Consider the following 140196-nt stretch of genomic DNA (forward strand, 5'->3'; position numbering starts at 1 on the left):
TTTGTGTGCCTATTCTTGTCTTTGAGGCTGCATAGCCAGTTACCTGCTATCTTGAAACTCAATGACAACTTCTTTCATTTACTTTTCCAGCCCGTTATAGTTTGTGACCCTGTGTTACCCAGCACAGTGAGGGGCAAGAAGCAGTGGACTGGGCCAGGCAGGACTGGTTCTGAGCCAGGCAGGTGGTTGGTCCTGGCAGCAGGAAAGAAAAAAGACATGAAGATACATCCAATGTAGTGTATAGTGCAACAACATAAGGAAGGAAAGTGTTCAGACCGCTTGACTTTCCCCATTTTTTTATTTTACAGCCTTATTCTAAAATGGTTTAATTGGGGAAAAAATACTCATCAATCTACACACATTACCCCATAATGACAAAGCGAAAACAGGTTTAGAAATTTTAGCAAATTGATAAAAAAAAGAAGTTTTAAATACCTTATGTACATAAGTATTGAGACATACAACATGTACAGTGAGGGAAAAAAGTATTTGATCCCCTGCTGATTTTGTATGTTTGCCCACTGACAAAGAAATTATCAGTCTATAATTTTAATGGTAGGTTTATTTGAACAGTGAGAGACAGAATAACAACAAAAATCCAGAAAACTGCATGTGTAAAATGTTATAAATTGATTAGCATTTTAATGAAATAAGTTATTTGACACCCTCTCAATCAGAAAGATTTCTGGCTCCCAGGTGTCTTTTATACAGGTAACGAGCTGAGATTAGGAGCACACTCTAAAGGGAGCCAGTTTGTTACCTGCATAAAAGACACCTGTCCACAGAAGCAATCAATCAGATTCCAAACACTCCACCATGGCCAAGACCAAAGAGCTCTCCAAGGATGTCAGGGACAAGATTGTAGACCTACACAAGGCTGGAAAGGGCTACAAGACCATCGCCAAGAAGCTTGGTAAGAAGGTGACAACAGTTGGTGTGATTATTCGCAAATGGAAGAAACACAAAAGAACTGTCAATCTCCCTCGGCCTGGGGCTCCATGCAAGATCTCACCTCGTGGAGTTGCAATGATCGTGAGGAATCAGCCCAGAACTACACGGGAGGATCTTGTCAATGATCTCAAGGCAGCTGTGAAGGACTGAAATCCTGCAGCGCCAGCAAGGTCCCCCTACTCAAGAATACATATACATGCCCGTCTGAAGTTTGCCAATGAACATCTGAATGATTCAGAGGACAACTGGGTGAAAGTGTTGTGGTTAGATGAGACCAAAATGGAGCTCTTTGGCATCAACTCAACTCGCCGTGTTTGGAGGAGGAGGAATGCTGCCTATGACCCCAAGAACAACATCCCCACAGTTAAACATGGAGGTGGAAACATTATGCTTTGGGGGTGTTTTTCTGCTAAGGGGACAGGACAACTTCACCGCATCAAAGGGACAATGGACGGGGCCATGTACCGTCAAATCTTGGGTGAGAACCTCCTTCCCACAGCCAGGGCATTGAAAATGGGTTGTGGATGGGTATTCCAGCATGACAACGACCCAAAACACACGGCCAAGGCAACAAAGGAGTGGCTCAAGAAGAAGCACATTAAGGTCCTGGAGTGGCCTAGCCATTCTCCAGACCTTAATCCCATAGCAAATCTGTGGAGGGAGCTGAAGGTTCGAGTTGCAAAACGTCAGCCTCGAAACCTTAATGACTTGGAGAAGATCTGCAAAGAGGAGTGGGACAAAATCCCTCCTGAGATGTGTGCAAACCTGGTGGCCAACTACAAGAAACGTCTGACCTCTGTGATTGCCAACAAGGGTTTTGCCACCAAGTACTAAGTCCTGTTTTGCAGAGGGGTCAAATACTTATTTCCCTCATTAAAATGCAAATCATTTTATATCATTTATTTTAAAATATTTAGATGCACTATTGTAAAGTGGTTGTTCCACTGGATATTATAGGTGAATGCACCAATTTGTAAGTCGCTCTGGATAAGAGCGTCTGCTAAATGACTAAAATGTAAAAAATAAAAAAATAAAATAAAAAACTTTTTTGACATGCGTTTTTCTGGATTTTTTTGTTGTTCTGTCTCTCACTGTTCAAATAAACGTACAATTATAGACTGATCATTTCTTTGTCAGTGGGCAAACGTACAAAATCAGCAGGGGATCAAATACTTTTTTCCCCTCACTGTATTTTCCATAAATATTCCAATTATTAAACTAGTTTAAGGCAGATAAAGTAAATATGTGTTTTTATCAAGAGCAAACACTTTGCATATGTTGTAATCAATACTCTACGTGCTTGACATACGTCCATTTTGTTTTAAGCCGACTTCGCTATTTCACCCGGCTCATGCCCAGGAGGAAGCCCGGTTTCAAAACGAATGTAATTACTTTTCACCCGGTGAAATCTCCCACCCGGGTGCCTGGGCCAGCCTGATCAAATCCCCTCATTGGGACTTAAAATCAAGGCCATGCTGCTGTTTATATAGGCCGTAAATCTTAATGCAATCAAAATAAACAAATCCCAGTGACCATATTATTTTTGGAAGCCCAATTGATTCTGATGTTGGGCATTTAAAATGTATGCTTTTGGGCATTTAAAATGTATTGTTATGCTTAGACCTCTTGACGTCAGGACTAAGGCAGGGGTGTCAAACAAAATTCCCGGAGAGGCAAGTGTCTGTGGGTTTATTATTTTGGAACTCCTCTCACCTGGTTTTCTAGGTCTTAATTGAAAATTAATTCAAAGGAAATAACCCAATAGACACGTGGCTCTCCAGGAATTGAGTTTGACACCCCTGGACAAAGGTGTAGGACTGATTCTCATAGGGAGTCCCAGCTTGGCTACCCATCAAATTTGCTTTTGTAGGATATTATACAGTTAAACTGAAGATAGAATTATGGTAGACCAATTATGTACATACAGAATAAATTAGGATTGATTTCACCAGAATGTCATCTTGAGGAACATCACATCAAAGACAAAGAACAGCTTATCCAAGTTTGCCAGCCTGGGGTGCGCACCACCCAAAATGATGGCTTTAGGTCCGGTGGGTCCTGTCTGGTGTGTCCTGTCCATGACCTATGAATGTAGACACAGAGAATGTGGTTGCAGAGCATAAATACAGTCATTACAGAACACCATTACATGCACCGTCCTGATGCCTATTAATAATTTGAACAAAAATGTTACTTTCCATCATTCACACTGAAAATAAATACTTGATACAAATAGGCTATCCAATATCATAGCTTAGGCTAAATTGTATTGCATAATGTGGAGGTGAGACAAGGAGGTGAGACAAGTATTTTAAGATAGTCCTAAAACTACTTTCTTTATTCTCTGTTGTGGGCAGCCCTGGCATGGTCTGCCAGTAGTTTCCCCACCTGGATCTTGACTGGTGCTTTTGCCTCCCTCTCCCTTCACTACCTTGGTGAGGTCAAAGCATTTCTTTTTCTGAGGTGGCAGAGACAGGCAGTTGACACCTCAGGTGGTTGACCTCTTCTTCCAGTGGGGTAGTCTCCAATTGGCATTGATATATAGTTTGTCCAATGTGCAGACTTTAAATTGGCAATCAGCAGTTGCTACATACATTTTTTGGACTTATGTATCCATTGATTCTTGAAGAATATAACGTGTAAACGCCTCATGAGCTTAGTTCAACTGTCGCACCCCACCAGAACCCAAAATATGATCTTGTTTTACTCCAATGTAAGCAAACAGTATATAGTCTCAAAACATGGTTAAAACTATAATTTTGATATCATTAATGACAGTGGAGGAAGCGGAGGACCATCCTCAGTGAATTTCATTACAAAAATGTTTTAAACATTTAAAAGGTTATCCTTTTTAGATAAAACTAAACTAAATCACTTCACCAAATAATTTATTAAAACACTATTTTACAATGGTCTACAGTAGCCTCAACAGCACTCTAGGATAGCACCATGGTTTAGCCGGAGGACAGCTAGTTTAAAATTACTATAATTGTTTTTAATTACTCAAGCCTTGGCTACCTAGCTAGTCTCTAGGTCTCTGCGTCGATCAGAAGCAAGGATGGTTCTGTGCTATGTACCGGATGGTAAACACTACGATAAGCACACATGCATTTTATCGTTTCCCGATCTCTGTATGCGAGAGCAGTGCTTAATTTGTAAATTGGGCGGTCCCGGGGGCTCCGAGATACACATTGAGAAAAAAAGTGTCTAACACAACATAGCAGCGCAGCAGACGGAGTAAACAGGCAAGTCGTATGACGGTGAAACGGACAGCACTCTCCAAGGTGCTGATTAATTCAAAGCTTTTTAGATGTCACTGCTTTATGCAGACATACTTGAGAAAAGATAATATTTGTTCTATCTTTTCAGGGGGGGAAATTAAAATTGTAATCAACTCTGCAATGCTTGTTTAAAAAAATAGAGATACCTTGAAAAATATATAATTTTCAATTAATCGAAAAATGAGACATGGCAATCTGCACAAAGGCAAATGGGACATGTTTTATTAATGGATGAGCTTTTCTTAGTAATCTACTTGAGAACCATTTAGGGTTCAAGTAAAACTTTTGAATAAGTGAAGCTTTTAGAGAGAGGTTTAGTGCTTTTATATTTAATCTCAACCCACCCAATTGATATTCATTATATAGATAGGCACACTTTATCTTGTGTGGTTTAGGGTCCTAGATAAAGCCAAATATATTTTGCTAATATGATTTGAAAACGAATCATCAGGAGTAGGCAGCGCCATAAGTGAGTAAACTGAGATACGACTAAGGAGTTAATCAGGGCAATTTTTCCATAAATAGACAGGTATTTACCTCCATGGTTGCAGGATCTTGTCTATGTTTTACAAGTTGTCTTTTGAAATTCATTGTGGAGAGCTCATTTATGTATTTTGTGATATGAATACCAAGCATGTCTACTTCACCGTCAGTGTCACGGGCAGTAAATAACAGGAGGGATGAGTCAGGCGCAGGAGACGGAGGTCCGTTGAACAAAAACGTATTTAATACTGCCAACGGGCAAAAATCCAAAATACAAGGCAGGGTTCACAAAAGATAAACTAAGAGAACGACTCCACTCTCAAAGTTAAACGGGGCGCAGCCCGGCAACCCTAATGCCTATCCAACACGTAGCACAAACTACTACGTACATAAATTCTGACCCCTATCACACGTAACATAAAACAATCCCGCACGAATCCTAACTAAACACAGACAAACTAAATACCCCCCACTAATGACAAACACGAAACAGGTGCAGCCTAAAACAGACATAACTAACAGACACTGAAACATAGATCGGTGGCCGCTAGTAGGCCGGCGACGACGACCGCCGAGCACCGCCCGACCGGGGAGAGGCGCCACCTTCTGTGGACGTTGTGACAGTCAGCCCATGTTATAGGTAAACTGCAGGGTAGTGTAGAAGTTGTGTTTTTTAAAGATCCAATACGTAGTATTGTACACTCATAATTAGGTTTTAGTCCAGAGAGTCCAGGAAAGTTATCTAGATCTTCAATGAGATATTGCAGGGATCTAGCTTGCCGACTTCATATAAAACATGAATCATCGGCATACATGGACACCTTTGTTTTTAAGCCTTGGATAGCCGTTATTTACTATTTTACACCTGGGGTTGTTATACATTACTTTTACCCATTTTATAAGAGAATCACCAACATTGAAAACATCCAGGCATTTATAAATAAAATCCAGTTTTGAAAGGCCTTTTCAAAATGCGCTATAAATGCTTCTTGGATGTTTCATGATGTTCTATTATTTCTAGTAGTTTTTGTATATTATCTCCAATATATCATCCATGTAAAAAACCTGTCTGATCAGGATAAACAATACCTGGTAAAACCTATGCTGTGCATTTTGCTTGTATTTTTGCATCACACATTGAAGTGGATCTTTATATTTACCATCTGGGTCTTGCTTTAATAATAGTGAAATCAGACTTTCTCGCTAAGTACCTAACAGACTACCATTTCTATAGGAGTAGTTAAAACCAGCTAACAATGGAGCTTTGAGTATATCAAAAAAAGGCTTGATATACCTCTACCGGTATGCCATCAAGCCCTGGGGTTTTCCAGACTGAAAGGATTTAATAGCCTCAAAAAGTTAGTCCTCTGTAATTTGGCCTTCGCACTTTCTGTACATGAATTTTCCTTTTTTTTATTATTTGGAAATAATTCCTTACAGTAAGGATGAGACAGAAAAGAGAACATCTGCTTAAAATATTTAGCTTCCTCTTAAAATATAATTTGGAGAATCATAGATGACTCTCAGTAACGAGTTTCTGCAAAATATTTTAGTTAGCGTTCCTGGTGCGTTTCTCTCCATATTCCATCCAGTTTGCTTTATTTTTGTAATAGATTACATTAGATCATTCTTGACTACGTTCCCCCAATTCTTTTTGATTTTCCTCTAACTTATTTTGTATCTCTGTAGTATCGTTTTTATTGCTATCTACACAACAGTTCAAAAGTTTGGGGTCACTTAGAAATGTCCTTGCTTTTGAAAGAAAGGCAACTTTTTTGTCCATTAAATGATAAACTTGGATTAGCTAACACAACGTGCCATTGGATCACAGGAGTGATGGTTGCTGATAATGGGCCTCTGTACGCCAATGTAGATATTTCATAAAACATTTGCCGTTTCCAGCTACAATAGTCATTTACAACATTAACAATGTCTACACTGTATTTCTGATCAATTTGATGTTATTTTATTGGACAACAAATGATTTTCTTTCAAAAACAAGGACATTTCTGTGACACCAAACTTTTGAACGGTAGTGTACCTGTACTATTAGTTCAGGTATTTCCCTTGTTAGTCTTGTCTCTTTAGCCAGAAACATTTTTTTTTATTATTGATGAATATTGAATTGAATGACCTCTAAAGGAGCATTTAAAAATATCTAAAAAAATAAGGCGATTTGCTTAACTTACAGTTGAAGTCGGAAGTTTACATACACGTAGGTTGGAGTCATTAAACTTATTTTTCAACCACTCCACAAATTTCTTCTTAACAAACTATAGTTTTGGCAAGTCAGTTAGGACATCTACTTTGTGCATGACAAGTCATTTTCCAACAATTGTTTACAATTTTACTTATAATTCACTGTATCACAATTCCAGTGGGTCAGAAGTTTACATACACTAAGTTGACTGTCCCTTTAAACAGCTTGGAAAATTCCAGAAAATTATGTCATGGCTTTAGAAGCTTCTGATAGGCTAATTGACATCATTTGAGACAATTGGAGGTGTACCTGTGGATGTATTTCAAGGCCTACCTTCAAACTCAGTGCCTCTTTGCTTGACATCATGGGAAAATCAAAAGAAATCAGCCAAGACCTCAGAAAAATAATTGTAGACCTCCACAAGTCTGGTTCATCCTTGGTAGCAATTTCCAAACACCTGAAGGTACCACGTTCATCTGTACAAACAATAGTACGCAAGTATAAACACCATGGGACAACGCAGCCGTCATACCGGTCAGGAAGGTGACACGTTCTGTCTCCTAGAGATGAACGTACTTTGGTGTGAAAAGTGCAAATCAATCCCAGAACAACAGCAAAGGACCTTGTGAAGATGCTGGAGGAAACGGGTACAAACGTATCTATATCCACAGTAAAACAAGTCCTATATCGACATAACCTGAAAGGCCGCTCAGCAAGCAAGAAGCCACTGCTCCAAAACCACCATAAAAAAGCCCGACTACGGTTTACAACTGCACATGGGGACAAAGATCGTACTTTTTGGAGAAATGTCCTCTGGTCTGATGAAACAAAAATATAACTGATTGGCCAAAATGACCATCGTTATGTTTGGAGGAAAAAGTGGGAGGCTTGCAAGCCAAAGAACACCATTCCAACCGTGAACCTTGAAGCACGGTGGTGGCAGCATTATGTTGTGGGGGTGCTTTGCTGCAGGAGGGACTGGTGCACTTCACAAAATAGATGGCATCATGAGGTAGGAAAATTATGTGGATATATTGAAGCAACATCTCAAGACATCAGTCAGGAAGTTAAAGCTTGGTCGCAAATGGGTCTTCCAAATGGACAATGTCCCCAAGCATACTTCCAAAGTTGTGGCAAAATGGTGATTGAAAGTTTTCAAGAAAAATGCCCACCCTAATTTGTCTGGCTACCCAAACTCCTTGCTCTGGCCAAGCGCAACAGCATGACCACGGTCGTTAGTTTCTTCTCTGCAATGATTCTAGATCTGAGTACCTCCCAGACGATTTCCAGAATGCGAACACATTCTAACCGTTCTGATTGGTCCCAGAAACCTATGGGTTAGGCAAGAGCCAGAACACACATGGGTAAAGCAGCTTTTTTGAAAATGTGTCGTTGGCTTTGATACGCTGATTGGTTGGAGATGATCCAATCGCTGATTACTTTGTTTTGTACAACACCCCCCACTTTAACTTCACCACAAACAACTTCAACGATGGAGGTCTCAGACTGAAGTACGTAGCGAACACAGAACAGAGGAAGAATTCCGTTTGAGTCGTCAGGCAACCTCATAATTTCACAGCAAATTGGCTGTTTTTTTCACATCATTTATTATTGTAAACATTTACATGAGTGTTTCATCAGTTAGCTAAGTTACCGACTAAGCTAATTCTTATATTTTGTTGCATTTCAGGTGGAGTGGCATTGATGACAAGCCAGCATGCTGACAGGCCAGGGCCCATATTCCATAGGCGAAATTGCCACAGGGGATTGGGGGGACATGTCGCTAGTTATATATATATATACCAATATAGCTAGTTCATTAGCTAAGCTAGCCACTTGCAGCTAGCCAGTAACTCCTCCAGTATGTGTTGACGTCATTTCACAGAATCTTTTTTCGGATGGAAGCTGTAGAGTTCGGTAAGAAATGGCACTTCTGTAGCCCAAATACACTACCGGTCAAACGTTTTAGAACCTACTCATTCAAGGATTTTTCTTTATTTTTCTTTCAAGGACTTTCAAAGTTCAAATGGCTTGCATTGAGCAATAGCCCTGGTTTCCACAGACAGTGTAGTATATTCTGAGCCTGTGTGACATAGGATGTGAAATCTGAAACCACTGGGATGCCCTTCCTATCATTTAATTTGCTCGTCTGACTGTCCAACTCCTGGCAGAAGCCTATGTTACAGCCACTGACAAACCACATGCCTGCAATCGTTACATCGTACCACAGCAGGAGAGTGTAGGTTTCATCACGGTGGCACATCGATTTATAGCCATTAATCTAAAATAATTAAGAGATTTTAAACAGAAAACACTTTGTGTCTGTCACAGACCGACATTGACTTCACCAAAAGCTAATTGGAGTCAGGAGTCAGCTAACCTGGATTCCAATCAATGAGACGAGATTGGAGAAGTTGGTTAGAGCTGCCTTGCCCTATAAAAAACACTCACAAAATTTGAGTTTGCTATTTACAAGAAGCATTGCCTGATGTGAACCTTGCCTCGAACAAAAGGGATCTCAGAAGACCTAAGATTAAGAATTGTTGACTTGCATAAAGCTGGAAAGGGTTACAAAAGTATCTCTAAAAGCCTTGATGTTCACTAGTCCACGGTAAGACAAATTGTCTATAAATGGAGAAAGTTCAGCGCTGTTGCTACTCTCCCTAGGAGTGGCCGTCCTGTAAAGATGACTGCAAGAGCACAGCGCAGAATGCTCAATGAGGTTAAGAACAATCCTAGTGTCAGCTAAAGACTTACAGAAATCTCTGGAACATGCTAACATCTCTGTTGACAAGTCTACGATACGTAAAACACAAAACAAGAATGGTGTTTATTGGAGGACACCATGGAAGAAGCCACTGCTGTCCAAAAAAAACCCATTGCTGCACGTCTGAAGTTTGCAAAAGTGCACCTGGATGTTCCACAGCGCTACTGGCAAAATATTCTGTGGACAGATGAAACTACAGTTGAGTTGTTTGGAAGGAACACACAACACTATGTGTGGAGAAAAAAAGGCACAGCACACCAACATCAAAACCTCATCCTAACTGTAAAGTATGGTGGAGGTAGCATCATGGTTTGTGGCTGCTTTGCTGCCTCAGGACCTGGACAACTTGCTATCATCAATGGAAAAATTAATTCCCAAGTTTATCAAGACATTTTGCAGTTGAATGTTAGGCTATCTGTCCACCAATTGAAGCTCAACAGAAGTTGGGTGATGCAACAGAACAACGATCCAAAACACAGAAGTAAATCAACAACAGAATGGCTTCAACAGAAGAAAATACGCCTTCCGGAGTGGCCAAGTCAGAGTCCTGACCTCAACCCGATTGAGATGCTGTGGCATGACCTCAAGTGAGCAGTTCACACCAGACTTCCAAAGAATATTGCTGAACTGAAACAGTTTTGTAAAGAGTAATGGTCCAAAATTCCTCCTGACCGTTGTGTAGGTCTATCTGCAACTACAGAACATGTTTGGTTGAGGTTATTGCTGCCAAAGGAGGGTCAACCAGTTATTAAATCCAAGGGTTCACATACTTTTTCCACCCTGCACTGTGAATGTTTATATGGTGTGTTCAATAAAGACATGAAAACGTATAATTGTTTGTGTTATTAGTTTAAGGAGACTGGGTTTGTCTATTGTTGTGACCTAGATGAAGATCTGATCAAATTTTATGACAAATATATGCAGAAATCCAGGTATTTCCAGGTATTTCCAAGACAGACTTTTTCTTGCCACTGTAGCCTACATATCAGTGCATACACACAAACTATATAGGTCAAATAGGGGAGAGACGTTGTGCCACGAGGTGTTGCTTTATCTGTTTTTGAAACCTGGTTTGCTGTTTATTTGAGCAATATGAGATGGAAGGATGTTCCATGCAATTAGGGCTCTATATAATACTGTACGCTTCCTAGAATTTGTTCTGGATTTGGGGACTGAAAAGACCCCTGGTGGCATGTCTGGTGGGATAAGTGTGTGTGTCAGAGCTGTGTAAAAGTTGACTATGCAAACAATTTGGGATTTTCAACACTGTTTCTTATAAAAAGAAGAAATGATGCAGTCAGTCTTTCCTCAACTCTTAGCCCAGAGAGACTGGCATGCATAATATTTATTTCAGCCCTCTGATTACAATTAAGAACAAAATGTGTCGCTCTGTTCTGGGCCAGCTGCAGCTTAACTAGGTCTTTCCTTGCAGCACTGGACCACACGACTGGACAATAATCAAGATTAGACAAAACTTGAACCTGCAGAACTTGCTTTTTGGTGTGTGGTGTCAAAAAAGCAGAGCATCTCTTTATTACGGCCAGACCTCTCCCCATCTTTACAACCATTGAATCTATATGTTTTGACCATGACAGTTTACAATCTAAAGTAACGCCAAGTAATTTAGTCTCCTCAACTTGTTCAACAGCCACATCATTCATTACCAGATTCATCTTGACGTCTAGAACTTAGCCTCTATGGGCTAGGTGGGACGCTTGTGTCCCACCTACTCAACAGCCAGTGTAATCCCGTGGCGCGATATTCAAATACCTCAAAAATGCAAAAACTTCAATTTTTCAAACATATGACTATTTTACACCATTTTAAAGACAAGACTCTCGTTAATCTAACCACACTGTCCGATTTCAAAAAGGCTTTACAACGAAAGCAAAACATTAGATTATGTCAGCAGAGTACCCAGCCAGAAATAATCAGACACCCATTTTTCAAGCTAGCATATAATGTCACATAAACCCACACCACAGCTAAATGCAGCACTAACCTTTGATGATCTTCATCAGATGACAACCCTAGGACATTATGTTATACAATACATGCATGTTTTGTTCAATCAAGTTCATATTTATATCAAAAACCAGCTTTTTACATTAGCATGTGACTAGCATGTGACTAGCATTCCCACCGAACACTGCCGGTGAATTTACTAAATTACTCACGATAAACGTTCACAAAAAACATACCAATTATTTTAAGAATTATAGATACAGAACTCCTCTATGCACTCGATATGTCCGATTTTAAAATAGCTTTTCGGTGAAAGCACATTTTGCAATATTCTCAGTAGATAGCCCGGCATCACAGGGCTAGCTATTTAGACACCCAGCAAGTTTAGCACTCACCAAAGTCAGATTTACTATAAGAAAAATGTTATTACCTTTGCTGTTCTTCGTCAGAATGCACTCCCAGGACTTCCACTTCAATAACAAATGTTGGTTTGGTCCAAAATAATCCATTGTTATATCCAAACAGCGGCGTTTTGTTCGTGCGTTCAAGACACTATCCAAAAGGGTAAATAAGGGTGACGAGCATGGCACATTTCGTGACAAAAAAAATCTAAATATTCCATTACCGTACTTCGAAGCATGTCAACCGCTGTTTAAAATCAATTTTTATGCAATTTTTCTCGGAAAAAAGCGATAATATTCCGACCAGGAATCTGCGTTTAGGTAAAAAGAGGAAAGAAAATAAAGCACGGGGTCGACTCGTGCACGCGCCTAAGCCCATTGTCCTCTGATCGGCCACTTGCCAAACCCGATAATGTGTTTCAGCCAGAGGCTGCCTCGATATCATTCAGCTTTTTCCCGGGCTCTGAGAGCCTATGGGAGCCGTAGGAAGTGTCACGTTACAGCAAAGATCCTCAGTCTTCAATAAAAAGAGCCAAGATGAACAACAACTTGTCAGACAGGCCACTTCCTGTTCAGAATCTTCTCAGGTTTTTGCCTGCCATATGAGTTCTGTTATACTCACAGACACCATTCAAACAGTTTTAGAAACTTTAGGGTGTTTTCTATCCAAAGCCAATAATTATATGCATATTCTAGTTACTGGGCAGGAGTAGTAACCAGATTAAATCGGGTACGTTTTTTATCCGGCCGTGTCAATACTGCCCCCTAGCCCTAACAGGTTAAGGAATGATTTGTTCCAAATACAATGCTCTTAGTTTTAGAGATATTCAGGACCAGTTTATTACTGGCCACCCATTCCAAAACAGACTGCAACTCTTTGTTAAGGGTTTCTCTTACGTGCCTCCTAAGAGAGGTAGGTGCAAGAGTCAGGAGCAGGAGAGCAAGGATTTCCAGAAGCACAAACATTTATTAGAACGTCCCAAACACGACAACAACAGGTGGGGAAACACACCCAACGAAGTCGCCACACACAGGGAAATAAACATAACACACGGAGGAGAAACCTCTACTCCTAAATACACTACAAACGGTACAACACGACCGTGAGAAAAAACCCTGTGGCGCAAACACGCACCCCTATCGTAACAACAACAGCAAATAATCCCACACAAAGAATAGCAGGCAGCGGGGGTTAATAAACCAACCGAAATTAACTAATAGGACACAGGTGTAAAACAAAACAGATAGACACAAACGAAAAGGAAAGATGGATCGGTGGTAGCTAGTAGGCCGGCGACGACAACCGCCGAGCACTGCCCGAACAGGGAGAGGAGCCACCTTTGGTGGAAGTCGTGACAGTTTCAGTGACTGCATTAGCTGTGGTTGCTGATGCGTATATGGTTGAATCATCAGCATACATGGACACACATGCTTTGTTTAATGCCAGTGGCAGGTCATTGGTAAAAATAGAAAAGAATAGAGGGCCTAGAGAGCTGCCCTGCGGTACACCACACTTTACATGTTTGACATTAGAGAAGTTTCCATTAAAGAAAACCCTTTGAGTTCTATTAGATAGATAGCTCTGAATCCACAATATGGTAGAGGTTGAAAAGCCATAACACAAGTTTTTTCAACAACAGGTTATGGTCAATAATAAATGCTGCACTGAAATCTAACGGTACAACTCCCACAATCTTCTTATTATTAATTTCTTTCAACCAATCATCAGTCGTTTGTGTCAGTACAGTACATGTTAAGTGCCCTTCTATATAAGCATGCTGAAAGTCTGTTGTTAATTTGTTTACAGAGAAATAGCCATTAAAATAATTAGCAACATCAAATGGTTTCGTGATGAATAAGCCATCTGATTCGATGAAATATGGAGTTGAATTTGTCTTTTTGCCCATAATTTAATTTAAAGTACTCCAAGGTTTTTTCCATCATTCTTTATATCATTGATCTTGGCTTCATAATACAGTTTCTTCTTCTTTTTGTTGAGTTTAGTCACATAATTTCTCAATTTGCAATAAGTAAGCCAGTCAGATGTGCAGCCAGACTTATTAGCCACTCCTTTTGCCCCATCTCTTTCAACCATACAGTTTTTCAATTCCTCATCAATCCATGGAGCCTTAAGTTCTAACAATCAGTTTCTTAACAGATGCATGTTTATCAATAATTGGAAGAAGCAATTTCATAAATTCATCAAGTGCATCGTCTGGATGCTTCTCATTAATCACATCTGACCAACAAATATTTTTAACATCATCCACATAAGAGTCATAGCAAAATCTTTTGTTGCTCTCGAGTGGCGCAGTGGTCTAAGGCACTGCATTTCAGTGCAAAAGGCGTCACTATAATCCCTGGTTCGAATTCAGGCTATATCTCATCCGGCTGTGATTGGGAGTACCATAGGGTGACTCACAATTGGCCCAGTGTCGTCCGGGTTTAGCCGGGGTAGGCCAAACTAGGACGGACACTATTTTAGGCCCAGCTGTTGGAACTTTGGCCCTCCTGGATATAGCCACTCTATTGTGATCACTGCATCTAATGTGAACGGATACAGCTTTAGAATTTAAGTTCTGCAGTATTAGTAAAAATGTGATCGATACATGTGGATGATCTTGTTCCTGTAGTTACAGTAAGAAGCTTCCCCTTGAGCGGACAGCTTGATAAAAACCAGTCAATATTCAGGTTCTCAAGAAAGTAGACCTCTCTGTTTACATCACATACACTATCAAACATACACTATCAAAATTTGGGTATGAGAAAAGTAACATTCATTGGACAGTTACTTTAAAGCTGCAAATGTTCTCTGAGCCTCATGGCAAAATGTGTAGAGTAGCAGGAAATTTGCTTCAAAACTATTATTTCACAAAGATTCTTTTACAATCAGTTTACCCTTCACACTGTGCATCTTTTTCCAAGAAGGAAAAAGATTGTATCAGACGTTATCACAGAATAAAGAGTTGATAAACATTGGCCATTACGGTGGCTTCACCTGCTCTCCTCTCTCTGGTGGTTTAGCTGTCGATCAAAGTTTTTGTTTACAATATTTCATGGTTTTGTGTAAAAAATAATATAAAAATGTGAATATTGAATCTGTTAAGGTGAGAAGGAATTTAAAGAAACAACCAACAGACCGAGAAACGTATTTCAATACATTTTATTTGCAATGTTCAGCAATGCAATATGGTATGAAACAACACATTTACATCACAGTATCTTTTATCTTTTGTTGTGATGTGACTGTCATTATTGTGATGACTGCTATTTATCAAATAATTACCTACTACGTCTAATTATTACTCAATTAAATAAATCATGTAACAATTCATTAGGAATTTGAGGCACCATAGGAAAAGTTTGTTTAATGAGTTACCGTCTCCCGAATTAACTCAAGAATATATAGAGATCATACCAGTCACTAATGAATAATTTCCTCCTATGAGTGTCATTCTGAACGTCGTAGACTCTGCAAAAACCCGGGTCTCACTGATCATTCCATACCACACAAATTGATTTGATTTTTTATTTACTAACAAGCTAAATGATAACATAACATACACACACACACGGTATAGGTTATTGATTAGAAACTTTGATGACAGCAGGTCTCTAGCGGACTAACACAATATGACACTGGTTACACAAGATGGAGAGTTAAAGAGAGAGAGAGAGAAGCAACACTTGGATACATTTGGGAACTACACTCGCATTAAGCCTAATACCTTGCCCTGAACTGCCGCTCTTATGGGTAAGAAGTAATGCATGTATTTACGTGTTAAAGGTCTTCGTCGGGTATCTTTGTTGGGCCCAGGCCTTCGGGGGCCAGGTTCCGCTTGGTGAGGAGGGTTTGATTGGGCCTTCTTATTTCGGATGGCCTCCTTTGTTTTCTGGTGTAAGTCTCTTGTCCACAAGATGTCACACTGTCCTTCTTAGTTGTCGGTTTACTTGCACTCGTTCTGGAAGAGTGGTCTCCTGAGGACGGCTAGTCAGCCGTGTTGATGATCCCAGAGCGGTGATGAAAGCAGTGTAGGACACGAGGATTTGAAGGGAATAACCGGATGGTCCTACTTAAATTAACCTTCTTAGATGCAGAACAGCTACTCAACCATAGCATTGATTTTTAAGAGGTTCCTTTGTCTTCTTCAACATTGTGTTGCGTTTCGGGGTTGTGACTAATCGTAGACCTCAGCTGCAGATGGTGGACCTTCCAGTCTGATATGTTAATTCTTAACTCAACACTTTTATACCCTTGGTATGCGCCAAATAATGTTTGTACCATGTTTTGTGCTGCTACCATATTGTGTTGCTACCATGTTGTTGTCATGTTGTGTTTCTACCATGCTGTATTGTCATGTGTTGCTGCCTTCCTATGTTGTTGTCTTAGGTCTCTCTTTATGTAGTGTTGTCTCTCTTGTCGTGATGTGTGTTTTGTCCTATGTTTATTATTTTTTATTTTTTATTTAATCCAAGCCCCCGTCCTCGCATGAGACCTTTTGCCTTTTAGTAGGCCATCATTGTTAATAAGAATTTGTTCTTAACCGACTGGCCTAGTTAAATAAAGGTTAAATAAAAAATAAATAAAAAAGGGGAATTTACGTCATGCTGACACGCTCCCTGGGGCGTGGCTATTTATGAGGCAAGGTATCACAATTTACTATGATCTCGTTAGAGAACTAAAATCTCAATCTTATCGTCACTAAAATACATTCTCTTTATCCTGAATATTTTCTACACAACGTAAAGTATGTAAACTTGATATACATAGTGTTAAAGCTCTTGAAGTTACAATGTTTTTGTTATAACGTCTTTATAACAATTTTAATGACATCTCAAGATGGAATATGGAAAATTAATGTCTATCTCTCATAATTCAACATTCGGATGTTGAAATATATTGTCCCAGTGTCCATTGTTTGATGTTTTTGGGCGGCAAACTCTTCTGTAACACAAAGAGACATTCCATTCGCCCAAATTAGACCCAAAAAGGAATCGTCTGCTGTCTACAATCGACGTGAGGTGTCATAAAACCTCCACATCCACCCTTCCCCCCTCTGCGGGTGAGAGGGTTCTATTGAATGCTGATCCACTGTAACCTGATCCTTGAATACTCACAGGAGAGTCATGACTACAAAGGGAAGCACAGCCGAGAGCTGCCAAGTGACACAAGCCTACCAGACGAGCTAAATAACTTCTATGCTCGGTTCGAGGCAAGTAACACAGAAACATGCATGAGAGCATCAGCTGTTCCGGACAACTGTGTGATCACGCACTCCGCAGCCGATGTGAATAAGACCTTCAAACAGGTCAGTATTGCAAGGCCACAGGGCCAGACGGATTACCAGGACATGTACTCCGAGCATGTGCTGACCAACTGGCAAGTGTCTTCACTGACATTTTCAACCTTTTCCTGTCTGAGTCTGTAATACCAGCATGTTTCAAGCAGACCACCATAGTCCCTGTGCCCAAGAACACTAAGGTAACCTGCCTAAATGACTACCGACCCGTAGCACTCACGTCTGTAGCCATGAAATGCTTTGAAAGGCTGGTCATGACTCACATCAACACCATTATCCTAGAAACCCTAGACCCACTCCAATTCGCACACCGCACAACAGATCCACAGATGATGCAATCTCTATTGCTCTCCACACTTGGTCAAAAGGAACACCTATGTCAGAATGCTATTCATTGACTACAGCTCAGCGTTCAACACCATAGTGCCCTCAAAGCTCATCACTAGTCTAAGGACCCTGGGACTAAACACCTCCCTCTGCAACTGGATCCTAGACTTCCTGACGGGCCGCCCCCAGGTGGTAATTGTCGGTAACAACACATCCGCCACACTGATCTTCAACACTGGGGCCCCTCAGGGATGAGTGCTCAGCCTCCTCCTGTACTCCCTATTCACTCATGACTGCATTTCCAGGCACGACTCCAACACCATCATTAAGTTTGCTGATAACACAACAGTTGTAGGCCTGATCACCGAAAATGATGAAACAGCATATAGGGAAGATGTCAGTGACCTGACCATGTGGTGCAAGGACAACAACCTCTCCCTCAACGTGATCGAGACAAAGGAGATGATTGTGGACTACAGGAAAAGGAGGACCGAGCACGCCCCCATTCTCATCGACGGGGCTGTAGTGGAGCAGGTTGAGAGCTTCAAGTTCCTTGGAGTCCACAACACCAACAAACTAACATGGTCCAAGCACACCAAGACAGTCGTGAAGAGGGCACGACAAAACCTATTTGGCATGGGTCATCAGATCCTAAAAAGGTTTTACAGCTGCACCATCGAGAGCATCCTGATGGGTTGCATCACTGCCTGGCATGGCAACTGATCGGCCTCCGACCGCAAGGCACTACAGAGGGTAGTGCGTACGGCCCAGTACATCACCGGGGCCAAGCTTCCTGCCATCCAGGACCTCTATACCTGGCGGTGTCAAAGGAACGCCCTAAAAATTGTCAAAGTCTCCAGCCACCCTAGTCATAGACTGTTCGCTCTGCTACCGCACAGCAAGCGGTACCGGAGCGCCAAGTCTAGGTGCAAGAGGCTCCTAAATTGCTTCTACCCCCAAGCCATAAGACTCCTGAACAGCTAATCAAATGGTCACCCAGGCTATTTGAACCCAGGCTATTTGAACCCCCCCCCCCCCCCCCCCCCCCCCCTCCCGAACGCTGCTGCTACTCTCTGTTATTTTTCTATGCATAGTCACTTTAATAACTCTACCTACATGTACATATTACCTCAATTATGTCGACACCGGTGCCCCCGCACATTGACATTGACTCTGTACCGGTACACCCTGTACATATCCCCGCTATTGTTATTTACTGCTGGTCTTAAATTATTTGTTATTCTAATCTCTTACTTTTTTGTATTTTCTTAAAACTGCGTTGTTGGTTAAGGGCTTGTAACTAAGCATTTCACTGTATTCGGCGCATGTGACAAATACAATTTGATTTGATTTGACAAAACCTTAACGAGAGTCCTCGGTTTATTGTTTTTGTAAAGTTGACAGTGTTTTCATATACATATACTCCCGGGATCCCTCCAGATTCCACAGAGGGTGAGAGACACGGAATCCCAGCTAGCCTAGCTGGCTCGGCGGCTCAAATGGAGGTCGCTATTGAACGTTTCCAGCACTGCAGGAGCTGTGTTTACTTTGCTTTGTTCTGGGACAATGTGGACCGCACTGACTTTCAATGTAGCAACTGCTTGCTTGCGGAGGACTACAGGGGCGAAGTGGCTACGCTTAGCAAACAAGTAGCAAACCTACACAAGCTACTGGGGAATCCACGCCCTCCTACTTTTTATTTTTCTTCCACCCCAGTAGCCAGACGCCGCTCTGGTCTGGTGGAAGTGTCGGCTCTCCACAGAGCTCAGCAGGGTTCCATCCCCGAAGGGGTCTCCCCCTTCCCTGGAGAACGAAGCTGTTCTCGACCCAACCAACCAGCCATAGAGATACGTCACTCGCTGTGGAAGTCAAAGACAGAGTCCTCTGGCAACGGGTGTCTCCTTGGAGGTGTTGAGCCCGGACCTGACAGACAAGAAGCAGCTTTGCCGCCCTGGATCCAGAGGTTCCAGCGCCTTCTTCCTTGGGGGCTTCCCATTCAAGATCGGATTCGGAAGTGCCTGCGTCTTCGTCCTCTGTTCTGTCTCCCTCTCCGGTAGCTTCTACCTTGGGTTCAGATCCTTGGAGCTCCCACCCTCATCAGACCGTGAGGCTGCCTGAGAGACCGGCCCATTTAACATCGCCACCTGTCATCATACGCAGCTCTACGGTGAAAACATCTCGGTTCCCAAGTCAAAAACCATGTGCTACCCAGGTGCACGAGTACAGGACATCCAAAAGCTGCTTCCGACTGTTCTACGACAGATGCCGTGAATTGACATTGTCGTAGTCCACGTGGGGTCAAATGACATCAGGAGGGCTAGCTCGGAACATCTGAAAATGTATTTTAAAGAACTGATTTTAGCATTAAAAGATTTTAAAAAACAGCCAATCATTTCAGGTCCAGTACCATTGTTGGGCCGCGGGTGTGAACGATTCAGCAGGCTACTGGCATTACACATCTGGCTAAAAGATTATTGTATCTCTGCTGGAGTCACTTTTATATATAACTTTGACACCTTCTGGAAACAGAAGATACTCAACAGGAGTCCATCCAAATCACCTTGTTTCCTGTCCATGCATTTCAAGGCTGCGTTGAAACAATGACTTATCAATGACCAAGAACAGCTTAGCTCATCCCTACCATTGTGACAATGAGTCATCATAATGCTGCATTAAATTAACATTATCCTCGGGGCGTTGGCAGACACAATGTAAGTAACTTAATTTATGTCACCCTAATTTCCCTGAATACCTTTGTTAATACTACAGCTACTGGATGCAGTAATCATGAGCCTATGAACCAGAGTAACACTGTTAGCATTGAGGCGGTGTGCCCTAGTAGGAAGACCACTTTGTGCAGCTCACCCTGCACTATCAAGTCTACTTCTGATAAGCTTCCCAGTAAAGCATTAAAAACAATCAATCAACCCAGTAAAGTGCTAAAAATAGCCCATATTAACATATGCAGCCTGAGAAACAAGGTCCATGAAGTCAATAACTTGCTTGTAACAGATGACATTCATATTCTGACAATACCTGAAACTCACTTAGATAATACCTTTGATGATACAGTGGTAGCAATACATGGTTATAACATTTACCGAAAAGACAGAAATGCCAACAGGGGTGGTGTTGCGGTCTATATAATGAACCACATTCTTGTAAAGCTTAGAGAAGATCTAATGTTAAATACTGTTGAAGTAATATGGCTACAGGTTAATCTGCCTCATCTAAAACCCATTCTTGTGGGAAGCTGCTATAGAACACCAAGTACTAACAGTCAGTATCTGGATAATATCTGTGAAATGCTTGATAATGTACAGTGGGGGGAAAAAGTATTTGATCCCCTGCTGATTTTTGCCCACTTACAAAGAAATGATCAGTCTATAATTTTAATGGTAGGTTTATTTGAACAGTGAGAGACAGAATAACAACAACAAAATCCAGAAAAACTCATGTCAAAAATGTTATAAAATGATTTGCATTTTAATGAGGGAAATAAGTATTTGACCCCTCTGCAAAACATGATTTAGTACTTGGTGGCAAAACCCTTGTTGGCAATCACAGAGGTCAGACGTTTCTTGTAGTTGGCCACCAGGTTTGCACACATCTCAGGAGGGATGTTGTCCCACTCCTCTTTGCAGATCTTCTCCAAGTCATTAAGGTTTCGAGGCTGATGTTTGGCAACTTGAACCTTCAGCTCCCTCCACAGATTTTCAATGGGATTAAGGTCTGGAGACTGGCTAGGCCACTCCAGGACCTTAATGTGCTTCTTCTTGAGTCACTCCTTTGTTGCCTTGGCCGTGTGTTTTGGGTCATTGTCATGCTGGAATACCCATCCACGACCCATTTTCAATGCCCTGGCTGAGGGAAGGAGGTTCTCACCCAAGATTTGACGGTACATGGCCCCGTCCATTGTCCCTTTGATGCGATGAAGTTGTCCTGTCCCCTTAGCAGAAAAACACCCCCAAAGCATAATGTTTCCACCTCCATGTTTAACTGTGGGGATGGTGTTCTTGGGGTCATAGGCAGCATTCCTCCTCCTCCAAACACGGCGAGTTGAGTTGATGCCAAAGAGCTCCATTTTGGTCTCATCTGACCACAACACTTTCACCCAGTTGTCCTCTGAATCATTCAGATGTTCATTGGCAAACTTCAGACGGGCATGTATATGTATTCTTGAGCAGGGGGACCTTGCGGGCACTGCAGGATTTCAGTCCTTCACGGCGTAGTGTGTTACCAATTGTTTTCTTGATGACTATGGCCCCAGCTGCCTTGAGATCATTGACAAGATCCTCCCGTGTAGTTCTGGGCTGATTCCTCACGATCATTGCAACTCCACGAGGTGAGATCTTGCATGGAGCCCCAGGCCGAGGGAGAGTGACCGTTCTTTTGTGTTTCTTCCATTTGCTAATAATCTCAACAACTGTTGTCACCTTCTCACCAAGCTGGTTGCTCGATGGTCTTGTAGCCCATTCCAGCCTTGTGTAGGTCTACAATCTTGTCCCTGACATCCTTGGAGAGCTCTTTGGTCTTGGCCATGGTGGAGAGTTTGGAATCTGATTGGTTGATTGCTTCTGTGGACAGGTGTCTTTTTTACAGGTAACAAACTGAGATTAGGAGCACTCCCTTTAAGAGTGTGCTCCTAATCTCAGCTCGTTACCTGTATAAAAGACACCTGGGAGCAAGAAATCTTTCTGATTGAGAGGGGGTCAAATACTTATTTCCCTCATTTTAAATGCAAATCAATTTATAACATTTTTGACATGCGTTTTTCTGGATTTTTGTTGTTGTTATTCTGTCTGTCACTGTTCAAATAAACCTACCATTAAAATTATAGACTGATCCTTTCTTTATCAGTGGGCAAACGTACAAAATCAGCAGGGGATCAAATACTTTTTCCCCCCACTGTATGTGATATCAACAGAGAAGTATATTTTCTGGGGGATTTAAATATTGACTGGCTTTCATCAATAAAATCATTCAATAAAACGCTTCAAACTGTAACCAGTGCCTGCAACCTGGTTAAGGTGTCAGTCTGCCTACCAGGGTGTCTACAAACAGCACAGGAATGAAATCATCAGCATGTATTGATCACATCTTTACTAATGCTGCAGAAATTTGCTTTAAAGCAGTATCCAAATCCATAGGATGTAGTGATCACAATATAATAGCCATATCTAGGAAAACCAAAGTAACAAAGGCTGGGCCTAATATAGTGTTTAAGAGGTCATACAATAAGTTTTGTAGTGATTCATATGTTGATGATGTAAAGAATATTTGCTGGTCTGTGGTGTGTAATGAGGAGCAACCAGATGCTGGACTTGACATATTTATTCCAGTTTATTCCAGTTACTAATAAGCACGCACCCATTAAGAAAATTACTGTAAAAACTGTTAAATCCCCTTGGATTGACGAGGAATTGAACATTTTTATGGTTGAGAGGAATGAGGCAAAATGTATGGCAAATAAGTCTGGCAGCCAAACTGATTGACAAACATACTGCAAATTAAGATATCATGTGACTAAGCTAAATAAAAATAAACTATACTATGAAACAAAGATAAATTATATAAAGAATGATAGTAAAAAGCTTTGGAGCACCTTAAATTACATTTTTTGGGGAAAAAAAACAACTCGGCTCCATCATTCATTGAATCAGATGGCTCATTTATCACAAAACCCACTGATATTACCCACTGATAACTACTTTAATGACTTTTATTGGCAAGATAAACAATCTTAGGGATGACATGCCAGCAACAAACGCCGGCACTACACATCCAAGTATATCTGACAAAATTATGAAAGACAAGAATTGTACTTTTGAATTCTGTAAAGTCAGTGAGGAAGAGGTGAAAAAAAGTATTGCTGTCTATCAACAATGACAAGCCACCGGGGTCTGACAATCTGGATGCAAAATTACTGAAGATTTCAATTTAAGCCTACTAGAGAGTGTGTGCCCTCAGGCGTGGAAGGAAGCTAAAGTTGTTCCGCTACCCAAGAAAAGTAAAGCCCCCTTTACTGGCTCAAATAGTCGACCAATCAGCCTGCTACTAAACCTTAGTAAACTTCTGGAAAAAATGGGAAGGACACTCAACAAGCACGGCACTTACACAAATGACTGATCATTGGCTGAGAGAAATTGATGATAAAATGATTGTTTGGGCTGTCTTGTTAGACTTCAGTGCAGCTTTTGACATTATCGATCATATTCTGCTGCTGTAAAACCGTGTCTTACGGCTTTACACCCCCTGTATATAATGTGGATAAAGAGTTACTTGTCTAACAGAACACAGAGGGTGTTCTTTAATGGAAGCTTCTCAAACTTAATCCAGGTAGAAGCAGGAATTCCCCAGGGTAGCTGTTTAGGCCCCTTGCTTTTTTTCAATCTTGACCAACGGCATGCCACTGATTTGAGTAAAGCAAGTGTGTTTATGTATGTGGATGACTCAACACTATAGATGTCAGCTACTACAGCGACTGAAATGACTGCAATGCTTAACAAAAAGCTGCAGTTAGTTTCGGAGGGGTAGCTACTGCCTTGGCAGCAGCTAATGGCGATCCATAATAAAGTCCTCCCCACCCAGGTGAGTGTCCCCAGCAGTGGCCTTCCCCTCAAAGATCCCATCCTCGATGGTCAGGATGGACACGTCGAAGGTGCCCCCGCCCAGATCAAAGATCAGGACATTGCGTTCCCTGGATTTGCCTTTGTCCGTTCCATAGGCGATTGCCGCCACTGTGGGCTCATTGATGATCCTCAGCACGTTCAGCCCAGTGATCACTCCAGCGTCCTTAGTGGCCTGTCTCTGTGAGTTGTTGAAGTAGGCGAGGACTGTGATGACTGCGTTGGACACCTTCTGGCCTAGGTAGGCCCCAGTGATCTACTTCATCTTCACCAGCACCAAGGAGGCGCTTGGCGTCGAAAACGGTGTTGTTTGGGTTCATGGCCACCTGGTTCTTTGCTGCGTCACCGATGAGTCTCTGTGTCTGTGAAGGCAGGTGTGGTCCTGTTGCCCTGGTCGTTGGCGATGATCTCCACTTTGCCATGCTGGAACATCCCCACACAGGAGTAGGTAGTATCCAGGTCAATGCCGATAGACAAGGTTTTAGCTGATGACATCTTGATGGTTTGGAGTTAGCAGACAGTTTTAGAAATTGATATTATTCTACGAAAACCTAGGAGCAAGTAGTGTCAATCTCCACCGACAGAGGTGTTAGCCTAAATATACTTGAATAACAACCAAACCTGAGTTCAGTAATACATGCGTATTTAAGTATTTGTATTTTAAAGGCTTATTTTCATGCACAAACTAGATGTCCTAACCGACTTGCCAAAACTATAGTTTGTTAACAAGACATTTGTGGAGTGGTTGTAAAACTAGCCTTAATGACTCCAACCTAAGTGTATGTAAACTTCCGACTTCAACTGTATATTTATTGGAAGATAATTGAGTGAGTGTGTGTGTGACACAGAGAGAGGGCGATAGAAAGAGAACGTACAGTACAAATGGCATTGAAAGTATTATTTTATTTTTTACAAACAACCACTAGTTAGGTTCCTCCTTACTTCTCGACAGATTCCAGGGAATATATATTTTTTTGTATTTAAGATTTCCAGTATAATTTTTTTTTTATGAAAGACGAATTATGAACACACCGGCTAATCCTTCTCAATTCTATTTTAGTCTATTCAATGCTATTCTATTCTTTTGTAGTCCATTTGTCTATTTTAGAAAACTTTATTTGAAAACAATCACAGTAAGGAACATAATTGTTACCTGGAAAGGATAAATACTAAGATAAAAAAAATAAAATCTGCATTGGACCTTTAAACACATGCTGGTGAAATGAAAGAGAAATGCCATAGAAGATGAAGAGAAAGGTGGAACCTGAATTGACAGTAAGTACACGCTGTGTATAAACAACACAATACTGAAAGCAGCTATAGAGACAACACCAACACAGCAGTAGGTCTATGTGCTCATGTGGCCACTGATACAGAAAGGCTGCATATAGGCATACTATAGCCTACAGTAATCACGGATCTATTCAGCTAGTTTGAAATCAATTATCTCCATAAGGATATATTTTAATTACAAAAACATTTTAAATGATATGCTATTATATAGGCTTTTTGTAAACATTCATGCATTTTTTTAAAGATAGTCTAGTAGTTCAGTATGAGACAAATGTTAATTTACGCCTCACACAATTCACAGACGGTGGTGATTGTTTTTCAAAATGTTTTTAGTGCCCCTCCATTTTCCCACCATCCAAGTACTCAATGCAAACGTAGTCCCTGCAACTCCTCCTGCTGCCACCCTCCTCGCTAGTCTACTTTCCCTTCCCATCGTCTCTCTCCCACTATATCGCGAGAGATAGGGAGCACAGAAATATTCATGTTAGTAACAACTATTATAAAATTATATTTATTTCGCGGATATATGAACGAATTGTATAAAGCGCTGGAGCGTATAAATTACAATTCTAATGTAAGCCAACGCAAGATTACTAAATTAGTTGTTTTATTAATAGCTTGCTAGCTAATAATAATATCTAGGTAGCTAGCTAGCGATTCGCCTGTTGTCTGTAGCACGTATGGGAGGCTAGCTAACTGTAAGTGGACACTATTTTGAAGACAAGCGTGTACAAGTGGGTAAACATAACATTACTTCAATTAGCTAGCACCCCTTATTCAACGATAATAGCCATAGTCTAGGTAGCTACTATATCAAACGATAGCTCGCTACTATTAGCTTACTAAACCACTGTTATTTAATTAAAACAGCAAGCTAGGCTTACATTTTAGCTACATTGTTGAATATTGGCTAGTTAGCTACTTAGCTAACTGCTTCAAGCTGGTGCTTTTTATTTAACTAGCTAACATGGTTCTGTTAAGATGGATGGCGTTACTAGCTAGCTGTGATGGGTCGCTAGTTAGCGACCGTTAACTAGCTAGCTCAGTAACGCTTACGCTAACTAGATTGTTTATCACGCGATGTGCTGGCTCTTGTTGCTAGTTAACGTTAGTTAAGCTAACATGACCTCACTGTGTGTCATTTTGCCATGTCCATGCACTATCATTACTCTGTAATATCAGCTATCTAGTTAACTGTCTCTCCTCCTCTCCTTTAGGTTATTTTAGCCATCAAGCACTGGCCTCGAGTATCTGACTAGGCCGACAATGGTTTGTGAATTCAAGCTAACTTCGTTAGCCAGTAACGTCAATACTAACCAGGCTCTCTGGATTGTTTACATCCAGCGCCAGTTTGCAACCTAGCTAGGTAATGTTGTTAGCTAGCTAACTGGTTTCATACGCAGTCAGTTGTTTAGCTTCAATAATCTAGCCAATAAGGTATTTTATTTATTTTGTTGCCAGTAAGGTAGTTAGTTAGCTATGCCACAGTATATTTGGCTTTGCTACAGTGTGTGAAAGTGATTAAGCCACTAGTTATCTGAACACTGACAAATCAGTTGGTGTCTCACAAGTAACCGTTTGGATCTTCACCACATGTAGCTACCTAAGTACGGTTATGTGAAGATATCTAGCTAACTAATTGAATGGGTTGTCAGTAAAACGGGTTGCTTATCAATTTGTTTTTGTGGATGTAAAGCATTGACTCAATTTAAGTCAATAGTTGACAACTATTGTGACCACTAGTCCAACAGACAACAACTGCAGGTGGCAACCGGTGTTAGGGGTATTTGTATTAGTTACAGTTGATTAGATATTGTAGATCATATTAGAGTTGGTTATGGCTCTGGAGAATATATGTAACAGGTAATGTGATGTATCGCCATTGATTGTGCTTGTATTGTTTTCACAGGCTGCAGTTGTATTCTTGTGGATGTGTGGTGGACCGTAAGCAGGGTGGCCACTTGTGAACCTCACCTATTTACCTCACCTCTTTGTCTTATACCTCCTCCCTGACACCGATTTTACCCTGTCTTTTATCATAGATATTTTTAAATGTATGAAAGCATGTTGCACAGAGACAGACCCCCTATATTTCTACCTCTTCTCAGTCTGTGCTCATCAGTGTGTTACAGTAGTCTTTTAGCTGAAGGTTTTAAATGGGGGTGAATCTACTCTATGCCTGGCATAGTACGGTACTTGAATTCCCACCTGTTTGTAAATTAGCCCTGATGAGCTGTGCAGGTTTCATTAATTAACCTTAAGTGATAAACCAAATAGCAGCCAGCTAGTTGGCCAATCAGCTTCCCCCCACGCCCTCCTGGTAGAATGAACGGCTCTCTTTTAACCCCACCTAGCCCGCGGGCAGCCAACTCCTCCCCGCTGCCCCTTTCACCCTCCCCCTCTCCGTCCCCTCCATCCCCATCCCTGTTGCCCATGTTCCCTCGGCCACCCCCCCTGCCTCCTCCCTTGGCCCAGCCTCACCCATCCTCGCTGTCGGACACCCCCACGCCCTCCCCCTGCCTGAGCTGGACGGAGTTCTGTGAGCTGCATGCCCGCATGGCGGCCGGGGACTTTGCCCGCCACTTCCGGGCGTTCCTCCTGGAGAACCCTCACTACTCCCCCGACTCTGCTGCCACCTTCTGTCGCCGCTTCACTGACCGCTTTGTCCGACATTTCCAGAGCGAACTGGAGGGAGTGGCAGGGGCGCCGGGTACAGCCCCTGGGATGGAGGCGGGGAGCTGGGCCCCCCAATCAGACGCCACCTCCCTGGAAGAGGAGGCGGTCTCTCCCCCTCCCGTCACCGAGGGAGCCTCCTACCACCCCTGTGCCCCAGCCAACCCGGTGAGAGCCCTGCCCAAGCCTGCCTCCACACGACTGGTGTTGGAAACCAGAAGTGGGGACCAATTTCAAGACTCCTATGCTGTCACAACGGTCCTCCCCCCATCCTCCTCCTCCTCCTGCTCCTCCTCAGTGGGAGGAGGAAACAACGGCAGGCGGGAAGAGAGGGGTGCCCCAGTTAGAGAAACGACAGCCGAGGAAGAGGACAGCTGGGCGGGCGTAACGGTCATGGAGGAGGAGGTGGAGCCAGATGAGGGGGAGGCGGAGCTGGAAGTTTGCTTGGACGATGAAGACCCCTCCCATATGCCCCAAACGCCTGCCTCCCCTTGCTCCGACACAACTCCTCCTCGCTTCAAGGGTAATGGCACCCCGGCCTCGGCAGGAAGCCAGTCCAAAACCAAACTGAAGAAGCGCTTCTCTCTGCGGAGTGTTGGGCGCAGCGTGCGGGGCAGTGTCCGGGGCATCCTGCACTGGCGCAGCTCGTCCAGCGACTCCCCCCAGAGCTCCTCCCAGATGCCCTCCAGCTACAGCTACACAATGGGGGTCCAGGACGCTGCAACCGGCTCTTCCTCCAAGAGGAACTCTGGCACTCAGCCCCCTACACCCACCTCCTCCATGCCTGTCTCCCTCTCCCTGCCCCTCTCCCTCCCCCACTCCTCCTCCTCCTCCCTGCCCCCGTCTTCCTCCAGCAGTGCCACCTCCCTCTCGCTATCGGAGGCACGGGACCGCCGGCGGAGCAATGGCGAGGGGGGAGAGAAGGAGAAGTGGAGCCACCGGCTGGAGAAGCTGCGTCTGTCTCGCTCCCCGCCCCCCGTTCTCTCCTCGGCACCCGCTTCGGCCGTGGTGTCACCTTCTTCCGGCCTGCCCCCCAGCAGCAGCAGCAGCGCCACCCCGAGGAAGATGGGCCGGCTGGTGAGGGAGGGAGGAGTCAGCGTCAGCTCCTCCATGCCAGATGAGTTTGCCGGGAGCCACAGTGGTTTCCCTGGCTTTTCCTTCGGCCTGCTGCACCACGGCACACAAGAACACAACAACGCTGGCACTGGCTTAAACAACACTACGTCCACCGCTAACGCCGCTCAGACAGCCGCAGTGCAGCCTCTCGTCCCCGGGGGCACTGTGGGCTGGAGGGGTGGTCGGTGGCACAAGTGCAGACTGGTCCTGAGGGAGAGGGACAAGGAGGGGGAGCGGGGCGAGGAGTACTATCTGGAGTTCTTCATCCCGCCTAAAGTGAGTGAGAGACCTGTTCGTTGCAACTCAATATTAGGAAGGTGTTCTTAATGTTTGGAGTACATAGTTGCCCCAAAAAAATCATATTTTATAATGATACATTAATAAAACGTTTGCAATTGTATTTTTATGTGAACATAATCAATGATGAAATTTAAACGCAATACTCCAGTTTGCATTTAAGTTGTCAGTTTTTGTTTAATTTCCTACCAGATAACACTGCCATATTGAGAAATAAAATTGGAAGATAAAGTTCACATTTGTAATTGTACTACATTATACTGATCGCATTATTTGTGACAAAAATATATAAACTAAATGTGCAATTTAACAATGCTTATTCTTAACCTACAAAGTACAACATTTTAATTCAAATCTTTTATTGGGTAAAACTATGTTATTCCTCCCATTTTCTATTTATTTTCCTCATTATCATTTGTTATCCTGGCCACATTAACAGTTTAGCCTGTCAATCGATCACTGTGGGTGGGATTGTCGGAAGGAGCTGGACATTTGTGAGAGTCACGGGGTTGGTAGGGTTTTCAGACCTGTTAAGGAATCATTGGGGTGGGATTTTCAGGGAAGGGAGTAGATTAGTAATTGAGTCATTAAAACACTTTTTCAATATAATTTGTGGCAAAACCTAAGAACAATATGCTAAACAAAAATATAAACTTAACATGTACATAAGATACCAGAAATGTTCCATACGCACAAAACAATTATTTCTCTCAAATTTTGTACACAAATTTGTTTACGTCCCATTTAGTGAGCATTTCTCCTTTGCCAAGATAATCCATCAACCTGACAGGTGTGGCATATCAAGAAGCTGATTAAATAGCATGATCATTACACAGGTGCACCTTGTGCTGGGGACAATAAAAGGCCACTTTAAAATGTGCAGTTTTGCCACAACACGATGCCACAGATGTCTCAAGCTTTGAGGGTGCAGGCAATTGGCTTGCTGACTGCAGGAATGTCCACCAGAGCTGTTGCTAGAGAACGTTGTTTTAGGGAATTTGGCAGTACGTCCAACATACCTCACAACCGCAGACCACCTCAGGACCTCCACATCTAGGGGGGAGGGTGCTGAGTTGTGTATCTGTCTATAATAAAGCCCTTTTGTAGGGAAAACTAATTCTGATTGGCTGGGCCTGGCTCCCCAGTGGGTGGGGGCCATCAGAGTAGATTGTGTATCTTTGATGTAACACTGAGGCATGACAACCTGTCAACATGCTCCTTTGGAATGCTTGGAGATGAATGTCATTGGCAGGCATTGTGCAATTTTCACATTATGGAATATTCACAATTTCTCTGAGTGCACAGATGTGTCTTATTCAATGTTCTTCTCTGTCCCCCTGTCTCAGTCCTCCAAGCCCAGGCTGACTGTCCCATGCTGCTCTATTGTGGATGTGAGGAGCACCACAGCCCTGGAGGTGCCTGACAAGGAGAACACCTTCCTCCTGCAGGTGATGCTCTGCTCTGTCCATCCTTTCATTTCCCCTTTCTTGTTCTCTCTCAGTTCATTATGTTCAGATAGTCAGCTCCTGTTCTGCTTGCATCTGTAGACTGACTTGTATTTCTCTTGCTCGCTCACTCACCCCCTCTCTCTCACCCCCTCTGTCGCCCCCCCCTCTCACCCCTTCCTCTCTCACCCCTCTCGCCCCCAATGTCTCTCGCCCCTCTTTCACCCTCCTCTTTCTCTCGCCCCTCTCTCTCACTCTCTCGCTAACCCTATCTTTCTCTCTGTCAGTTGGAGGGACAGGTGCAGTATGTGATTGAGACGCGAGACGCTGTGCAGATGAGAGCCTGGTTGAGTGACATCAGGAACGGTATATGTATCAGGTAAGCAAATTGTGTGTTAAGTAATACATGTAACACATGTTTTCTTTCAAGTCAGTGATGGGGGGGGGGGGGGGGCAGTGAGGGAGAGTTAAGAGGGACCATATATATGCTTGTATTCACTGACTGTCAACTATTGATGAGGTCAACGGAAGTAGAAGCGACGCCCCAGCTACTGTAGAACAAGCTTTGTGTATCTTGACTCTACAGTGAACAGGAGGACATAGAAGCTGTGTGTGGGGGACCCATGGACATCAGTGGAATGCCAGAATTCAGTGACCGCCTCTCTCAAGGTGAGTGGGGCATGCCAAATCCCAAATCGACCCCTACACACCTCCCCAAGCTACTACTCTTAGACCAGTATATACCAACCAGTCAATCGCGGTCCTAGTCAACTAGGCATTCCTAGTCGATCGCCGAACCGTTGGTGGTAGATACACTTGATTCGGCAGCCCTGTGCGCCGGGTAGGCAAAGTGTTCCCATTTTGAACCATTTAATTTGTCTGAAGGAACAAACTCTGCCTACCCGGCAGACCCCTAGAGCTAAATCAAGTGCGCCTACTGCGCTGGCCAATCGGATAGCTCAAATCATCGCGCCAGTAGCTTCCACTACCCCACAGCAAAGTCTGATACTAGCCTAAATGAGATTTGAATAACTTTTAAAACCCTGACCAGAGAGACTGTCAAAGAATACAGCAAATAGCTGCTGCTTTTACAATTCAACACTTTTCAAAACATAAAAAACGCGCTTCTCCCTACTTACACTCGCGTTACAACCAGCACTGCAGCTGCAGTGAATGAGTAGCCAAGTGTATCGATGGGCCTGCGTTTTTATTATTAACGGCTCGTCTTGTCTATTTTAATGTCGACTAATAATTCACTTTCTCTGGTCATAGGAACAACATGAATTTGTGCATGAGACAGAAATAATGCGGTGTGACTCGAGTTTGGTCATCAGACTGTCTCCCCTCTCTCTGGTCAGTCTCACCGGAAAAAGGAGAGATCAGGGACCGTGAGTGAGAGGCAGACCCTCTGCTGCTCACTCTCTCCCTTCATCCGCTGAGACTGACCATCAGATGCAGATACAACCAGACATGGAAACGGTTTGTGGGTTTATGAAATGCACATTCCTTTATTGAATATAATGTGTATGATGCCTTGTCCTTTTGGTGCTGTCGATGTAGCCTGTAGAGCGAAACGCAGGTTGTGAGTTCGCCGGCAATTCATTTGGTTTTGGCAGCAGCTATTTGTTTGTTGCACTGCATTTAATGTTTCTTATCAGGCCTTTTCTTATCAGTGTTACAATTCAAGTGCACAGAGTTCTGAAATCACTATGTGAAGTAAAATAATTGCTTTTAAAACGTAGCCTACCTGTGAATTGTTTGTTCCTCTGTCATGCTCCTGCTGAGATGGGAGGTGGGTCAAACGGAGCTTCTTCTTCTTTGGGATTTTGTTGGGAGATTGCATCCAACTTTTAGGTGCATACACCACCATCTACTGTACTGGTGTAAGGCCATTCACGGTCTACCTACATTAAATTATTTGATATGGTAATATATAAAATTGAGACAAAGGGAAATTGCCCAGCCAACTATTAGCCCTCTCTACAAAACCCACCACCCCATTCCACTGTTTAACCCTATCAAGTCCTACTTCAGACCAACGGTCTGAGAAGACAGAACACTACCACTCAACACCCCCCGCAACTGTTCTGCAGTAAAAGTACTTCTCTGCCACCTCAATTTTCTGTAGTACAATTAACAACCAAGGCTATAAATGCTAAAAAGTCCGCCGTACTGAAGCACATTTTCTTCCCATCTCTCAGGATCCCTCACCCGGTCCCCATCTTCCTCTACCACTCTCTTCACTGCTTTGGCATATGACACTTTCTGTACTACTCTAACCCTGGCTACCTCAATGTCCCTTTCTCCAAACTCCAGTTCCCTGCGAACCCCCACAACTAACATGTATTACTTTCTCCGCCGATACCACATATTCCTTCGTCTCATGCCCTCCTTTCTCACATCAAGGCATCTCCCTCCGACACACTGCTGCAACATGCCCATAAACTTGACACCTAAAACACTCTTTTGTTTTCGAAACAAAAGCTCTCACTGGGTAATTGACACTTCCTACCATGACCTTATCTGGCAAAGGCTCTGCATCAAAACTCAGCTTGACAGACGATGTCTTCTCCGTTTCCCCACACTCTCCACCAAATCTACAACTCACCAAACGGCGGGTGTTAGACACCGGAATCTTCAAGTTCAACTGCTCCTCCTCAACACTTAATGCCACCCCCGTTATCACTCCTTTCAACGGCACCCTGCTCTGCAAAGCAAGTCATAATTATTGTCCCTAATCGCGTAATCCGGAGCACCCACTCCCTCTGGGTGGATGAAACACAATAAATCATCACGAGTCCACTCCGAGTTAACTTCACCAACTCAACAGTCCCCAACCTGACACCACACACCACATATGGATCAGCCAAAATACAAGGATCCATTTGCTCTACAAATCTCACTCCCACTGGGCCAGAATCATCCTCAGGACAAGGCCTGAATTCGGCAGTCCTCACCGCATGTATTTCATCCTCACTCTCGCCAAGGCTCCATCTCGGATGAACTTCACGCCGACCTTCCTCACTTCTCTCTCTATTCAACTTTCTCAGCAGTCAGCAATGCACCTGCCACCACAGTTAATTCATCCTCACTCTCATCACCTTCAATTTCCATGGGACACTCGCCATTCAGCAAACTGCTCGGCCACACGACGCCATACACGCTGTTTGCCATCTGCCCGGTACAATTGAAACTGGGATTCATCCGTGAAGAGCACACTTCTCCAGTGGCCATCGAAGGTGAGCATTTGCCCACTGAAGTCGGTTAGGACACTGAACTGCAGTCGGGTCAAGACCCTGGTGAGGACAACGAGCACGCAGATGAGCTTCCCTTAGACGGGTTCTGACAGTTTGTGTTGAAATTCTTTGGTTGTACTAACCCTCAGTTGTTCGGGTGGCTGGTTTCAGATGATCCCGCAGGTGAAGAAGCCGGATATGGAGGTGTTGGAGGCGGCTTATGGTAGAGAAATGAACATTAAATTCTCTGGCAACAGTTCTGGTGGACATTCCTGCGGTCAGCAAGCCAATTGCACGCTCCCTCAACTTGAGACATCTGTGGCATTGTGTGACAGAACTGCACATTTTAGGGTGGGCTTTTATTGTCCCCAGCACAAGGTTCACCTGTGTAATGATGATGCTGTTTAATCAGCTTCTTGATATGCCACACCTATCAAGTGGATGGATTATCTTGGCAAAGGAGAAATGCTCACTAACGGGGTACTAATTGTGCACAACATTTCGAGAAATAAGCTTTTTGTGCATCGGGAACATTTCTGGGATCTTTTATTTAAGCTCAAGAAATGGGACCAACACTTTACATGTTGTGTTTTATATTTTTGTTCAGTGCATGTTTATTGTGCTTTTCAGGCCTTTATGTAAGGTAATAGTTACCATTGATTTGTGATTAATCTAAAAGTGTACAGTCCAAGATGAGGCCTGATGGGAATTGTACATGAAACCCTGTCATTTCATTGGTTGCCATGCTGGCTGAACGCTATATTTTCAGCTATTGATTGAAGCTTGGCTTCTTTGGAGCTCAACTTATTATTTGATTAATTATCCAGTTTATGCTCCTGTCCAGTTATGGTTATGTTATTTTTGATTGTACATAGTGAACAGTTTTCCGGCGGCTCCAACTCAGCACTGTAAATAAACACCCTCATTCTGAGTTGGCCCCGTATCGAAGCATCTGCCTCCTCACTGAAACCTCTACTGCTAGGGTGGCCTCCATTACAGGCCTACTGCAATAAACCTTATTTCTACAGAACTGTTCTTATTTGGTAAATGTTGCATAGGCTTACATAAAAAAAAAATATATGTTTAGAAACAGTTTTGGGCTGTAGATCTTGGCTTGCATTTTGAAAGTGAACTTGGCTCAGAAAAGGTTGGTGACCACTGCTCGAGACACTTAATCTGTAAGAATCTACAAACAGCAGACATGTAGCATAAGGTAAGCAGGAGCTACTCCTTACCTATCCAATCTTCTCAAATATGACTGCACAAGATAGGATCTAAGAGCCCATTTGGGATTGTTGTGTGACGATTTCCCTGTTTCACTATTTTTTGAAGCTTTACAAATATACAGTTAGATCACTTAACACCTGATACAGAAAGCGAGACGAAAAAAGTTGTTTTAACCACCAGTCCAACGTTTCGTTGCTGTTTGAAAGTAAAAGAAGTCTGGTTAAATAATAGTTAAGACTGATGTTTTTGCTCCTGTCCTGTTGCAGTGTGTTATGGAGGTGTGGGCGGCTCCTCCCCGCTGATGGACCCTCTCCCCCCAGAGTTACCGCCCCGCGCCCCTCTGGATGAATCAGACGGACGCGTGGGTGGAGCCGGCCTGGGCACACCATTTGCGGAGACACCAGATGCCACAGGTGTGAAGCCTGTTACTTACGCATTAGCAAACACACATATACACCAGAATGTACAGAGCAAGTCTGGTGATACCTTTTTTTTGGTCTAATCTTTTCATCAATCCCTCCTCACCTCCCAGGATCCTTCCTGTTCTCAGACGTGGCGGAGGCGGTGGAGCACCCTCTGAGCGAGTGCCAGTGGTTCCACGGGACGTTGTCGCGCCTGAAGGCGGCCCAGCTGGTGCTGGCAGGGGGTACGGCCAGCCACGGCGTCTTCCTTGTGCGCCAGAGCGAGACACGCCGCGGGGAGTACGTCCTCACCTTCAACTTCCAGGGCAAGGCCAAGGTACAAGAGATGGGGGAGGGAGAGTGTCTGTGTCAAATCAAATCACATTTTATTTGTCACATGCGCCGAATACACCTGGTGTAGACTTTACTGTGAAATGCTTGCTAACGAGCCCTTCCCAACAATGCAGAGTTTTGAAATTGAAATAGTAACAAGAGGAATACAATATAATACACAAGAATGGAGCTACATACAGGGAGTACCAGTACCAGATCAATGTGGAGCTACATACAGGGAGTACCAGTACCAGTTCAATGTGGAGCTACATACAGGGAGTACCAGTACCAGATCAATGTGGAGCTACATACAGGGAGTACCAGTACCAGTTCAATGTGGAGCTACATACAGGGAGTACCAGTACCAGATCAATGTGGAGCTACATACAGGGAGTACCAGTACCAGATCAATGTGGAACTACATACAGGGAGTACCAGTACCAGATCAACGTGCAGAGGTATGAGGTGCTTGAGGTAGATATATACATGAAGGCAGGGTAAAGTGACTAGGCATCAGGATAGGTAATAAGAGTTAAATAAAGAACAGAGCAGCAGCAGCAAATTATGTGTGTGTTTGTGTTGTTGGTCTGCGTGTAGGTGTTCTGTTTGTGGGTTTTGGTTGTGTGTGTGTATACATACATGCATACATGCATGCATACATACATGCATACATGCATACATGCATACATGCATACATACATACATGCATACATGCATACATACATACATACATGCATGCATGCATGCATGCATGCATGCATGCATGCAAAAAAACAAACCTTCCTTTTTCTGGACCCTGTCTTTCAAAGATAATTTGTAAAAATCCAAATAACTTCACAGATCTTCATTGTAAAGTGTTTAAACACTGTTTCCCATGCTTGTTCAATGAACTATAAACAATTAATGAACATGCACCTGTAGAACGGTCGTTAAGACACTAACAGCTTACAGACGGTAGGCAATTAAGGTCACAGTTATGAAAACTTAGGACACTAAAGAGGCTTTTCTACTGACTCTGGAAAACACCAAAAGTAAGATGCCCAGGGTCCCTGCTCATCTGCGTGAATGTGCCTTATGCATGCTGCAAGGAGGCATGAGGACTGCATTTGTGGCCAGGGCAATAAATTGCAATGTCAGTACTGTGAGACGCCTAAGATAGCGCTACAGGACGGACAGCTGGTCGTCCTCACAGTGGCAGACCACTTGTAACAACACCTGCACTGGATCGGTACATCCAAACATCACACCTGTGGGACAGGTACATGATGGCAACAACAACTGCCCGAGTTACACCAGGAACCCACAATCCCTCCATCAGTGCTCAGACTGTTCGCAATAGGCTGAGAGAGGCTCGACTGAGGGCTTGTAGGCCTGTTGTAAGGCAGGTCCTCACCAGACATCACTGGCAACAACGTCGCCTATGGGCACAAACCCACCGTTGCTGGACCAGACGGGACTGGCAAAAAGTGCTGTTCACGTACGAGTCACGATTTTGCCTCACCAAATCAAAGTTTATTAGTCACGTGCGCTGAATACAACAGGTGTAGACCTTACAGTGAAATGCTTACTTACGGGCTCTAACCAATAGTGCAAAAACGGTATTAGGTGAACAATAGGTAGGTAAAGAAATAAAACAACAATAGAAAGACGGGCTATATACAGTAGTGAGGCTATAAAAGTAGCGAGGTTACATACAGGGGTGATGGTCGGATTCGCGTTTATCGTTGAAGGAAATAGCGTTACACCGAGGCCTGTATTCTGGAGCGGGATCGATTTGGAGGTGGAGGGTCCGTCATGGTCTGGGGCGGTGTGTCACAGCATCATCGGACTGAGCCTGTTGTCATTGCAGGCAATCTCAATGCTGTGTGTTACAGGGAAGACATCCTCCTCCCTCATGTGGTACCCTTCCTGCAGGCTCATCCTGACATGACCCTCCAGCATGACAATGTCACCAGCCATACTGCTTGTTCTGTGTGCGATTTCCTGCAAGACAGGAATGTCAGTGTTCTGCCATGGCCAGCGAAGAGCCCGGAGCGCAATCCCATTGAGCACGTCTGGGACCTGTTGGATCGGAGGGTGAGGGCTAGGGCCGCTCCTGACAGAAATGTCTGGGAACTTGCAGGTGCCTTGGTGGAAGAGTGGGGTAACATCTCACAGCAATAACTGGCAAATCTGGTGCAGTCCATGAGGAGGAGATGCACTGCAGTACTTAGTATCTGGTGTGGCCACCCGCTGCATTGACTGTTACTTTTTATTTTGACCCCCCCCCCCTTTGTTCAGGGACACGTTATTCCATTTCTGTTAGTCACATGTCTGTGGAACTTGTTCAGTTTATGTCTGTTGAATCTTATGTTCATACAAATATTCACACATGTTAAGTTTGCTGAAAATAAACACAGTTGACAGTGAGGACGTTTCTTTACATACACACGTGGGTCAGTGCAAGATGCAGGCATTGCAGTTAGTATGGTTACCAATATTTGACTATTTAGTAGTCTGGCTATTTAGCGGTCTTATGGCTTGGGGGAAGAAGCTGTCTTTGAGCCTGTTCCTCTGAGAGCCAATGCTCTGGTACTGTTTGCTGGATGGTAGCAGAGTGAACAGTCTGACTTTGGTGGCTGGAGTCTTTAGCAATTTCTCTGGCCTTCCTCGGACACCGCCTGATGTAGAGGTCCTGGATGGCAGGGAGCTTGGCTCCAGTGATGTACTGGGCTGTCCGCACCACCCTCTGTAGCTCTTTGCTCATTTGCCATATCAAGTGGTGATGCAGCCAGTCAAAATGCTCTCGATGGCACCAAGGAACTTGAAACTCTCGACCCCCTGTGGATGGGGGGCGTGCTCACCTCTCTTTCTCCTATAGTCCACGATCAGCTCTATGGTCTTACTGACGTCGGGGGAGAGGTTGTTGTCCTGCCAGGTCTCTGACCTCCTCCTTGTAGGCTGACTCATCGCTGTCGGTGATCAGGCCTACCACCGCTGTGTCATCAGCAAACTTGTTCGTGTTTTAGTCGTGCGTGGCCATGCAGTCGTGGTTGAACAGGGAGTACAGGAGGGGCCCAAGTACACACCCCTGAGGGGCCCAAATACACACCCCTGAGGGGCCCCTGTGTTGAGGGTCAGCGTGGCAGAGGTGTTGTTGCCTAACCGCACCACCTGGGGCCGGCCCGTCTGGAAGTCCAGGATCCAGTTGCAGAGGTAGACGTCAGTCCCAGAGTCTTTAGCTTGGTGATGAGCTTGGATGGGACAATGGTGTTGACCGCTGAGATGTAGCCCATTCTCACAGTTATTTCCCCTCTTGTTCAGGTGGAAGAGGGCAGTTTAAAGTGCAATTGAGATTGCGTCATCTGTGAATCTGTTTGGGCGGTATGCGAATTGGAGTGGGTTTAGGGTGTCTGGGATGGTGGTGTTGTTGTGTGTCACGACCAGCCTTTCAAAGCACTTCATAATTACAGGTGCTACAGGGTGATAGTCATTTAGGCAGGTACTTTGGAGCTCTTTGGAACAGTGAAAATGGTGGTCAGCTTGAAACATGTTGGGATGACAGACTGGGACGAGGTCTGCGCATGCTTTGAGAACGCGCCGTGGTATTACGTCTGGCCCATCGGCCTCGTGATTGTTAACCTGTTTAAACGTTTTGGTTACAGAGAGCGAGATCACACAGTAATCTGGAAAAACAGGGGCTTTCACGCAAGGCACAGTGTTATATTCCTCAAAGCGAGCATAAAAGGCATTTAGCTCGTTTTTGAGTTCTGCATCGCTGGGCAACTCATGGCTGGGTTTCCCTTTGTAATCCGTTAACGTCTGCAAGCCTTGCCGCATACGACGAGCATCGGAGATGGTGGAATATTATTCCACTTTCCTCCTATATTGTCCTTGTGTGAAAGAGAGAGTAAGACTATTGATGTTTACGTGTGTTTGAAAGTACCAGTGTTTTTATGTGAAATGGTAGGGGAAACAACTATACCATGTTAGGAGATATACCTGCTAAGTAGCGTCCCCCTCTCTTCTCCCTTCTTTTGTCTCCCTCCCTTCTACTCCTTCTCTATCTCTCTCCTCTCTCCTTCTCTCTTTCTCTCTCTCTCCTTCTCTCTCTCTCCTTCTCTCTTTCTCTCTCTCTCCTTCTCTCTTTCTCCTTCTCTCTCTCTCTCTCTCTCCTTCTCTCTTTCTCTCCCCTTCTTTCTCCTTCTCTCTGTCTCTCTTTCTCCTTCTTTCTCCTTCTCTCTCTCTCTCTTTCTCTCTCCTTCTCTCTGTCCGCTGCAGCACCTGCGTCTGTCTCTGAACGAGGACGGCCAGTGCCGGGTGCAGCACCTGTGGTTCCAGTCCATATTCGACATGCTGGAGCACTTCCGCGTGCACCCAATCCCCCTGGAGTCTGGGGGTGCCTCGGACGTCACTCTCATCAGCTTTGTGGGCGCCACCGCCGTCCGGCAGCCAGGTAACAGGTCAGGGGTGAAAGGTCACAGGATATTCCACTAGGATGAAACTACACTGGGTTTACACTGGCCTCTAAATACAAGTCTTGGGTGTTGTATATACGTTGTATGTCTGGTGTATGTGTTTTATGCATTAGGATTGGGTTACACTATGCTATTACGTCAGTGAATCAATACAGTGTGCGTGTGTATCATCCCATTGAAGATCAGGAGTGTGTGCGTGTGTGTGTACAGGCCATAAGTAATTTTGTGTGTGCTAAAACATGGCCACTGCATGATGTTTCTGTCAATGTCATTATAACATAAGACTGGCTGCTTTGCATCCTCATCCTATGTCCACTACAGCATGCATGCTTACATGCGCACACACACACTGGAGTGGCTCCGCATGGCTCGGTCCCATCAATTTGCACTGATGCTCCCACCCATACACCCCTTCCTCTTACAACTGCCCCCCCCCCCCCCCCCCCACCACACACAATTCCAAATCAACCCCTAGTCCATATTACTCTCTATGTCCCTAGGCCCTAGCACTCTACCACCTTTCCTTCTACACCCTTCTTTCCACCCACCCACCCCACCCCCTCCCCCGTGCCTTCCAGAGCTCTGATTGGCTGTCTCTTATTGTGTTTTCGTTGGGTCATTCTTCGCAGGCCGGGACAGGGCAGGCAGCCGGCCCACAGTCTGTGATGTCATCACCACGCGCCACCCTGACTCTCCATCAACCCCCATCTCTGACTGTGTGTAAGTGAGACCAGACTCCACAGAGAGAGAGACACCGAGTTAGAGAGAGAGGGAGATGTAGCGCGAGAGACCGAGGGAGACGTAGCGGGAGAGACAGACGGCAAGAGGGAGACCTGGAGAGAGAGACGGCAAGAGGGAGAGAGCGGTGGCGAGAGAGAGACGTAGAGGGGGAGAGACCTACAGAGAAAGATGGCGAGCGAGAGGGACAGACCGAGACCTAGCATTAGAGACAGACCCAGGCCTCGAGCGAGCGCAATGGTACGAGAGAGAGACCCAGAGTGAGGGACCCAGAGCAAGGGACGGCAAGAAAAAGAGAGGCAGCGTGAGAAACCTAGAATGGGAGAGACTTAGTGAGGAAAAGACGGCGAAAGAGACAGAGATATCTAGAGTGAGAGAGACGGCGATCTAGCGAGAGACCTAGAGAGAAAGACTGTGAGAGAGAGGCAGCATGAGAGAGAGACAGACAGAGAGGGAGCGGAACCGAGAGAATGACCTAGAGCGAGAGACACCTAGAGACCCAGAGCGAGAGAGGGACCCAGAGCGAGAGAGGGACCCAGAGCGGGACCGAGAGAGACGCCCAGAGCGAGGGACTGCAAGAAAGAGGGAGAGAGGCAGCGTGAGAGACCTAGAGAGAGGAGAAACCTAGACTGGGAGACCTAGTGAGGGAAAGGCGGCGAGAGAGAGAGATCTAGAGTGAGAGAAACAGTGACCTAGCGAGAGACCTAGAGAGAATGATGGCGAGAGAGAGGCAGCACGAGAGACAGAGAGAGAGAAACCGAGAGAGGGACCTAGCCAGCGAGAGGGACCGAGACCTAGCCAGCGAGAGGGACCGAGACCTAGCCAGCGAGAGAGACGGCCGGCGAGAGAGAGAGATGTAAGAGAGAGCGAGAGAGAGAAAGTGATGGAACGCACCATAGTGCGAGTGTAGAGCTAGCTAGAGTGGCCATTCACCTCAGTGTACTGCTCAGTCTTCCAGTGAAGTTAGTCTGTACTAACCTTATCTAGAACTGGACTACCATAGAGTATTTTTGAGAACACAGATCACTCCTAGAGCAATGACTTGAGAGACCACCACTGCCATAGAATGTTGTATCTGCTAAAAAGTTTAGGGTCATGTAGAATCTTCATAGAACATTTTCAGACTATGCGTTGTTTTGTGTTTTCCATGAAATGTATTTAATAGACGGGAACAAGGTGTGTATGTGAGCGCACAGTGTGTTTGTGTGTGTCTCGACTGATTCCATGACATGGACCTGTCACACAGACGTCGCGGCCATGACACTCACTCTGTCTCTCCCCCTCTTCCTCCTCCTCTTCTCCCTTCTCACCACTCGCTCTCTGGAAATGTCACCTTTTTATCTTGTCCCCCGCCCCACCTGCCCCTCCTTTATTTACACCTTTTACCACTATTTCTTTCTCTGCTTTTCTCTCTGGGCTGTTCTTTCCTCCCAACAGACTTGACCAGCAGACCCCGTAGCCCCCCCCAGCCTCCTCCCCCACCCCTGCCCCCCGGCCGGCCCCCACCCCCAACCCCACCCCAGGAACGAGGGAACGAGACCGAGCTGGGAGGAGGTGGAGGAGGAACTGCAGCAACTGCAGGAGGAGGTGAAGGAGCGGAGGACTGGGAGGAGAGGGAAGCTCCTCTTCGCCAACTGGAGGGGGTGGAGGGCGAAGAGCGGGAAGGAGGGAGGGCAAGAGCCATTGACAACCAGTACTCCTTCTTCTGAGGAGGGAGGGGGTTGTTTGTGCGAAAGGGAGAGTGGAGGAGGTGGGAGTCATAGCCATTCATAACCAGTATTTGTATTTTATTACGAGACTGTGAGGGGAAGGGGTTAGAAGGATGTACTAACACTATTAAAACACAAGCATTCTGGGAGATTCAGCAAGATTGAGAGAAAGAGAAAACGGGTGAAAGAGAAGAGAGAAGGATGGGAGCACCTTACAACACTAAGTAAAGGTACACTAATGTTTAGCGAGATAAGCTTTTTTGTCGGTACACCTCTTGGTACGCTTTCTGTAGACTTTTGAATCCATTTATGGATGTAGGTAGTGAGAGATATCCTCTGAACCCAGCAGTACCATACCTCAATATCCTGCAGACATTCTACTGGCCAACAGTACACTTTCACAGAGGTAGAGATGGAGGACAACCATATACTTACAAGGTGGCAAAGAGACTAGGCTAGAACCGGCAGGCAGGATACATATACCTCAGTCACTCTTTCAACCTCACTCTTTCTCTCCGTCTCTGTTTTTCTCTCCACTCATTTTCTGGTTTTCTTTAATGGTAGAGAAGTGGCCAGAGATAGAGAGTGATTATATCTATCATTCAGATAAAAAAAAATACTTTATTGATAATAATGATATGATTAACAATAATGATAAAGGAAATAATGATGATGGTCGGAAATAATAGTATTAATTTTATTTTTAAAATGCCTTTTATTGTATGTTGTTTACTCCATGTAATGCGTAACACTTGTTCCTGCCCCCATTCGGTTATTTCAGTTGAAATTTGTTTGCGTTTTTTTATATTCCTAAGCCTCATACTCAGTCTTTCCCTCACACTCATACAGTCCTCTCCTCCTGGACCTTATCCAAATTTAATTTTAATGTGCAGAAATAGAAAATAAGAAAAATATAAGGGGGGGAAAAAACATTTTTCTACTTGTGCCTTTCTTTGTTATCACCTCTGTCATACTCCTTCAACCTGTGCCTGGGTTGTGTGGCCATGTCCGTGTTTCTGCCATTCAGTTCAGTGCCTCTTTCTTTCTCTTTGTATCCCCCTCCTTCCTCTCTTTGTTTATACCTTCACTTCTTCTGTTTGTCCTCTACTCTGAGCCTTGTCATCTTTTACACATCTTACCCCCATCCCCCTGTTAATCCTTTTCAAATGTTGATCTCTATTTGTGCCTTTCTGTCTCTGTCGCTCTCTCTTTTGCTGGGACCTTGTGTTGACGGTGGGCAGGGTTTTGTCCAACCTGTGTGGTTAGTTTCAGGTACTACATTGAATTAAATGATAATATGATATAATATAATTATACTGAAACATTTTGGCCTCGTGTGTTGTTGCTTTGGTTCACTGTTATTGTTTCTTACTGAATAAAGGGGAAGGATGTAAAGGAATGTTACAGTAATTCTTGCAGTTTTGGGTTGTCACTAGTTGCCACAAAGTCAGATGGCAATGTCATGAAAACAAAAATTAGTTTTTGGGTCATAATTTAAGATTAGGCATACGGTTAGCAACGTGGTTAAGGTTCGGGTTAGGTTTAAAATCAGAATTTAAGATACATTTTAGATATAGGCGGGGTTTGGCTGGAAACTAGTGCTGACCGCAGTTTTGGGGTCTAAAATGTTTAGCGCGTGCACGTTCTTAATTTGTGAATGCGCACATACACACTCGTACACGCCCCCATCAACCCAGTCAGCCACGCGCAGACTACAGCATCTTTGTGGTGCCAAACCGGCGAATTTGTTTTCCCCGAGTTTTAGAATTTGTTCAAGTTACAAATGACATGCAATCGGAATAAGCCACACGCAAGAGTATATCTACGGAGAGGAAACGAAAACAACGTGCTAAAAGTTTTAGCTACAGAAGGGACATTACTGCTTGCTCTTCTAGCTAGCCAGTAACCAGATAAACTATCGATTGAGATCCGAAGAGGCAATGTCTTTTCGTCGACAGAACGTGAGTTGTAGTTGTGTCAAGTTGTTAATGGTCACTTGCTGCTACATGTATTGGTTTCTGTGTGTATGAATTCTAGCTAGCTGGTTCGATATTTGTTAGCAGCTAGCTAAAAGTTGGATAGCTAACGTGAGCTTTATCGATGGTGTCCTCAATGACTTAATTGTACACTAGCGAGGTAGCTAGTCTGGTAATGTCAAATACTATTTAGTAGACTAAAGGCAAATGTAATCCGTATAACTGTTACTTGAGGTGTAATTATTGGCACGTGTCACACCAGCAACAACCCGGTTCAGGCGGACGAAAAACCTCAAATGGAACGGCAGGGCCAGCCGGTTTGCCCCCTCATATCAGCGGGAGCAATACCAACAGAGCTGTGCCTGGAAGGTAAGCACATGTTCGGCCACAGTCGTCAAGCAAGTCCGGGGATCTGCCACATATCCATAGAGGTTTACCGGTCAATACGAGGATTACAGTGGGTGTGCCCATGTCAAATGGAGACTTTAAATCGTTGTTTTAAGCCAATTGGAACCAAGTAAATATAATAGATGTAGGTTGCGGCCAATGGGCACAAAGGTTCTGCTAAATCGACATTGCTATGATTGACCGGTGTCCGAACCAATGGGATAGACGATACATTTTGATTGACGCCATTATGCCCATTCACTTTCTGTGGGGAGGGGATTATCCGTGTTTTGTTGTGTTTTTAAGCATTTGCTTTAGATTTTGTTTGGCCTGTCAAGTCGTGTGATTTTTCACAGAATCAACAAGACTGCGGAGTAACAGGGATGCACATGACTAAAAAGTATTAATACTCTCATTATTTATTGTATTCAACGTCTCTCTCGATATCTATACATTCTTACATTATTTACCAGTTTGTAGTTGGTTTCCTCCTTACTAGCTGTCTTTTTTAGCTAGCTAGCTAACGTTAACTAGACAACAAACAGCTAGCTATTGTATTGTACCTAAACTAGCTAATGTTTATATTTTTGATCTTTTGACAATCTCGCCAGTTACTCAGTTGTTAGCCAGTTACCAGATTACTTTAGCTAAAATAGTTGCACGTTAGCTGGTTACCGCTAGGTAACGTGAGCTATATTGTTAGCCACACGCTTTAACGTTACCTTCGGTTTTAGCTGACCCTAGTTAGCCAGCTTGTGTCAACACAATTGTTTTGGTTAAGCCTCACAAACAATGTCGTACGGCACTGTAATAAAGAACAGAACATGATCCGCTGCGGGGCTAGCTTGTTTCCCCTCCACCAAATGTCATAGCTAGCTAACGTAGATCACCGGCGTCGGCACGCATTCGTGACCGTGATAAGTCTTTTGCCCTACGGCTGCATAGACGGGTCTTCTAGATCATCTAGCTAGCTTCATGCAGTCCTATGACAGATCGAGGACCACCAGGCTAAAAAGTCCACATTTGATCATCGCAAAATGTCCCGTGTCCATAATGCTTCGCAAGTTTGCATGTTAGTTAGCTACATTGAAAGTGGTGCAGCTGCCGGCCTATTTCTAGCGGTGCAGCATTTTGCCCCGGAGCCAGCTACACCCATTTGTCTTGTCTGTTGCTAATGTTCTCTCTTCACATTCAGGACAAGAAATACAATGAAGCCGCCATCTCAGTCCTCTCCCGTAAGTCATATATCATGAAATGTAGGCTATCCAGCATGTACTACAGAAGTGCATAGCCTAGTACCCTTTTGATGACATAATGTAGGTTGTCTTTCTCTTTGTTTGCTTCCATACTAGTGCACTACTGTACAAAGTGTAAACTCTAAAATGTTAAAAGAAAATTGCGTTTAGAGTAATGTCAAATTTTTTTGGAGCTTTGAAATAGAGGTCCATGCCATACTGAAGTCAGACATGCTTGTTTACACAGGTATTTGAAGGTGTCTACAACAACACCAGGATGCTTCACTATCTCACAGCTGTAGTGGTGAGTGTTCATTTGGTCAATTAGGCCTGGTCCACCATGGTGCCTTACTTTGATGCAGCACATACACTATGCCCTAATGTGCACTATTTACACTATTTAAGTTGTCGACAACTGTCTACTAATGTATATCATCATGAAATGATCAATAACCATATTATTATTATTATTATTATCCATCAAGGGCTCCACCTGTGACGTCCGAGTGAAGAGTGGAAATGTGTATGAAGGCATCTTCAAGACCCTCAGCTCAAGGGTAATTGTATACTACCTTGTATTAGACCATACAGGGGTGTTCTGCATACTGGCACGTTATAGACCGCTCCTAGAAACATGGTTGTGGTCAGATCTCTGATGTATTCATTAGTCGGATTCGTTACAAAACCTAGTCAGTTGCACATCTGAATGCATTCAACCGAAATGTCTTCCGCATTTAACCCAACCCTTCCCTCTGAATCAGAGAGGTGCGGGGGTTTGCTTTAATCAACGTTCACGTCATCGGCGCCCCGGGAGCAGTTGTTCAAGGGCTCTGGGATTTGAACTAGCAACCTTTCAGTTACTGGCCCACTGCTCTTAACCGTTAGGCTACATGCTACCCCTTTTACCGTTTACTCTAGGGACTAGTATTGTCACGATACCAGATTTTTTTTTTTACTTCGATACCATGTTTACACGATATATCACGATAGATGCCAAAATAATACCACAGCAAATAAAAGAAAGCATATTAGCCAAAGACACAGAATGGCACCTGATCCAGACCGATAAACTCAGCTACTGTTCTGTTCAACCGTCGGGCATCTTTTGAGTAAAAAAAATGTTGGGACACTTTGTTAGGCACAGCCATGTGTATGCATTAATGAATCAATTTCACAATCATACAATCAATTTGACTTTGTTTTTAACAATCTAACTACTTAACATAATGGTAATTTATTTGAATGGTAAATCTCTTGATAAACTGGGTACATTTACGATGGCCTAGGCCTACCCAAAAACAAGGTCAATGCCTATTTTTTATTTTACCTTTATTTAACTAGGCAAGTCAGTTAAGAACAAACTCTTATTTTCAATGACGGCCTAGGAACAGTGGGTTAACTGCCTTGTTCAGGGGCAGAACAACAGATTTGTTTGCAACCTTTCGGTTACTAGCCCAACGCTCTAACCACTAGGCTACCCTGCCGCCCCTATTCAATAGGAGTGTGTGCATGCATTGAGTTATTGAGCTTATTTTTGGCTGATTTCATGGGGCTACAGGTGACAATCTGTTTCTTTTACATTTTTGGACTTATTTTATTGTACCGATCAACATTTGCATTGAAGCAGCTTCTTTTATAAAAATGTGCGCTGTCTACCAGGAATGACGCCATTCACGAGGCAAGAGCGGGACGGCCCGTAGGAGCACAGTCAGTTCGCCGAGGCAATAGATTATCTTTGTGAGAGAGACCGAAATAAGAGAACGGATAGCGTTTTTTGTGGCAATCAATTTTGAAGTCAGCATATTTTGCGTTATGGTTTGCGCTATAGTTCACAAAGTACTAGGGTAGTGAACTGATGTTAGCTTTACCTGTCAGCTAGCAAGGAAAGTTGGCCTGCAATAGCTGGAAGCTACTGGTGTCATCTTGCATTGTAAAGTGTTGTAGCCTATATTGACATTGTTTTGCGAACAGTAAGTAACAGTTTCGACATTTCTACGTGCCGTCGTGTCGCATTATTAAAGTGTGTTAACTTGTGTGCGGCAAACATGATGCAGCCCAGACTCCCAGTGCAGACTAGCAATGAGTAAGTGGAGCAGGCACAGTGCACACTATAATAAGAGGTCGGCTGTGCTGATAGACACACTTGATCCGTGAGACACGTTTGACAGAAGTACCGAAAGTAACAAAAAATGTAGTACCGAACAGTTTTTCATGTTCTAGTATCGAAAAACGACTGAAGTTTCGGTATACCATGCAACACCAGGAGGGACCTACCTGCAATTGTCCAAACATGTTTTACGTTTGGAGTAAATGGATTTCGTTGCAAAATGTTTTGCAATCGAATCAGTGTAAGGAATACACCCACAGGTCACATTGACCACTGCCTGCAGCCGCTCTTCACTTAACCTCTGTGGTTCATCTGTGGTCCTAATGTGTTTTTCTCCAGTGTGAGCTGGTGGTCGACGCGGTCCACAAGCGGAGTGAGGGAGGAGATGCGGATGGAGACGGAGGGGGAGGCTTGCCCCCCTCTCTGCCCAGGATCGAGGAGATCACAGACACCATGATCTTCAGCCCCGGCGACCTGGTCACAATGACTTGCCGAGATGTGGACCTCAACTACGCCATCAGAGGTACGTGTGTGTGAGAGAGTGCGTTGTCAGTGTGACTGAAACTGATTCAAGATAAGGATGTGTGTTTAAGTAAGCAGTGGAACTGAATGAGACAGATGGGAGGGTGAACCGTGTGTGTGTGTCATTATGTACCACTAGTAGATGACACATTATACCTTCAAGTTGGGGCTTTGTAGATGCTTTCACAGATACAGCAATCAGCTCATCGCGGGTGAACGGGGAACACCGGGAGAAGGTGCTACAGCGGTGGGATGGAGGCGACAGCAACGGAGAAGGCTTCGACCTGGAGACAGACACGGTGAAGCGCGCTCACACGCAAAGAAATGCATAGACGCAGTAGCTAGGTTTCCATCCAATTTGTAACAGATTCTAAAATCTGCGGTATAAAAAAAAATCCAACCTCAATTTGGGTTTCTATCAAACAGACTTGTTGCTACTAAAACAACTGCGTGATGACCTAGTGCACATAAACACTTGCGCTTCATTTACCATGTACCAAATGATAAACAGACGTTCAATGGGTTTCCATCACGTGTTTTACTCTACTGATGGTTTTGTCACACAAACTGTTGTGATAAATAGCAAACTTTCCCAGTCTGGTTTTAGTGCATGCTCTCTGTTTGCTGATGAAGTTGATAAGAGCAAGCTCATTTTTATTTGATAATGGCAGCCAATCATCACGTCACCAGCGTTCAAATAACACCCTCAATATTTATTGAACATTTTCATGAATCTCACCGTGCACTTAACCACAACGGGAAGTTCATAACTTATTTCATCTGCTTGTAAAGTCTTTATGCTTTCACACGTCGTGATGGTAGTAGGTTACAAGAACGTAACATATCATTGCGTGACTCCCAAGTTTATTTCGACACGATGGTTATTATTTCAGTAGTTGCACACAGCAGCGTTTCCACTTCAATTATGGCAAAAATCGATTTCACCCAACCAAAAACGGTGTTGTCGACAATAGGATATTTTGACGGCAAATGAGCTGTTTCTATCATGCCTTTTGAGTTTTTTTTTAAATTTATTTTTATTTTTTGTCAAGTAATCTGCATGAAATGGTTGGATGGAAACCTGGTTACTGACTTGCGCACACTTGGTGAGACACAGGCACACACTTACCGTACGGTTCTTCTGTCTCTGTTAGTCTAATGGCTGGGATGCCAGCGAAATGTTCAAGTTTAACGAGGAGACATATGGCGTCACGTCCACCTACGATTCCAGCCTCTCCATGTACACGTGAGTATTCTCCCCTCAGCTCCTTATTCTGATTGTGGAATATGCTACGGTCACTCTGTCTGTCTATATAGCTCTGTATCATTCTGTGTTGTTTTTTTTCCAGTGATTGGTCTTTTGACCGATCACATCTTTTTCAGAGCTGATCGGTCAAAAGGCCAATTAGTGAAAAAGAGATCAGAATTGGGCTTCCTGTGTGACCACAGCCTTATTCACTCACATCTCCCTTTCCCTCTCACACACGTTTTTGAATGACCTTGGAGGTCTTATCTCTGTCTTTCTCCCCCTTCAGTGTTCCCCTGGAAAGGGGCAGCTCGGATGGCTTCCGGCAGCGGGAGGCACGTGCGGCCCGCCTAGCGAATGAGATCGAGGGCAGCCCCCAGTACCGTCACCGCACCAACCTGGAGAACGACGATAAGAGCGAGGAGGACAAGTACAGCGCCGTGGTCCGAGAGAGAGATGAGGGGAGGGAGAGGGGCAGCCCTGGATTCCAGAGTAGTGCCGGGAGCAGGTGAGACCGTAAGGGAATCGCAGACATACACTACCGTTCAAAAGTTTGGGGTCACTTAGAAATGTCCTTGTTTTTGAAAGAAAAGCCCTTTTTTTTTTTTTGTCCATTAAAATAACATCAGATTGATCAGAAATACTTTTTTTCTTTTGTGTTCTTTTGCCCATCTTAATCTTTTATTTTTATTGGCTAGTCTGAGATATGGCCTTTTCTTAGCAACTCTGCCCTTCATGTGCACCAGAAGCTTATTTCTCTCAAATGTTGTACACATTTGTTTACATCCCTGTTAGTGAGCATTTCTCCATTGCCAAGATAATCCATCCACCTGACAGGTGTGGCATGTCAAGAAGATGATTAAATAACATGATCATTATACAGGTGCACCTTGTGCTGGGGACAATAAAAGGCCACTCTAAAATGTTCAGTTTTGGCACACAACACAATTCCACAGATGTCTCAAGTTTTCAGGGCGCGTGCAATTGGCATGCTGACTGCAGGGATGTCCACCAGAGTTGTTGGCCCCTAACACGCTGGAGAAGTGTGCTCTTCACGGATGATATCCCGGTTTAAACTAAACCGGGCAGATGGCAGAAAGCATATATGGCTTTGTGTGGGCGAGCGGTCTGCTGATGTCAACAGAATGCCCTGTGGTGGTGGGGTTATGGTATGGGCAGGTATAAGCTACGGACAATGAACATAACTGCATTTTATCGATTGCAATTTGAATGCACAGAGATACTGTGATGAGATCCTGAGGCCCATTGTCATGCCATTCTTACTCCACCATCACCTCATATTTCAGTATGATAATGCAAGGCTCCATGTCGCAAGGATCTGTACACAATTCTTGGAAGTTGAAATGTCCCAGTTCAGGAGGCCTCCTGAGTGACGCAAGGCACTGCATCGCTGTGCCACTAGAGATCCTGGTTCGAGGCCAGGCTCCGTCGCAGCCGACCGCAACTGGGAGACCCATGTGGCAGCGCACAATTGGCCCAGCTTCGTCCGGGTTAGGGGAGGGTTTGGCTGGCCGGGATGTCCTTGTCCCATCGCGCTCTAGCGACTCCTGTGGCAGGCAGGGCGCATGCACGCTGACACGGTCGCCAGGTGTACAGTGTTCCCTCCGACACATTGGTGCATCTGGCTTCCGGGTTAAGCGGGCATTGTGTCAAGAAGCAGTGCGGCTTGGCTGGGTCGTGTTTCGGAGGACGCATGGCTCTCGACCTTCGCCCCTCCTGAGTCCGTACGGGAGTTGCAGCGATGAGACAAGACTGTAACTACCAATTGAATACCATGCAATTGGAGAGAAAAGGGGGTAAAAAAATGTTCCGGGTTCTTTCTCGGCCTGCATACTCACCAGACATGTCACCCATTGAACATGTTTGGGATGTTCTGGATCAACGTGTACGACAGCGTGTTCCAGTTCCCGCCAATATCCAGCAACTTCGCACAGCCATTGAAGAGTGGGACAACATTCCACAGGCCACAATCAACAGCCTGATCAACTCTATGCGAAGGATATGAGGCAAATGGTGGTCACACCAGATACTGAGTGTGTTTTTTGATCCACGCCTCTACCTTTTTTATTTATGGTATCTGTGACCAACAGATGCATATCTCTATTCCCAGTTATGTGAAATCCATAGATTAGGGCCTAATTTATTTCAATTGACTGTTACTCAGTACAATCTTTGAAATTGTTGCGTTTATACTTCTCTCTCTCTAGGGAGGGTAAATACATTCCTCTTCCCCAGAGGGCCAGGGAGATGGGTGTCCCCCCCAGCAGCCTGAGGGGTGGCGCCTCTGGTCCAATACCCAATCGAACAGGACTCCCCGGCTCCTCTAGGCCCTCCCAGGGTTCTGATAGGAGCAGCCCGCTGTCCGTCAGGGGCGCCTACTCTCCCCACCAGTCCCAAGCCAGCCCCCCGGCCCAGCCCAGTAGCCCTACCCCCTCCTCTTCCTCCTCTCACCCGATCCCTCACTCCATCTCTCACCCACAAGCTCTAGCCGATGCCTCACGCTCTTCTGTCAACGGAGGTAAGACTTCTGTCTGTTTGGGTATTTTGAGGGAGGGAGTGTGAGTTTTGGGGGGAATATTGAGTTTTAAGTGTGCTCTTTCTGTGCATCAGTGTCATCTAGAACTTCTCCCAAAGCCCAGAGATCCGTACAGACCAATAGAACTCTGCGCAACCCAAGTTCCCAGTCCTCACCTGCAGGTACACACACACCTCATCTGAAAGTGCACACAAACACACATTTCCATCACTCATATTCTAGACTATTCACATCCCTCACCTCTCCTTTTCCCTTCTTTCTCTCTCCCCGCAGTCTCTCGCTCTCCAAAACTAGACGACCCCGTTCTGGCTAGCCCTGCCTACCTGGACACTTCCTCCTCCTCGATTGCCTCGGCAACACCCAAGTCCTCTGGCCCCACCCCTCTGTTCACTGTGGATGGTGAGGAGGAGGATTACTACATTATTATTCTTACTTATTGTTCTATTGAAGTTATTTTTGTGAATAATTTTTTGATTTCTGTTCCTTTATTTGTCCATCTGTCTCTTGCTATCTTTTTCTCTCGCTCTCAGTGAATGAGATCCTGAGCTCAGCGGCTAAGGAGAGGACAGAAGGCCCAGCCAGCCCTCAGGACGGCAAGAGCGGCAAAGGTTAGCTCTCTCACTTCCTCTCCGTTTGACTGGTCCCTGTCCTTCCCCTCATCTCAGGTCTTTTGAAAAGTAGATTTTTCTCTCCATGATTTTCTCTCTCCCTCTCAGTTCCCTCAGTCCTGCAGAGAACACAGTTGGAGGAGCTCCGGAAATTTGGTAAAGAGTTCAGGGTACGTATGTGTCTCGTGTCCATGTGTGCCTGTGTGTGACCCCATGTATCTTATCTGATACTGACACCCTCGCTCTCTTCCACAGCTCCAGCCCAGCTCCTCCCCTTCTGCTGGCCCCACTTCCTCAGAACCCGCCCAGCCCTCCCCATCAGACTCCGCCACCACAGCCGAGTCTATACCCGCCCCTGGCCACACCCCCTCCCAGGACCCCCAGACTGGAGAGGGGTCCCCCTTCACCCCGAACCCCACCACCCCTACCCCCTCTCCAGCCCCCAACACCGCCTCTCAGTCATCAGGTCCAGACAGACAGGCTGCAGGGACACCCCAGCCAGCCAGGACCCCTGGCAGCGAGGAGGGCGGCGAGCGAGTGGAGGGCGTGGCTGAGTAAGTGACCCAAGAACAGTGCAATACAGTACATTATTCCACAGTGTAGTGTAATAGTCTACTCCTAAGTCAACCTTATACCTACAGTTCATCTGTTATATGTAGTAGTGTTGATTAGGGGGTTTAACGGTTCACCAAACCCACGGTTCGGTACATATTACGGTTGTGTGGTCACGGGAAAATTGTAATGTCATTCACAATGTTCCTTGCATTGTCTGTTTTGGCTGGATTGTTATGTTGGGCCTCAAGTTTCTACTCCGATGCTGCGTTTGTAACCATGTGGGAAGTTACCAGTTGTGAAGTCGTAAATACTAGTTGGACGCATTCTTGTGATTTGAACTCGTTGCAAAATGCCAATCGGCTAATGGCCAACAAGCTGTGTCAACCATAAACTGAAAGTACAGCTATCGTGCTTGTAAACAAATGGTAGAGTTTTAAAAAAACACATTAACTTCTCGGGGCTACGTGGGATGCTACCATCCCACCTGCGGGACACACTATTCAACAGCCAGTGAAATAGCATGGCGCGAAATACAAAACAGCAAAAATCTCATTATTTCATTTTCTCAAACAATCAACTATTTTACACCATTTTAAAGATAAACTTCTCGTTAATCTAACCACATTGTCCGATTTCAAAAAGGCTTTACGGCGAAAGCATAAAATTAGATTATGTTAGGACATAAACTTCACAAGAAAAACCACACAGCCATTTTCCAAGCAAGGACATGCATCACAAAAAACAAAAATACAGCTAAAATATTCACTAACCTTTGATCTTCATCAGATGACACTCATAGGACTTCATGTTACACAATACATGTATGTTTTGCTCGATCAAGTTCATATTTATATACAGAAACCCCATTTTACATTGGCGCGTGATGTTCAGAAAATGTATTCCCACCAAAACTTCCGTTGAATGTGCACATCAATTTACAATAATAGTCATCATAAACTTTGATCAAATTTACAACAGTTATTGAAAGAATTATAGATATACTTCTCTTTAATGCAACCGCTGTGTCAGATTTTAAAATAGCTTTACAGAGAAAGCACATTTTTCAATATTCTGAGTACATAGCTCGCCATCAAAGCAAGCTATACAGATACCCGCCAAGTTCTGGGGTCAACTAAACTCAGAATTAGTATTATAAATATTCTCTTACCTTTGCTGATCTTCGTCAGAATGCACTCCCAGGACTGCTACTTCCACAAGAAATGTTATTTTTGTTCGAAATACTCCATATTTATGTCCAAATACCTCCGTTTTGTTCGTGCGTTCAGATTACTATCCAAAGGCATAACGCGTGAGCGTAAATCCAGACACGAAAAGTCAAATAGTTCCATTACCGTTCGTAGAATCATGTCAAATGTTGTTTACAATCAATCCTTAGGGTCTTTTTAACCTAAAATGTTGATAATATTCCAACCCGACAATGGCGTATTCATTCAAGAAGAAAAAGAAGGAACGGTGCGCTGGCGGGCTTGCGCATCACCAAGTCCTTTGTCCATAGGCAGTCCACTCATTGACTGAGCTCCTATTTTCTGCCCAGTAACAGGAGAAGGATGAAACACGTTTCTAAAGGCTGTTGACAGCCAATGGAAGCCTTAGGAAGTGCAACGTGACCCCACAGACACTGTAGTTCGAATAGGGATTCAAAAGAACTACAATTTTTTTTGCCTGCCATATGAGTTCTGTTATACTCACAGACATAATTCAAACAGTTTTAGAAACTTCAGAGTGTTTTCTATGCAAATATTTGACTCTGGGCCCGAGTATAAGGCAGTTTACTCTGGGCACGCTTTTCATCCGAAAATGAAAATACTCCCCCCTATACCTTAAAGTTAATAGATTGCTTTTTATAAATAATGTTTTGTTGTATTTAACTGCCGAAAATGCTGTTATAGAGACCATTTCCTTAAGTGATGTCAGAGGTCAACATGTGGGAGAAGTGGGTGCTCAGGATGATAGACGAGTTTCCCTACTAGTAATTACCAGCTTGAGGACTGTTCAAGTGGGTTTTTCCCCCAGTCGTATGTGGTAAATTCCCCTTTCCCTCTTGGTTACGAACGCACAATGAAAGGTACAGGTTCACAATGCGGACCGAACCGAGGTCCCCTTACACCCTTATAGTACCCTTACAACCCCTAGTGTTGATAAGATGTGTTGACACTTATCTGTAGGTATTATGCAGGATCTGGGTGCTATATCATGAATACTGGTATGGATTTTTATAACAATATGTTGTATCTAACAATATGTTGATACAGTGCTAAATTAAGTCAAAAGTGAGCCCCATCCTCAGGTGGGCAAGGTAGTCGCCGTGTTGAGGATGGATGTAGGGAAAAGGGATTTGAAAGATGATTTGGAGTAGTCATCTCGCTCTCCTTCTGTGTGTTTTATTTAGCCAGGTGAAGAAGTCTACGCTGAACCCCAACGCCAAAGAGTTCGTCTTCAAGGCACCCATGACCCTGGTCTGTCTCTCTCACTCTCACGGAAGTAGTTGAGAACAAATTCTCTCTCAAAGCAACCTGTTTGGCCAGGAGTTCAGCTATGTTCAACTAAACACACACTCACATTATCTCACAAACCAACCTAAACTGTGCACCTTCTCTCCTCCCCAGGTGAAGCCGTCCCCAGCCCCCACTCCCCCGCGGCCCACTCCTCCCAGCCCCTCCGTGGTGCTCCAGCCCCCCCCAGGACAACAGGCCATCTACAGCACCCCCTACCTGTCCTACCTCTCCCCCGTACAGATACAGGGACACTCTGTACAGGTAGGACTGAGGCTGTGTGTTTGACTTCGTTCTCTGTGAAAAATAAGCATTAGTGTGTCTGGGGTGTAAAAAAACAAATGGTGTGTGTATACACTTGATGTTGGGGTATAACTGTCCTTTTGTTTCCCAGCCTCCCCAGATGTATCAGTACACCATGTCCACAGTCCAGCAGGGGAAGTATCCCAGAGCTAAAGGTACACACACTCACACCATTGTGTTGCCTAATCAATAGGTTGGTCGCAACACTGTCCTAACCTTTCTCTTTTTTAATTTAGCAACTGGGGAACATTTTGAAATCAACAAGTAAAGAATTAAAGTTATGATCAGTATGTTAATTCTTCTCCCCCCCAGGCCAGGTGGTAGGCCCTCGTCCGGACCACCACGGCTCTTCTCAGCCCCAGATGCTCCAGGCTGCAGCGTCTGCAGCAGGCCCTCCCCTGGTGGCCTCCCCCTACCCCCAGGCCTACCTGCAGTACAGTCAGGTCATCCAGGGCATGCCCCACTACCCCGGACAGGTAACTATTGTGCTAGTGGTGCTGGCGCTAATACTTATCCACACTTATAACAGCATAGGTCCGGAGACCCAAAATATGTGTTGTGGATGGAAGTTTTGTTTCAATAGAAGCCTGACCTGCATAGGATAAAAAAAATATATATATTTTGTTCATATCATTAAATGTTCTTATCTCACTCTTTCTCCTTCTTTCGTTCTTTATCCTCTCGCTCGCTCTCTAGCCAGTGTACTCTATGCTGCAGGGTGGGGCCAGGATGTTGACTCAGGCGGGCCACCCCCAGGCTCTGGGCCCCCCAGGCCCTCAGTACCCCGGACAGACAGAGGGGCCCCCGGGACCACAACAGGCCATGTATGGTAAGATAACGCGCTGTCTCTGGTTAAAAGTACACAGCAAGACTACATCATTTTAGTCGTGTACAGGACAACGTCCTGCTTACAGACAGTCGCATCAATACAATTCATTTCTTCTAAGACTGTCATTGTTCAAGGCTCTTTGGTTTGTAAATGATGTTTAAATCCACATACTTCAGGTTCAAGTTAGTCTTTCATCTGTCTCTTAGCTCCCCAGCAGTTCTCCCACCATTCTAGCTCCATGCACCCTCCGCAGCCCTCCAGCACCCCTACTGGGAGCCAGCCCCCTCCCCAGCACACTGCCCCCAGCCCTGGGCACGGACAGGTAAACCAACAGGCCCAGCTGTGTGTGTGTTTGTTTTGTCACATACACCGGATAGGTGTAGTAAAATGTGTTATTTTACTGGGTCAGCCATGGTAGTACGGTGCCCCTGAAACAGGGTCACAGACAGATTTCACTTTGTCAGCTCGGGTATTCAAACCAGCTATCTTTCGCTTACTGGCCCAACGCTTTAACCGCTAGGCTGTGTGTGTGTGGGGGGGGGGGGGGGAGCGATTCACGTAATGGTGTAGAACAGATTCTATCTTGTCTGTGCTGCATGTTTCCTGTGAGGAACCTGTAATTAAAGTGGCACTCCAGCAGTGTCGGGCGTTATGCGTTAAAGTAACTCGTTACATAATCAGATTACTTTAATGAGTAGTCTTTTTACTTCTTGGCGTCACTTTCAGAATCGGGACACGTGTTTCCATGATCCGATCTTGACCTGTTCCCTCATTTAGTTCTCAAGCAAGCGGAGAACGGCTGTTTTTAGAGAAATGTCATGACTGCTGCTGTCCATAGAAATGTATAGAGGGCGCGCTTCTGATCTTTGCTATTGATCGCTTCTGTGATAGCAAAGCCCATAGAGGGTTTTTCCCGTCTAGTAGAAAGTGTGCCCTTTATACATCTCTATGGGTCGTGAACGTGCGGTCTACAACCAGAACTGGCAGCTTGAGAGTGAGATTTAAGAGAGAATCTGTTCAGATGTTTGGCTTAGTCAGGGCCGTTGTTATGGGCAGGCCTTAGTGGGCCTGGCCCACCCTACCCCGTATCTCCTCACCCATCCAAATATTGATATTTTATTTCACCGAGACGCACGCCGACAAAGACGCATCAATCTCAGATATAGCATCCAAGCGAGCAAAACGGCGCCCCTCTGTCTCAGTGTGTGTTGTCGCCTGCATAGAACCCCACAATGTCATAATACCCATAAAACTTAGCGGTCAAACAAGGAAATGGTTCCAATTGCTTTTCTTTTGCTTAACCTGCCATGACTTTTCTCTCATACAAGGTGACTTATCAATATATTCGGCTCTATTTACTCTGATTGGAAAATGCTCATTAGGATTAAAGTAGACATCATGCAAGACTACAAATCCCTGCAAGCTCCTGCACGTCACCTCTAGCTGACACCTTCTCTAACAGGTATTGTGTCAATGTGAAACTTGCACAAGACGGTTCACAGAATTGCCAATTTATTCATTACTACATTTAGCTAACACTAGATAGTTAATCCAGAGATTTTTTGTCTTTAGATGATTTTTAGATTCAGCAGTCTCATCCAGATCATGGCATTTAGTTCTTTATGATAGCCACATTAGCATTTCATTTTGGCGGGGGTAAATGCAGGCAAATATATTGGTAAAAAAAAGTCACCTTGTCCTAGAGAGATTTTCAGTTCTCAAAATGTCAATGTTATTTGAAGTATTTCTAAACAGCATTATGGGAAAAATGAATGGTGGAAAAACAAATGGAACCATTTCCCTGTTTGACCGCTAGGTTCAGGGTATTATGACTCATATAGGGGCTCCCGAGTGGCGCAGCGTTCTAAGGCACTGCATCTCAGTGCTAGAGGTGTCACTACAGGCCCTGGTTTGATTCCAGGCTGTATCACAACCGGCCGTGATTGGGAGTCCAATAGGGAAGCAGACAATTGGCCCAGCGTCGTCTGGGTTAGGCCGTCATTGTAAATAAGAATTTGTTCTTAACTGACTTGCCTAGTTAAATTAAGGTTCAATAAAAATACAGTGCTTCTCTATTCGCACCTTTTGGGACAACTCCCATAGTTAGGGCGGAGACATTTGCATCATTCCCTGTGGCTCAGTTGGTAGAGCATGGTGTTTGCAACGCCAGGGTTGTGGGTTCGATTCCCATGGGGGGCCAGTAAAAAAAAAAAAAATGCATGAAATGTATGCATTCACCACTACTGTAAGTCGCTCTGGATAAGAGCGTCTGCTAAATGACTAAAATGTAAATACACGTTTCTGGTTCCAGCCAATTGGAAAGGAAAGTTTGTGGGTGCACTGTTCCCCTAAATTGATGTTTTGCCAAAATGATATAGTTATTCAAAATACTTCACCAGAGAGCATGACTTAGCCACAGATTAGCATTCTTAAAAAAAAAAAATGCTGTGTAGTGTGTAGGGCTATGGCTATTTGGGCTGCAAGCGTGGTATTATTAAGTTGCGGCTGTCAGTGAATAGCTAAAATGTGTCTAGAGTATAATTTAAAATGTTGAGACAAAGGGAGGGCTGTGTGGTGACGATATGGGCGTCTCTCTCCAGAATGCATGCGCTCAGCTGTCTCCCGCCAATTCTTGCACATTGTGTGAATTGTTGGCCCTTTGTTTATTTTGATCGATTCCCCATTTATATATGTAACCAGTGAGCCTAGTAAAAGTACCGTTAATCCTCGTCATTTGGTTACATCAATTTTTGTTAACGCATGTATTAGTCATTTACTTTTCACAACCTGCTACACTTGTGAGAAAGTTTAGTTAACATTGTCTTTTGTTTGGAGTGCTCCATATGAGCATGTCTGGTTTCTCTGTCCCGATGATGTCGAGGGAGCACGCGCCTGAGCCCACACCGAAGTTGGCCTGCTGCCCGCAAATGTAGGAAATTGCCCAGTTGGGGATGTCTGATTGTCTTAACTCACCACTTACACCACTAATAAGCTGCGCTTCTGTAAGTCTGCTTATCATGATCTCATATATCCATTGGAAACATTCAAAAAAGTCTGCCCGTCCCGAGCTCTGGAAACTGAGGGCCCGGAGTAGGCTAGTTGATACATTGTTACGCTTCACTAGTGATAGTTAAAGTCAAGACCGATAGAAAGGTAGGCAGACAGGCTGAGTAGAGAGATTAATGCGATTTGAAAGAACCTGAATTTTCATCAGGATATTTCTTACTGTTTTTATTTGTCGGCTTTAGGACTATGTATTTTACTTAGTTGACGATGAAAGTTATAGCCTGCAGGCCAATGCAGCAGTAGACCTATCTGAATTCCATGCGCTCATTTCTTTAGCTGCCAATGGATCACAGTATATCTGTGTCCATATGACAGAGGCTAGTGCCCTTGCATTAGCTGAATTGTAACTTTTTAGATTATAATTTTTATTCAGATTTTGGATTAACCACGTGACTTTAGTAAGTAGCATCTTTTTGGTAGAGCGCGCATGGCTCGCCTTGTTCCCTCCAACAGTCAAACAAATGCTGAGATTTAGATTTTTTTTTCATGAAAGTAAAGTAGGGAGACACGATATCGGTGAACATATCGGAATCGGACAACATTAGCTAAAAATGCCAACATCGGTATCGCCGATGACGAGTTTAACGCGATGTGCAAAACCGACGTGCATACCTATATAACGTAGGTACATGTAACGCCACGTAACATTTTGCGCTATACTTGCAACACAGCATTCCTAAACTAGCCCACCATGTCTGCTGTGTGGATCGATCAGACACACTACCAAGTGCGCTATTTTTTCAGATGTTGCCCTACCGGAGTTGCACAGTAATAGCGTCAGTGTTATTAGCTCCACGACATACATACTATGGAACGCCGTTTGGTTCTTTGCGTGTCCAAAAAGATACAGTAGCATTGTCAAAGCTGTACAAAAAAAAAAAGTCTGCAAACACTGGCCACGAACGACGTGTCTACAATACCGCGTTGGTAATAAAGCATAATTTCTTTAAACGCAACTTCTGGGGTAGCTAGCTTTAGTTTAGTAGAATCCTTGTGAGTAAGGTTGGCTAGGTTGCCACTTGTTGTTCGCCTATTGAAATGTAACTTCAGTTCGTGAAAATAAATAGCTAGCCAGCTACTTAACCCTGTTGCCCAAAGCTAACGTAATTTTTTTATTTTACCTTTATTTGACTAGGCAAGTCAGTTAAGAACAAATTCTTATTTTCAATGGCGGCCTAGGAACAGTGGGTTAAATGCCATGTTCAGGGGCAGAACGACAGATTTGTACCTTGTCAGCTCGGGGATTTGATCTTGCAACCTTTCGGTTACAAGCAGCCAGCTAGCTTCATCTGGCTAGTGAGGCTCGACCGGACCGGGTTATGTGTTGTGAAGCTAGCCACAATAAGGATTAGGCACAATAGTGGACTTTGCTGTTTGCCTTCAAAATAAAAGTATGTCATTGACAGTGATGCAAATTAATACAAATAGTAGAATTATACTAGGAATATTTATTTTCAACAGGAAAAGTTCAAAAATCACTGGAAGACATCTTACCAGCCTGTAAGGCCCCTGTTCAGTGTTTTCCATTAGCACCAGCCGTCGGCTAATCAGCGGGTTAGACTCATTTTCAACACTCTACTTTTTCCACTTCATGAACTAGGCTACTTGTCATTTAAAAGTTTCAATTCACTAGTCCGTCGAGCACTGTCCCGCTAGAATGAACAGTATGGATCTTCTAGCGATCTATTGAGGGGATAGGCGCCTGTCAGTCAAAGCGAGCGATGACGGGTAAACGCAGTCTGCTGTCTGTCCCACCTGCCATTACAATTTGTGTGCGCTGTGTGGTTGGTTGCATTCAAATGTCTTTACACGGAGAAGGCGTGATGCTCGTGGATTTACACGTCCCATGTAATGTACGTGGTAACGATGAGTTGAAATCCACTTCGCCTAATTATTGTTTTCTTGCATATTGCATTTATTTTTGTTAACGTAGCCAGCCACGCAGCGTCACTATTTAGCCTAGTGTGCTTTGGTTGACAACTGAACAAGTGTTTAGTTTATAAAAGGTGTCGAACTGATTGGCATAGGCTACTGGTAATTAACTGCAGATACTGTAAATTATGAAAACAGATGAAGATGGTGAATCATCACCGCAGCAATAGGTAGTGGGGAGCCTCATTCTGTTCCAAATATGATAATTAGGACACTCATGGAATCCAACAATATTCAGAAATGTATTGACTCAAATCATCAAAGATGATTGTCTACTGGTAGGGCAAAAACAAAATGTTCACCCTTTGTGCCCCCAGGACCAGGATTACAAAATACTGAGTTTACCTTTTAATTCGTTAATGTGGGGTATTTACTTCCTTTGTTTTTAATAAAATATGAAATTTAGATCAGTGTGGCAATTCATATCTTGCAGTAAAACCGTTAATATAACTTTAATCATAAGATGCAAAATGTTTAGTTCTCCTAGAAAAGTCCTGATCATATAGATATCAAACTAACAAACTGAATTCATACATTTTCTATAATTTTAAAGTCTTTCTACACAACACATTTTTCCAATCTGGGAGGTAAACTTGATAGTTTAATAATTTTGCTGTGTATTTCGGATGGAATCAAGGCATTAGAATGTACCAGAGGCTACCAAAATGGAGCTCCTTCCAGAGGCACCTGGCTGGCTAAAACACTACCTATTTATCCTGACCAGCCTATTTTTAGTCTACTGTATGTGTGTGAGAATATAGTGTTTGCCTCATTGTTGTGTATCACGAGTATGTGATTTCCTAACACATTTGTCTTCCCCTCTTCAGTCGGGCCAGGGAGGCCCCCAGCCCCAGTCCATGTACCACTCTGGGCCCCTGCCAGCACCCACACCCCCTAACATGCCCCCTGGCCACAGCTCTCCCCAGGCCTCTTACCCCATGCAGGGCTACAGCCTGCCCACCCACCAGCCCATGGCCCAACACTACCCCGGCCTGGGACAGCTCACACAGGTAAAACCCCAGACTACGCTGGACACACAGCCCATATACTCTCTCCTCTCTCTGGCGAGTTGAATGTAACAGATCTAAGCAAACAATGATACTAAGTCAAACAATAGATGTAGCAGAAGTCTTTGTTTCAATTACGTAAGGCCGATACAAGCTTCGCGTGGGTGGAGTCAGATTTTAATTCATATTTTTTTGGGAGCAGTGGACATCAGTTGGTAACAGGATTTCCTCACCAGTCTGTGTTTCCTAGACTCCCATTCGCAAGTTCTCATTTGTTGTGAAGAGTTATGTTAGTCTTCCCTTGATAGTATATTATAGTTGCCAGTGTAACCTACAACATGATTTGATATGCTGCTTTAAAGTTCAAGACTAGTGAGACTTGCTCCCATATCAGCTAAAAATAGTGGTATATCACGGAGGAAAGGCACATGGCTACTAGCTGTTTTTACTGTTTCAAAATAGCCTGGAATCAGTTATTACTTCAACAAAATACCTTTGTGGGGATTCTAAGGCAACAATGTTTTGTTTAAACAGTCGCTGAGATTGTAGTTGGTTATCAATGCAAAATGCTACTTATCAGATCAAGGAACAGCTTCATTGCCTACACAACACTGTGGAGCCCTGCACTGGCATAACTTTAAGCCAGAGCCCTACCCATGCCTGCGATGTTCAGGCCCGATTGCTTCTGCCAAATTTAAGGCCCTGCCTGAAATAACCTCCTCCATTAGTAAATCCATTAGCTGCTCCTGTCACTCGCTCCCTGCACACAGCTCGCTCTGCTTATGGTGGCTCTAAGTCTGGGTATCAATAACTACGGCTCAGCTCTGATCAATGATGAGACATGGGAGCACTGTTAGCTACTTTTGGTAACTCTAAACTGACAGCGAGGAACATTCTGTGAAATAATCACTCCTGTCTTATATTTGATGTTGAAGCACTTCTGACAATCTAGAAAAAAGAAACGCACACCTATAAAAGGCGAGGTGCTGGCTAGCGGAGTAGAAAACTAGAAAATAAGGGAAAGCCGCACACTCTTAAGAGCTCAGATGCAAAAATGTAATAACCAACGTTTCAACAGCAAAGCTGTCTTCATCAGGGTATCAAGCACTTCTGACACCATGTCAAGCCTGTCGGGGTCGGTTTGTAGAGCTTTTAACACTGCCCCCCCAGTCAGATTTGGAGCGCCAAAAAAGTCGCCAGCAACGAAGGTAGGACGGCGTTCTACAAGGAACCACCCATTTTGACGGAAAACATTCACATACTGCGTTGCGCTCTGAATCTTTCTAGCGCCGTAGTATGTAGATCACTAGTCTTGAATTTAAATATGGTTTTTAGAAAGGGATGACACGATCTCGCTCCCTCTTTCTCCAGGCCCATGTTGCCCAAGGTATGTCTGGCCCCCACCACCAAGGAGGCCACGGCCCGCCCCAGATGATGCTGCACTACGCCCCGCCCCCACAGCAAGGCCCAAGCTCCGCCCAGCAGCACGGCCCTCCCCCCCAGCAGGGGGCGCACCAACACTACTACATCCAACACCCACAGGGTAAGTAACTTCAAATCATGGAGCTACATCTCCAATAGAAATTAGCTTTACATTTCCAGATCTTCGTCAGTGACTGTTGTTCTGTGTTCTAGCTGTACAGGTGCAGGCTCACCCCACCCAGCAGCTCTCCTTCCACCCCCCTGGAAACTGACACCCCTACCTACACCTTGAGGACCACAGAAGAAGCAGGACACAGGATGGAAGAAGGGGAGGGGAGCTGAGGACAGGGAGCTGAGGCCCCCCGTCCCTCACTGAGTCTTTGACTGACCCAATCAAGTTGTTCTCTGATCGGCTAAACTGGTCTGAGAACTGAAGCCCCCTTCTGGAACCACCGCCGCCACTCTCCTCTCGCCCACAAAATAAGCAACTTGTTTTTTTTCTCCTGTTTTTTTACCCGGAGTCCTTTTTAGTTAAAGAGAGCCCATCAAAGGCTCCCTTTCTGCTACTCTGTTAGGGACGGAGAAATAAAATGAATTATTTTGTTTTTATGAAAGCTTAGAAAGACTGAGTCGTCCTCGCTAGCTGGATCCATTTAAGTTGAGAGGATTGACATGGCGAAAGCATCGTCTCACAGTAGACTGAAGAGACTCTGCAGAGAATTATAGGAGTTATCAATCAATGAAACTTGCTCCCTTTTAACCTAACCTACTTCTCTTTACTTCCTCCCCATCTCCTCCTTTTACAGGTAACCATTAATAAATAATGAAACTATTAAAATACAAAAAAATTGAAAAATCATAAAAAAAATAAAGTTTTAAACTCAACCTCATGCTGCCAGAACTCTTATTTTCTGTGCAAGAGCGAAATGATTGAAAAGGTATCTTGTTCATTTAGATTTATTTTAAAGGTATATGACAAACATAAGCATTTGTGAATTTCACCATAAACTGATTTGAATCATTAATAGTAAACTATGCCACCCATGGCGCATCACCCAATCTTGCTATAACACAATGCATTCAGAAATCACACACATGGTTTAAGCCCTATTCTCACAGGATTAGTATTACTGTAGAAAGTCAGCTGTCAGTTTTTCCAGAGGACGATTCGGATGGGATTCATTTTTTCCCTCATTCAAAATGGACCATTATGACTGGAGGCTCTTCTAGGCATGAAGATATTTCGCATCTTGGGACAGCCTAATGGCCTTCAGTTCGGAGAAAGTCAAAAATAATGCATATCAATAAGAACCTATGCAGACTTAATTACCGGACGTATTTGGCACAGTATCATCCACTTCATCTTGTAAAAGAAGTATGGCACTAGGGAAGTTGTGACCAAACAGAATTTATCATTACGCTACATTCATAGCACTGTTTTAAGCATCAATGTGTTCCCAAGTGCATTCCCAAACCAGGTGCAGCACCTGTTAAACTGTAATATCCCTCAAAACACAGGGATGACGATTCACACTATCAGAGGACCCAACCTTAGGGATGGGATTATTAAAAAAAAAGTATTACTAAAATGGGACTGAAATTACAGATGTGATTTGTGCTCATGCACATTACACTAACTGAGCTCCCCCAGTGAAACTTATCCTGTCCGAATAGGGCTACAGATTATGGCAAAGCATTTCTTATATAGTGACAAAAGTAACTTCAACTATAAAACCAGATTTGAATGTAGTTAACATGATTCCACAGTAAAAAAAAAAAAAAGTATAAATACAGCTAAGAGAAAATGGGTAAACTAGAACGAACATTCTCAGGAGTCGTCAGCAAATCCATACATTGAAAACGGTAATGCCGTCAACATGGGTTCAAATCTGGCCTACTGCCCTTTGACACCACCTTTATCTTTCCCTACTGTCATCCTCTCTTTAATAGTCAGAAAAAAGCTTAAAGATAAGAACAAAAATCATGGTTATAGCTGGTAGCTCACAAGCAGCTGGGGCACCAAGAGAGGTGTTCGAAGCCATACAATAAATCTTACATGTCCTCCCTATGCCTTAATTATTACCGCATAGTTCGGAGAGAGACGGCTGGTGGATGAGATTAAGGTCTTTTGAAAAGTTTCATCAGCCACAGCAGTGAGTTGCACAGTGCTCTTGTCCATATTGCAGAACCCCTATGTAGATGTTAGTTACGCTGTGTAGTCTTTGACAAACTTGGTTGCACTCAAATCCAGCAGTCGAGCGACTCATCAATTCCCTCCCCGTCGGAATCAGCTACATGATGGGGAGGCTTCACATATCTAAGAGAAAAAAAGGAGTTCGTACCAACTTTATTTGTTATGTAGAGCTGAGTTTCAGAATGGTATCACCCACCTGCTTGGTTATTAGATGGTCTAGCAGTTCAAAATGGAACACAGTGTTTTTGCAACATGAAATCTTATTAAAATCGGTTCATATACACCCCCAGGAATGAGACTTTTGTTGTACATTTTCTGACAATGGAGCACTTAGATATGGTCTTTCATAGAATGTATGGGAATGACATAGTAAGGCATTTGTGAAAATTGTATAGCAATATAGAGTGGGAAAGCGGCCTTGCGGTTGGACAATTAAGTCACTGCAGTAAATAAAACATCTGTCCTGTCCAGGACCATAGCCAATCAGAGATGCATGCAAATCATCAATTTGCCACACGGGCCTGCCATCATTCACTTTAAACTGGACTGTGTGATTACAGGCCGTAGCAACAGTGTGCCTTTAGAACGCATTTGCCAAAAGCCACATGACTGGATTTCTGCAAATGTGTAAATACTACGGGAGTCCTCTTGCATTTGCGAACTTTATAGCCCTATTGATGAAACAACCATGAAAAGGTAGGCTCGCTCCCTCAGTTGCCTATGCACATCAACAACTAATGCTAGCCAGAGCTAAAATCTAACGGGAGAACATTAGATAAACCCTCAAACTTTTTTCAGCTAGTTGGGCATCAGAATCGTAGTGATAAACGACAGGGAATAGTAGCCTGCTTGTCCTTCCGCAGCATGCCTGCCAATGCATGCTTGTCCCAATCCACGTTTTGACAACTGAATGGGACTTTTATAAAATGTCCACTTATGTGCATAGGATGCATATAGCATTAACATTAAAACATAAGATAAATATTTGTCCAGCCTTTGCTGCTATGCATAATACGCTGCGACCCTAATGAAAAGGTATTTAACTCCAAATATTGTTTTGTTTGCCACTGCATGGATCACCGGTGCGGTGGAATGCAGCATTGCTGTATGGTGCACTCAATGTATTGTCGTTGAGTATACACGATTTTCTTATACATTTGTTAATTTGACTGATACTTATAAGAAACAAGATTGTCCACTTCCTCATTCTCTGTCCTGTTTTCGCATAGAGATCGTAGCGTTTTATTATGTTATCTGTGCACGCATGTGCGGCGCCATTCACATTTTAGTGGTCGCATACACATATTTAACAGATGTAATTTCGGGTGTAGCGAAATGCTTGTATCATTGCAAATAGGGCGTTATTGGTCGATTTCTTATTAAACTAAATCTGAAAAGCTTGTATGTATTTTTTAAAAATGTAATTTTATGAACCCAACCCCTATTTGTTCTATGTGCTCTTTATCTTATTTGTTGCTTTACCTCCACAGACGCTGTCATGAAGCACTTCCCGGGTGCAACAAAGGGACAAGTGGGAACGGCTTGAAACAGTAAAATGGCTGAATTGAGAATCGATGAAAGAAAATGAATAGGATTAAATTCAGTTTTGTGTTTGTTCAATTGTATTACCATGACTACAAGTAGCACTGAAATTGTGCTCCCGTAACATATGTTAACATGTATTGTGACAAAGGACATGTGAATACTGTGTGTCACACATGAGCATAAGGTAACATATTATGACATGTAATAAACACGTGAATACTACATGTATCACATATAGGAGCATAAGTATTATACATACTGTATAAGTCAAATGTCACGTGAAAATTATTCTATTTTTCAACATACAAGTGACGTGTGGCTACTTAAGCACTTATTGCAGGTTTTGTTTTTGGTAGCCTAGCTAGTGGCATGTGTACACTGTAGCATGTGTCTGTACACTTTCCGTCCACTGCGCTCTGTAAACGGGACACACGAAAGCAGCGCAATTGAAGTTGAATTCACTAATGCGAGCACATCACGCTGTAATTTCATTAAGTACATGACTCAATTATACTTGCCTGAGACCTTTTCGGGCCGCGGGCCTTGTGTGCTAGCCGATTAGCCACATTATGACTGACATGTGATCATTGCCCTTGCTAGTTTGATTGGATTAACATTCCAAGCCTTAGTTACAGTCGTCCGTTTTCATTCCAAATATTTAGTAATTGAAGATGAAACAGTGCATCACAAATGGGTGGAGGCAGCAAACAATGTATCAGGCCAGCTGTGATTTACAACCTGATAGCAATATTCTTTGGACTACCAAGAAATGTATTGGTGAATCATGTATTTATTATAAAATCCCCATTAGCTACTCTTCCTGGGGAACAGCAACATTAAGGCAGTTCTACCTTTTCATTTTATTTTTAAACATTACAATACATTTACAACAGATTGTGTGCCCTCAGACCCCCTACTCTATTACCACATATCTATACCACAAAATCCGTGTGTATAGTGTGTATGTTATCGTGTGTTTGTATGCATGTCTCTGTGCCTATGTTTGTGTTGCTTTACAGTCCCCGCTGTTCCATAAGGTGTATTTTTATCTGTTTTTTAAATCAAATTTTGGTTCGAGCCCGGGTTGGGGCGAAAAGAGGGACGGAACCTACACTGTTACACTTGCATGAGTTACTTGATGTGGAATAGAGTTCCATGTAGTCATGGCTCTATGCAGTACTGTACGCCTCCCATAGTCTTTTCTGGACTTGGGGACTGTGAAGAGACCTCTGGTGGCATGTCTTGTAGGGTATATGCATGGGTGTCCGAGCTGTATGCCAGCAGTTCAAACCGACAGCTCGGTGTATTCAACATGTCAATACCTCACAAATAAAAGTAGCGATGAAGTCAGTCTCTCCTCCACTTTGAGCCAGGAGAGATTGACATGCATATTAATGTTAGCTCTTTGTGTACATCCAAGGGTCAGTCGTGCTGCCCTGTTCAGAGCCAATTGTAATTTTCCTCAGGCCCTCTTTGTGGTACCTGACCAAATGACTGAACAGTAGTCCAGGTGCGACAAAACTAGGGCCTGAAGGACCTGCCTCGTTGCTAGTTCTGTTAAGAATGCAGAGCAACTCTTTATTATGGACAGAGTTCTCCCCATCCTAGCTACTGTTGTATCAATATGTTTTGACCATGACAGTTTACAATCCAGGGTTACAAGATTAACACTGTCATTACAAGGTTTAGTGAATGATTTGTCCCAAATACAATGCTTTTAGTTTTTGAAATATTTAGAGCTAACTTTTTCCTTGCCACCCATTCTGAAACTAACTGCAGCTCTTTGTTAAGTGTTGCAATCATTTCAGTCGCTGTGGTAGCTGACGTGTATAGTGTTGAGTCAACCGCATACATAGACACACTGACTTTAATCAAAAGTGGCATGATGTTAGTAAAGATTGAAAAAAGTAAGGGGCCAAGACAGCTGCCCTAGGGAATTCCTGATTCTACTTGGATTTTGTTGGAGAGGCATCCATTAAAGAGCACCCTCTGTGTTCTGTTAGACAGGTAACTCTTTATCCACAATATAGTAGGGTGTGTAAAGCCATAACGCATATGTTTTTCCAGAAACACACTATGATCGATAATGTCAAAAGCCACACTGAAGTCCAACAAAACAGCCCCCTCAATTTCTCTCAGCTAATCAGTCATTTGCGTAAGTGCTGTGCTTATTGAATGTCCTTCCCGATAAGTGTGCTGAAAGTCTGGTGTCAATTCGTTTACTGTGAAAAAGCATTGTATCTGGTCAAACACCATTTTTCCCCAAAGGTTTACAAAGGGTTGGTAACAGTCTGATTACTGGCTCAAATAGCTGACCAAAGGGGGCTTTACTATTCTTAGGTAGGGGAAAAACGTTTGCTTCCCTCCAGGCCTGAGGGCACACACTTTCTAGTAGGCTTAAATTGAAAATATGGCAAATAGGAGTGGCAATAACGTCCGCTACTATCCTCAGTAATTTTCCATCCAAGTTGTCAGACCCCAGTGGCTTGTCATTGTTGATAGACAACAATAAGAATAGATGGATGCATTGAGCTGCATCTATTCTGCCAACAACGCCTTACTGTATGTCATGGAATTTTGAGTTAATTATAACCTATTTTTAAAACCTATTTTCAAAGTTGGTTTTGAAGCACACTGGGAATCTGATATTTTTTTGTGATATGATTGTCTGCTTTTTTCATATCTGCAAAGTAGTTAAGATGCTGTCAGTTACACTTTAATAATATCAGGGATGTGATCAGGACAACATACCGTAATGGCTATGGGAGGATAGGTCAGTTACTATCAAATATGAGTAGAGAATAAGGTTGTGTCCCAAATGGCATCCCAATTCCTTTATAGTGAACTACTTTTGACCAGGGTCCATAGGGCTCTTGTCAAAAGTAGTGCACTATATAGGGAAGAAGGTGTCATTGGAACATAACACTTAGGACTATGTGACGCCGCACAGGGGTGGAAGAGGGGCGTTACTACTTCATAGGAGAAGAGGCATTGGAAAGAATATGGTGTAATTGCAGACCACAACTCAGGGTGTTTCTTGATGTGGGTGTTCCCTGATATCAGGAAATGCCAATTGATAACTGCCATTGGTCAGTTCCGGTGTTATGAAACTGATGGTTTCTGGACACAGATGTGTTTACATAGCAGGTTAGGATAATTAATGTTACAAGTTAGGAAAAGGGTTCGATTTAGCTACGGTGGGGGGGGGTTCGATTAATCTCTCCCAGGTGCCCGTGTAGGCGTGTTTTGCACCAGGTGAAAGTTGATTGCATTCGTTTTGGAAGCGGGCTGCCTCCCGGCATGAGCCAGGTGCCCCGTTCAAGTCCCACGGCGTAGTTGGCTCAAAACAAATTGACGTAGAAGCATTTGAAGTAATGAGTAGGATTCTGTGTTTTCGCATGCAAAAGTGATTGCTTTTGAGCTTTATCAGGAAAGTACCATGGGAATGCAGATGCCTTGAGCAGTCTTCTGCTGCGATAAACACCCACCATAACAGCTCAAGAGGACAGAGTGCTGATGTGCGTGGACACGGCACTCGTGACTGCAGAGCAAGGGAGATCCCGGACAAGTAAAGACACAGTACTGTCTAGAGTTAGAGAATATGTAGTAAGGGGATGGCCACAACAAACAGAAGGGACTGAATTCACACCATACAGTGTCAGGAAAACAGTGTTGAGTGTACAGGATGGTTGCGTTTTGTGGGGAGCACTAGTGATTATTCCACAGCCAGCACGCCAGGCTATCCTACAGCAGGGGGTCTCGCATATAAAGCCTTGGCTAGGAGTTATTTATGGTGGCCAAAACTAGATCAGGAGATAGACAATCTAGTCAAGACATGGAACACGTGTCAGGAACACAGAAAGGAACCAGCAGCAGCTCCACTCCACCCGTGGGAGTTTCCAGAGAAATCTTGGAGAAGATTGGCCCTGTGTAATTTATGTGCATTCATGGGGAAAATGTTCCTGATAATCATTGATGAAGATTCAAAACGGATGGATGTGTATCCGGTTAGTTCTGCTTCATCCACCACTACTATAGATGGCATACGACAGAAAAACAACCATGACAAACATACCAAGGGCTGAAATTTTGGAGGGGGACCCTGTCTTTATCAGAAATTTCAGTTGTGGGAAAATGGATTCCTGGATTCATAGACTCAGTGACTTGTCCTGTTTCTGACAAGGTGGTTCGCAGACATGTCGATCAGATTCTTGCCAGACGGGATGGAACAACAAGTGAGTTACCAGTTATGATGGCAGAGGACAGTCTGTTCTCTAGCTATCCCAGTGCTTCTGTAGTGCACATTCCTCAGACAGAGACAATAACAGAGGAAACAGTTCACCAAGAGGAGAATCCAGTTTCAGAGTCAAATACTCTGAGCCCGGCTCAGAAACAGCTGGTGGCTTTTCCACCGTTGCGAATGAACACTACCCCTAGTATACGTCATCCACAGAGGCACGCAAAGCTTCCAAGCGGCTTAAAAGACTGAACTCTGAACAAGAAAAGAAAAAAATAACTGTGATAAATTGTTTTTAAGAGACTCAAGAGTTAAAATACTTAGTTACCCAAGCATGTGAAAATAAAAGTGAACTTGTGAAATGTCATGTTTATTGTTTAAAATGACTGACTTGTTTAGATCAGTAGAGTACATAACAAGTTTAAAATAATTGTTTCAGTTAAAATAACTTTCAGATTTTGTTGATTTGTGAAGACGTAATATTGAAATCTTATGAGGGAATGAATGTGGTATTAACGTCATTACACATTACCAGGTTGTGTAGCACTTGAGTACCTATTGGTATCATTATTAGAGTATTGGAATGCACCCCAATACACACTGAGTGCAGCTGCGACAGCCTGCCTGTTACACCATGCTCCGGGTTAGTAATAAAGTAATCAATTCATAAAGGGCTACTACCTTACTCCTCTCCCAAGGCATAAAGACTTCCATGGGTTGTCAAAAGAAAAGCAGGGATTCCTGATTAATCAGGAAAAAAAATCACATCCCTGAAAAGTCATATTCTATTCAATGTACCAATGTGGGCTATACCTTTAGTATTGACATAGTCGTTGCCTTCATCACTGTCATCACTCTTTTCCACGTCGATATTCATGTTGCCCTCTGCTCCACTGTTTTCTGTGAACACAAACACAGGATTGAGGTATTTACACAGTGCATCCGGAAAGGATTCAGGCCCCTTCCCTTGTTCCACATTTTGTTACGTTACAGCCTTATTCTAAAATGGATTAAATAAATAATACATTCCTCAATCTAAACACAATACCCCATAATGACAAAGCGAAAACAGGTTTGTAGAAATGTTTTCAAATGTATAAACAATAAACAGAAATACCTTATTTACATAAGTACAGACCCTTTGCTATGAGACTTGAAATTGAGCTCAGGTGCATCCTGCTTCCATTGACCATCCTTGAGATGTTTCTACAACTTGATTGGAGTCCACTGGTGGTACATTCAATTGATTGGACATGATTTGGAAAGGCACACATCTGTCTATATAAAGGTCCCTCAGTTGACAGTGCATGTCAGAGCTAAAACTAAGCTATGAGGTTGAAGGAATTTTCCGTAGAGCTCCGAGACAGGATTGTGTCGAGGAACAGATCTAGGGAAGGGTACCAAAAAAATTCTGCAGCATTGAAGGTCCCCAAGAACACAGTGACCTCCACCATTCTTAAATGGAAGAAGTTTGGAACCACCAAGACTCTTCCTAGAGCTGGCTGCCTGGCCAAACTGAGCAATTGGGGAGAAGGGTCTTGGTCAGGGATGTGACCAAGAACCCGATGGACAATGATATAGCTCCAGAGTTCCTCTGTGGAGATTGGAGAACCAGAGGCCGGACTTCAACTCAATCTAACATCTCTGGAGAAACCTGAAAATAGCTGTGCAGCGACGCTCCCCATCCAACCTGACAGCTTGAGAGGATTTGCAGAGAAAAATGGGAGAAACTCCCCAAATACAGGTGGGCCGAGCTTGTAGCGTCATACCCAACAAGACTCGAGGCTCTAATCACTGCCAAAGGCGCTTCAACAAAGTACTGAGTAAAAGGTGTTTTTACAAAAGTATTAGATTTTTTATAATTTAGCAAAAAAATTCTAAAACCTGTTTTTGCTTTGTCATTATGGAGTATTGTGTGTAGATTGATGAGGAAAAAACACAATTTAATCAATTTTAGAATGCTGTAACGTAACAAAATGTGGAAAAAGTCAAGGGGTCTAAATACTTTCCAAAGGCACTGTATTGTCATGCATTTCACTTATGACTTGAACTTATTTTTTTTAAATTATTTATATATTGTAATATCCATGTATTTAAGTGTTATTTGGATATCAATAAAAAATTCAAAAGCATTCAACCACAAGATGTCACAAAAGCCCTATTCGCAAGGGACTAGTATTACTATAGAACGTTGGTTATGTAATTATTACCCCAGAATTTCAGTGTTTCCAGTGGACAATTCGGACGGGATTAGTTTTACCAAACTGCCCCTGTAATAATTTTTTTTCCCTCATTCAAAATTGACCATTATGACGGTAGTCTGAAGGCTCTGCTAGACATGAAGATACTTCAAATGTCTCGGGATAGCTAATATTGACCTAATGGCCTTCAGTTCGGAGAAAGTCAAAATAATAATGCATATCAATAGCAACAATGAACTGCAACCTATGCAGACATTTAATTACCGGACATATTTGCCAATTTATCAATTCATTGGCACAATATCGTCCACGTTATCTTTTAAACAGAGAAGTATGGCACTAGGAAGGTTGATATGTGACAAAACAGATCCTTCACCTGTGTGCTACGTGCATAGCACTTTGTTTTAAGCATGAACTTGTTTCCATGTTTTTACCTAAACTAGGTGCAGCATCTGTTAAAGCTCTAATGTCCCTCAAAACACAGGGATGACGATCCAGGTTAGTAATAAAGTAATCAGTTTTAAAGAGCTCAATCCTTCCCAGGCATAAAGAGTTCCATGGGTCATTACAACTGTCAAAAAAGCAGGGATTCCTGATTAAATCAGGAACATCCCTGAAAAGTTGGATTCTATTCAATGTGCCAATGTGGGCCATACCTTTAGTATTGACATAGTCGTTGCTGCCTTCATCACTGTCGTCACTCTTTCCCACGTCGACATTCATATTGCCCTCCTCGTCACTGTTTTCTGTGAGAACACACACAGGATTGAGGTATAGAATGCATTTGAAATTGTATTCAGACCTTCACTTTTCCCACATTGATACGTTACAGCCTTATTCTAACATGGATGAAATAGTTTCCCCCCCTCATCAACCTACACACAATATCCCATAATGACATAGCAGAAACTGTTTATTAGAACATTTTGCAAATGTATTAAAAACAAAAAATTGGAATATCACATTTACGTAAGTATTCAGACCCAGTACTTTGTTGAAGCACCTTTTGCAGTGATTACCCCTCAAGCTCTGTCAGGTTGGATGGGGAGCATCGCTGCAGAGCTATTTTCAGGTCTCTCCAGAGATGTTCGATCGGGTTCAAGTCCAGGCTCTGGCTGGGCCACTCAAGGACATTGAGACTTGTCCCGAAGCCACTCATTGGCTGTGTGCTTTGGGTCGTTGTCCTGTTGGAAGGTGAAGCGTTGCCCCAGTCTGAGGTCCTGAGTGCTCTGGAGCAGGTTTTCATCAAAGATCTCTCTGTACTTTGCTCCGTTAATCTCTGCCTCAATCCTGACTAGTCTCCCAGTCCCTGCCACTGAAAAACATCCCTACAGCAGGATGCTGCCACCACCATGCTTCACCGTAGGGATGGTATTGCCCAAGTGATGAGCGCTGCCTGGTTTCCTCCAGACGTGACCCTTGGCATTCAGGCTAAAGAGTTCAATCTTGGTTTCATCAGACCAGAGAAACTTGTTTCTTATGGTCTGAGAGTCCTTTACGTGCTTTTGGCAAACTCCAAGCGGCCTGTCAAGTGCCTTTTACTGAGGAGAGGCTTCCGTCTGGCCACTCCACCATAAAGGCCTGATTGGTGGAGTGCTGCAGAGATGGTTGTCCTTCTGGAAGGTTCTCCCATCTCCACAGAGGAACTCTAGAGCTCTGTCAGCGTGACCATCAGGTTCTTGGTCACCTCCTTGACCAAGACCCTTTTCTCCCGATTGCTCAGTTTGGCTGGGCGGCCAGCTCTAAGAAGAGTCTTGGTGGTTCTAAATTTCTTCCATTTATGAATGATGGAAGCCACTGTGTTCTTGGGGACCTTCAATGCTACAGAATTTTTTTGGTACCCTTCCCAGATCTGTGCCGCGACACAATCCTGTCTCAGCGCTCTACGTACAATTCATTCGACCTCATGGCTTGGTTTTTACTCTGACACGCACTGTCAACTGTGGGACCTTATATAGACAGGTGTGTGCCTTTCCAAATCATGTCCAATCAATGGAATTTACCACAGGTGGACTCCAATGAAGTTGTAGAAACGTCTCAAGGATGATCAATGCAAACATGATGCACCTGCGCTTAATTTCGAGTCTCATAGCAAAGGGTATAAACACTTATGTAAATAAGGTCTGGTTTTTTTGTTTGTAATAATATTGCAAACATTTCTAAAAACCTGTGTTCGCTTTGTCATTATTGGTATTGTGTGTAGATGGATTAAAAATAAAAAATCCTCATCAATTTTAGAGTAAGGCTGTAACTTAACAAAATGTGTAAAGTGAAGGGGTCTGAATACTTTCCGAATGCATTGTATATGTACACTCCAGTCCACAACCCATGTGATGTTTATACTGATAAGCGTACAGGACAGATTTTTATTGCACCACATTGACATATCATATGAACACAATGTGAATACTCGAGACAGCATTTTATCAATAATATTTAATTGCCCACCAAGACGCCTTTTCCAGATTTCTAAACCTCTATAATGTTCTGCACGTTTCACAAAAACTTGAATGCGGAAATAAATCTGCTGGTGGTGGCAACATTTACGTACATGCAAATTAGTGCTCAATTCAAGCTGTATCGATGAAGCGTTCCAGATTGCGAAGCCTTTACATTTCAATCACGCTGCAATGCTGCGATAAGGATGGATACAGCCCTTAAAAAGAACAAAACTCAGGGTTTCCTAAATGTACATATTTGTCATGCATTGGACTTGTGATCTCAACTGAAATGTTTTATTGTGTAATATCCATGTGTTTAAGTGTCTTTAAAGCTCTATTCACACGGGACTACTATAGAACGTCAGTTCTGTAATTATTACCCCAGCATGTCAGTAATTTTACCAAACTGCCCCTGTAATTCTTTTTTCCCTCATTCAAAATTGACCGTTTTGACGGAAGCCTGGAGGCTCTTCTAGGCGTGAAAATATTTCACATGTCTAGAGATAGGTCAATATTGACCTTCAGTTCAAATAATAATGCATATCTATAGACCCCTTTATGCGTTTACAAACATTGCCGCAAGAGGGCGGTGCACGCAATTTGGAAGCAGAACAAAGGGGAGTTCTTATAGAACGCCAGCAAAAAATGCCTCTATTTACATGTTGCTTATGAGTGCATTTCACACTACTTTTGGATTATAATTGGATTTTAAGGCTCCTATGAATGTCCTACTTAATATACTGTTTGTGTAATCATCGCAAATCAACTGCATTATACATTTTTTTTTTTAAAACACTTCAACCAGTAAAATGGCTCTTTGGCTAGCTTTTGCTACAGCCTATATCAATGAGCATTAGCATTCTAGCTAACAACTGCTGCATCCAAAAGTTATTTTGCAAAGATCACAACCAAACCTAATCCTAGTGACTGTTCAAGCAATAATCAAAACATAATTGTAAGAGTATGAGAACCCCTAACAGTTTATTTGTTTAAAAGTAATACAACCTTAAGGCTAGGCTGTGTTGAATGGGCGCAGATGGCGATGACTTTCTTACTGTCGCCAAGAGTCGCGAGCATCTTTGCGTGACGTCAATGTGTCGTGCACTGGAAAAGGGTCTATAAGAACCATGAACTGTAACCTATGCAGACATTTAATTACCTGACGTAGTTGGCAATTTATCAATTAATTGGCACAATATCGTCCACTTCATCTTTTAAAAGAGAAGTATGGCACAAAGAAAGTTGATATGTGACAAAACAGATCATTTGTCTTTAGGCTACATGCATAGCACTTTGTTTTAAGCATCAATTTGTTCCCATATTCATACCCAAACTGGGTGCAGCACCTGTTAAACTCTAATATCGCTCAAAAACACAGGGATGACAATCCAGGTTAGTAATCCGTTTTAAAGAGCTCACTCCTTCCAAGGCATAAAGAGTTCCATGGGTTATTACAACTGTCAAAAAAGCAGAGATTCCTGATTTAAAATCAGGAACATCCCTGAAAAGTTAGATTCTATTCAATGTGCCAATGTGGGCCATACCTTTAGTATTGACATAGTCGTTGCTGCCGTCATCACTGTCATCACTCTTTTCCACGTCGACATTCATATTGATTTTCATATTGTCAACCGCGCCACTGTTTTCTGTGAACACACAAACACACACAGGATTGAGGAATATACTGTATATGTACACTCCAGCCTAAAACCATTGTGATGTTTATACTGATAAACCTACAGGATGGATTTCTATTGCGTCACTCACCCTGCTCTTTGTCCTCCTCTGCTTCACATTGACATATCATACAAACACGATGTGAATACTCCAGACAGCATTTTATTAATAATATTTCATGGCCCATCAAGACGCCTTTTCCTGATTTCTAAACCTCTGTATAATGTTCTGCACATGTGCTTCACAAAAACTTGAATGAGGAAATAACTATGCTGCTGCTGGCAACATATACATGCAAATGAGTGCTCTATTCAAGCTGCATCGCTGAAGCGTTCCAGATTGGGCACCAGAAATGTTAAAGTAATTTGAAGCGTTCACCTTGAATGCAGTTTTCGCCAAAGCGGGAACGTAGCCTTTACATTTCAATCACGCTGTAAAGCTGAACTTCTGCGATAAGGTTTGAATATATATTGTCATGAATTGGAACTGAACTGAATTGAACTGAAATGTTTTATTGTGTATGTATTGTGTAATATCCATGTGTTTAAGTGTCTTTAAAGCCCTATTCGCACGGGACTAGTATTACTATAGAACGTCAGTTATGTGGAAAAAGTATACATTGTCATACTTCAGTAAAAGTAAATAGAAAATTGCTCAAGTAAAAGTCACCCAGTAAAGTACTACTTGAGTAAGTCTAAAAGTATTTGATTTTAACTATACTTAAGTATCAAAAGTAAATGTAATTGCTAAAATATACTTAAGTACAAAAGTAAAAGTATAAACTATTCCAAATTCTTTATAATAAGCAAACCAGATGGCACCATTTTATTTTTATTTTTGTATAGCATGGGCCACACTCCAACATCATTTACAAACGAAGCATGTGTGTTTAGTGAGTCCGCCAGATCAGAGGCAGTTGGGATGTTCTCTTGATAAGTGTGTGAATTGGACAATTTTCCTGTCATGTTAAGCATTCAAAATGTAATGAGAACTTTTGTGTATCAGGGAAATTGTATGGAGTATAAAGTACATCATTTTATTTAGGAATGAAGTAAAAGTTGTCAATACTATTTTATATTTAAGTACAGATACCCCAAAAAACGACTTAAGTAGCACTTTAAAGTAATTTTACACCACTGGTTATGTAACCATTACCCCAGCATGTCCGTTTTTTTCCAGTGGACGATTCGGACGTTATCAAACTGCCCCAGTAATTCTTTTTTTTCCCCTCATTCAAAATTGACCGTTATGATGGAAGCCTGGAGGCTCTTCTAGGCATGAAGATATTTCACGTCTAGGGATAGCCTAATATGTACCTAATGGCCTTCAGTTTGGAGAAAATCAAAATATTAATGCATATCAATAAGAACCATGAACTGTAACCTATGCAGACATTTAAATTACCTGACATATTTGGCAAATTATTAATCCATTGACAATATCGTCCACTCCATCTTTTAAAATGACAAGTATGGCACTAGAAAAGTTGATATGTGACAAAACAGATCCTTCACCTGTGGGCTACGTGCATAGCACTTTGTTTTAAGCTTGAACTTGTTCCCATGTTCTTACCCAAACTAGGTGCAGCACCCGTTAAACTCTGTAATATCCCTCAAAACACAGAGATGACCTGTGAGTTTGCCGAAAAACAGGACGTTTTTAGGGCTGGGACAATAAACTAAGATTCGGATGGGACTAAAATTACACACGGGACTAGTATTACTATAGAACGTCGGCTATGTAATTATTACCCCAGAATGTCCGTTTTTCCAGTGGACTATTTGGACGGGATTAGTTTTACCAAATTACAGACGTGGTAATTTGTGCTCATGCACATAATTACATTACCTGAGCTCTCCCATTAAAATGTATCCCATCCGAAAAGGGCTAAAGTAATGAGTCATTTTCAGTCATCTCTCCACCCTACGTTACCTACCTGTGCCTTGGGAGCTTAGACATTGGTTGGAATGACGCAGAGACCCAGTCCCAGGAAGAACTGATGGTAACACCATTCTATAAAGGAGGAGTGAGAGAGAGAGGTTACACAAAACCCGAGAGACCCCAGTACTCTATAGCCACAGAATTAACATTCATTTAATTTAGCGAAGACAGTCTACACAGTAACAATTGCCAGTTTTCTTCCCAGGAAGTCCTGGAAATGCAAAGTGTAACATTCACAGTGAGGCACTGACATACAGTATATACCGAGTATAAAAAACATTAAGAGCACCTGCTCTTTCCATGACACAGATTGACCAGGTGAATCCAGGAGAATGCCATGATTCCTTATTGATGTCACTTGTTAAATCCACTTCAATCAGTGTAGATGAAGGGGAGGAGACAGGTTAAAGAAGGATTTTTAAGCCTTGAGCCAACAGAGACATGGATTGTGTTCGAGTGCCATTCAGAGGGTGAACGGGCAAGACAAAATATTTAAGTGCCATTTCGAATGGGGTATGGTAGTAGGTGCCAGGCACACCTGTTTCTGTCAAGAACTGCAACACTGCTGGGTTTTTCACACTCAACAGTTTCGTGTGTGATTCAAAAATGATCACCCACCCAAAGAACTTGACACAATCTGTGGGAAGCATTGGAGTCAACATGGGCCAGTATCCTTGTGGAACACTTTCAACACCTTGTAGAGTCCATGCCCCAACTAATTGGGGGGGGGGGGGGGGGGCAACTCAATATTTGAAAGGTGTTCCTAATGTTTGGTATACTCAGTGTATTTTGTTTTAATTAAATTAACACTCACAGGTATCCTTGTTCATAGCTGTCCTCGTTGACATACTCTATAGAACAGAGATGGGAGAGAGACACACACACATGGCTGTCAATCAATCATGTCAGAGAATGAAGTACCATCGAAAGTATTCAGACCCCTTGACTTTTTCCACATTTTGTTAAATTACAGCCTTATTCTAAAATGGATTAAATAGAAAAATATGCTCAGCAATCTACACACAGTACCCCATAAAGACAAAGCGAAAAAACTGTTTTTTTTAGATTTTTTTGCAAATGTATTAAAAATAAAAAACAGAAATACCTTATTTACATAAGTATTCAGTCCCTTTACTATGAGACACAAAATTGAGCTCAGGTGCATCCTGTTTCCATTGATCATCCTTGAGATATTTCTACATCTTGGAGTCCACCTGTGATAAATTCAATTGATTGGACATGATTTGGAAAGGCTCCCACTTGTCTATATAAGGTTGACTGTGCGTGTCAGAGCAAAAACCAAGCCATGAGGTCAAAGGAATTGTCCGTAGAGCTCCAAGACAGGATTGTGTCAAGGCACAGATCTGGGGAAGGGTACCAAAACATTTCTGTAGCATTGAAGGTCCCCAAGAACACAGTGGCTTCCATCATTCTTAAATGGAAGAAGTTTGGAACCACCAAGACTCTTCCTAGAGCTGGCCACCCAGCCAATCTGAGCAATCGGGGGAAAAGTGTCTTGGTCAGGGAGGTGACCAAGAACCCGATGGTCAATGACAGAGCTCTAGAGTTCCTCTGTGGAGATGGGAGAACCTTCCAGAAGGACAACCATCTCTGCAGCACTCCACCAATCAGGCCACTCCTCAGTAAAAAGGCACATGACAGGCCGCTTGGAGTTTGCCAAAAGGCACGTAAAGGACTCTGACCATGAGAAACAAAATTCTCTGGTCTGATGAAACCAAGAATGAACTCTTTGGCCTGAATGTCAAGCGTCACGTCTGGAGAAAACCTGGCACCATTCCCTACGGTGAAGCATGGTGGTGGCAGCATCATGCTGTGGGGATGTTTTTCAGCGGCAGGGACTGGGAGACTAGCAGGATCCAGGCAAAGATGAATGGAGCAAAGTACAGAGAGATCCTTGATGAAAACCTGCTCCAGAGCACTCAGGACCTCAGACTGGGATGAAGGTTCACCTTCAAAACAGGACAATGACCCTAAGCACACAGCCAAGACACCGCAGGAGTGGCTTCGGGACAAGTCTCAATGTCCTTGAGTGACCCAGCCAGAACCCGGACTTCAACCCAATCTAACATCTCTGGAGAGACCTGAAAATAGCTGTGCACCAACGCTCCCCATCCAACCTGACACAGCTTTAGAGGATCTGCAGAGAAGAATGGGAGAAACTCCCAAAATACAGGTGTGCCAAGCTGGTAGTGTCATACCCAAGAAGACTCAAGGCTGTAATCTCTGCAAAAGGTGCTTCAACAAAGTACTGAGTAAAGGGTCTGAATACATATTTAAATGCTTTGTCATTATGGGGTATTGTATGTAGATGAGGGAAAAACAATTTAATACATTTTAGAATAAGACTGAAAACTTAACAAAATGTGGAAAAAGTCAAGGGGTCTGAATACTTTCCGAAGGCACTGTATGAATGGTTTAATGTCCAAATATCTGAATGAATGTGAGTAGGTGCACATGTAGGCAGGTACAGTAGCCTAGCGGTTAGAGCTTTGGGCCCGTAGCCAAAAAGTTTCTGGTTCAAACACAGAAGCCAACAAGGTGAAAAATGTGTCCATGAGCAAGACACTTAACCCTGGCTCAATATGGCTGACCCTGTAAAACAATACATTTCACTGCACCCATTTGGTGTATGTGACAATAAAACACACACATTTTCACCTAAGTAGCAATGTGCCATTTTTCAAAACTTCTTCAACAGTTACTGTACACACAAGTTTGAGGGGATCAATGTTACTGAACACGGTAGGATATAACGTTTACATTACCATCTCCTGGACTCTCATAGCCGTCATTACTCTCTGCAAGAAAAAAAGCAAACTATTAAGAAGGAAGGAACACTATCGAGATAGTGGCGGAGGAAGGAAGAAAACAAGTGGAGAAAATAAACATTTGATGTAGAGGAAGAGCGAGACATCTCACCATTTTCAGTCGGTGTGACAGAGTTCGGTCTCAGAACGATCTGTGGTGAACTGTGGGATAGAAAGGCAGGTACATTTCACTTGACGGGTAATATGAGTCATTGTCTGTGTGCGTGTGTGTTTGTGTGTGTAGTAGCTCACATGGGTGAAAGAAGGCTGGAAGGGGGAGCACCCCAGCTTGTGGCAGCAGAGGGGTTGTCTGAGAAAGAAGGTTCATCATCAACATCAATTTTTCTGAAGATGTTTCATGAAAAGATTTGGGTAGAACTTTAGTCATCACACACATACTCACATGGTGGGTGGGCCAAGCCAAAACCTGGGGTGCTGAGTGGGGAAGAAATCAGAGCGTTGGTAGAGGTTTGTACATGCACGGATATCAGCTGGAGATTTGTGCAAACATTCAGGCGCACTTCTGGTCATCTCGTCTGGTACACTTAAACAGTGCACCGGACATATATTACAAGCGCCACACAAACTTTTGAATATTTGGTTTCATTTTTATTAATAGGCACTGAATAGTTGTTTAATGAAAAAGTGCTTACTGCTGAGTGTAATCCTCACTGTAACGCTGCTGAATGGACGCTGAGGAGAAAGAAAATGATGTTCTGTAAATGCGCTTTATTATTTCTAATTATTGACATTTAACCCTTATTTTACCAGTTAAGCTGACTGAGAAGAACACTTTCATTTACAGCGACAATATTTACTACATAGAGCCCAATTTAATTCAATACAACTTTATTGATTCCCTCAAAAAAGGTACAGGAACGAAGCCTTGGTATTACTAGGCAGGTTGTGTCTTCTGCAGCTGAGACACAGGCCAGTCAACAGGATGAGTGACAGGGCGACCGCTCCACCCAACAGCAACGCATACAGCTGCACAGACACCTCCATCACTGTCTGCAGGAATAACACAAGCACAAACTCATCCAGTCAGATGACACTTTTGACACGACACTATTAAAGCATTATTATGCTGTCTTCTCTGACCCAATTTAAGAATTGTCTTGAACTAAGAAGCAAGTTAAATGGAGATTCTCAATATAAAGTGATATTTTTTGTCCTAGACAAAATAATGGCCCCTAACATTTTTGAAAAATATCACCTCTGAATGAATAGGAATGCGGTTGTCATTGTTATCATCATGTCATTTTCCTTCCTTGTGGTTTTTGATTCTCCATTTCACACATGCCATCTCTAACTTTCTTGCTAACTATCACTATCAGCGGTTCAGTTCAGCTTCCTAATGCCAGGAAACGGATTTCCTGCATTTTAAAGTTAAAGAAAATACCAGCACACTCTTAACACACTGTGTGTAAATCAGACACCTTTCTGTATGTCACATAATATCTACAGTAAAACTCCATGCAAAACTGACACAAAATAAGACTACCTCAAGAACAGACACGACTACAATGACACTACGGTGTGGTACCATAGGGCTGGCATTTACTCATTTGCAGAACCTTGCTCCCTCCAAACCTTTTAATAGGTAGTGAGTTGAACTCAAACGGGCCCATCGTTGTGACAAATGGTGTCTATTTTGTGTCTCGACACTCCTCCTGGAGAGAGCCATGAGGGTGACTTTTCTGCCAAATTCAGACTGGTCTAGATTTGGTAGGGAGAGAGGGGGGGGGGAGCGAGGGACGGCTGATCTGAAGGGCTAGCTTAGATCCAATTAGGTGGTATAGTACAGAGCTGCTGAACCTGAGGAGTTCAGAAAACCTGGGCCATGGGCGGGTGGCCATGACGTTGAAGAACATTCAGATTCAGTCAAAGTAATTTATATCTATAACCTTGTGAACATGTCTCCATTTGGAATTCATCGTGGGTTAATCAACATTGCTGAGTACCAGGGATGGGGTCAATTCCAGAAGTACACTGAAACTCCAATACTCTTCAATGCTTTTCACTGGGGAAAATGTGGAATTGGAATTTGGTTTACTTTCTGAATTGAAATTGAACTGACCCCAACCCAGGTGAATAAATCAACAAGTTACTTTTTCACTTCTAGCTTATTCTCTACTAACCTAGAGGTTAAGAACCTAGGCATAAAGTAGGAGTCAATCAGTGGAGGGAGTTCTTACCAGCATGTGTTGTGTAGATTTCCAACAGAGCGTTAGGTCATAGGTTGCTGATGATCTGCCAGGTGGTCAATGAGACTGGTTCTAAACCGGAGGTCGAGTTCCGGCCGAGTTGACCCCAATCCAATCCCCAGACCAGCTCAGTCGTCAGCTACACTGAGATGCGCCATTTTGGATGCATCTGATCTTCTGTCTGTTGCTCAAATCCCTATCCTACCACATGCAACTCTCCCTAGCTGTTCTTTTTGTTCACTCTTGAGTTTTCCCTCCCTTTCAGTTAACTGTAAGGAACCTTGACTATAGCAGCTTGACATAGGTGCCTTCCTCGATGCACCTTTTGGTCTGTATGACCTGTTCAGTCGCCTCCTCCTTCCCTTCCTCCCTCACTCTTCTCATCAACTCTCCTACCCTGCCGTCATCTCAGCCTCCCCCAATCTGTCTTTTTTCTATCGTTCTCACAGTGTTGTTTCAGATCATCCTCTCCCCACCACCGTACCTCTGATCTTATCGCCTCCTTCTCGCTACTTTACTTGGAGAGACCTGAAAGGCACATTAAAATACGGGGAATGACAAATGTTCAGTTCGTTTCAAGATGTACCATCCTATAGATCTAAATCAAAATCCTACGCCGAGGTACCCCAAGGGTCTGTATTTGGACCAATGTTTATGCTGTAGAGGGAACAGTGAGAACAGCATAAGTGGCCAACAGTCAGACACTTGGCTATCATTTGGTCCATGCGAGTCAATAATCACTTACCATCAACTAATAATTGAGCTGTCAGTAATAATACTTTATTTTTGAGTCAGGGATGTAGAATCTGAAAGTCAACTCAAATGTCAGTTAGATTAAGTATACGACAGACATGGAATGGCAAATCATGACAGGTGCCTCCTAAAGCGCTGTGTGTGTGTTCCCATCATCAGTGTACTCATTATTATTCTCTCCAGACAACTATTTTAGGGGAAATGTTTCCACCACTATAGATGCTCCTCTAGCAGACCGCCATCAGAAAAGCTGGTTGGCATGGCACCCACACATATAAAATGGCTGCCGGGTGCCTCTGTGGTAGCGTTTAGTGTTACCATCCTGGTTTAACTGCCAGAGCCTCTGAGAAGGCACTAGTTCTCAGAAGAACTTAAAATGTCAAACTGCTCTGGACACACACACAGTTTCGCAGCAGCGTTACGTTTGAATAGTGTGAACGTTGCACAAGCGACTTGCTTTACCTCGCTCCCCCTCCCCCCAGGAAACCACACCAACGGAAGGAAGCCGTGAGCTCCTCTCTCCATCAAAGAGAGAGACTATGTAGACAACTGAAAAAAAAAACAAGGGTAGAGGAGGAATTCCTGAATAAGTGAGAGGGGCAGAGGAGAGGGAGGTCAGAGGAGACAAGAGAGGGAAAGGTATAGAAAGGCTGAATGAGAGGTTACAGCTGCACTTGGTGTATTTGTGCAGCAGAGTATACAACCCCTCATTAAAGCGTGGCTATGGGCTTACAGGATCCAAGCTTCAAAGACACACATTTATCACCTCTGCAAAGCCCTAAGTGACATCTGCGCAGATACATAGAGAAATCATTCCAGGAGTCATCTCATCAACGGTCCATTCTCATCGTTTAATGTTTCAACGAAAGGTTACATCAAATGAAATTCAGGTTAGAAACTAGCAACTTCAACTAATTATTTTAAGGCTTCACTTTCCAAAATAACCATAAAAAAAAAGAAGAAAGAAACAATCGCCTTCATTAAAAAAAGGGATATTCATTTTCCTCAGACAACTAAGAAATGTACTCTGTAATAGTCCTGATTTGATCTCCTGGTCGATGTGACATCAGTGCCTCTATATGAGGTCACAAAAACCCAAAGTACACCTGACCTCCAAGATCATTCCATAAAAACACCAGTAATTGCTAATAAAAACTAATTAAATTTAAAAAAAAAGGTCTTAAAAACCATAGATTACCTTTTGGACCTGTCTGAAACATACATGTCCCTCCACCACGTTCTAAGTCGCTGAGGGACAAATCTAGTGTTATTATTATAATATACCAAACGGGTCTAAAAACAGAACAAGCATGATTAGGCTTAATCTGTTAAAAATGCACCATCGCACAACTGATCGGTGGGTTTGGAGCCCAATGCGGGTACCACTGGCCTGTGCCTGCAAACTCCCTTTTTTCAGTCTGATACTGTATGTAGTAAGTAGTGTGTGGTTACACTGAACGGACAAGCATCATATTTACAGTCTTAGTTTGTTGACGGGAGGATGACAGCATTGGTTGGAATGGCTTTGAAATGGGCCGGCCGTAGTTATTCCGTGGCCAATCAGAGCTCTGTGTTTCAGACCAAAGCAATAAGCGCAGCAGCAGTAGTAGTAGTAGGGATGTAGTGGTTACCACTCAATCAGAGCGCTGGGTGAAAAATATCCTGCCGGTTTTCCAGAGGTCTCCACCGTCAAGATATGGTCCCTGTGGAGTAACAGATGAGTGTCTGTCTAAGAGTGACACCCCTATTTGTGACCCTGTGACACATTGGCTTCAACAGGACATATAACGGGGGTGCACGCATCATAACGCAAAAAGGCTTTTCTGCTTCCTTCTTTCCCTCAGGTAAAGAAGTTGTTTCTCCTCTGAAGTTCCCTCTTTCCGGTCACCTCTTCCAGCCACAGAGGTCAGCCTTCCACTGATGTGGCTCTTTGACTTCCTGTTTGCTAGCCTGCATACATCTCTCATAAGTCACTATGTCTCATGTTGTCATGCCAACATGTGACGCCAATCAGAAGTGGAATATCTTGTTAGTGACTACAAAAACACCAGGAAATGATGAGCGGAAGGTTTGGCAGCTATGACTTTGCCATGTTCCTCAGCAGATAAAGGAATTAAAAACCATATCACATCAAATGTTACAAATAATAAATAAAAGTCTCTGTATAGGGCATTGTCCAATCAAAGACCCTAGTCGTAAAAACACTGCTGCGTGATTGGTCACAAACAGGGACCAATCAGGGCGCAGCATCTTCCACAGGAGCCTCCAACGCCCCTTCTATCTCCTCAAATCAAAACACTGGACACTGGCACCCTCGTGGACCTGCCGCTCTTGGGTACAACAATTGGTTCATCATCTGTCAAGGAAAGAACATGCAGGACAGTACAATTAAAGCATTGTATATTGATTATCAAGATGAGCAGAATGTGCCCTGGCAGTTTCTTGCAACTGTTGCTAGCCTCTCTCTGCTAACATCACATGTGGTCTGTAGACTCATCACTACCGGTCTCATCTGTGGTTGCTCTCAACTATTGTTAGTCTCTCAATGCTCACTCTCACATATCTGTAGTTAGCAGGAGCAACAGTGATGGGCCAGCAGCATAGCACCCTGCATCCTACTGCAGGCTTGCCTCTGAAGCTAAGCAGGGTTAGCCCTGGTCGGCCCCGGGATGGGAGACCAGATGCTGCTGGAAGTGGTGTTGGCGGGCCAGTAGGAGGCACACTTTCCTCTGGTCTAAAAAAAATATCCCAATGCCCCAGGGCAGTGATTGGGGACATTGCCCTGTGTAGGGTGCTGTCTTTCAGATGGGACATTAAATGGGTGTCCTGACTCCCTGTGGTCAGTAAAGATCCCATGGTACTTACTGTAGGGTTGTAAACCCTGGTGTCCTGGCTAAATTCCCATTCTGGACCTCATACCATTATGGCCACCAAATCATCCCCAGCTTTCAATTGGCTCATTCATCCCCTATAACTATTCCCCAGGTCATTGCTGTAAATGAAAATGTGTTCTCAGTCAACTTACCTGGTAAAATAAGAGATTTTTGTTTTTTTTGAAAGGCCCCTCATTGAATTTTACTACTTCGCATGTATTCATAGCTTCACCTGAGGCCCATGCGCAAAAACGTAGCTCCAAGCTTAGCCTCTCACCTGAGGGTGCGTAGTTTGCGGCACGTTGGCGGTCCTTCTCAATGAAAAGGGCGGTAGCCAGGAAGAAAGCCCCGCCCCCTACTGCCACAAAAGAGCAGGTGAGGAGGGAGAGCTGCAGGGAGCGGAACTGCCATAGGTACGAGTCAGTCTGCTTCAGAGAGTCTGACACCTGATGGAGGGATGGAGGGATGTTACAGTAAATGAGGATCGTACTCTGTTTCTTTAGACAAGTGCGTATCAAATGTGTAGGTATGCGTATATATACACATATATGTGTGTGTGTGTGTGTGTGTGATAATCACGAGACATACCACGCCTATGAGATAAGGACTCCCAGCATCTCCAAGCAGGTGAGAGAGAACGATCTGGAAGGCCTCAGCCGTGGAGCGACGCGTGGGGACCACCACATACTGAGAAAGATGGAGGGAGAGTGGGTGGGGGAAATCGATAGAGGGGAGGCGGAAAATAATTAGCAAACAGTTTTTCAAATCTTATAATCAGCACAATACAAAGTAACCTTGAGGTTGGAAGGTCAAACACGTGCACTAAAGTGTTACGTTACTTGAAAAGTGTCTATCCATATATGCCACTGACTTGGCATGATCGAAATTCCTCAACAGAAACCGATTCCATATTATCCAGCTAGTACACCGTTTTGTTGTAGCCCCAGGCAAGCACACCAGGTGAGTTTCTCTGGAGCTTCAACAAAAACGTGTACTGTTGGGGGTACTCGAGGACTGGAGTTGGGGAAACACGGCTCTAGACAGATTACGCTAATTTGACTAGAAACATCTGTATATGGACATTGATTGAATAGGGCACAACCACCTTGCGTTTTGATAGTGCGAGATAGGGGATTATTATGCATCTGAACTCACCAGCAGGATGTCAGCTACGATGGCCCAGTTCATAGACAGGAAAGTCTCTCCCAGGAAGATAAACACCTGATCACACAGAAAAACTGCTTAGATCACCATTACTATTACCATGCACTGGGGATACAAAGCCAACAGAGAGGAAAGCATGTGTGTGTGTGTGTGTGTGTGTGTGTGTGAGAGAAAGACAGAGGCTGTGTCTAAAATCTACCTTACTAAAACTGCATACTGTGTACTAATCATACTACATTCTATTTACGTACTGTTCAGTAAAATCAAATGCCGATAGCAACACGTGCTCCCGAGTGGCGCTGTGGTCTGAGGCACTGCATCTCAGTGCTAGAGGCATCACTACAGACCCTGGTTCAATCCTGGGCTGTATCACAACCGGCCGTGATCGGGAGTCCCATAGCGCGGTGCACAATTGGCCCAGCGTCGTCCGGGTCAGGGGAGGGTTTGGCCAGGGTAGGCCATCATTGTAAATGAGAATTTGTTCTTAAATGACTTGCCTAGTTAAATAAAGGTTCAATATAACATACTAGGCTCAGCCATACTGAGAATGAGTCATCTAATGATCAATTGCATTGATTACCGCCATTCGTTTATTTTGGCACTATATCTGATTATCACCTGTTGTCAAACACAAGCTATTCTCTTCCTCAATATTGTGTAGCAAATTCTACTAGATGAAAAGCCGAAATGAGTAGGACACCCCTGACATTTAAACCAAACTAGATTTTCTAAATTTCACGTACTATAAAACAGTCCATCTTAGCACATGGTCATTTCCAGGTAAAAAGGACCAATGTGAAGTTCCTAGGAGCATATCAAATTGGGGGTCAAAATGAAAGCTAATCGTCTGAGAAAGTAAAGCATGTATACTGAACAAAAATATAAACGCAACATGTAAAGTGCTGGTCCCATGTTTCATCAGCTGAAATAAAAAAAATCCCAGAAATGTTCCCGACGTACAAAAAGCTTATTTCTCTCAAATTTGGTGCACAAATTTGTTTACATAGCTGTTAGTGAGCATTTGTCCTTTGCCAAGTTAATCCATCCACCTGACTGGTGTGGCATATGAATGAGCTGAATAAACAGCATGTTCGTCACACCTTGTACTGGGCATAATAAAAGGCAACTCAAATCTAAGTCTCAAATGCCTACTATTTAGAACGCAAGTATTCGGACACGGCCACACAGAGAGAGAGATGGGTGTTGACTTACGTATGTGGCGATGGGGCTTGCCTGAGCGAAGACGATGGCGAGGTAGAGGAAGGGAGCTGAGAGGAGGAGTCCTAGAGCACACACCAGGGGGTCAGCCCTCGGCGTCCTCAACCTCAGTCTCCTACTGACCTCTGCACCGCTGGCCACGCCCAGGATCCCCGACACAACTGTGATGATGCCAAAGTACAGGCTGGGAAGGGAGAGAGTGAGAGAAGGTTTCTAACAATTTATTCCACAGGAGACATTTGTTTACCCTTGCTAACTCATCTGTGTGGTTTTTTTGATATTTTGACAATTGACTATTTCCTGATAAACTGGATTCCTTTTAAAGCAGAAGTTTGATGTCTATTCTCCACTGCTGCGCTCTAGTCACTGACTCCTACTGTCATCCCAAGCCGTTGCAGTTATCAGGAGTCGAGTGTAGTAGTGGCAACGATGTTGTGATGATTCAATCTTATCCTGTGATTACAGAGGAGTCTGACGATCCCTTAACATTCTGACTGATTATAAAGTGTCATTGTTCAGCGCCTAGTTCCTGTGTGTCACCTGTTGGATGTCGGTGTGTGTTTGTCTGTGTGTGCGTGTTACCTATCAGATGTCTGTGTGTTACCTGTCGGAGGTGTCGCATGGCCCCTTAACGCAGGGGGGCCTCCCTTCGGTGAAGACAGCAGCTCTGAAGAGGAAGGCCGGGGCCCAGAGTGCCAAGGAGCCAGTCACAAAGGCCACTGCCGTGAAGCCAAACGTAGACAGCACAAAACTGGGGCTGCACACAGACACACACAAAGATATTGGTTTGATAACTATTCTATAGGACCAAAGATGCATTGTAATTGTGCAATGAATACAGAGCTATAGAGATATGGTCAAAACATAGTGAACTATTATAGGGAACATGGGTGTCATTTCAGACTCAACTCCAGTCAAAAGTAGTGCACAATATAGAAAATAGGATGTGATACTCAGCTCTGGTCAAAAGTAGTGCTATACAGAGGGATATCATTTGACACTGGGCTTGTGACGGTGGACATACTTCTTGCAAAGAGCCTTCATGTCACCAAGCCAGCTGGTCCTTTGGAGAGTGTGCTCCGGTCGGGCCTCGATAGCACCCCTCTTCGGCTCTTTCACCACAAACAGCAGCAACGACACCGCTACCAGTCCTAACGCAGGAGTCACCTAGGGGGAAAAAAACACAATTTTAAAATGGCATAATTGATCTATCTGACAGATATAACTAAAACATGGACACATTGAATTTAAGAGTCAGATGAAAGGTACCACCATGCTTTTATGCATGTTTGTATTACAGCGTTTTATTCCCTTTATGGTTGAGAGTGCATGTATTTAGAGTAACTTTTGTGTTGACAAGTATAATATCCAACAGCTCGGGGATTAGTTAACTTACCCGCAGGGCCCAATGCCAGTCCCCTGCCAAGTCATCAACCTTTGACCCCACGATGTAGCCCAGACCACTGAGGAAGGAAGGACAATGGAACAAACATTCACCACACATTTCGCTCCTCCTATCACATAAGCCAAGACAGATAACAAAGATGGATACAGATGTATTCATTATTATGTTCTATGACCTCACCTGCCCACTGGAATGGCGAAATAGAAGACAGAGAGCATCTGCGTCCTCCTCTCCTTGATGTACAGGTCAGCGATGATGGTTGGGGCGATAGTGGAGTAACTGGCCTCCCCGACCCCCACCAGGCCACGGGTCAACAACAGGAGCCAGAAATACTGACAGGAGGAATGTGGGAGAGGAGGAAGGAGAGAGGGGGGAATAAAGAGGGGAGGAGAGATGGGTGGAGAGGGGGAAGAAAAGAACATGCCTTCAGGTTAAGATTTAACTTTCATTTAAAATTAGGGGAGCTTATTGAGACCAGGGTCTCATTTTCAATGGTGCCCTGAGGACAACAAATTCAACACAAACATTCAAAACATTTTAAAAAATTTAATAAATGCAGGTACATTTTTCAACAACACAATAGATATTTATTTTTTTACCCCCTTTTTCTTGATATCCAATTGCGATCTTGTCTCACCGCTGCAACTCCCCAAAGGGCTCGGGAGAGGCGAAGGTCGAGTCATGCGTCCTCTGAAACATGACCCGCCAAACCACGCTTCTTAACACCCACCCACTTAACCCGGAGGCCAGCAGTACCAATGTGTCGGAGGAAACACCATTCAACTGACTATCGAAGTCAGCCTGCAGGCGCCCGGCCAGCCTCAAGGAGTCGCTTGAGCACGATGAGCAAAGTAAAGACCCCCAGGCCAAACTCTCGCTTAACCCAGACGACGCTGGGCCAATTGTGGGCGCCCTATTGGATTCATGGTCATAGCCGGTTCTGACACAGCCTGGGATCGAACCCAGGTCTGCAGTGACGCCTTAAACACTGCGATGCAGTGCCTTAGACCACTGCGCCACTTTTTACATTTAAAAATGCCATTCGTATTTAACATATTCAACATTAAACCTAGGGAATCAAGATGCAGGTTTTTCTAAAAAATGAGCAGCATTAAATCTGAAGGCAAATTTACCTAATTCGGTGGAGACGGGAGCTTTAAAATGTACTCAAGTTTTACTCTAGCTCACATCTCTTCACACACGGAGACAGACAAGCAGGCAGGCAGGCAGACAGAGAGAGAGCTTAGGAGTTGTCACACACACACACAGTTTGATGTCAATTCATATACACTGTCTGAGAACCAGGGCTTGGAACTAGAGGTCTTCACATGTCCAAAAAGTTGGATTCGTCCCAAAATGGATCCATGGCTTTCCCACCCGACCAAATGAGCATACATTTATTTTACAAAAAGCAGGGACCCCTTCCGAATGGACCAAAGGTCAGTCGGACCCATTCTGAAAAGTACTGAGGAAAACAGACCCATGCTGGTTCGGATCCGAGAGACTCGTTCAGATCTGAGAGAAAGAGGGCTAGAGAAAGAAATCTCCAACTGGGCGCTGCCAGCACCATCAATAAACAAACAATATTGGCCAAACCATCCACAGTTACATGTCCTTAAACTGCCTATAACAAACAAACAATTTGTTGTGGTTCAATGTGTAGCATATTCCAAACTTTATAGTCTATTATATTTTTACTTTCCTAAAACAATAGTAGTCTACCTCACGGGTCGGAGATTTGAGCAATAGATGCATCTGGCCATTGCATGCACATAGAGCAAGGTATCCACAGTACTATATATTTTAAAAAATATGAATATATATTATTTGAAGGAGCCAAGGTTAGGCTTAGCCCTAGAGAGACAGGGAGATACTCGTCAATTGGCTACTACTGCTATACAGATATAGGCGTACAGAAGGAGGCTAATTCGTTCATTTTCGATACGAATCTATTTTATAAAAGTATTAACTTATTCGATTCAAGGAGTAACTCTGGTAGGCCTAAAACATTCTTCCTCATCTCAAGTTCAACTGTCAGTCAGTTGGAGTGTCTGTGCGCACTGCCTTCATAGGCCTGCTGTAGCTAAGCCTAATAGCCATACCACACCTTCACAAAAGGTGATTAACTTTATTAGGGTAATATCAAAAGTAAGTTAAGTCACTGTTTATAGGGGAAATACGAGCAGGTTATTATTTTGCGGCATTCAATGAATTACCAACAAAAGGCAATCGCCTATCGTAAGCCTAACTCTCTCGCTCTCCCTTTCTCTCAGCAGCAGGCGCACGTGCGCGCAAGGAGTAAGCGCGAATTCGTATGTAGGCTATGAAAGACAGCCTCTCCTCGTCGGCTACAATTTTATTTATCGCCATTTCAAAAAAAAATTAAAAAAATAATAATAAACAATTAAATCGGAAACCCTGGTGTGTGTAGCCAACCTGCCCCTCCCCCCTCGGAAGCATAGTCTGACGTTACAAGGGGTAATCAGGAAATTAGGGATATATATATATATAAATTATAAGAGAAGAATGGAGTAACGCTAACGTGAACCTTTTCAATGCTAGTTAAGGATACTATAGTTCACGTTTCACATTGGACTATAAAAAGGCAAGACGTGTTTCTATTTCTAATTCTGGTGCTGCTCTGCAAAAAAAAAAAGCAACAGAAAGGAACGATATAAACTGTCACTTTTTTAGGGATCAACCCGGTTTTATTTTGCTGGTCGGAAGAGTGGCTCGGAACCCAAAATATAATGATTCTGTTCAGAACGAAACGATTGGGAAATAATTTTGGTTCCAACCCCTGCTGAAAATGATAGTAAGTGTCCCTCACTTCTTTGGGCGTGTAGGAGCTGGCGAGTGTCACGATGGACCAGAAGCCTATGCCCACACTCATGATCATCTTCCTGTTGTACCTGTCGCCCAGGTAACCAAAGACAGGGGCCAGGAACATGTAGCTGCAGATGAAGACTGTTTGGAGCAGCCCTGAATTCCCATCATTGATCCCAAAGTACTGCTCAATGTCAGGCAGAACACCTAAACAAGACAGAGACAGACCTGTGTTATACGGCATATGAGAAATGACTTATCCATAGCATTTCTTGTGGTTATGATAGTCTAATCCAACATGCTTTTTAGGAGTAGCCTATGCTTCTGTAGCAAACAGATTCATGATTGTTCTTTGTGTGAAATTATCATAATATACACACTACCGTTCTAACTTTGGGGTCACTTAGAAATGTCCTTGTTATTGAAAGAAAAGCACCTTTTTTTGTCCATTAAAATAACATCAAATTGATCAGAAATACAGTGTAGACATTGTTAATGTTGTAAATGACTATTGTAGCTGGAAACGGCTGTTTTTTTTAATGGAATATCTACATAGGCGTACAGAGGCCCATTATCAGCAACCATCACTCCTGTGTTCCAGTGGCACGTTGCGTTAGCTAATCCAAGTTTATCATTTTAAAAGGCTAATTGATCATTAGAAAACCCTTTTGCAATGATGTTAGCACAGCTGAAAATTGTTGTTCTGATTAAAGAAGCATAAACTGGCTTTCTTTAGACTAGTTGAGTATCTTGAGCATCAGCATTTGTGGGTTCAATTACAGGCTCAAAATGGCTAGAAACAAAGAACTTTCTTCTGAAACTAGTCAGTCTATTCTTGTTCTGAGAATTTAAGGCTATTCCATGCGAGAAATTGTCAAGAAACTGAAGATCTCGTACAACGCTGTGTACTAGTCCCTTCACAGAACAGCGGAAACTGGCTCTAACCAGAATAGAAAGAGGAGTGGGAGGCCCTGGTGCAAAACTGAGCAAGAGGACAAGTATATTAGAGTGTCTAGTTTGAGAAACAGACGCCTCACAAGTCCTTTACTGTTAGCTTCATTAAATAGTACCCTTCAAAACACTAGTCTCAAAGTCAACAGTGAAGAGGCGACTCCGGGACGCTGGCCTTCCAGGCAGAGTTCCTCTGTCCAATGTCTGTGTTCTTTTGCCCATCTTAATCTTTAATTTTTTTGGGCCAGTCTGATATATGTATTTTTCTTTGCAACTCTGCCTAGACCTCACCCTGCAAAGTTTCAACTGAATTTGTCCAAGATGAATTAGCTAGATAGCTTTATAAACAGTGCTGACAATTCCATTCGGGCTAGCTAGATGAATTATATAGCCAACATTTATACTGATGCTGTTACAATAACCAAAGTGAAACCATGATGTATGACAGGATTGGATGTTGTATGCAATTTCAGTGTTGTTTGAGTTGCTTTGTGTGTCAGCAAATTTGTTTGAGATAATCTCACTGCAACACTGCTTGACATAGGTGTTTTCAATGAACCGCCAGTCAAGGTAAGCTCCCCGCCTACAGCCTACTAGCTCCCCACCCACTCAGTCTCTTAAGACTTCCTTGTAGTTTGACATGAGAGAAAAACTACTTACATTTTTTTAAATCAAATCTGGGAAAAAATATTATGGCTGATGTTTAAGTCACACAAGGCTATTTTACATGGGAATCAGAATGACTGTTTGGGAGCTTTAAGGTGAGGATCAATTTCTAAACACTTATGATATGTAGTTCCCTTTTAAAGAAATGCTAGGTGAGCGTTGGGTTAGGTAAATGTTGGTGTAACGTTAGATTGTCAATACCAGCCACAGTGAACCTGTCCATGTAGTTGAGCAGGTTGATGAAACACAGGACAATAACGGTGAACACCGCTCTCATGCTGGACACTCCGCTGGCTGGCTCTTCCTCTTCTCGGCGCTGGTTAGGCCCCGCACCAGGCTCTTCTGAACCCTCTGCCTCGCTGTCATCAGATAAGAAGGGCGTGGTGTCCGAGGTGGGGTCGGCTAGAGACATCACAGCTGCTGGAGAGAACAAGGAAGGAAACAGAATGACGAGGAGGCCATTTTGGGTCAACAAAGTAGGCACCTTCAGTTAAATTGAACTCACGTTCAAAGAGTTCTGGCAAAAACAAAGGAGAGGGAAAATAAGAGGAAAAAAATACCTTAATGAATGGCAGACACACAAATTGCATTTCAAAGCTAATGTGAGTGGTTTGGTTGTGTTATTTGGCTAAAGGGAAAGTAATGTAATTTAGAGCCAGGGGAACAAGAAAGTCAGAGATAATGTGGGAGAAGGGGGGAGTATAGAGATGTAGTCTTGTGATGTACGTTAACAAAACTAGCTTACTGTCATGTGAACATGGACAGCACGTGTCTGAATGTGTGTTTGCAGTGTTAAGACTTAGTGTGTGTGCATTCGTATCAGCATTTGTTTCAGCAAGAATGGACTCTTTTTTAGAAAGAGTATATGAGGAAACACAGGTAATGAAAGATACCATAGATAGAACCATGAGTTACGACTTGAGTCTGGTTTCTATGATTTACCCATTTCCTCAAGTGTTTTTTAACGTCACACAAAGACGAACTCTAGCTGGTCACCAGACTGTCGGGTCAAGTTGTGCTGACAGGTAGCCTAATACACAAACATCCTCTTCAAAACAACAACAAGCTAAGCTGTGTATAATTAACCACAAAACTATGTCTAGAGTAGAGGGTTAAAATGCATTGTCTGTTTACAGATGGCCAAATAAAATACTTAGCAAGTTAAACAAGATAATATTACAGACTGTTTAAACACACACACACACACACACACACACACACACACACACACACACTGATTGCAAGAAATCATGGATGTTCTTTCAACTATGGTTGACTATATTAATTGTATTGTCTTTGTAAGGTTGCAGAAGTAGACATTATGTAGTTAACGTTAGTTAAGTTAGCTGGCTATCGTTACGTGATTGCTGGACAGCAAATGATGTAGTTAGCTAGCTATTCCGACCCTATAGTCATGGGACCTTGGCTGGTTAGCTTGTTGCTAGCAACCAGTGGCACCGTAAACAATTACCAATCGCCTTGTTAGCTGGCTAACTAGCTATCAGCTAGCTACAAAACTAAAACTACCTAACATATTTGGTCATTCATCAATGTCAGTACGTTAGCTAGCTAGCTAATAATATGTAACAACTGTATTCCATAGCTAGCAGCGCAGTAGTGTAATCATACCGACTCTCGTATACTTTGTAACAGATGTCCATAATAGCTTTGTGGCTGTGTGAGTCAAAGCTACTTGTTGTTATTGTTTACCTGGTCAACGCAGTGATGAGTCGGGGTTGATGCGTCTTCGCGAATTTATATCTGTCTCGGGTCCTGTGTTGATGTCAGATCTGCTCTTGGGATTTATGGCACTAGCGTCAACATTTCTGAAAAACTGGTCGGACGAAGGTAAACCGCTGTTTTTGTGAAGCGCAGCTAGGTTATTTTAATCATCGCGGCGCAGCCATGTTGAAATTGTATCCAACTTCCGCCCCTTACTCACATGACTTATTACGACACCACCTCCCTTGGAAATCGACCAACAATGAAACTGATACCAGAGACTGAACACTAAATAGATAGCAAAACAAAAATACCTTTCATTGGCAAATAGTAAAAGTAAATAATTGAATAATACATCCACAAAGAAAGAACCAGTGGAGGCAGCAACAGGCAGGTAGATGGGGGCCAGGGGAGATTGGGCCAGGTATGTCCAGGTGTCAGGCCAGGGAGTCATCAGTCACGGTCCAACGCTTCGATCACACCGACGGTCTCAGGGCCTCCGGAAGGGGAGACAGAGAAAGAGAAAAGATGCGGGTTAGTGAGACCATAGTACACCACATGCACTGGGGTTAGAGAATAATCAATAGTGTTGATGTGGACACTGGATAATCTGACTAACACACACAAACAACCTGTTTGACCTCGCTGTGATACTGTAGGCCTACTTATGTTACTTCAATGAGTCAATTCAGGTAGCATTCAATGTCTTGCATTTGTGTTAACCATGGCAGCCAGCATTGTAAATAAAGAGATGTGCAGAAAGATAATCAGCCTCTTGTGTCTGTGGATCCTTTCCCCTTAATGTACGTTTCATGTCAGCCAGGCCCAGCTTTTCAAAGATACAGCATTTATTTAAAGCTCTTGTTGAGTCTATTGCTTCAGTCCTTGTTTCGTTTTCACTTATTATTACCTGGTAAATAAGCAACAATGCTGGGTAACCACAAAGAGAATAAGGCTAGGAAACAGTCCATGTCAGCCAGGCCCATCTTTTTAAAGAAACACAATTTATTTCCATCATTATTTGAGCAAAATAAGTTTTGTTGAGATCACAAGAAAATCCTAACAATTCAGGTAAAGAGCGGCACAGTCAGGCAGACAAATCTGAATGTTCTATCACAAAGTGAGAACAATTAGTTTCCCTTGCTGTTATATGGCTGCTACTTAGAAATACTATAACAGTAAATGAACAGATGACATTCACTGCTATAAACCTGTCTCCAATATAATCGCATAGTTCACAGACCCAGCGCAGACCTTTGACAAATAAATCTGTGTGAAAAGGCATCCCATGGTGTTTTTTTTTTTATAAACAAACTCAATGTATTCCGAACACTGGTGGTAACCATATAATCCCAATAATGTAGGTAGCCTACCACTATGATGGCCCCCTCTGGTATGTTCTATTGTGAAATGTCTGGGACTTGTTGTTGTTTCACAGTTAATAGGTAAAATATTTTTGAGTGGTTAAGTCAAAGATGAAATTAACTGCAATATACTGGTCTTAAACATTTTAGCATAACTAGGCTACATAATAGGCATAACCACAAGAGGCATTTCTCCATATTAAAACATGTCACAGTGAAACATGCCTAGCTCAGCTCACTGGGGCATGATTGTACAGGTCCATTTAAAAACAATTCAGATACAACGTTACAGTGCATTCATTTGAACAGAGACATTTTTATTTCAAAATCGGTTCAAAACACATCTTGTAAATAAACACAATCATAAATTGACAGTGGCAATATTGAAGAGTCTTAATTGGACCAAGTGCAGTAAGTGCATCTTTAAAAAAATCATAGCACTGGGACATCTTTATCCTTTTTTGTTTGTTGTGTCCATCGCATATACAACAAAATCATCTATGACAGGGATTCTCAAACATTTCCTTGGGGACCTCCAGCAGTTTCATGTATTTTAACTATATCAGCTAGCACACCTGATTAAAATGGTTAACTAATCAAGTCCTTGACTAGGTGAATCAGGTGAATTAGTTCAGGGCTACAACACAATTGTGAAACGTCTGGGGATCCCCGAAGGAGAGGTTTGAAAACCACAGCTCTATGCAAATATCACAGGTGTTTACACCCACACCTCGATGACATCACCATCCTCCATGTCCAACTGGGAGGGCGTCTGGCTGTGGACGACCTTTGACCCGTCAAACTGGAAGCGCACCTTGCGTCTGGCATCCACGGACATACTGGACACATACTGGGAGAGAATGGAGCCCAGGGGGGCATCCTGAGGAAGAGAGAGAGAGGGAGGGAGCGAGAGAAGAATGAGAGATGCAAGAGAAGGGGAAAATGAGAGTAAGGGAATTAGGATGAACTGTGTTCCTTCTATTCTTTATGAACAGTTGAGAAGAAAGGTGAGTTTAAGACCAAGGCTGTACTCCAAACAGCTTCATTCCCTCTGCCCTTGAACCTTATCCTTACACATTGGTGCTCAACCCCAAATTCTTAATTGTGAGAAACGTTGGGTAATGCTCACTTTGTGTAGGGAATATTCCTGTGCTGAGCCTTTCTCCTTGGCCTGCAGTCGCACAGTGATCATGTCACCATTTTGCTCGGGCTCGTGTTTATCATCTGCTGCTATGACAACACAGTCTGACAGAAGGGAGGGTAGGGTTAACAGAACAGAAAAGAGGGTTTGTGATCAAACATTGAGACTGGAGTTTCTGCCTTAAATTTTGAAGCAATACATTAGAACACCGATTCTCAACTCGTGGCTGTAAAAAAATATATATACTCCAGTCTGAACTTAAACGACTTAAATCAGCTAAAAAGTACGTAGAAATGATAATGAATTAAAAAATATATATATAATTCAGTCTCCGAATTTTTTTTCTTCAATCACAGTATTTTCTATATAGAGCTATTAGCAGCACTATTTTGGTAGATTTTTGAGTCTCAAATCAGTTTATTATCATTCTTCATCAAGAATATGGGCAACATTTTATCATTGACAATGAAACAGGTGGGAATGTTGTTCCCTTGTCATATAATTGCTACATTTACATACAATATAGCATAAAAATAGTTTTCCAGATTTGGTGACAAGCATTTTATAATTTAGTGTAAAAAGCAATCTAGAACAAAAGCACTCTTATTTACACGATGCTAATATTGGGTTGTGACTCAGACAACGCCAGTTGTGAACCACTGCATTAGAAGGTGAGGTGCGACACTTTCCCCGTTGTAACGACTGTGTGAAACATCCAAGTGTGCATCCCACTACTGTACGCCACTATGAGTCATCTCACCTATGATGTCAGCGATGCCCAGGCCCAGCTCATTGGCTGTGGAGTGGACAGGAAGCTCTATGTCTCTCCTCAGTAACAGGATGCGGGAGGGCGGTACTTTGAGCTTGACTGACAGCTGCTCCACCGCTTTGCTCAGAGGCACCGTCTGGGAATGAAGAGCCTCAAGTTAGGAACTAGAAGAAGCCTTCAGTGTACTTGTGTAGTAGCGGTGGCTCACTGAGCTAAGCTAACATGATGATGAGTAACCTTGCCTGACACCAGAAAACCTGTGTTAGCTCCCCCTGAGTTAATAACGCCAAAGGCTTTAGCTTAGTAGGCTTTGAGAGTCTTGTGGCGCACAGACTACCTGGGTTCAAAAGCAGTCACACTCATCACACTGCATCACATCCGGCCGTGATCGGGAGTCTCATAGGGCGGTGCACAATTGGCCCAGCGTCGTCTGGGTTTGGCCGGGGTAGGCCGTCATTGTAAATAAGAATTTGTTCTTAACTTGCTTAGTTAAAGAAAGGATAAATAAAAAAATACATCATGAGACTTGTCTCAGTTCTGGCACACTCAGAAGTCTCCTGATTTTTGCAATAAAAAATGACACTGTCGCCAAGGTAATAGTTTTCCTAATTGAATTTCATAACTATACTGAACAAAAAAAATATAAACACAACATGCAACAATTTCAACAATTTTACAGAATTTAAGGACATTAGTCAATTGAAATAAATTAACTAAGCCCGATTTCCCGACTGGGTAGGGGTGCAGCCATGGGTGGGCCTGGAAAGGCACACCCACTTTGGAGCCAGGCCCATCTACTGGCAAACCAAGCCCAGTCAATCAGAATGAGTGTTTCCCCACAAAAGTCCTTTATTACAGACAGAAATACTCCTCAGTTTCATCAGCTGTCCGGGTGGCTGATCTCAGACGATCCCACAGGTGAAGAAGCCGGATGTGAATGTCTTGGGCTGGCATGTTTACACATGGTCTGTGGTTGGGAGGTTTGTTTGACATACTGCCAAATTCTCTAAAACAAAGTTGGAGGCGGCTTATGGTAGAGAAATGAACATTACATTCTCTGGCAAAAGCTCTGGTGGACATTCCTGCAGTCAGCATGCCAATTGCACACTCCCTCAAAGCTTGAGACATCTATAGCATTGTGTTGTGTGACAAAAGTGCACATTTTAGAGTAGCCTTTTATTGCCCCCAGCACAAGGTGCACCTGTGTAATGATCATGCTGTTTAATCAGCTTCTTGATATGCCACACCTGTCAGGTGGATGGATTATCTTGGCAAAGGAGAAAAGTTAACTAACCGGGATGTAAACAAATTTGTGTACAACATTTGAGAGAAATAAGCTTTTTGTGCGTATGAAACAATTCTGGGATCTTTTACTTCTATGAAACATGGGACAAACACTCTACATGTTGCATTTATATTTTTGTTCAGCATACATTCAGCCTGAATTGAACACAAAAGCCCTCTTTGATCCTCTAGCTAGTCTCTGTTAAAGGATATTTTTTGTCCAGGAATCTCTGAATCTGAGAAACTGGCCCCTAGAAGTTAATGTCCAAAACCGACCCTGGACCACCAGTTAATGACAACCTACATCTTTAACCCAAATCACAACACACTCACTTGAGCATCACTATGACACAACAGGAAGTGGTGCTCTTCCTGATTCTTACGGTTAACACAGGGATCTTGTAGAGGTCTGTCCGGCTGCGGAACTTGAGGGTGATCTCTCTGGATGTCAGGGGGCTGTGGTCTTGGGAGGGGGGCTGGCTCCTGGGCCGGGAGTTTGGGGACATGAGGATGATGTCATCATCGTCGTACTCAGTGAGAGGAGGGGAGTGGCAACCGCGGCGTCCGGACCGCCCCTTGGCCTCGGGAGAGAGGAGAGAGCCCACAGCCTTTAGCTTTCTGTTGATCTCTCTGAGAGAGAGAGAGAGAGAGAGAGAGAGAGAGAGAGAGAGACCAATAAAGTGACTGGTGATGATATTGTAATTGCATTACTGAAAGGGCATTGCATTTCTGTCTTGGACATAGACAAAACGTCAACTCACAGAATCTTTCGATTGGCCCGATTGGATACTTTGACAAAAGGGCTGCCTGGAGGTGGGGGTGGAGAGGGGGAACGGATGTCTACCCTGAGAGAGAGAGCATTTTAGGGGGGGAAAAAAAAGGAGGTTACTACACTAAGAATTGTGAGCCGTTCTGGCTCGCACAAGCCAAAGCTCATGCAAGGCTACTTACTTAAACTAAGAATTTGTTAAAGATGCACTACGCAGAAATCGCCCACCATTTCCTGGTTGCTAAAATTGTAATTAGTTTGCCTAATTACAGTTTATGTGACAAAATAAGCAAGTATAGTGTAGAGAATCATTGTACCATCTAAACCGCTGTGAAATATATTTTCCATAACCAAAAATATTGTATTTTTAGAGGTTTGAAGTTGGTGTACAAAACTGAAAGTATAAGACGCAAAAACGAAACTTAAGAACGGGGAGCATAGAAATAGCGCACATAGAACAGATTTAGCGCTTTTTAGACTTGCTTTCCATTCACATTTACATGTGAATTTGGTCAGGTCCCCAAAAAAGTTAAATATTGCAGCTTTAAAACCATACTTGAAATATTGTACATAAATACAAATTAAATACACTACTGTCACCTTCTGGTTGCCTGAGGTAGTACAAAAACATGCTACATATACAGTAAACACAGTAAATGAAAGCAGAACAGAGTACACCTTTAGCAGCAAGTAACTCACAGATCTTTGTCCTCTGGCTCAGACTCATCCTCTGAGTCATTCAAGACAACGATGACTGGCTTCTTTTTCTTTGAAGGTGGAGACTTGGCCCACAAACTGACCTCCTCTGCATTGTCACCTAGGTAGAGAAAGCAAATTCGGGTGAGTATAATTTCTGGAACGTTCCAACAGGAATCTGTTCCAAAAACTTCGTAAATAACAAGGTTGTCAACAAATAACGCATAGAAAGTTGTATGGCGGCCAAATAAGATACCGGGTAGGGAGTGGGCTATTTCATCAAGTTTTTACTTACCACATTTGTTCTGAAAAATGTCTATGGTCAAACATTAAGAATAAGCTACGTGGTGAGTTGATGCCTATTCGGCAGCTAGTTAGCTAGGTGAATTGATCATGCTACTTGCTAACCATGAACTTTACGAAGTTTTTGTAACAGATTCTTGTTGGAATGTTCCACAAATTATACCCACCCGTCAAACTCCATGTTCAGTTCAACAGACAGGAATTGAACAGGAACTAACTCGTAGCAGATCAGACCTCTGTCAGTCTGTGGTCTGACTGTAGTTCATACCTGCGTTAACATCACAGGAGAAGAGAGTTGGATTCAGCTGTAAGCTGCTGTTCACCTACAAACATAAATACAAAATGACCAGTATTTGGTAATGAAATAGATTTTACAAATAGCCCAGCCCCATTGCTTTGGCAAGGCAAAAAATCTGTGTGGGAGTTTTGCAATTGTTCATCTGCAGCAGTTGATGTACATATCCAAATATTTGTGTGGATGGATCAATCTACTTTGATACACTCAGGCAACACACTGATACAGAGAATCACAGACAAATAGAATTTGCCAGTCAATAAAATAATTAAAGCACATTTCAATAGAATTGACTATGCCAGTAGCAGAGTGGTAATTAACTTCACACCATAGAATTAGAATAATTAAATAAGAACAGGAATATGACTCATTTAATAGTAGCTCTATGGCCCACACCTTGTTAGAGTAGATAGGCACGGTGGTAATAGACGAGGGGTCGATGATACGACGCCGTTTGGGTTGAGGCTTCACGGGGGCGGTCGACTCAAGGTCGCTGTCACTGTCAGAAATCTGAACGAAGGGGGGAGATCACACACACACGCAGTAAGCTTTGATCTATGCTTTACATGCTGAATTAACGTTACTGTAAGTTGGATAAACTTGTAAACATTTGACAAGCTAGTAAACTGTCATCGATGACACCATACACCCTTCAAATTAAAATATGGACCTCGAAGCCAGTCCTCTTGCTTTTCTAATCAGCGACTGATATGGGTGCAATTCATTATCAGGTAGAACAGAAAACAAGCAGTAGTCCGGACCTCGTAAGGTACGATTTGAATACTCCTGCCATACACCAACAATTTCACTCAGCATGTCTAGTTTGATCCGCTCTATCACAGCCGGTCGGGGACGGCTGGCTTGGTAAGAATTTAGCATAAGCATAGCATATTATGCTCGAAAATAAACATTGACGCAAGCAGCACCAGTAAACCTAGCTAGCTTAAGCTAGCACAGATCGCGCTACTGTTTTAGCTAGCTGGCTACTTGAGTAAAGACTCGTTTGCATAGTTTTGTGCTAGATTGCTTTCTACACTAAACGAGCTTATCGGTGAGAACTTTTCTTTTGGACGTCCTGGAAAATAATTACCACTTCAGCCATTGTTTCCCTCCAATGTGATGATTTCACCAACCAATCGCAGTGTTTTCTGGGGGGAGGTTGTGACCTCATTCTGGACCAATCATCTCTGGGAAGAAGACGTGGTCGTAGCTTTTCCCAACCAATCGCAGTGTTTTCTGGGGGGACTTTGTGACCTCATTCTGGACCAATCATCTCTGGGAAGAAGACGTGGTCGTAGCTTTTCCCAACCAATCGCAGTGTTTTCTGGGGACTTTGTGACCTCATTCTGGACCAATCATCTCTGGGAAGAAGACGTGGTCGTAGCTTTTCTAAACCCAGCGACGCAGCATCGCGTGTCACAGAGTTTCTAAACCCACAGGCGCAATATCACAAGACTTCTGGGAACGCTTACGAAACAGACCAAACAGACCAGGCCGGGGTTTGGGGTATGAGAAGTCCATAAGAGAGGTGAAAAGTTATTCCTTAGTTGTTCGTTTTCTCAAAATCTAAAGGCACAACCTAGATTCCAGCCAATGTCCTAGGTAGTTGAACATGTTATCAGTGGTGGACAAATTACCCAATTGTCATACTTGATAGGAAATTACTCAAAAGTGAAAGTCACCCAGTAACATACTACTTGAGAAAAAGTCTAAAAGTATTTGATTTTAAATAAACTTAAGTATCAAAAGTAAATGTAATTGAAAAAATGTACTTAAGTATCAAAAGTAATAGTATACATAATTTCCCGAGTGCCGCAGCGGTCTTTTAAAAATGTTTTATTATTTAACTGGGCAAGTCAGTTAAGAACAAATTCTTATTTACAATGACGGCCTACCCTGGCCAAACCCGGCAAAAGGCCTCCTGCGGATAAAACATAAAAAATGAATAAAATATAAATATAGGACAAAACACACATCACGACAAGAGAGACAACACAACACTACATAAAGAAAGACCTAAGACAAAAACATAGCAAGGCAGAAACACATGACAACACAGCATGATAGCAACATAACAACAACATGGTAGTAGCACAAAACATGGTACAAACATTGGGCACAGACAACAGCACAAAGGGCAAGAAGGTAGAGACAATAATGCATCACACAAAGCAGCCACAAATGTCATTAAGAGTGTCCATGATTGAGTCTTTGAATGAAGAGATTGAGATAAAATTGCCCAGTTTGAGTGTTTGTTGCAGCTCCTTCCAGTCGCTTGCTGCAGCGAACTGAAAAGAGGAGCGACCTAGGGATGTGTGTGCTTTGGGGATCTTTAACAGAACGTGACTGGCAGAACGGGTGCAGTAGATATCTCAGACAGGGGGGAGTGAGGCGTAATAGGGTTTTATAAATAAGCATCAACCAGTGGAGTGGGTCTTGCGACGGGTATACAGAGATGACCAGTTTACAGAGGAGTATAGAGTGCAGTGATGTGTCCTATAAGGAGCATTGGTGGCAAATCTGATGGCCGAATGGTAAAGGAAATCTAGCCGCTCAAGAGCACCCTTACCTGCCGATCTTTAAATTATGTCTCTGTAATCTAGCATGGGAAGGATGGTCATCTGAATCAGGGTTAGTTTGGCAGCTGGGGTGAAAAAGGAGCGATTATGATAGAGGAAACCAAGTCTAGATGTAACTTTAGCCTGCAGCTTTGATATGTACTGAGAGAAGGACAGTGTACCGTCTAGCCATTCTCCCAAGTATTTGTATGAAGTGACTACCTCAAGCTCTAAACCCTCAGAGGTAGTAATCACACCGGTGGGGAGAGGGGCATTCTTCTTACCAAACCCCAGGACCTTTGTTTTGGAGGTGTTCAAAACAAGGTGAAGGGTAGAGAAAGCTTGTTGGACACTAAGAAAGCTTTGCTGTAGAGCATTTAACACAAAATCCAGGGAGACTGTATCATCTGCATATAAATGGATGAGAGAGCTTCCTACTGCCTGATCTATGTTGTTGATATAAACTGAGAAGAGCGTGGGGCCTAGGATCAAGCCTTGGGGTACTCCCTTGGTGACAGGTAGTGGCTGAGACAGCAGATTTTCTGACTTTATACACTGCGTTCTTTGAGAGAGGTAGTTAGCAAACCAGGCCAAAGACCCCTCAGAGACACCAAGACTCCTTAGCCGGCCCACAAGAATGGAATGGTGTACCGTATCAAAAAGCTTTGGCCAAGTCAATAAAATTAGCAGCACAACATTGCTTAGAATCAAGTGCAATGGTGACATCATTGAGGACCTTCAAGGTTTCAGTGACACATCCATAACCTGAGCAGAAACCAGATTGCTCGACTAAGGCACTGCATCTCAGTGCTAGAGGCATCACTACAGACCCTGGTTCGATTCCAGGCTGTATCACAACCGGCCATGATTGGGAGTCCCAAAGGGCGGCGCACAATTGGCCCAGCGTCGTCCGGGTTACGGTATGGCCGGGGAAGGCCGTCATTGTAAATAAGAATTGGTTCTTAATTGACTTGCCAAGTTAAATAAAGGTTAAATAAAAATTAAATAAATACATTTCAAATTCCTTACATTAAGCAAACCAGATGGCACAATTGTTTGTGTTTTTTGAATTTACGGATAGCCAGGGGCACACTCCAACACTCAGGCATTATTCAGAAACAAAGCATTTGTGTTTAGTGAGTCGACAAATCAGAGGCAGTATAGATGACCAGGGATGTTCTCTTGACAAGTGTGTGAATTGGTCCATTTCTGTCCTGCTAAGCATTCAAAATGTAACAAATACTTTTGGGTGTCAGGGAAAATGTATGGAGTAAGAAGTATCGTTTTCTTTAGGAATGTAGTGAAGTAAAAGTTGTCAAAAAATATAAATAGTAAAGTACAGATACCCCAAAAACTACTTAAGTAGTACTTTAAAGCTGGGGCATAACTTTCACTGGGGACATGTCCCCCCCCCACATTCCGAAATGTCATTTTTGTCCCCCCTAGTTTTGTCATTGGAATGTGATACAAAATGAGGCAGTTGTTTGGTTTAGGACCATGCAGACGCCTCCGAGTGGTCGGGTAGGCTGTTTGGAGTAATAATTATGTAATAACTATGTCCCCCATACTTTTAAAACCAAAGTTGCGCCCCTGCTTTAAAGTATTTTTACTTAAAGTACTTTACACCACCGCATGTTATTACTCCAACCTCGTGAAATGTGCAAACTGACATTTTTGTCAAAAACAACTTTATTTCAAAGGAGTGCCATTGATTTGAAGGCCTGCACATGCTCAGTTTGGCGCGAGACGATCGCTAGACCCGGTGACGTGTTTCTATGCATGAGCTTTGCTAGCCAACGTTGCTATGACATTGCCTACAAATGTGGTTCTTTATGCTGTACTGTCTTTTGTTCTGTTCTGGGCCTGGTTTCCCAAAAACATCTTAAGGCTAACTTGAACTTAGCCTAATTAACATGCTTCATCTTAGAACCAAATTATGTGTTTGCTTTCAGGGGCAAAGGAAAAACACTACTATATTTCATCTTCAATAATTTAAGAAAAATGATTGATTTCTTTAAAGCGATTGAACAGTCTACTCTATATTCTAAGAATACGGTTGTACAAGATTTGTGTAAGATTCCCAGCCACTCACCACTCGTTAGTAAATCCAACTAAATGTTAAAAACACTTTTCATGTGTACCCAAATAAAGCCTAGTATTTATGCTGCAATAGTTTATGTCTCGGGGGGCTAGGGTCAGTCTGTTATATCTAGAGTATTTCTCCTGTCTTATCCGGTGTCCTGTGTGAATTTAAGTATGCTCCCTCTAATTCTCTCTCAATCTTTTTCTCTCGTTCTCCTTCTCTCTCTTCTCTTGGAGGACCTGAGCCTTAGGACCATGCCTCAGGACTACCTGGCCTGATGACTCCTTGCTGTCCCCAGTCCACCTGGTAATGCTGCTCCAGTTTCAACTGTTCTGCCTGCGGCTATGGAACCCTGACCTGTTCACTGGACGTGCTACCTTGTCCCGGACCTGCTGTTTTGGACTCTCTCTCTACCGCACCTGCTGTCTCTAACTCTGAATGATCGGCTATGAAAAGCCAACTGACATTTACTCCTGAGGTGCTGACCTGTTGCACCCTCTACAACCACTGTGATTATTATTATCTGACCCTGCTGGTCATCTATGAACGTTTGAACATCTTGTCCATGTTCTGTTATAATCTCCACCCAACACAGCCAGAAGAGGACTGGCCACCCCTCAGAGCCTGGTTCCTCTCTAAGCTTCTTCCGAGGTTCCGGCCTTTCTAGGGAGTTTTTCCTAGCCACCGTACTTCTACATCCGCATTGCTTGCTGTTTGGGGTTTTAGGCTGGGTCTCTGTACAGCACTTTGTGACATTGGTTGATGTAAAAAGGGATTTATAAATACATTTGATTGATTGATATACACTACTATTCAAAAGTTTGGGGTCACTTAGAAATGTCCTTGTTTTTGAAATAAAAGCAATTTCTTTGTCCATTTAAAATAACATCAAATTGATCAGAAATACAGTGTAGACATTGTTAATGTTGTAAATTACTATAGTAGCTGGAAACGACTGATTTTTAATGGAACATCTACATAGGCGTACAGAGGCCCATTATCAGAATACATCACTCCTGTGTTCCAATGGCACATTTTGTTAGCTAATACAAGTTTATCATTTTAAAAGGCTAATTGATCATTTGAAAACCCTTTTGCAATTATGTTAGCACAGCTGAAAACTGTTGTTCTGATTAAAGAAGCAATAAAACTGGCCTTCTTCAGACTAGTTGAGTATCTGGAGCATCAGCATTTGTGGGTTCAATTACAGGGTCAAAATGGCCAGAAACAAATACATTTCTTCTGAAACTCATCAGTCTATTCTTGTTCTGAGAAATGAAGGCTATTCCATGTGAGAAATTGCCAAGAAACTGAAGATCTCGTACAACGCTGTGACTACTCCCTTCACAGAACTACGCAAACTGGCTCTAACCAGAATAGAGAGAGGAGAAGGAGGCCCTGGTGCACAACTGAGCAAGAGGACAAGTATATTAGAGTGTCTAGTTTGAGAAACAGATACCTCACAAGTCCTCAACTGGCAGCTTCATTAAATAGTAACCGCAAAACACCAGTCTCAACGTCAACAGTGAAGAGGCAACTCCGGAAAATGTCTAAGTGACCCCAAACTTTTGAACGGTAGTGTGTGTGTGTGTATATTTATATACAGTTGAAGTCGGACATTTACATACACTTAGGTTGGAGTCATTAAAACTCATTTTTCAACCACTCCATAAAATTCTTGTTAACAAACTATAGTTTTGGCAAGTCGGTTAGGACATCTACTCTGTGAATGACACAAGTAATTTTTCCAACAATTGTTTACAGACAGATTATTTCACTTATAATTCACTGTATCACAATTCCAGTGGGTCAGAAGTTTACATACACTAAGTTGACTGTGCCTTTAAACAGCTTGGAAAATTCCAGAAAATTATGTCATGGCTTTAGAATCTTCTGATAGGCTAATTGACATCATTTGAGCCAATTGGAGGTGTACCTGTGGATGTATTTCAAGGCCTACCTTCAAACTCAGTGCCTTTTTGCTTGACATCATGGAAAAATCTAAAGAAATCAGCCAAGACCTAAAAAAAAAATGGAATACCTCCACAAGTCTGGTTCATCCTTGGGAGCAATTTCCAAATGCCTGAAGGTACCACGTTCATCTGTACAAACAATAGTACGCAATTATAAACACCATGGGACCACGCAGCTGTCATACTGCTCAGGAAGGAGACGCGTTCTGTCTCTTAGAGATTAACGTACTTTGGTGCCAAAACTGCAAATCAATCCCAGAACAACAGCAAAGGACCTTGTGAAGATGCTGGAGGAAACAGGTACAAAAGTATCTATATCCACAGTAAAACGAGTCTTATATTGACATAACTTGAAAGGCCCCTCAGCAAGGAAGAAGCCACTGGTCCAAAACCGCCATAAAAAAGCCAGACTACGGTTTGCAACTGCACATGGGGACAAAGATCGTACTTTTTGGAGAAATGTGGCCAAACAGAAACTATTTTGCCATAATGACCATCGTTATGTTTGTAGAAAAAAGGGGGAGGCTTGCAAGCTGAAGAACATTATCCCAACCGTGAAGCACGGGGGTGGCAGCATCATGTTGTGGGGATGCTTTGCTGCAGGAGGGACTGGTGCACTTCACAAAATAGATTAAATCCTGAGGCAAGAAAATGATGTGGATATATTGAAGCAACATCTCAAGACATCAGTCAGGAAGTTAAAGCTTGGTTGCAAATGGGTCTTCCAAATGGTCAATGACACCAAGCATACTTCCAAAGTTGTGACAAAATGGCTTAAGGACAACAAAGTCAAGGTATTGGAGTGGCCATCACAAAGCCCTGACCTCAATCCCATAGAAAATTTGAGGGCAGAACTGAAAAAGCGTGTGCGAGCAAGGACGCCTACAAACCTGACTACACCAGCTCTGTCAGGAGGAATGGGCCAAAATTCACCCAACTTAATATGGGAAGCTTGTGGAAGGCTACCCAAAATGTTTGACCCAAGTTGAACAATTAAAAGGCAAAAGGCAATGCTACCAAATACTAATGGATTGTATGTAAACTTCTGACCCACTGGGAATGTGATGAAAGAAGTAAAAGCTGAAATAAATCATTATCTCTACTATTATTCTGACATTTCACATTCTTAAAATAAAGTGGTGATCCTAACTGACCGAAGACAGGGAATTTTATTAGGATTAAATGTCAGGAATTGTGAAATACTGAGTTTAAATGTATTTGGCTAAGGTGTATGTAAACTTCCGACTTCAACTGTATGTAAACTCAGCAAAAAAATAAACATCCCTTTTTCAGGACCCTGTCTTTCAAAGATAATTCGTAAAAATAGCTTCACAGATCTTCATTGTAAAGGGTTTAAACACTGTTTCCCATGCTTGTTCAATGAACCATAAACAATTAATGAACATGCACCTGTGGAACAGTCGTTAAGACACTAACAGCTTACAGACGGTAGGCAATTAAGGTCACAGTTATGAAAACTTAGGACACTAAAGAGGCCTTTCTACTGACTCTGGAAAACACCAAAAGAAAGATGCCCAGGGTCCCTGCTCATCTGCGTGAACGTGCCTTAAGCATGCTGCAAGAAGGCATGAGGACTGCAGATGTGGCCAGGGCAATAAATTGCAATGTCTGTACTGTGAGACGCCTAAGACAGAGCTACAGGGAGACCGGACGGACAGCTGATTGTCCTCGTAGTGGCAGACCATGTGTAAGAACACCTGCACAGGATCAGTACATCCGAACATCACACTTGCGGGACAGGTACAGGATGGCAACAACAACTGCCCGAGTTACACCAGGAATGCACAATCCCTCCATCAGTGCTCAGACTGTCCGCAATGGGCTGAGAGAGGCTGGACTGAGGGCTTGTAGGCCTGTTGTAAGGCAGGTCCTCACCAGACATCACTGTCAACAACATCACCTATGGGCACAAACCCACCGTCGCTGGACCAGACAGGACTGGCAAAAAGTGATCTTTTTGCCAGACAGGACTGACAAAACGAGTCGTGGTTTTGTCTCACCAGGGGCGATGGTCGGATTCGGTTTATCGTCGAAGGAATGAGCATTACACCGAGGCCAGTACTCTGGAGCGGGACCGATTTGGAGGTGGAGGGTCCGTCATGGTCTGGGGCGGTGTGTCACAGCATCATCGGACTGAGCTTGTTGTCATTGCAGGCAATCTCAACGCTGTGCGTTACAGGGAAGACATCCTCCTCCCTCATGTAGTACCCTTCCTGCAGGCTCATCCTGACATGACCCTCCAGCATGACAATGCCACCAGCCATACTGCTCATTCTGTGCGTGATTTCCTGCAAGACAGGAATGTCAGTGTTCTGCCATGGCCAGCGAAGAGCCCGGATCTCAATCCCATTGAGCACGTCTGGGACCTGTTTGATCAGAGGGTGAGTGTTAGGGCCATTCCCCCCAGAAATGTCCGGGAACTTGCAGGTGCCTTAGTGGAAGAGTGGGGTAACATCTCACAGCAAGAACTGGCAAATCTGGTGCAGTCCATGAGGAGGAGATGCACTGCAGTACTTAATGCAGCTGGTGGCCACACCAGATACTGACTGTTACTTTTGATTTTGACCCCCCCTTTGTTCAGGGACACATTATGTTCATACAAATATTTACACATGTTAAGTTTGCTAAAAATGTATGCAGTTGACAGTGAGGACAATTCTTTTTTTGCTGAGTTTATGTATGTGTACAGTACCAGTCAAAAGTTTGGACACCTTTGCCTTGATAACAGCTTTGCACACTCTTAGCATTCTCTCAACCAGCTTCACCTGGAATGCTTTTCCAGCAGTCTTGAAGGAGTTCCCACATATGCTGAGCACTTGTTGGCTGCTTTTCCTTCACTCTGAGGTCCAACTCATCCCAAACCATTTCAATTGGGTTGAGGTCGGGTGATTGTGGAGGCCAGATCATCTGATTGCAGCACTCCATCACTCTCCTTCTTGGTCAAATAGCCCTTACATAGCCTGGAGGTGTGCTGGGTCATTGTCCTGTTGAAAAACAAAGGATAGTCCCACTAAGCGCAAACCAGATGGGATGGCGTATCGCTGCAGAATGCTGTGGTAGCCATGCTGGTTAAGTGTGCCTTGAATTCTAAATCAATCAGACAGTTTTACCAGCAAAGCATCCCCACAGCACCACACCTCCATGCTTCACGGTGGGAACCACACATGCAGAGATCATCCGTTCGCCTACTCTGCATCTCACAAAAACACGGCGGTTGGAACCAAAAATCTACAATTTGGACTCATCAGACCATATGTCCATTGCTCATGTTTCTTGGCCCAAGGAAGTCTCTTCTTTTTATTGGTATCCTTTTTTTAGTGGTTTCTTTTCAGAAATTTGACCATGAAGGCCTGATTCATGCAGTCTCCTCTGAACAGTTGATGTTGAGATGTCTGTTACTTGAGCTCTGTGAAGCATTTATTTGGGCTGCAATTTCTGAGGCTGGTAACTCTAATGAACTTATCCTCTGCAGCAGAGGTAACTCTGGGTCTTCCTTTTCTGTGGCGGTCCTCATGAGAGGCAGTTTCATTATAGTGCTTGATGGTTTTTGCGACTGCACTTTTTGCGACTGCACTTTCAAAGTTCTTGACATTTTCTGGATTGACTGACCTTCATGTCTTAAAGTAATGATGGACTGTCGTTTCTTTGCTTATTTGAGCTGTTCTTGCCAAAATATGGACTTGGTCTTTTACCAAATAGGGCTATCTTCAGTATACCACTTCAGTATACCACTACCTTGATTGGCTGAAACGCATTAAGGAGACATTTCACAAATTAACTTTTACCAAGGCACACCTGTTAATTGAAATGCATTACAGGTGACTCATGAAGCTGGTTGAGAGAATGCCAAGAGTGTGCAAAGCTGTCATCAAGGCAAAGGGTGGCTACTTTGAAGAATCTCAAATATGTAATATATTTTCATCTGTTTAACACTTTTTTGGTTACATACATTCCATGTGTTATTTCATTATTCTACAATGTAGAAAATAGTACAAATAAAGAAAGACCCTTGAATGAGTAGCTGTGTCCAAACTTTTGACTGGTACTGTATATAAAAAAACATTTATTCTTACTCAGTGTCCATAGTCAACATACACATTTTTAAAAAGTTTTTTTTTTTTTTTTTCACATCACACATGCAGCATAGCCCGTTCCACAAGAAGCACAGTCATGTCACCACCAGGCCAATACAGACAGAACAGAGCACAGAACATCCTGCACGTCTCACGATGATCAAACAGATGAGCCATTATAACACACCGTTGGATATCAATACAACTCCCTAGATTGACTGAGCCTCACAGATAGCTGCCCAAACCTGCCCTCAGTGTGTCCATACGTGTGGCTAGGGTATGGAACCCATTGTTATTCTGGGAAGAGGAGTGGTTGGAAACACTTGTCTTGGAACACTTGTCTACACAGCATCTTCAGTCCCCTTGATTTCGACTGACTCCCTCTTCTCTTCTTTACTTCTTTTTGTTCTCTTTGCAGGCCACCACGTATCTCTGAGCTACGTTGAGGGGCGGGGAGTAGCCGTCTGCGTACGACGTGTCCTCAAACAGCACTGAGTAGTCGTCCTGGGGCTGAGAGGGCAGAGAGAGCATGGTGGTTAGTGGAGAGAACAGGGTTCACTGATTTGGGGTCAGTTGACCATTTTGATGGAGAGGAAGCTGCCAAGCGAGGGGCCAGCCTGGATGCAGGGTTTGGTGTACAGTAACATTATCTCCAACTGAACCAGCTTCGCGTAGCTTCGTCATCAAATAAAATGTATTCCAATGACATCAATAAGTCCCCCCCCTCCCCTCCTCTCCCTTTCCTTGTCTCACCCGGTGTGGGTGTGTGTGGATAAGGGCTCTGTAGAAGCAGGTGGTCTGGGGGTAGAGTGCCAGCACCAGCTGGTCTTTACTGAACAGGGCCTCCGGGTCCGTCTCTGGGTTGGCCTTCCACTGGGGCAGGGGGATGATACGCCGCCTGCTCAGGGTGTGTCTCCTGGAGGAGGAGGATGGGAGATTGGGGGGGGGAGAGAAGTAGAGTAGATAATTGTCATTACATCCGAGGTAAGATTTTCAGGGCATAAAATATAATGTACAAGACAAAATAGTAGGAAGAGAAATAAAGAAAATGAAGACAATGACTTACTCTTTTCCTTCCTCATCAATGTCATCCACTTCGTACCTGAAGGACAGAGCAGAAGAATACAACTCAAAACAGTCTGTGTTGTAGCTGATTGGCTAAAAGTGTTAAAGGCTGTAGTTGATTGGTAACAGTGGGATATGGCTGTACTTGATTGGCTAACAGTGGCTGGAGCTGATTTGCTGATAGTTACTTGTTGGTGGAGTGGCTGTAGCTGACCACCTCGGCCAGGATCCACTGTTCGTCTCCGTCCACGGCCTTGACCCGCGCTGCCACCTTGTCCCCCTGCTTGGCCACGTAGTCACTGCTGGCTGGCATCGCCCCACACAGGGGAGGAGGACTGGAGAGGAAGAGGAGAGGGGGATACAGGGAAGGGTGGAGGGTTTAATATAGTAATGGAGGACAGAAAAAGGCAGGTGGAAGAAAAGTGGGGGAGGTACTGAACTTTAACTGTGCACAATAAGAACACAGATTTTCATTTACCGTTGTAAAACATTTTGCTATGTTGTGCAGTACTGAACAGGGCTCAGGAGAGAGACTGAATCATCAGACCCTACCTGTCTCCTGGCTTGCCGATCCACAGCGGGAGCGTCATGGCTGACTGTTGGAGCAGTGTCATCAGCACCCCCCTCCGCATGGTCTTCCTGGGGGGGTCATTGTCGCTGTTCACCCCTGCCATCTTAGCCGCTGGGGGAGAGGAGAGAGAGGAGATAGTGAGGCATGGGCTGTATCTCAATAGTATACAGTGGCTCCTTCACCTCGTCTCCTCTCCTTCCTAAATAGGATGTAAGCTGTTATGAGAATTCAGTCACAGCCATACTCTCCTTACCTATTCGCCTCTCCTCCAATAAGGATTTGATCTCTGCAATTTTGTCGAGGGCATGACGAAGAATACTGTGGGGGAGAGAGTGGTGCCCGAGTTATTACTTTGGAATGGAGCTGTACTTACTTACTCCACATGGTGGCGATGATTTCTGAACGCAAGACAAAAACACATCTAATCACTGAACTACCACAGTTGCATAGGTGAAAGGAAACATTACATTAAATGGCTTACACCAAACCTATCATATCAGATCAGCAGACACTCCAAGGGGCATAGTGCAAGGGGCATAGGGATGTCAGTGTAGGCTACCCTGATGAAGACGGCTTGCCTGTCGAAACGTTGGTTATTAAATTATTGCATCTGAGCTCCTAGAGTGGGCGGCTCGCCTTTTCTTTTTCAGGTGTAGGCTACCGACCTGCACTCTGCCTCAGCGTCTGCTCTGGCTGTGGTGTAGAGTCCCCTCAGCTTAGTCCGGTAATAAGGGGAGGCTGGGGGAGATGGGGACAAGAATAACACCTTATTACACTGTGTGTGTGTGTGTGTGTGTTTGTCTATCCTTGTGGGGATCTAAAATCCTCAAAAGTCCCCACAAGGATAGTAAAATAAAGAACATTCTCCCTCGTGGGGACATTTCCCCACATCCCCATGAGGACAAAGGCTATTTTAATCTTCGGGTTTAGGGTTAGGGTTACAATTAGGGTTAGGATAAGAGGTTAGTGGTAAGGTTTAGGGTTACAAGTACGGGTTAGGTTTAGGGGTTAGGGAAAATAGGATTTTGAATGGAAATTCATTTTAGGTCCCCACGAGGTTAGAAGAACATAACGTGTGTGTGTGTGTGTGTGTGGGGTAAAGAGTTAGCCAGACGACACATGAATAGAAACGGTGTGTAACTGTAATATGAAGAGTTCTAAAATAGTGTTGCAGTGTTGATGGACAAAGGGGAACGTGGAGAGGCGAGGTAGAGGCTCACTCTTGTTCTCAGTCTGCATCCTCTCATGTGTTTTCTGGATGTTGAGCAGGTTGTGTTCACTGCGCGACCGCTCCTCCTGAAAAAGAGAAGGAAAGGGATTAATATTACAAAGTGGTTGTTTCATAGGTGCAACATGACGCAGTAAATCAGCAAGAATAACATGTCATGTGCACGCAAAACCTCAATGTATTACAGTGACTTATGTTTTGGCAATGAGATTTAATTTGATCTCTGCATATCATTCCTATTCTGCATTGCTAGGTATATTTTTTTAATTTATTTAAATAAATAAAATATTTTAGGGTGTAGATCAGCTTTAATATTGCATATAGATTGTAGCTTCTGTCAATGTAATTGTCTGCATCACTTCCAATCGCCCATATGTTTCTTTGCAAATAAATATATACACACACACACACAGTTCAAGTTGGAAGTTTACATACACCTTAGCCAAATACATTTAAACTCAGTTTATCACAATTCCTGACATTTAATCATAGTAAAAATTCAGTTTTAGGTCAGTTAGGATCACCACTTTATTTTAACAATGTGAAATGTCAGAATAATAGTAGAGAGAATGATTTATTTCAGCTTTTATTTCTTTCATCACATTCCCAGTGGGTCAGAAGTTTACATACACTCAATTAGTATTTGGTAGCATTGCCTTTAATATGTTTAACTTGGGTCAAAAGTTTTGGGTAGCCTTCCACAAGCTTCCCACAATACGTTGGGTGAATTTGGCCCATTCCTCCTGACAGAGCTGGTGTAACTGAGTCAGGTTTGTAGGCCTCCTTGCTCGCACACGCTTTTTCAGTTCTGCCCACAAATTTTCTATAGGATTGAGGTCAGGGCTTTGTGATGGCCACTCCAATACCTTGACTTTGTTGTCCTTAAGCCATTTGCCACAACTTTGGAAGTATGCTTGGGGTCATTATCCATTTGGAAGACCCATTTGCGACCAAGCTTTAACTTCCTGACTGATGTCTTGTGAAGTTCCTTCAATATATCCACATAATTGTCCTGCCTCATGATGCCATCTATTTTGTGAAGTGCACCAGTCCCTCCTGCAGCAAAGCATCCCCACAACATGATGCTGCCACCCCCGTGCTTCACGGTTGGGATGGTTTCTTCGGCTTGCAAGCCTCCCCCTTTTTCCTCCAAACATAACGATGGTCATTATGGCCAAACAGTTCTATTTTTGTTTCATCAGACCAGAGGACATTTCTCAAAAAAGTACGATCTTTGTCCCCATGTGCAGTTGCAAACCGTAGTCTGGCTTTTTTATGGTGGTTTTGAAGCAGTGGCTTCTTCCTTGCTGAGCAGCCTTTCAGGTTATGTCGATATAGGACTCATTTTACTGTGGATATAGATACTTTTGTACCTGTTTCCTCCAGCATCTTCACAAGGTCCTTTGCTGTTGTTCTGGAATTGATTTGCACTTTTCGCACCAAAGTACATTCATCTCTAGGAGACAGAACGTGTGTCCTTCCTGAGCGAGCTACAGCTATGTGGTCCCATGGTGTTTATACTTGCGTACTAGTGTTTGTACAGATGAACGTGGTACCGTCAGGCGTTTGGAAATTGTTTCCAAGGATGAACCAGACTTGTGGAGGTCTTCAATTTTTTTTCTGAGGTCTTGGCTGATTTCTTTTGCTTGTCCCATAATGTCAAGCAAAGAGGCACTGAGTTTGAAGGTAGGCCTTGAAATACATCCACAGGTACACCTCCAATTGACTCAAATGATGTCAATTAGCCTATGAGAAGCTTCTAAAGCCATGACATAATTTTCTGGAATTTTCCAAGCTGTTTAAAGGCACAGTCAACTTAGTGTATGTAAACCTCTGACCCACTGGAATTGTGATACAGTGAATTATAAGTGAAATAATCTGTCTGTAAACAATTGTTGGAAAACTTACTTGTGTCATGCACAAAGTAGATGTCCTAACCGACTTGCCAAAACTATAGTTTGTTAACAAGAAATTTGTGGAGTAGTTGAAAAACAAGTTTTAATGACTCCAACCTAACTGTATGTAAACTTCCGACTTCAACTGTACACACATATATACACACACACACACACACCACACACACACACACACATATATAAGGTGGTAGGTAAATTGTTACCCAGAAGTTATTTGATATTTAGAGAAAAACGGTAGCATTGGACCATATGAGCCATAGGAGTGACATTTGAATATTACTAGCGAGGTAGCTATTTATTTATCAAATAACCGTCCTCCACTGTGGTCCCTGAGTCACTGGTCAGTGCTTCTGATGACAACATCACTTGGGCGTAGCAATTAATATACACTGCTCAAAAAATAAAGGGAATACTTAAACAACACAATGTAACTCCAAGTCAATCACACTTCTGTGAAATCAAACTGTCCAGGAAGCAACACTGATTGACAATAAATTTCACAAGCTGTTGTGCAAATGGAATAGACAACAGGTGGAAATTATAGGCAATTAGCAAGACACCCCCAATAAAGGAGTGGTTCTGCAGGTGGTAACCACAGACCACTTCTCAGTTCCTATGCTTCCTGGCTGATGTTTTGGTCACTTTTGAATGCTGGCGGTGCTTTCACTCTAGTGGTAGCATGAGACGGAGTCTACAACCCACACAAGTGGCTAAGGTAGTGCAGATCATCCAGGATGACACATCAATGCGAGCTGTGGCAAGAAGGTTTCCTGTGTCTGTCAGCGTAGTGTCCAGAGCATGGAGGCGCTACCAGGAGACAGGCCAGTACATCAGGAGACGTGGAGGAGGCCGTAGGAGGGCAACAACCCAGCAGCAGGACCGCTACCTCCGCCTTTGTGCAAGGAGGAGCAGGAGAAGCACTGCCAGAGCCCTGCAAAATGACCTCCAGCAGGCCACAAATGTGCATGTGTCTGCTCAAACGGTCAGAAACAGACTCCATGAGGGTGGTATGAGGGCCCGACGTCCACAGGTGGGGGTTGTGCTTACAGCCCAACACCGTGCAGGACGTTTGGCATTTGCCAGAGAACACCAAGATTGGCAAATTTGCCACTGGCGCCCTGTGCTCTTCACAGATGAAAGCAGGTTCACACTGAGCACATGTGACAGACGTGACAGAGTCTGGAGACGCCGTGGAGAACGTTCTGCTGCCTGCAACATCCTCCAGCATGACCGGTTTGGCAGTGGGTCAGTCATGGTGTGGGGTGGCATTTCTTTGGGGGGCCGCACAGCCCTCCATGTGCTCGCCAGAGGTAGCCTGACTGCCATTAGGTACCGAGATGAGATCCTCAGACCCCTTGAGACCATATGCTGGTGCGGTTGGCCCTGGGTTCCTCCTAATGCAAGACAATGCTAGACCTCATGTGGCTGGAGTGTGTCAGCAGTTCCTGCAAGAGGAAGGCATTGATGCTATGGACTGGCCCGCCCGTTCCCCAGACCTGAATCCAATTGAGCACATCTGGGACATCATGTCTCGCTCCATCCACCAACGCCACGTTGCACCACAGACTGTCCAGGAGTTGGCGGATGCTTTAGTCCAGGTCTGGGAGGAGATCCCTCAGGAGACCATCCGCCACCTCATCAGGAGCATGCCCAGGCGTTGTAGGGAGGTCATACAGGCACGTGGAGGCCACACACACTACTGAGCCTCATTTTGACTTGTTTTAAGGACATTACATCAAAGTTGGATCAGCCTGTAGTGTGGTTTTCCACTTTAATTTTGAGTGTGACTCCAAATCCAGACCTCCATGGGTTGATAAATTGGATTTCCATTGATTATTTGTGTGATTTTGTTGTCAGCACATTCAACTACGTAAAGAAAAAAGTATTTAATAAGATTATTTATTTCATTCAGATCTAAGATGTGTTGTTTAAGTGTTCCCTTTATTTTTTTGAGCAGTATATATTTTTTAAAGATGTGTGTGTGTATACACACATCTTAAAAAAATAAATATTTCCTTTATTACCCTCCAACCCTGCCACCCCTCCCCCAATTGGAGCAAACGAGTGAACAACAACACATATGGGTGGGTTAATCCTAGATTAATTTAAACCATGTTGGTGCAATGTTGGTGCCTTAGGCCTGTCTTTCCAGCTTATACATACTGTATACATTTCATGGACACAGTCTATTTTATAAATTTTATTTTTAAATTGTCATTCCTCTACCCTCAACCTCTCCCATATATTTCTGATGTCCATCCGGTTTGATTTCTATTTGCCATATCTTTCAAACTGTGTTCTTTCAAAAAAGTTCTTAACCTATATACGTTTTACAGTATGTTTTACATTAGTTATCTTGTTGTTATTAGTCCCAAAACAAGCTACATATGGACAGTACCAAAACAAATGATCTAATGATTCTGCCTCTTCGCAGAAGAGGTTTGAATCCGGCGTTGTTTTGCGTATCAGTTCATAAACCACGTGCCGTGGAATCGGTATATCAAAAATCTCTTTTGCAATCTATATGGCACAGCTGTACATTTTTGGTCCTTAAATGAAACTGATATACTTTTTTATTTATCACAATTTTCTTTAACCAATTATGGTCTTTAATGCAGGTCCAACAGAAAAGTTCCTGACTTTTTCCCCCTTCCACTTTCCTCTTCCATTTTTGCTGTGTTTTAGTTAGCTGCATGTATGACATAACTCCACCAGTCGTATTTATTTTAACAACAATATTTGTAGTATTACTTGTTTTGTCTTTTCTGGTGGATTAAATTGAAATTGCAACCAACTTTCTATGGCTTGTTTTAAAAATAGCAATATTTGGGAGATGATTTCCTTTTCGAATAACAAAGTGAGAGGTTGTAATCTGAATAATGGCAAAATAGCCTTTCTTGAATATAGGGTGAGACATTCTTACTAATTTGCTAGAGAACCAGTTTGGATTTAAGTATAACTTTTGTATGACTGGAGCCTTTATTGAGAGGTCTAATGCTTTAACATTTAATAATATCTGCCCCCCACATTCATATTCATTATATAAATAGGCCCGTTTAATTTTGTCTGGCTTGCCGTTCCAAATAAAATGTAATATTTTTTTTCTCATATAATTTAAAAACTGTTCGCTAGGTGTAGGCAAGACCATTAGCAAAAAGGTAAACTGGGATATGACTAAAGAGTTTTCAGGGCAATTTTGCTAGGTATTACATTACTCCCAAATGTGACTTCAATCCCTATGATGGCATGATGTAAAAATATGAGCCATAGGAGTCACATTTGAATATTACTAGCTAGGTAGCTATTTATTTATCAAATAACCGTCCTCCACTGTGGTCCCTGAGTCACTGGTCAGTGCTTCTGATGACAACATCACTTGGGCGTAGCAATCATTGGTTGAGACTTACCTGCGTCTGCTTGATGAGTTGATGGAGCTCTGTTAAAAGCTCTGCGATTTTGGTGTCTGCTGACATGATTTTGCCTGTGGTAACGAGATGTCCAAAATGCATTCATCAAATTAGTTTCACTTGAGTTTAAGCAGCAACATGATAGACATGCCTTGCAGACATGATAGCTAGCTAGCAGATTCCAACCCTACCGTTACGCTTGTTTACACTGAGTTGCACTTGGGTCGGAACATCATCATGGTTAGATTAATACTCTGGAGATGAGAAATTGTGTTGTACTCCGAATTGCCCCATTATTCCAACTGTTACACCGGGAAGATTGAATGACTACTTTTAATTCCGGAAAGCTGCCCTTTTCGTCCTCATGCTATCCAGCAGTAGCCATTGTGGAATGACATGCGTTAGACAACAAAGGAGCTGATTGGCTGACACTGCCATTCCAAAATGGTGGCGGTGGCTACTGCTAGCTAGCATGAGGAAAAAAAGGGCAGTTTTCCCAGAAAGCTAGCAGTATTTCAATCTTCTCGATGTATCAGTTTGGTCCAATGCTGCCGTTTTTCTCTAAATATCAAATAACTTTTGGGTAACAATTAAGTACCTTATTGTGACTGTTTTCAATTAAAATGGTCAACAAGAAACAAAAATAGCTTCTTAGCAAATACCAATTTCTCAAGCAAGAATTGTTAGGACTGTCTGGGAGTGGTCTATGTGGGGCGGGGAAAACGGAAAACTATCTGTTATTGGCAGAGAGGTTTGGAACTCACTCGCTTACTGAGGGGATTAAATTAATCTGGCCTGGGCGCCCGGATAGGCGTGTTTTGCAACAGGGGAAAGTTGATTGGATTTGTTTTGGAACCGGGCTTTTGTTAGGACTGTCTGAGAGTGGTCTATGTGGGGCGGGGAAAACAGAAAACTAGCTGTTATTGGCAGGGAGGTTTGGAACTCACTCGCTTACTGAGGGGATTCGACTTATCTGGCCTGGGTGCCCGGATAGGTGTGTTATTCAACGGCTGAATGTTGATTGCATTTGTTTTTGAACTGAGCTGTCTGGGCCATGTGTCCCATTCAAAGCCCACGGCGAAGTTGGCTCAAAACAAAAGTGACGTATTTTAAGCACGTGGAGTAATGAGTAGGATTCTGTGTTTTCACATTCAAAAGTGATTACTTTTGATAAAAAACATTATCTGCCTTTCCAATAAAAACCAGTTTGAAAATTCAAACATAAATTTTATGGAAAAGAGATGTTGTATGTTACTGGATGATGTACCATGCTGCCTTGTTGACAACATGACCGGCATAGATCAGTACTCAATTTTAGAAGGGTGCTCCTCCCTCACCGCTTTCCCCATTCATGTCACGGGCCATAGACCCGTGCCCTGCAGCTCAGCATAATCTAATACCGCCCATTGGTCTATTAACTAATTTACCACCTGGTGATGTCACCAGGCAGGCAAAAACTCCATCCCACCAAAACAGGCTGAAATTTCAGGTCTTTTGAAAGAGCTCTTACAGGCATTATAATTTTCCCAATATTATTCCAACAACATAGTGTGGGAATATATTATATATATATACACAACTCAGGAAATCACGTCTTTGACTGCAATAGGCATTTAATCTAACCGTGATTGCGTTCTGACCCCAGTGCAGCTCAATGTAAACAAGCGTAACGGTAGGGTTGGAATCTTCTGGCTAACATAGCTAGCTAGCTAACAGTAAGGTTACATTACTAGGTAGTTGTATTGTTCGCAACGAACGTCATATTTACTTTGTACTGGCAAGTTGTCTGCAAAAGTTAGCTAACGTGGTCAGAACAAACATATTGCAGGAAGCTAGCCAGCTAAATTGTAAAAATCTAGCAAGCTAGCTTCTATGATGACTTAAACGTGATCTTTCCTTTTTATCAACCACCAAACGCAGTTTATTTTGTGGAGTAAAGTTACATTTTGGTAAATTGTTATACAACATGTTTAGAACTATACATTCCCTACCTTTACCTTTGGTAGCTTGTTAGCTTTCATTCGTTTCAAGGCCTACTACGGACTGGCAGCGAGGACAAACCGTACTACCCCAAACGTTTGTCTTACGCGTCTTTCAATATGGCATATCGGCCATAGACTGTATACAAATAAGGCCTCTCTCTACCATATGGGTGTTCTAATGTAAAAAAAAAAAAATTATATATATATATATATATATATAATATAAAATCACACGTAAATATAATTGTTTGAATTCGTTTAGCAACACATGTAATTTACTCCACCACTTACATTCCTTCTTCCAAACATCTCTCCTCAATGTTTACATATTGAAACATACAGACAGTTCTTTTGAGGCGTTCTCTTGTAAACACATTAAATCGGACTGTAATGTTCTGTTCTTTTTCTGAAGCTTGTGTAAAATGTTCCGTCAGCAGAATTCTGCGAGGGAGTGGAGGGAGGTTTGGCATCTGGAAACAAACACCAGCTATAAACACTATGGTGAAGAAAACAGCTACATAAACAGCAAAACAATCACTAAGAACAAAACTCAATAGACAACTAATATGAATGTAAAGCTAGGTAGACAGTGCCCTAATGTAAAGCAATATATTGTATCTATTTGATATTACTAGTTGGGTGTGTGTGGAGGGGGGGCAAAGGGTGGTGAGGTGGAGATACTGAAAAGTTAATATTCAACACTGTCATGGAGAAAATGAGGTCGTAAAATGGACCATAGACAGACACAGATAAGTGTTGGCTTATCTGCCATGTGTAAAAACTGTCTGGGACGCTCCGTGCTGTTTATAATTGTGTGTGTGTGTGTGAGTATTTGTGTGTTCAGTGTGTTTGTTGAGAGTAGGCTTAGTCACAGCTCATATGGGTAAGCTCGTATTTCAGCAAATAGTTATTGAACAGAGCGCCCACATGACTGAGAAATGCCAAGAAAGTGTGAAGGAGGAGTCACAGAAAGAGTAAGGGGAGAAGGAGAAAACAGTGAAATAAAAAACAGGAATGTTGTTAGACAACTGAGAGATAGCCGTTGAAAGGAAACAAGCACAAATGTAAGAAATATGAATAGTGGGAGTGAAAGAGAGATAAGAGAGACTGGGAGAGAGTGAAGCCTAAACATGTCACCCCACCCCTCTCAGCTCTGACTCCAGTTTATGGCCAGTACAGTACTGTTTATGACTGTTTATGGAGGCAGCGAGGGAAGTAAAACATGCCAAGAACTCTCTCCCTGCTTCAGTACGCCTGCGTCAAACCTTCCTTGCTCAAAAACAATGAGGTCATATCCAAAAGGACTGGTTTGTGGAATATTCAAGCCAGGCTTTAGGAGAAGAGGCTACTTTGAGAAGTTTTACTCATAGCTCCTGGTTCAAGGCCTGTAATTTATTCGACAGCGTCGGAACATGAGTATATTTATGTGAGGGAAGGGCCTTTCCTCATCGTTTTCACAGATACAGACAGTCATGTGTTTATTTGTCATGACTACAGTCTGAATCATTCTATCTAGGACATATATATATATTCCTTTATGTAGGCCTACAGTACAACATACATTTAATTTCCTCTCTATTAACATGCACACGTGAGAACACACACACAATGAGATTTCATGGGTGCTATAGAACTGCGATCAAAATGGTTTCAATGCCTACTGAACAATCAGAATCTGTCTTACAACTTACCATTGTCACCAAAAGTTGGTTCACCCTGCTCACATTCATACACCTCACCTTCAAGCACCCTTTGGATTGGCCCTGACAGACAAAGGGAGGTCATACAAAGAAAAGGGGGGCTGTTAGAAAACGTGAGAAGTGTGAGCTTTGAACCACAGGTGTTGATAAGACTGAAGGAAAAACATTGTTAATCTAATCTTTGTCTCCGAGGAGGGAGGAGTTAATAGGGCAGAGAAACCATGTCGGTGAAGGAAACTAGGTGCATTTAGAATTAAGAAATTAGTTTAATTGCCCATGTAAAATAAATTACTATTGGAAGATGACCAATAGAAAGAAAGCATGAAGCATAATTGTGCAATGGAATAGATTACACAAATACAAACAGACTACTAATAAAGAGAGAGAAAGACAACATGTACCACGAGATGTAGAGCAAATTGAATCAATAAAGGGCACCTGATTAAAATAAACAAACATGGGTGACCTTAAACTACAGAGACATATTTTATTGGAAGTTGGCGTCAAACATTTACCAAAAACTCATGCAACGTTCACTGACTCAGGCAAGGGCCAATGACTCATAACAAAACTGGGAGGAGGACTCAACTTAACTGGGAGACATGGAGAAAGGGAGGAGCGACGATACTTTATAAAGCACATGGGCAAGCGCATAAACCACTAATTTCGAGAGTTGAAAGAAAAAGAAACACCCGTGGAAAATAACTGCTTTCTAACGTTGTTTTTGTTGTTGTCCAGCGAAAAGTTAGTTTTCAGTTACTTTTTATCTGTTCAATAGAAGAGTCACTATGTCAAGCTTCGTAGACGTGAAGAATGTTGAGCCAACCTACTTTGAAGAACAACACTACGACGAATATGAATACTATAACCTTTCAGAAAAATACACATGTAAGTATCAGTAATTCTTAGGCTTGTTTGTGCTATGAATTATCAAGTTATGACCACCAAATAATGGTCAGCGCAAAGAATGGAAAAATAAATGTCTAACTCCTCAACGTGTCGTAAGTGGCCCATGTTGACTGCTATGACGTTGCATTGGGGGCAAGTGGGTGTGTTTTATATTGTTTTCAAAGTCTCACAATCTGAACTGTGAACTCGCACTGTTTCCAGGTGGCGCTAGCCGCAAGGGGAGGTCAAAGAAGGAAGCCAGCGACAATACCAACCGCCCCAACCCCGGAGGCCACGAGCGCAAGCTCGTAGAGAAACTTCAGAACACTGAAAAGAAGGCCAAGGAGTGAGTAAATGGAGGTAAGCCCCCCCCACACAATCTTTGTACACTTCACAATTTTAAACATGAACTCCCACATCTGGGGCTCAGGCGTGGGACTAAATATAAAGTTTGAGAAAGTGAATATTCAACATTTGATCTACAGTGAATTCTTCTCTTTTTTTTGGCTTATTGGCCTACTAAATACTATTTTAAGGCATTGTTTTGATCCTATCTCAGTACTCTATTCCTACCACCCTCATGTAGAAAACGGTCAAGTAGGCAGAACGTAACCAAAGTGCATTTGTCTTTCAGTTCAGGACAAATCGGACGGCTAACCCTGGCAACCGACCACGGCCGCCTTGGCGACAAAACAAGATGGGCAGGCAGACGGTGAACTCCAATGTAGAGGGGGTTGAATATGAGGAGGAGTCACATGCTGCCAATGAGTTTGACTGTAGCTTCAGTGAAGGGAGATTTCAGTCCTCTCCTTCATAGAGCTGATGGTACTGTCGGTGGGAGTGGCCCCCATATTGGTTGTTCACCTCAGTCATGGGTAGATCTCCACTGAAGGTGATGTAGACCACTTGTGCAAGCAGCTTCTGAACGACCTTCCCCACGCAAGTGGGGAGTAATGGGGGTTTTGGCAGGCTGCATCTCTTTTCAGTATCAATGTGGTTTTGTTTTTAAGTCTTAATTGACGATGCTTGTCACTTAATGTTTTTATAAACCAAAGAGGTTCTGAAAATTGCTTTATTTTTAAAAAGTGTATTGAAAATAAATGCTTTCAATGAAATATATTAAAAGTCTTGGTTTAAAGTGGTACTCCAGTCTCCTTTTCACATCCATTTAACCCAATTTACTTAACAAAAGGCACATCTCAATAGGTGGTCCAGGTAAGTCATGACATAGCAGGGGGGAGGCTGACATCACAACTTCCCATCCAACCAACTCTTTGAATGCCCTATTCCTTGAAGTTTGCAGTTGTATAAAACACTATTTTGCTTAACCTATTTTTATATTTTGGTGTGTGTACTTTACTGTCTTTATACTTGGGATATTAATTTTCCAACATCACTGGAGGATGTCTTTTAATTATGAATTTGTCTTCATGGAAGGTGTCATGGGCTGCAATCTTCAAACAAGCCAATAGGTGGCAGTAACAGATTTGTGTCAAGTTACAGTCCTCTCTTTAGGAATGCTCTAGCTTAGAAAATTTCTGCCAAAGAATTAAGGGATTACTGTCAAGAAATGTACAATTTGAAGAGCCCTTGACAAAGAACAGAAAATGCAAAAGAATAGCAATTTGTATGACTGCTCATTCAACTGTTTAAACTAAATGGCTAATGAGAATAAGTCTGGTGCTTTGCATCTCTTCATCTGAAAATGTAGGCTACCCTTGAACTGAAATTAGTTGATTTTGGACAGGGTTTTTATATTAGGTTAGTTTCACGTGTCTTTCAAGGCGGCATAGCCTACATGGCAATTTGTCTTGTTTTGAAAGTAATTCCCCCCCCCCCAAAAAAAAACTTCCGGTCAAATGCACTCGTGTGACAAATAACATTTGATTTTTGATTTGATACAGAGTGCTGTTGAGGCTACTGTAGACCTTCATAGCAAAACGGTGTGTTTTATTTGGTGACGTGAATATATTTAGTATAGTTTTATAACTTTTTTTAATAAACAATTTTATTTTTATTAAATACACTGAGGAGGATGGTCCTCTCCTTCCTCCTCCGAGAAGCCTCCACTGATTGATACTTAAAACCTAAGTCGATACTGTCATTGTGGTTCTTCAAAAAATGATGCATAATACATGTTGGATGTGCATTTGGTGTCCATCTGTTGTTGATTTACAGCAGGGTCTCGTTAGATTTAACAGAAAAAGCACCAAGGTAATTCATTTTTTGTCCTGTTTTTGTGCCTTGGATTGGACACGTCTGCTGGGGGTGAATATCGGATAAACTATTGTGCAACACCCAACGCTTTTCCTATGAATTATTCTGGATATAATGACAAATTACATAGCCTAGTGGGTTTATTCACAATATGATCTGGTAATGGAAGAACATGTCAAATACATTTTGTTTTCCATGTTACACCTGCAATTTTGAACAATACAAGGGGCTTGAAGTAGCCTACTTGAATTTGGAGCTCAGAAATGCAAGCACTGGAATAGGCCTACCTTTAAAATCAGACATTTCCTCAATTCGGTACTTGAAAAGTCATTAATTATTGTTGCCAATTTAGAAGTTCTCCTTATAGTTATCCGTGATTTCATTTTTTGTGAGCGATATGGCCACTTTCATTTGTTTCCCGCTGGTGCAATTGAAGGATGTTGTGCTCCTCTGTTGCGGTAAAACCACATGTGGTTATGTGGATGACATACATTTACATTTTAGTCATTTAGCAGACGCTCTTATCCAGAGCGACTTACAGTAGTGAATGCATACATTTTATAATTTTTTTCTCTGTACTGGTCCCCCGTGGGAATCGAACCCACAACCCTGGCGTTGCAAACACCATGCTCTACCAACTGAGCCACACGGTGGCTTCAACTTGACTTTCCATACAAATTCTTCCATTAAAATAGGAACCTGTTTTATTTCTTTTTTATACTTTTTTCATGCTTTTTGGGGGGAGGTGAGGTTCTATATTAGGCCCTATATGTACAATTATATAAATTATGCAATTGTATAACATTGAGGTCCTTGAAAATTAAAATTAAGTGCTTGAAAAAGTCCCTTAAAGTCCTTGAATTTGACCTGACAATGTCTGTATGAACCCTGCTTAAAGAATGTATAGTCCTAGGCCTATGTTCTTGTATAGGTAGATTTATGGGCCAATTTGCATATATTCATTTTAATTCCTGTAAGTACAGATGTCTAACTGCATGACAATACTTTTTATTTTTGTTTCAAACCATATTAAAATGTTGGTCCCAGTGTCACACATTGGCCCCATTATATTTCTAAAAAGAACCCTTAGCAGAAATGAAAACATAATCTAATGAAAACGTATACATGAAACAGGGGAATATACATTCATATACACACACACTGTAGCCTTTTTCTGCATGTACATGCACACCCACAGTTGTCAAATTCCCCCTGCTGTCTTCGGAGAGTGTACCTCAGCGTAACACGAACTAATCGGATTATATAAATCACCCCATCATGGCCTCTTGAAAACACACACACACACACACACACACACACACACACACACACACACACACACACACACACACACACACACACACACACACACCACACACACACACACACACACACACACACACACACACACACACACACACACACACACACACACTTGCATGATCAAACAAACAGATATTGTCATCAAACAGACAGATGTTAGCTTATTTCATGTTCGTACTTAACAGCTGATCAAAACAGAACACAAGGCTGCATTTACACAGGCAGCCCAATTCTGTTATTTTTTTTGCTAATTGGTCAGATCAGATGTTTTGCCATTGGGCAAAATATCAGAATTTGACTGCCTGTGTAAACGCAACCATAGTCTGGGACAAGTGATTGGTTTGTTGATGAATTATAGATGTTTCCGGCATACATACATACATACATAAATAAGTTACAGCTAACAGAAGATAAACATCCAATGGTCTGGATGCTGTAGTCTGTTTCTGCTTCAGCCAACTTGTCATTGTCATGCCAGATCCAGATCCCATTAGATTTGTTGTGCATAGCCTATGCATTGACTTGTCAGTTATTCAGGCTCGATGTATAAAGACAGGAGAAATCACAAATTCACTACTCCCCTCCACTCACTCATGATATAGGTGCCAATAGGATTTAGGCTTATATAAAATCAGGGGTTAAAAATCTGAATAGAAAGGCAGAAACATAAACCATTTCTCAAATTGTTGCATGACTTGTGCATCATCACATCAACTGCTTTAGAGGAATGGGAAAGAAGAGAACACTCACCCCAACGGTGTGCCCCCCCCCCCCCCCCCCCCCCCCCCCCCCCCCCCCATCTGCAGTGGAGTTACCGGTGATTTTAGAAGTTGCCCTGGTTGCCTAGCAACTAGCCCTCAGAAATTCCGAAAGAGACCACTGAGACCATGGTGTGTGTATGTTGGAGTGTGTTAGAAAGATCATGTGTGTATGTCTGTGCACGTTGCTGTTGTATTATACACTATACAGTGCATTCGGAAACTATTCAGACCTCTTACCTTCTTCCACATTTTGTTACCTTACAGATTTATTCTAAAATGGATTAAATAAAACATTTTCCTCACCAATCTACACACAAAAGAGAATTCCCGTCTGTTATCGTCACAGCTGTATATATAACCCATCAAGCAGATACTACGACGGCCCTCAAGGAACTTCACTGGACTCTATGTAAACTGGAAACCATATATCCTGAGACTGCATTTATTGTAGCTGGGGATTTTAACAAAGCAAATCTTCAGAACAAGGCAACCTAAAATCTATCAGCATATTGATTGCAGCACCTGCGCGGGCAACACACTGGACCATTGCTACTCTAACTTCCCCGATGCATACAAGGCCCTCCACCGCCCTCCCTTCGGGAAATCCGACCACGACTCTATCTTGCTTCTACCTTCCTATAGGCAGAAACTCAAACAGGATGTACCCGTGACTAGAACCATTCAAGGCTGGTCTGACCAATCGGAATCCACGCTTCAAGATTGTTTTGATCACGCGGACTGGGAAATGTTCTGGGCAGCCTCAGAGAATGACATAAATCTATACGCTGACTCAGTGAATGAGTTTATATGGAAGTGCATTGGAGATGTTGTGCCCACTGTGACTATAAAAACCTACCCTAACCAAAAACCATGGATGGATGGCGGCATTCGTCCAAAACTGAAAACGCGAACCACCGCATTTAACCATAGAAAGAGGACTGGGAATATGGCAGAATGTAAACAGTGTAGTTATTCCCTCCGCAAGGCAATCAAACAAGCGAAATGTCGGTATAGGGACAAAGTGGAGTTGCAATTCAGCGGCTCAGCCACGAGATGTATGTGGCAGGGTCTACAGGCTACAAAAACTAAACCAGTCATGTCACGGACACCGACAAATTAAACACCTTCTTTGCCCACTATGAGGATAGTAAATAAATACAGTGGCACCGACTCTGCCCGCTAACAAGGACTGCGGGCCCCCACTCTCCTTCTCCGTGGACGATGTGAGCAAGACATTTAAACGTGTTAACCCTCGCAAGGCTGCTGGCTGCTGCATCCCTAGCCACGTCCTCTGAGCATGAGCAGACCAGCTGTCTGGTGTGTTTACGGACATATTCAATCGCTCCCTATGCCAGTCTGCTGTTCCCACATGCTTCAAGATGGCCACCATTATTCCTGTACCCAAGAAGGTAAAGATAACTGAACTAAATGACTATCGCCCCATAGCATCACTTCTGTCATCATGAAGTACTTTAAGAGACGAGTAGCTGCTGCTTTGGCAGCAGCTAATGGGGATCCATAATTAATACAAATACAGTACCTGGTTGACTGGGATGGTTATGGCCCAGAGGAGAGGTGCTGGGTCCCCACTTGGAACATCCTGGACCCAGCCCTCATTGCTGAGTTCCGCCGCCGGCACCCCGTTCAACCAGGTATGTGCCTGGGTAGGACACCAGGTGGCATCCCGGGGGGGTACTGTCACGCACTGATCTTTCACATTTCTTGTGCTTGTCTCCACCCCCCACCATTTTACATTTACATTTTACATTTAAGTCATTTAGCAGACGCTCTTATCCAGAGCGACTTACAAATTGGTGCATTCACCTTATAATAGCCAGTGGAACAACCACTTTACAATAGTGCATCTAAATCTTTTACGGGGGGGTTAGAAGGATTACTTTATCCTATCTGTACTATCCCCCTCCTGTGTCTGTTGTGATACCTGAGATGGGTTAGACTGGGAAACAGAGCCAGCTTTCCAACTCGGTCTTGGGGAGTGGTTAAATTTTGCCTACTCACGAATCGGTTTAGAACTTCATTATTTGGGATATCAATGAATCTCCATCGGGAGTATAATAACTTGTAGCCTTAAGTTTAGTTAATAAGTCTTTACATGTACAACATTCATTGGTTCATTTTAACAAGGCATTGGTTTTGTTTCAAAATGCATTACCGGGTGGAGGAAATCTCATAACCGTTTATAGTTTTATTGGTTATGGGTAAGTCAGTTCCCGTACCTTTACCAAAAGTGAATATGTACCAATCTTTGTCTGAGACTTTATTTCCCAGACCCTTTAGACAGCCATACAATGCTTGAACCTTATCTTTATCAAATGATCCATAAAGGGACCACTCTGAACACCTTTTACACCCCTTACGTACGTCTACATGTGGGTGTGCAAGTTGTATATTATTATTATTTCCATTATTACTTTATCAAATCCCTAGTAACCCATTATACTCTCCTTCACAAATTCGTCCTTTACACTAGTGTTCTATTCATACAGACGTTTACATTTTTACACTAGTGTTCTATTTAACAGCATATTCGGGAATAGTACTCTCTCCTTTCATCTCTTCACATACACAGATTCCCTATATAACGTTATAAATCAACTTAGGTATTTACATCCACACCACCAGCAACGATCACAGCGCAGCCAGCCCGAGAGGTACATGTATCATGTTTGAAGAAATCTCAGTGTCCAGGGATATCAATGAACAGCCATTACCCATCTCAGCTCTTACCCTTTCAAACTTTTCAATGGCTTCTCCTGTCAGTGCTCATTACCTGTAGATCGATGGGCGGTGGTGGACAGAACCCCTAGATAACGTAAAAGATTGAAAATCTCAGCTCACACAGATCTGGTTGGGGTATTCAATTCAGAAACGCACCTCTTTCACACCGAAGCTAGTCCCCTGACAGCTCTCATTCACTCAGTACTTCATAATAATAATATCTCTTATCTCAATTTGAAACCTCTTATTATCCAAATTTCAAACCTCTTATTATCCCAAATGTAAATGCTTTGTTGAACTCAGTTTACCACTTATTATGCAAATTTCAATCTCTTATCACTAATATCTCTATCACGTTTCTGGTATGACCCAGATGCAGACAGTGTCGAAGAAACAAAAGTTTATTTCTTATTATCCAAATTTCAATCAGTTTAATATCCAAATTTCAATCCCCTTAACACATCCTTTCCACACGCTCACATCTACATTCACTCATGACTATTCCCAAACACACTCAGAAATCTCCCTTATTACTCCATATGCATCTTCAACGATTCTCTTGTCGCTACTTCCTATGCACCATATGTATGTTCTTATACATATAAAATAACACCTCGTGCTTAATAACAACTCGTGCTATTACCTGTGGATGCAGACCACGTAGACACTTCAAATAAATGCCTACAGACACCTGTCAGCGGGACTTTCTCATGGTACCGTTACTTGCCCTCACTTGTTTTCTCTATAAGACTAGCTCTAGCCTTCTTCTGTCATATGTATCTTCTGCGGTTCCTCTATATTCTCTACAGTCACCATAGTCTCTACAGTATCTATATTCAGTACAGTATCTATAGCCTTTAGTATCTATAGAATTTCAGTGTCTATTGTCTCAGTAATCTATGCAGTCTTAGATGCTACAGTCTCTATAGACTCTATAGTCTTACCGCATACATATAGAATAACAACTCATGCTATTACGTAACTTAAGCCAAGTGGTACCTTTTTATGTTTAGTTTTATTTAAAAAAATATTTTTATTTTTATACAAATTCATTTAAATTTACTTACTGAAACTCATTCGCCGTGTCCCTCAAATGTTCGTGGATAATGTGTGACCTCCTGGGCAGCTCACAGTAAGGGTGTGGTCTGGGCGGGTCCTCATCGTCTTTTGGTTAGACGGGAATTTCACCTCACACTTCTTAAAATGCGCCACCGGTTTTCCTCACAGACCCTCACTTGAATGCTCCGCAGGCTAATTGTTGTGGAAATTGTCACCAGGTACACATGAAGTCAATCTTAAATGAATAATTCTTTATTATCAGCAAGCTGAATGTCACAGTCAAACTTAGATGCATAAAGTAACGATCTGAATTGAGCTCTGCAGGGGCAGTCCCGTTAGGTCTCCTATATACTACTTACACAGACAAGTTATATTTGCATGATTTAGCTCATTCCTTATTCATAATTAATTCATCATTAACATTTGGTTCATGCATGTGACCGACCAATACCTCACATGGCTTCTTCTCTCCAAGCTGAGACCTTGAAACTGAGACATCCCTTTCAGTTCTCAAAACAATGTTTTGGGCGTACTGCCAAATCGCTAAAACTGATAGTGAGGATTCCTCCCAGGCACGATCAATCAGTCACTTGCATGATACCAGTCGAATTGGTTATTAGAAAAGCACAAATATAAAATGTTCCTTCACATGTTATATTTCAGTTAGACATTTTTACTAAAAACCGGTTTTTGCTATGTCAATGGACTGTAGATTGATGAGGGTATTTAAATATATATATATATATATATATATATTTTAGAATAAGGCTGTAACTTAACTAAATGTGGAAAAAGTGAATGGGTCTGAATACTTTCCGAATGCACTTTATCCCCAAGCAACTGGCAGAGAGTGAGTGGTCTGTTATATATAACAGCAAACCAATCTGTGGGTAAAGCGATGCTACGACTCAAACCCAACAAGGTATAGCTTTCCTTAGAGGAAAAGACAAATAACAACTCTGAGATGCAAATGAAAGCAATGTACAACTAAATTACAGTTGAAGTCGGAAGTTTACATACACTTAGGTTGGAGTCATTAAAACTCGTTTTTCAAACACTCCACACATTTCTTGTTAACAAACTAAAGTTTTGGCAAGTCGGTTAGGACATCTACTTTGTGCATGACACAAGTCATTTTCCAACACTTGTTTACAGACAGATTATTTCACTTATAATTCACTGTATCACAATTCCAGTGGGTCAGAAGTTTACATACACTAAGATGACTGTGCCTTTAAACAGCTTGGAAAATTCCAGGAAATTATGTATTGGCTTTAGAATCTTCTGATAGGCTAATTGACATCATTTGAGTCAATTGGAAGTGTACCTGTGGATGTATTTCAAGGTCTACCTTCAAACGCAGTGCCTCTTTGCTTGACATCATAAGAAAATCAAAAGAAATCAGTCAAGACCTCCACAAGTCTGGTTCATCCTTGGGAGCAATTTCCAAACGCCTGAAGGTACCACGTTCATCTGTACAAACACTAGTACGCAAGTATAAACACCATGGGACCATGCAGCCGTCATACCGCTCAGGAAGGAGACACATTCTGTTTCCTAGAGATGAACGTACTTCAGTGCGAAAAGTGCAAATCAATCTCAGAACAACAGCAACGGACCTTGTGAAGATGCTGGAGGAAACCGGAACAAAAGTATCTAAAACAAGTC

General features: G+C 43.0%; 7 protein-coding genes, 1 long non-coding RNA gene and 1 pseudogene across 19 annotated transcripts; 4 read left to right on the top strand and 5 right to left on the bottom strand.

Annotated features, from left to right (window-relative positions):
• Positions 1-24230: 24230 nt before the first annotated feature.
• On the bottom strand, positions 24231-24799 carry LOC106600736 (heat shock 70 kDa protein-like; annotated as a pseudogene).
• Positions 24800-25980: 1181 nt separating this feature from the next.
• Positions 25981-44628, top strand: sh2b1 (SH2B adaptor protein 1). Of its 7 annotated transcripts, none has more exons than XM_082973583.1 (11): positions 25981-26080; positions 26815-26866; positions 27507-29662; positions 31030-31131; positions 31416-31507; positions 31715-31797; positions 35858-36004; positions 36124-36329; positions 40586-40760; positions 41412-41502; positions 42958-43128. In XM_082973583.1, exons 3-11 carry the CDS (start codon positions 27923-27925, stop codon positions 42977-42979), a joined length of 2658 nt encoding a protein of 885 aa, XP_082829709.1. In that variant the 5' UTR covers positions 25981-26080; positions 26815-26866; positions 27507-27922; the 3' UTR covers positions 42980-43128. The 7 variants fall into 7 exon arrangements, with proteins under 7 accessions (XP_082829709.1, XP_082829711.1, XP_045572080.2 ...); XM_082973585.1 differs by having other exon boundaries at positions 25983-26080; positions 26815-26963; XM_082973581.1 differs by having other exon boundaries at positions 26007-26331; positions 26815-26963.
• Positions 44629-44891: 263 nt separating this feature from the next.
• atxn2l (ataxin 2-like) lies at positions 44892-66379 on the top strand. 2 transcript variants are annotated; one of them, XM_014192330.3, is made up of 24 exons: positions 44892-45190; positions 45468-45574; positions 46788-46827; positions 47075-47131; positions 47313-47384; positions 49274-49457; positions 49634-49755; positions 50611-50702; positions 50992-51210; positions 52931-53241; positions 53334-53420; positions 53533-53658; positions 53790-53867; positions 53976-54037; positions 54123-54421; positions 56833-56899; positions 57050-57199; positions 57330-57393; positions 57551-57714; positions 57935-58067; positions 58274-58389; positions 63893-64075; positions 65444-65615; positions 65708-66379. In XM_014192330.3, exons 1-24 carry the CDS (start codon positions 45170-45172, stop codon positions 65764-65766), a joined length of 2985 nt encoding a protein of 994 aa, XP_014047805.1. In that variant the 5' UTR covers positions 44892-45169; the 3' UTR covers positions 65767-66379. The 2 variants fall into 2 exon arrangements, with proteins under 2 accessions (XP_014047805.1, XP_082829705.1); XM_082973579.1 differs by lacking the exons at positions 44892-45190; positions 45468-45574 and adding an exon at positions 45849-45992.
• Positions 66380-66435: 56 nt separating this feature from the next.
• lat (linker for activation of T cells) lies at positions 66436-87179 on the bottom strand. Its single transcript, XM_014192332.3, has 13 exons — positions 86757-87179; positions 85455-85569; positions 85212-85251; positions 84962-84993; positions 84811-84868; positions 84671-84720; positions 84517-84549; positions 82545-82581; positions 81726-81802; positions 79657-79758; positions 76328-76417; positions 74284-74370; positions 66436-67811 (listed from the first exon to the last, which is right to left on the bottom strand). Exons 1-13 carry the CDS (start codon positions 86760-86762, stop codon positions 67804-67806), a joined length of 735 nt encoding a protein of 244 aa, XP_014047807.1. The 5' UTR covers positions 86763-87179; the 3' UTR covers positions 66436-67803.
• LOC106600741 (uncharacterized) lies at positions 68209-69461 on the top strand. Its single transcript, XR_001327893.3, has 2 exons — positions 68209-68384; positions 69179-69461. It is a non-coding gene; the product is annotated as an uncharacterized LOC106600741 (long non-coding RNA).
• Positions 87180-88350: 1171 nt separating the features above from the next.
• spns1 (SPNS lysolipid transporter 1, lysophospholipid) lies at positions 88351-100821 on the bottom strand. 2 transcript variants are annotated; one of them, XM_014192335.3, is made up of 12 exons: positions 100332-100821; positions 98823-99038; positions 97009-97211; positions 94359-94510; positions 94170-94236; positions 93798-93940; positions 93378-93530; positions 92768-92957; positions 91547-91612; positions 90980-91078; positions 90669-90837; positions 88351-89874 (listed from the first exon to the last, which is right to left on the bottom strand). In XM_014192335.3, exons 2-12 carry the CDS (start codon positions 99031-99033, stop codon positions 89804-89806), a joined length of 1524 nt encoding a protein of 507 aa, XP_014047810.3. In that variant the 5' UTR covers positions 99034-99038; positions 100332-100821; the 3' UTR covers positions 88351-89803. The 2 variants fall into 2 exon arrangements, with proteins under 2 accessions (XP_014047810.3, XP_014047809.3); XM_014192334.3 differs by having other exon boundaries at positions 98823-99041; positions 100332-100816.
• Positions 100822-102003: 1182 nt separating this feature from the next.
• nfatc2ip (nuclear factor of activated T cells 2 interacting protein) lies at positions 102004-108161 on the bottom strand. Its single transcript, XM_014192336.3, has 9 exons — positions 108055-108161; positions 107361-107474; positions 106938-106992; positions 106370-106487; positions 105663-105746; positions 105285-105531; positions 103609-103753; positions 102837-102952; positions 102004-102587 (listed from the first exon to the last, which is right to left on the bottom strand). Exons 1-9 carry the CDS (start codon positions 108133-108135, stop codon positions 102426-102428), a joined length of 1122 nt encoding a protein of 373 aa, XP_014047811.1. The 5' UTR covers positions 108136-108161; the 3' UTR covers positions 102004-102425.
• A 9481-nt stretch (positions 108162-117642) lies between these two features.
• On the bottom strand, positions 117643-129600 carry sgf29 (SAGA complex associated factor 29). 4 transcript variants are annotated; one of them, XM_014192171.3, is made up of 10 exons: positions 129533-129600; positions 125860-125933; positions 120529-120604; positions 119974-120046; positions 119562-119626; positions 119290-119419; positions 118926-119072; positions 118739-118774; positions 118426-118588; positions 117643-118182 (listed from the first exon to the last, which is right to left on the bottom strand). In XM_014192171.3, the coding sequence occupies exons 2-10, from the start codon at positions 125923-125925 to the stop codon at positions 118066-118068; spliced, it is 873 nt and encodes a 290-aa protein (XP_014047646.2). In that variant the 5' UTR covers positions 125926-125933; positions 129533-129600; the 3' UTR covers positions 117643-118065.
• A 591-nt stretch (positions 129601-130191) lies between these two features.
• Positions 130192-131573, top strand: nupr1b (nuclear protein 1b). The gene is made up of 3 exons (XM_014192337.3): positions 130192-130429; positions 130652-130789; positions 131064-131573. The coding sequence occupies exons 1-2, from the start codon at positions 130330-130332 to the stop codon at positions 130777-130779; spliced, it is 228 nt and encodes a 75-aa protein (XP_014047812.1). The 5' UTR covers positions 130192-130329; the 3' UTR covers positions 130780-130789; positions 131064-131573.
• The last annotated feature ends 8623 nt before the right edge of the window (positions 131574-140196 follow it).

Source organism: Salmo salar, chromosome 03 (genome assembly GCF_965601325.2).
Source record: "Salmo salar chromosome 03, fSalSal1, whole genome shotgun sequence".
In the NCBI taxonomy this organism is placed as follows: domain Eukaryota; kingdom Metazoa; phylum Chordata; class Actinopteri; order Salmoniformes; family Salmonidae; genus Salmo; species Salmo salar.

What these genes read in the sequence shown, in the direction of transcription:
- sh2b1 (XM_045716124.2), top strand. Translation starts at nt 27,923, where the DNA reads ATGAACGGCTCTCTTTTAACCCCACCTAGCCCGCGGGCAGCCAACTCC. An exon ending in AGAACACCTTCCTCCTGCAG is followed by an intron (nt 31,132 to 31,415) that starts GTGATGCTCTGC and finishes TCTCTCTGTCAG; the next exon opens with TTGGAGGGACAGGTGCAGTA. An exon ending in GGAGACACCAGATGCCACAG is followed by an intron (nt 36,005 to 36,123) that starts GTGTGAAGCCTG and finishes CTCACCTCCCAG; the next exon opens with GATCCTTCCTGTTCTCAGAC.
- atxn2l (XM_014192330.3), top strand. Translation starts at nt 45,170, where the DNA reads ATGTCTTTTCGTCGACAGAAC. An exon ending in TCAAGACCCTCAGCTCAAGG is followed by an intron (nt 47,385 to 49,273) that starts GTAATTGTATAC and finishes GTTTTTCTCCAG; the next exon opens with TGTGAGCTGGTGGTCGACGC. An exon ending in CAGAGTAGTGCCGGGAGCAG is followed by an intron (nt 51,211 to 52,930) that starts GTGAGACCGTAA and finishes CTCTCTCTCTAG; the next exon opens with GGAGGGTAAATACATTCCTC.
- lat (XM_014192332.3), bottom strand. An exon ending in AGCTATGAACAAGGATACCT is followed by an intron (nt 81,803 to 82,544) that starts GTGAGTGTTAAT and finishes CCTCCTTTATAG; the next exon opens with AATGGTGTTACCATCAGTTC. An exon ending in CGACTATGTCAATACTAAAG is followed by an intron (nt 74,371 to 76,327) that starts GTATGGCCCACA and finishes TTGTGTTCACAG; the next exon opens with AAAACAGTGGAGCAGAGGGC.
- spns1 (XM_014192335.3), bottom strand. Translation starts at nt 99,033, where the DNA reads ATGTCTCTAGCCGACCCCACCTCGGACACCACGCCCTTCTTATCTGAT. An exon ending in ACTGGCATTGGGCCCTGCGG is followed by an intron (nt 93,941 to 94,169) that starts GTAAGTTAACTA and finishes TTTTCCCCCTAG; the next exon opens with GTGACTCCTGCGTTAGGACT. An exon ending in GTCCTTATCTCATAGGCGTG is followed by an intron (nt 90,838 to 90,979) that starts GTATGTCTCGTG and finishes TCCCTCCATCAG; the next exon opens with GTGTCAGACTCTCTGAAGCA.
- nfatc2ip (XM_014192336.3), bottom strand. Translation starts at nt 108,135, where the DNA reads ATGAGGTCACAACCTCCCCCCAGAAAACACTGCGATTGGTTGGTGAAA. An exon ending in GGGAAACAATGGCTGAAGTG is followed by an intron (nt 107,475 to 108,054) that starts GTAATTATTTTC and finishes CCCTTCGTTCAG; the next exon opens with ATTTCTGACAGTGACAGCGA. An exon ending in GGGCATCGCTGACATCATAG is followed by an intron (nt 102,953 to 103,608) that starts GTGAGATGACTC and finishes CCCTTCTGTCAG; the next exon opens with ACTGTGTTGTCATAGCAGCA.
- sgf29 (XM_014192171.3), bottom strand. Translation starts at nt 125,925, where the DNA reads ATGTCAGCAGACACCAAAATCGCAGAGCTTTTAACAGAGCTCCATCAA. An exon ending in TACAGCCACTCCACCAACAA is followed by an intron (nt 118,775 to 118,925) that starts GTAACTATCAGC and finishes TCTGTCCTTCAG; the next exon opens with GTACGAAGTGGATGACATTG. An exon ending in ATTGATGAGGAAGGAAAAGA is followed by an intron (nt 118,589 to 118,738) that starts GTAAGTCATTGT and finishes CTCCTCCTCCAG; the next exon opens with GAGACACACCCTGAGCAGGC.
- nupr1b (XM_014192337.3), top strand. Translation starts at nt 130,330, where the DNA reads ATGTCAAGCTTCGTAGACGTGAAGAATGTTGAGCCAACCTACTTTGAA. An exon ending in CCTTTCAGAAAAATACACAT is followed by an intron (nt 130,430 to 130,651) that starts GTAAGTATCAGT and finishes CACTGTTTCCAG; the next exon opens with GTGGCGCTAGCCGCAAGGGG.